Source organism: Rhinolophus sinicus, chromosome 13 (assembly GCF_057876585.1).
Source record: "Rhinolophus sinicus isolate RSI-liver-muscle chromosome 13, RSI-T2T, whole genome shotgun sequence".
Lineage (NCBI taxonomy): Eukaryota > Metazoa > Chordata > Mammalia > Chiroptera > Rhinolophidae > Rhinolophus > Rhinolophus sinicus.
The window spans coordinates 3570272-3692167 of record NC_142513.1 but is presented as its reverse complement, the minus strand read 5'-3'; the positions used below and the strand labels follow the sequence as shown (position 1 = coordinate 3692167).

At 49.5% G+C, this 121896-nt stretch overlaps 1 protein-coding gene and 1 long non-coding RNA gene across 3 annotated transcripts; one reads left to right on the top strand and one right to left on the bottom strand.

The window, feature by feature from the left end:
* Positions 1-245: 245 nt before the first annotated feature.
* On the bottom strand, positions 246-46464 carry APCDD1L (APC down-regulated 1 like). Of its 2 annotated transcripts, XM_019748558.3 has the most exons (4): positions 46126-46464; positions 10542-10680; positions 7042-7594; positions 246-2453 (listed from the first exon to the last, which is right to left on the bottom strand). In XM_019748558.3, the coding sequence occupies exons 1-4, from the start codon at positions 46172-46174 to the stop codon at positions 1683-1685; spliced, it is 1512 nt and encodes a 503-aa protein (XP_019604117.3). In that variant the 5' UTR covers positions 46175-46464; the 3' UTR covers positions 246-1682. The 2 variants fall into 2 exon arrangements, with proteins under 2 accessions (XP_019604117.3, XP_088645189.1); XM_088789063.1 differs by lacking the exon at positions 46126-46464 and having other exon boundaries at positions 7042-10373; positions 10542-10659.
* LOC141568216 (uncharacterized) lies at positions 36065-97527 on the top strand. Its single transcript, XR_012491264.2, has 3 exons — positions 36065-36192; positions 94609-94794; positions 97053-97527. It is a non-coding gene; the product is annotated as an uncharacterized LOC141568216 (long non-coding RNA).
* Positions 97528-121896: the final 24369 nt, after the last annotated feature.

Here is a 121896-nt window from a genome sequence, read left to right as displayed (position 1 = left end):
TACCTCCACAGGTTTTATTCTTTCACACATTCTCTGGAAGACACTTCCTTTCTTTAGACTTTAATAACCAGCAAGAACATTTTCAGGCTGTTTAATTTTATTCAAAGATTCAAATTTGATGGTAAATGATGGCATGGTTGCCTCAAGCCTCCGATATGAGACTTGCTCAGTCCTGGACACATTATGGCCACCCCCCCAGTGATCCCCACCAGGAGCCCCACCCCTACCCCCACCCCCACCCCGATGCAGTCTGAGACCGTAAATAATTATTTCTTGTACTTTGGTAAATATGCCAGGAACACTCGTAGCTTCTCTGAGACCTATAGACAATATTAACTTGGTGGATTGTGGGCTTTTTTTCTTTTCTTTTTTTGAGAAGAATGGGTAGATAAGTTAGAGCAATTTCAGCGGGCTGATTGAACCCCACACGAGCTGACGGAGAACAAGGGCTTCCTTCTAAAAGCGTCATTAGCCTCACAGACAATTGTTGTTCAAGATCTGTGATGAAAGCCAGAGATAGGACGCAGGCAGGGACGGAGGGGCAATGTCCACACACAGTCCCGGACACCCGGAGCCCACCAGGATGCTGGCTCGTTTTGCAATGTGCAGATGAGGCCCTGGGAACACGGGCAGGGACCCTGGAGAGGCACAGCCTGTCCCCACCTTGGTGACAGCGTCCTCTGAGCCCAAGCAGACATCAGCACATCAGCATCATGGCGAGAAGGCTGCCTCCCCCTCCAGATGTCGCCATGTAGCCCAGTGACCCCGACCTCTCCCTCGGGTGGTCCCAAAGACGCTTTCGGAGGTTTTTCTCCCTCCTTGTCAGTCAAACACAGGGAATCTTGAAAACAGAGGACACCTGTGCAGGGCTAATTACAGAGCACATTGGTGTTACAGCTATCATTAGTATTAATTACTTTCCAAAGGCTGGAAATACCGCTTTCCCCTGAAGACCTGCCCCCAGCAGCCAGCCCAGCGCGTAGTGTTTGCTGGGGGCCAGGGAAGCCACGCTTCTCGGCTCAGATGGAGCCGCTACGTGAGCGCGGGCCAGGAGGGCTGGATTCATGCACGCAGTGAGGACAGCTTGAGGCCTGACTCCCAGAAGCACAGGCGGATGCCAGCAGTCAGAGCTCAGGAAAGCCGACTCGCCCCTGAGGAGACAAGCCCTCTGCCAGAGAGCTGAGAACTGAAAGCCCCGAGCGATGTCTTTAATTCATGGCTCCGGTTTGAGTGCACAAGTTCCCCAATTCGAGTTAATGATCTTTGAACACAACCCGCAGACGGGCAGACCGCTGGCAGCGTTTCCATGCAGAACCTCATCCCCATCGCACAAAACCCCAAAGGTACAGAGAGGGAAGGGGTGCCGGTGAGCAGGGCGACCAGGTGTTGTCTACACCCCAGTGCCGGTCCCCAAACTGCCCATGAAAATTGGGAGCGAGCGTGTGAAAGTGGACATTGCCGCGGCGCCCAGGCTCATGCTCAGGACGCGGTTGCCAGCCGTGGTTTAGACCGTTGAAGCACCAGGACGCAGGCTGAGCTGACAGTGACAGGGCAGCCGTCTGTGACAGAGGAGAGGGAAAGGGCTGGCCTTCCTCACGGACAAGTGGGAAAGTATGTGCTGGGAGGGAGTCCCTGGGGTCAGACGGTGTCCCAAGGAACTGTCTGGAAGTGGAAGGCCAACTTCATAGCCACTCAAGGAAGGCCAGCCCGAGAACTAGGAGCAGAAAGGGGAGAGGGGCCCCTCGAGGACACCGTGCCCCACCACCGAGGGGCTGCTGCAGCAGAGGCCGGTGCTGTGGCGGCCTGGAGAAGTCCTGGGCCACCCTGTCACAAAGCACCAGGGGCGCTTGGTAGGACGTAGGACGCTTCTCCGGGGTGTCCGGACTTGACCCGTCGGTGGGCCTTTGTCCGATGAAGAGCAGGCTTTGCCCAAGGGGGTCTTGCTCCATCTTGAAAAGCTCGTACTCTACGTGGGGGAGCCTGATACCCAGGGGCAGGCACCCATTGGTGGCTGTGACATCCCGCTCGGTTCCCAGGGACCAGGGCCCCGGGCCCCCGCAGCTGTTCGGCTCGGAGAAGTTGAGCATGGCCGTGGTGACCTGGTCCATGGGAGTCACGCGGGCCCTCGTGACCTGGAACACCAGCTCGGTGCCGCCAAGGACCTTGGTGGACGGCGTGCCCCTGGTGTAGCGGCCGGCTGCATAGACAGTGAAGGTGGGCTGCCGGCAGGCAGGGTCGGAGAAGTGGTGGTAGTACCCTTCCCAGGAGCGGTTGTGCCCGTGGAAAGTGAAGAGCCTGGTGAGGAAAAGCACGGCCGGGCGCAGCTCGCACCCGGGGCTGACCCACCGGCCGCCCAGGCGCAGGGGCAGGGCTGCCTGACCGGGCAGCACAGGTGGGTGATGCTCGTCCGAGCGGGCAATGAGGCCGCAGGCTGGGCAGGGGTGCGCGTGGTGCTGGCAAGACACAAACAGAAGAGTGGTAACTGTCCCAGGTGGAGAAGTCGGGGTGCAGCCTGCAGTGGGGTGTCGTGTGGCTCTGCCCATCTGGCACTCCCTTCACTCCCCGCCTCCGGCCCCCACGGCTGCTCTGCTCTTCCTGGACCTCAGCAATCTCCTCCCTCCTCTGGGCCTTTGCACCTGCTGTCCCTTCTCCTTGGAACGTCGCCCGATTGGTGACGTCTCCTGACCACCCCACACACAGCAGTCCTCAGGCTCTAGTGCTCAGAGACATGTCATTTCCTTCTTCCCACCCGTCCCCTGCATTGGACTGTAAGCCCCAGAAAGCCAGCACTGTGGCTGCTCCTTCCCCAGGGCCTGGCACAGGGCCCTCTCCACGGGGGGAACAAATCGGCTGAATGATGAACGAATGAATGGACGAATCAGAAATGAGTGGAGGTGCCTTATGTTCTGGGCTTTGAGAGAGTCGTCCTTTCCCACACCCAGCCTGCTTGGTCCTGAAAGTCGGCCACTACGTTTTATGACATTTCCTTGCCTGTTGTTACGCCCTCTGCCCCCTCGCTCTCTTGGGTGGGTGCTTCCTCGCTCTTTAAGCTCTTCTCATGCAGCTGTTACACGTTAGAGCTGCAGGAGCTGAAATTCAGTGGGCCCGGCGGCCTGCCAGGGTTCTCCAGCCTGGGAGTGGTAGAGCCCAGCGGGACCCCTGCCTGTGTGACCCCTCCCCCATTCTGTGAAGAAAGCCTCGCTCCGCTCAGAGCGGTCTGCAGTCTCCACTGTGGGGCAGAGGGAGGCGTTTTATCTTCAGAAATTTCACCGTGGAAGGTGAGCATTGTTCGTTCCACTCCCTTTGGTGAGTGAATGTGACAACAAGGGAGAAGAGACACGAGAGTATCTCGCCCTCGGACCCTCACCGCTTAGTCTGTGCTTCGGAGATGGCTGACGTGTCGCTAAGAGACACGGCACAAAGATGTCCCTTCCGGTGGGATTTATAAGAGGGAGAACTGGCCACCCCCAGGTTGTCACGTGCAGCCACAGCCCTCAACGGCCCAGGCTGTGAATTTGTTTCCTCTCTCTTTGGTCTTATTTGTGGTTGTCCCTGCCTTATAAAAGTCACATGAGCTGGGTTTACAGTAAAACATGTCAAAAGGAAACAGATGCTAAACCAAATTGTGTGGGAGTAGTCAGTCTGCATTTTGGAGTGAACAAGCTCAGTAGAGGCCAAAAAGGAACCAGATACAGACATCTTCCTGGGTTTTTTTTGTGGTTTTTTTTTAAGTGAGCTGCTCCCAGAATTTAGTCCACAGCGTCATTCTGAAAGGTGAATGTCCTTGGAGCAGACACTTGTCAGAGCAAGGCTGATGTGGGAACTAGCAACTAACCCCTGCTTTTGCCATTCCAGAAGGAAGCTTAAGGGCCGGGGCACATGTAGAACAAGACAGGCCAGGGGAAGGGGCATCTTGAGGACCCACCTGGGAAATCAGCTCCTATACTTTTTCTTACAAACAGCAAAAGATTTCCAGATTGTTCCTGGATGACTCCCATGCCAAAAAGTGGCGTTTGGGCGTCCTACTTTAGCCACATTGGATGATTGAGAGAAAAAAATTTTTTTTTCTTTTTCAGATTGCCACATTATAAGCATTTATTATTTATTTCTATGATGAACCTGAACTTGCCTTGATTTCCATAATAGAGAAAAGTATATTATTTTTGGCTTGGGGGAGTTTGACCCAGAGGACTCGAAGGCACTTTGAAATACTAGTACATGGCAGCAGAAATGTTTGTGGTGGGAAGACGCGAGCAGGCTGGGTAGTTAGCTGGCTCACCCGTAATTGGGATACCGGCTGGTAAGAGACTACTCTAACTTAGCCATTTTAACCCACATTCCGACTGTTGTCACAGTAACGTGTATGGAAGGACATAATGCATGACATCAAAATAATCCCAGGGCTGCCCTTCCCCCAAAAACAGAGATATCTACTGCAGACAGGGCACGGGGAATGTTAGTTGGTGATTGGGGGCAAGTGGTTTTCTGCATCGCAGAAACAAATGGAGAACTAGCAAGCTTTTAAGCTGAGAGAAAGGGGAAGAAAACGCGTTTCCTTCTCTGATTTTTTTGAAAGGGGGTGAAAGAAGGGACCTGTCTCTTATCAAAAATCTTCCAGGCGTCGTTCTGCTCAGGTCCAGAGTTGCGTGTGTTAATAAACAAGGCCTCCAGCTAGCAGAACTCACGCTTGTGTGGCAGCCAAACTCTTACTGGTTTAAGCCTGTTGTATAAAGTTATTTCTCAAACATCACAACACAGTTTCTAATTAACCCCCAGAGGTGACACCAGGCTTAGATGAATTTGGTCCAGTGCTGGCTCTGATTGATTAGGATTCTCTATCCAGGCTGAATTTGGGGATCAAATTGGTTTTAAATTAACTTCCAAAAATGTTCATGTTTACCATCTGGTTTGGGTCGTGGGCAAGGCTTGGGCCCCGAGAGCATAAGGTAATGACTAATTCGTTACTTGGGGGTTTAGCTGCAGCGTTTCCTTCTTTGAAATTCTCTTCCTTTTTTTTCCGGGGAGGGAACTTCTAATATAATGTCGGTACATCTGGCACCGCTCATCTGTGCACACGCTCGTGTGTTCTGCTTCTCAATCACACTGCACGTGACATTGGCCCCACTGGCTGGTCAGGCGGCAGGAGTCCAAGGCTCAGAGCCTGGGGGGGACATGAACACGTCCTCGGTGCCATGGGGTCCGTCCTCTCTGCGTTCAGAATCATGTTCCCTTCTAATGAGGTGGTGGGCGCTGGTAATCACCCCACCGCCAGCACCGTCTCCTCTCGAAGGAGGAGCAGCGTCAGCCCAATCCAGAACATTGACTGCCCAAAAGAGAATACTTTTGAGGTCACAGAAAGAGCTCCTCGTTATGTGGCGTCTCTGCTCCCCAGATCCCGTGGTGCGAGGAGGGTGGGCGCCTCCCCAGCCCCCCACCTTGGGGTGATTTGACGAGCGGCTGCTCCCACGGGTGACAAGTTGCCCCCTCTGGTTTAGTTCCTTGAGTGTCTAGTACACAGTAGGCACTTCATACATGCTGATGCTCAAAGAGCACTTGACAGGGACTCGTGAACTCATCATGCTTCCGTCCGTCCAATCATCTCACTTTCGAAGAATAGTCCTTGGGTGCCAAGTACAGACATTCTTTACCTGAAGTGCCAACCTTGACTCCTTTTTACCAACCCCCTAACGTTTCTTCTCATTGTGAATGTAGACAATGAACCCCTGTAGCTCTCGGAACTCTGACTTGGTTGCCTCTCTCGTACGGACAGGGTGGCAGATACTGGAAACTTTCTTTATGCTCATTACTACTTCGAAATTAAGGGAGATTAACGAAGTCATATGCATAGTAGTCCTTTGTCACAAATTCATGCTTTCAGAGTTAAGTAACTACTTTAATCGCATTGGTTTCTGTTGAAATCCGATGTATTTTATTTTACGCTTTTACAAACATGTGTCTGAAGGGGGGTCCTTAGCCATCCCCAGCCACACAGGAGAGGTCGCAAGGCTCTGTCCGTGCTGCTCAGGCTCTGTGCTGGGTGCCCAGAGCACATCCTGGTTCAAAGGATGTTCAGTTTCTTTCTGCCTGTGTGCTCGTCGGGCAAGGAGGGGCTACTGGATCTGCCCCACAGAGAGACAGACAGTTGTGATGGCTTCATTTAAAACCTACGTTAATTGGGTTAAGTGCAATTCCCTTTGGAGTCCAGGGGGCGCATCGCAAAGAAAGGACGCTCCCTTTAGACTGCCGTTTCCTCCATGGACCACCTGGGAGCCTATCAGAAACGCACAATCCCAGGCCCCACCACAGACCCGTGGAACCCGACTCTACATTCTAACCAGGTGCCCAGGTGATGGCATCTTGAGAACAGTCAGAATCTGAGCGGCCCTGCTCTGCCTGCCATGACTACGAAGGGGCACGCCCAGTTCTTCTGGCTCCAGATAGACAATGAGGACTGTGTCCCACATGGAACTTTGGAGGGCGGCCTTCCAAGGGCTGTGTGGCCGCCCAGCAGGGCCCTGGAGGAAGGCTGCCTTCTCCCTGGTTCACTCACCAACATTTATCAGCCCCAACCAAGTGCCAGCCCCTGGGTTAGGTGTGGGCACACAGAGGGGCAGGGCACCGTTCTGGTGGAGGGCCTAGTTCTAGAGGCAGAAGAAGGCAATAAACAAGTAAACAAACAATATAGCTCAGGGTGTGCTGAGTGTGGATTGGGGAGGACATTGGAGCTGAGGACTGAGGGAGGGGCAAACTGCCCAGGTCCACATGCCCAGCAGGGACAGAAAGGGACCGCGAAGAGGATGTCAGGAAGATCAGACCTGGGAAGGCTGAACAGTGGCTCCTTCTGGAAAAAGCCAGCCCCGTAAAGGCCCGAGAAAAGATGGCTCACGCAGAAGGAACAGCACGTGCAAATGTCCTGTGGCCAGCAGACCAGAGTGGGGGAGCAGAGAGGGCCCTAGGCGGGGAGCAGATCATGTAGGGCCTGCTGGGCCAGGGCTCAGAGTTCATCCCCCTCCCACCCCTCCCCCACGGCCCCACACTCACCAGGGCGCTCTGCAGCGGGCGCTGGTAGCCAGTGGGCCGGTAGTGGCGCCTCTCCGCCCGGTCGGTGTGGATGTCTCCCAGGTACAGCTCCTCCACCAGCCGGGGCCCGGTGGGCGGCTGCGGCTGCAGGTGGCTCTGCACACGGACCAGGCTGAGCTCGTGCATGGTGAAGCCCAGGGCCGCCGTGCAGTCCCGCTCGGCCCGGGCGCTCAGCAGCTCATATAGCGCCCCGGGCAGCCAGGCCCGGGCTGGGGGCAGTCGCTGGGCGCAGTCCCGGCCGGCCTGGGTCCGACTGAGGCGCCCGGCCACATCTAGCAGGGCTCGGCGACTGTGGAAGACGATGCCAACCTTGTGCAGGTGGTAGTCGGCCTCGGTGGCGCCCCGGGTGACCCAGGAGGCCCGGCGCAGGCGAACTTTGCCCTTGATGAGCAGGGAGTGGGCGGGCTCCCGGCAGAGGGCGTCCCTGTAGTAGAACTGATAGGCTCGGAACAGGCGGTTGGGGAAGAAGGTGTAGGAGCGGACGAGGAACTCGGGGCCCGGGCGCACCTCGCAGCTGTCGGCGGGAGACACGGTGCACAGAGCGGTGACAACCTGCACGTGCGCCCCTCTCCTTTGGGCTGGGCTCCCGCTCCCACAGCCCCCATGGCAGGCCTCAGCTACGGGCGGGGCCCCTACGGCCTGTTTCCCCAACTGATTGCAGTTAGCTCCACTTTGGGGGCTGGGGGCCCTCCACGCAGTGCCGTGGGGCCTCCACAGAAGCCTTCTCGTTCCCTTCCTTTCAATCCTAGTTGCCTTCTTCAGCCGACACCCTCCCTTGTGGTCCCTGTGGAACTTTTGGGTCCCTGTGGGTCGATGGAATTGCACAGGCTTTGCAGCCAGAGGACCTGGGTTCCATCCCATTTGTGTCCCTCACTAGGAATCTGAGCCTGGATTGAGTACCCAGCTCTTTCCTCTGTGACATGGAGATGGCAGACCCGCAGTTGGGTTTCCAGGACGCGTCCAGCACAGAGGTGGTGCCTAGAAGGTGCTTAGGAAACAGGCTCCCCTCCACCACTCGGGGACCCCTGTGCCATGAGCTCCAGAGGCAGCGTCCTGCCCATTCTCTTCCTGTTGGATTGTTGGCACCTGGCCCAGAGCCCAGGACACTGGACCCTCCCTGGGTCCTGGCTGAGTGAACCGTGGGTGACCATAGATGATGAGCGCTCACATTCTGTGTCCCCTGTGCTCGCTGACTTCCCTGACCAAGGTCACCCACATCTGTGATAAGCTTGCAGCTCTAAACCAGGGGTCAGCAGACTCTGTCTGGAAAGCGTCAGATCATAAATATTTTTGCTTTTGTGGGCCGGTGGTCTCTTGCAACGACTCAAGGGTGGTTGTAGAGCTAAAGCACCCAAGAGGCCATATGCAAATGGGGGACATAGTTGTGTGCCAATAAAACTTTATTTACAAAAACAGGCATGCACTGGCCCTGGCCCCCAGGCCCTATTCTGCTGGTGATGAAAACGAGCACAGAGTGGGCTTGGATGACTCCCAGAGAAGCTGAATGACAGAGCCACCGTCACACCTGGGCTGAGGCAGGTGAGCTTCCAGAACTCTCCCACAGAGGGCTCAGATGGGGTGCACGGTGGGTGAATTCCGGGGGAAAGACCAGGCAGATACCGCCTATGCAGTGTCGCTGGCCAGATGCCACCTGTACTGTTACTTTCTCCAGATTTTTCATACCAGGGCTGCTGGAGCAGAGGAAGCCCAGTCTTACCCAGCACGAAAACAGCCTCCTTTCTTTTCTTGCAATCTTTCCGATTATGTTAAGGAGAAAGTGTCCATTGGAGCAGACGCATCTTTAACACCAACTTCCCTTTTTTCCCAGACAGAACAGACTCCGAGCCTTAGGCAGGCAACGAATCTAGTGAGAATTTAATTATGTTTTGTTTTCATTGACTTTCTTTTTATGGTTACCTCCCATTTATGGCAAGTGGCTCTGCTTTCCATATCCAGGGAGACATTACGCTTCTTTTAAAAATAATTATAGTATACTGTAAATGTGAGCAGTTTACTGTATAGCAAGTAGACCTCAACAAAGCTGTAATAAATGAGTATGTTCAAGTCAACAAAAGCAAGTTGGTTTAAAGAAAAATCATAAGGAAATACCAGTACAGGGAGTGGTTAAAAACGGAGAGGGGAGACACACGCCGAGCAGGGCCTCAGCCCTCTCTCTCATCACGCCAGTCTCTGACAAGGCTGGGGAGGGGGACCTTTACCTAAGGGGCCACAGGAGGTTGCACTGGACATTCCTAGACTCTGGATCCTTCTCTGCACTCCTCTCGGGAAGCAGAAAAGCCTGTCTGGAAAGTACAGAGGGGAACTTTCTAGGAAGAAGGTTCTAGAAGCATCTAGAAGCAACTATTCCAGATGCGGTTGTCTTGGAGCAGGAGCAACCTGCAGCCAGTTCCCACCCTTCCTGAGCCCCAGTTCTGTCTCAGAGTGACCCTGGCCAGTGGTGCCTGGATCCCACCTGGACCATGGGGTCGGGTCGGGGGAGAGCCTGGGGATGCATCCAAAGGGTTTGCAGAGCTCAAGTCCCCTCCCTCCACCCAGAGCGCTAGCAGATGTTTGGCATCTGGTTTCTCCCTGACCTCAGAAGGTGCATGGAGGACATGGAGAGTCCAGCCAGTCCCTGACCCCAGATGGGACTGGCCTGAAGGGGGTGGCGAGGGAGCAAGCTATGTGCCCGCTGTGGAGGAGCCACTGCCGCCCTCCTCCCACGCCTGCCCCCAGAGGGAGGACGCAGCTGGCTGCTGTAGAGTTTGTGCCCCACGAATGAGGGCAGAGCACAAAGCAACAGGGCCTGAAGTGTCCGATGAGACTGTGAGGTTAGAAAAAGATTTAGATGGGCAAGCAGGACATCTGGGCCCTCTCTGGCCCCCCACTTCCTATGTTAGGACCTTTGCCCCAGCTGCTCCTTCTGTCTGACCCTTCCCCTGGCTCTCTGGATAGCTAACTCCTCTTCTTTCAGCTCTCAACTAAATGTTACCACCTCCGAGAAGCCTTCCCTGACCACTCTCAAAAAAACCTCCCGGGCCACTCACTGTCACATCTTCGGTCTTATTTCCTTCATTGCAAAGCTTAGCAGCATCTCAAGTTTGTGTTACTTATTTCTGTGTTCACATGTTTAGAGCTTGTCCCCACTGCAACACCCTGTACTAGTTCGTAGTAGGTACTCAGTAAGTATTTGAAGAGAAGGTGATCAATGTGTTGAACAAATGAGTTTCATCCAGTTGCTGCTTGTGGCTGGGGCATGATGTCCAATATAGGGCTGGCCTCCCAGGCTGGCTCTGTGGTGGGAGGGGGAGAGGCAAGCAAAGCCACGTGTGTGGCAGGTTGCAGGCCTCTGGGACAATTGGATGAATTGTGCCCATTTCACAGATATGGACACTGAGGCTCAGAGAGGGTGAAGTCTCCCAGCTCAGAGACCTGAGGTCAAGGTCACCCTGGGGTCTTACCCAGTGGAGATCCAGGGTCCCTCGAGGCGTGGAGGCAGCAGTGCAGTGACAGGCACTCTGTTGGGCAGGGGCTGCTGGCAGTGAGGTTCCCAGCGCAGGCGGCCACCCCCTGCTGTCCCAACCACCTCTGCAGTGCGGGCTGCAAAGCAGACAGACCCAGATTAGCGATCCCAGCACAGCCCAGGGACTCCACCTGCCCCTTCAGCCTCCCACCGCAACCTCCACCTTGGCCCCTCCCCCTCAGGTCCCTGAGACAGTGATGGGGCACCAAATTGGGGTGCCTAGACTCAGCCTCTTGATTCATCTGTATGTGCCCATGTAACGGCCATGGAATCCAAGCCTCCCATAGGGAGACCGTCCCAATTCTGAAAGTTATGGGGCCAAGCCAGACTCCAGCACCCAGACGCTCCTCAGACTTGCCTGTGGTAGCTGAGGGGCCTGCACGCCTGGCAAGGGGCACTCTAGACTCAGAGTGAGGAGCTAGGGGTAGTGGGACTGCCACCCCCTCCACCGAGGAACCCAGGTTCCGCTTGACCTCTGCCAAATAGAGCAGACCTGCCCCTGCCCCTCAGGGCCACTTGCTTCATGGTCCCTCTTTGGTGCCAGGCCCGTGTGTTGTCCATCTCCACTTTCGTGGGACCCAGGCCAGTGCCATGCACATAGTGGGTGCTCAGTAAGTGTGTGGTGGGTCCCAGGGCTGAGGCACGAGGCCCACAGTAGGGCCGCAGAGGAATCCCAGCTCTCAGGAAGGACGGCCGCGAGCAGCAGGGGCGGGGCCCCAAGTGACCCCCACATGTGCTCATCTCGTGGAGACAAGCCAGGCCCGGCCATGGGACTGTTCACAGTCTCTTCTAGGAGCTGCTCAGAGGTGAGAGCACCAGGGCCTTGAGCCGCTAAAGAGCAGCAGGTCCGCCAGAAACCGTCATCTCCACTCGGAGGCCAGGACCTGACACAACACAGATGGCGGGGTGTTGTGGAAAGCTTGGTGGTGAGCAGCGTCCAAATATTACAGCACCGGGCTGTGCTCACGGGCGGCCGGCCCCAACGGCTGGCCCAGCTCCTGCCACGAGGCTTTCCAACAGCACTTCATCCCACTGAGCCTGTGGCCAAAGTGGGTCAGGGGCGCCGGCCTGGCTGGGGTGTCGGCCAGCCCGGGGGGGTGGGGTGGGGGGGGTGTAGGGAGGCGGGGCAGGCCCTGCTGGTCCAGGAGGCCCCGGAGGCTGCTGGGCTGAGTGGAGAAGGGAATGTATGACCTGTCCTGCACGGTCACGTCTCCCCGTGGGGTTCTGGAAAGGCAGCGTGGCCAAGGTCCGGGGAGACCTGGGCTCCCCACACTGCCCCTTTGCAGGGCACGTGGCCCTCCTGGCGGGCTCTCAGGAAAATGAGGCAGAGTGCATTCCTCACTTCCCTGGAGGTCTGGGGGTCCCTGCTGTTTTCCTGGTTTACCCTATCCTGATTTATTGGTTTTAATCAGCCAAATAGGAGAAATGAAAACAAAGAGCCAATGAGCCAGGGCTGTGGTGTCCCCACACGGCTCCCCGAGGGCTCAGGGCCACTGTGCATGGGGAAGACATACCAAGGGGAGTCTTGAAAGACAGAAGTCTGTGGTGGTTCCATATTAGCTTGGGCACCTCGAATTTCATGGGGACCAGAGCCAGGACGTGGTGGGTGGGCGGGCATCAAAGTTGGGCCAAACGCCCAGCATAGCCCCGTCAGGAGTCCTGAGCCAGACGCACACACATCAGCGTCCCCAGCTCACACCTTCCTGTGCTCCTGCAATCAATTCCCGCTGGAGCACTGGGGCCCCTGGATTCAACTCTGCACCTAATGTGACCAGTGTCAGCGAAGCCTGTCCGAGAGTCTTGATTTGGAGAATGATGGAAGCAAAGGGACAAAAGGATCCGGAAGGGTCAGCATTGTTTGCCTGGGAGGAAAATGAGGCTTGTGTCTCAGAGCGGAATAGTGAACGGGCCCTGAAAATTACATTGGCATTGTTTCCACAAAGCTGGGTTTCTTGAGGAAATGTTTTTTGTTCAGAAGAAAACAAGCCTTTTCCCCCTTGTAATCTCTCTGACAGCACCGGGAAGAGATGGCCGCGACGTTTTATTTTGTCATGAATCCTCAGACAGTATGTTTCCCCTGAGTGTGTTTTAGTTTGTCTTGTTTTTCTGTGAGAGATTAGGATTTAATTAAGTCAGGAGACTACGAGATATGGTGAAATCTCACTGTATTCAGAACATGCACACACAGAATAAAAAATGCAACTGGAGACCTTCTTTGTGAAAATGCTGGAGCGAGCCTCACGTCGCCTCTCAACCGTTCATGAATCGTCTGCCTCAAGGTTGCAGAAATTAAATCACCCAACTATAAAGGAATACATGAAATTTCCTCAGCTGCAGCTTTTTGCAGGGAGTCTAGATTTTCTTGTCTTCTCTTTTTCTCCTTTTTATTTTCGCTCCCCTAGAAAAGTCTTAACTAAAGAAACAGCAGCTGGAAGCAGATGGTGCTGGGGCCAGTTGCACAACTTTTCACGGGGATCTGATAGACTTAGTTAAACGCATGGGCCAAATTGATTTTTATCAACCATGGATTTTTAATTAACAGTGGTGTCCACTTACCGCCATCCATTATTTACTGTTTACCTACTAATTAAAAATTATGCTGCTTTTGCACTCATAAGAGCAGGGACATTTGAAATTAGATAGTATCGTTCAAATTACCTGCAGAATTAAATCCCGAGTGCCCAATTGCTCAGACTAGGCGACTGGGGTTTAAAATGTGATACTCTCCAGCCTGATATGTTACTGTGTCAGGATGCCAGGAACGGGCTACATGGTATGGAACCTGTGTGGGGCTGTAAGGGGAAGGGGCACTTGCTAAGCCTCTACTGAGTGAAGGCACTTGGCTGAGATTGTCTCTGATTACCTGCTCTGTCTGCATCATCGTGGCGGGGGAGGGGGTCCTCCCAGCAGCCCAGGGGAGGTGGCTGGTCAGCACAGCCATGTGTGCTTCCACTTACCTGCCATGCCCACAGACCGACAGGTGTAATCTGCACAACCACCCCTGACGGAGGTTCGGCCAATGCCCCCATTTTGCAGATGAGGAAACTGAGGTTCAGAGAGGGTAGAGGGCCTTGGCTGGTGCTGCTCATCCAATTAAAAAATAAATTTTGGTGAAATACACCTAACATAACATTCACCCATGTTACCATTTTAAAGTATACAAGTAACACTCAGTGGCATTTAGGACACTTACCAGGTGGTGTATCCACCACCAGCGTCTTGTTCCAGAATATTTCCATTACCCCAAAAAGAAACCCCATAGTCATTAGCAGTTGCTCACCTTCTCTCTCTCTCTCAGACCCTAGCAACAACTAATCTGCTTTCTGTCTGTATGGATTTGCCTCTTCTGGACACTTCCTAGAAATGGAAGCATAAGCTGCGTGCCCTTTTCTGATCTGCTCTTCACAGCACTTCTATCAGATGGATGTGGTTATTCTCATTTCACAGATGAAAGATGGAGGCTTAGAGAGGTTTCACACCCAGGTCCACAGTCCGTGTTTTCTTCAAAGATCATGAGAAGAAGGGCAGGTAGGTGTGACTCTGATGGAGGAAGACACAGAAGGCGTGGGTTGCAGAGCAGAGCAGAGAAATGGCAGGTCTTCGGATACTTTTCTTTTGGGGGCAAAAAGCAAAAGGAAAGCACTTTTTCTCCCTCTCCTAATTGGCTTATTCCGAGGTTCCGGGAGGCGTGCCAGGTGATTTTAGGTGCAGCGGTGAGTGTTTCTGATTCCAATGGTGACTCACTGATTTTAGCGGGTGTTAAAACGCAGCCACAGCTACAGAAGTAGCAAACTTGTACTCTCGCAGCCCATTTGTTGAGGACAGACTGAGTTTTCAGAGGGGGTCGGTCTGAACTTGATTTTGAAATATGAAGTTACACTTTAAGTAAATAATATTTAGCAAGTAACCGTGTGAGTGGCTCGTGGGTGTGGTCAGTGGCCGGAGGGCACACTCAAAGTGAAGAGAGACTGGCAGGATGGGCATTCATCACCCACCTCAAGGCTGCATGGCCGGGGCTGTGACGTCACCACACGCCGGGGGACTGAAAACAACAGAAGTTTCTTCTCTCACAGTCTGGAGAGACCAGAAGTCTGAAATCACGGGTTGGGCCAGACCGGGCTCTGTCCGGAGGCTCTGGGGGAGGCTCCTTCCTGCTTCTGGGGGCCACGGTCGTCCCTTGGCTTGTAGCTGCGTCACCCCAATCTCTGCCTGTTCCTGTTCTCTTGGAGAGGCTGGCATTAATCAAATAGTTCCGCCACAGATTATAATTTCAAAGCATCCTAAATGTCTCAGAGGAAACACACATGATGGTCAAAAACTTCCTGTGGTTTCCCAAGGTGCTGGGAGTAGCAGCCATGCTTTTCCTTGTGGTCTACGAGGCCCTTCCAGATCGGTGGTCTGCCTGTCTTTCCAGCATCATCCATCAGATCCCGCCATCCTTCTTTCTCTACACTGTGTTCCCAGAGATGGACAGGCCAGCTCTTTCCTGCCTCGAGGCTGGTGTACAGGCTGTTCTTCCCTCCGCTTTGTGCTCGGCTGTCCCTCTGTGTCCTGGTCTTAGCAGACGTGGCATTTCCTGAAAGGCTGGTATCGAATGCTGCCCTCTGCTCAACTCCATCCCTTCTCTCCTGTGTGGCACACATCACACCTGGCAGTCACTCACCTGCTTTCTGTTTTTTATTTACTTTCACTTTTTGACTTTTCAATGTGAAATACTTTCAGAGTTACAAACGTGTTGCAGAAGCAGTGGGATGGGTTCTCCTATAGCTTTCCTCCAGTTTCCCCAAAGGCTACCATCTTGCATAGACGTGGTTCAATGATCAAAACCAGGAAATGAACACGGACACGGTGCTATTAACCAATCCACACACTTCGGGCAAGTTTCACCAATTACCCCAGTGGTGTCTCCTTTCTGGTCTAGGGTCCAACCCAGGATTGGCCATCGCCCATTGGTCTCCTTTACTCCGAGCCACTCCTTTGGGCTTTGTCTTTCATGACCTTGACACTTTGAAGAGTACTGCCCCGTTGTTTTGGAGTGTGTGCCTGAATTTGGCATTGCGATTAAAGTCACTTTGTGAAGTTTGGGAAGAAGGCCGTAGACGCGATGTGCCCCTCTCAGCGTGTCATCTCAGGAGGCACGTGATTTCAATGTGTCCCAATACTGGTGACGTTCACTTTGATCACTTGCTCAAGGGAGGTTCTGTTCCGCGTCTCCACTGTTAAGTGAACACTTTTCTCTTTATAACTAATAGTTATCTTATGGGGATATGCTTAGAGATAATGCAGGCATCTTGTTTTTCGTTATACGCCCCGCCCCCAACACTAATTTTAGCATCTGTTGATGACCATTGATGATTCTTGCCTACAAAAATTGTTACTGTCATGTTTTCCAAATGTCCATTCTTTAGCTCCATCGTTCCTTCTGAATTTATCAGTTGCAATTGTGCTGTAAGGAAACTCTGTCCCTTCTTCCCATTCATCTGTTTATTCAACCATTATTTGCATTAGTATAAACTTGTGTTTATTTTACTTTATAGGTTACAGTCCATTGATGCCACTATTTATTTTGTTGCTCAAATTGTCCCCAAATTGGACCTTGGGGGCTCCTTCAGCTTGTGTCCTTCTCTGTACATGCGCTTGTCTGTTTCTTTTCTTTTGTTGTTTTTTTTTGAGCACTTTCTCATGTTCTGGTGCCAGAAGATCTTCCAGGCTCATTTTGTACTTTCTCTGCCCCAGCCCTGGAATCAGCCATTTCTCCTCGGAGTCCTGGTTCCTTTCATTGGGGAATGGTGGTTAGAAGCCAAGATCTGAATGCCAGGTGTGCTCATTGCTGCTGAGGTGTCACTCTGGGATCTTCAACTTTCTCCTCTCCTTTCTTTCTTTTTTTCCCTTCCTTCCTTCCTTCCTTCCTTCCTTCCTTCCTTCCTTCCTTCCTTCCTTCCTTCCTTTCTTTTTCCTTCTTTCTTTCTTTCTTTCTCTCTCCCTTCCCTCCTTCCTTCCTTCCTTCCTTCCTTCCTTCCTTCCTTCCTTCCTTCCTTCCTTCCCTCCCTTCTCCTTCTCCTTCTTCCCTTCCTTTCCTCCCTCCTCTCCCCTCCCGCCCTCTCTCCTTCCTCCCTTCCTGTCCCCCACTCTCCCCGTTAGTCTGAGAGCGCCACGAGGACAGGCTCTGCTCTGTCTTGTTCACCGCCAGTTCCACAGCAGCTAGCACAGTGCCTGATGGAAGCTCAATAAATGTGTTGTGCTAAGACACGGACAACTTAGAACAAGGCCTTCACGTAGTGAGTGCTCCTAAATGCTTGTTATAATTCCCTCTTGCAGTTGAATGAATGAGTGAATGAATGACTTGTGCTTTACAAGACCAAGCACGGGAATTCCTTGTGGACATTCCTCCCACGTCTTGGGATTTCCCCTCCTAAAAATCAGCTGGTGGTTTCCACTGTGTGTGTGGTTTGAAATGGAAGGGGAGAAAGAGAAGGTTTGCAGCTGTTGGGATCACCAAGAATCTGGCTGACGGTGAAAGGGTGGTCAGTAAGGGAGTTCCTAGCAGGCTGAGGCCCAAGCTGATCCAAGCAGGTAGAGAGGAAAGAGACGTTGCTGAAGGGAGATTGAAGTGTGAGCCTCAAATCCTGCTGAGAGTTTCGAGCATGAAAGAGTTTAGGTCCAGAATAAGAGACTGATGCCGGTGCTTTGATTTAAAGCCTCTGCTCCCTGGGAACCTGCCCTAGCCAAACCAGAATGCTGGTGTGGTCTTATGCCCCCGGGAAGGCTCCACACAGCTCCACGGCACTGTTCAGTAGAGGCAACATGTGTCACAAACATAAGCCATGTATGTGAGTTTGCACTTTCTAGTAGCCACATTCGAAAAGCTAAAAAGTAACAGGTGAAATGAATTTTAATGATATTTTATCCAGACCCCAATATTATATTTCAACATGTAATAAATAAGAAAACCATGAATGAGATACTTTATATATTTTTTTCCATACAAGTCTTTGAAACCGGTGTGTATTTATACCTACAGCCCAAGTCAATTTAGGCCGGCCACATGTCAGGGGCCCAGGGACCACATGGGGCTGGTGGCCGCCATCCTGGGCAGCACAGCTGTGGCTCAAGGATGGAGTGTGTGTGTCACATTTTACAGTATCAGAGCTTTTCAAGCTGGTTTCTGAAGACCACCGGCAGGTTTTTTTCTGGGAGAGAAGGGGCGACCCAGGGAGCAGCGTTCTAGTCTCCGACTCCCAGCTTCAGCCTAGGCAGCCCCCACCCTTTACTCTGGTTTCTTTACTGGGAATCTAATTAAGATCAGCTTTGGAAAAAGTGTTCTCTTGCTTAAAAAACAAAAAAGTCTGAAACCCTCTGGTTTATTTCAAAATCCTACGTTGAGGTAATTCACCTAGAATGTTTGGACTTGGATCCCTACACACATTTTAAATAAAATCCCCACCCCCAAAATAACCTCTGGTGATTAGAGGCGGCCGCCTTTTACAAACTGAGCTGTGTGGACACACTGGCTCCTTCGCCGACAAGCTTCAGAAACTGGCTGTAGCAATGGCAGCCATCACCACGCGGCTCCCACTGAAGGAGGGCTTCTCAGTAAGTCACTGCACACGAGGCACTGAGGGTTCCCATCTCCACTCCCCTGAGAAGGTTACAGAGTGGTGTGCTCTGACGTTACGCAAATCACGGAACGACGAGGACCGACTTTGAATGTCAGGGAGCCTGACCTTCCCCTCCGGTGTGGATGGCGACTCTTCACATTCCACGTGCCCTTCATTTGGCCCCCACGGCATCGCATCGTCCAGCTGATCCCAGGGTCTTCTTCGCATTCAAGGCCCGGGGTGGGGTTGGGGTGGGGGAATGGGTCTTGCATTCTTGGGAAATTCGGAAATGGTGTGCTCCAGATAAAGGACACTCCAATCCCGGTCCCCAAAGTATCTCAGGACTTTGAAACGTGCCCTCTGTTGCCTGGTGAACTCGTAGAGTTGAAAGCTGAGCTCTAGAGGGAATGGCTGCCTGGAAAGGCCGTGATTCTGAGCCGTGAGAAGAAGGAGCACATCAGATACAGACGTCGGCAGCGCGGAAGGCGAGGGGAGCGACATGGTTCAGTGTGTCACTGCTCCCCCAGTTCTCCAGGACAAGTCCCAGGCCGGGCTGGACTAAGGGGTTGCTTGTTGCCACTTGAAGAAGGCGATTGTTTTACATTTGCATTTCCAAAATGGGAAACATGCCAACGTCTCCCCATGGGGAGCCGTGCTGAGCATTTCCTGCTGAAGGAAGAGAAAGCATCCTGCTCACGGAATGGGGGGCTTGGGGACACAGTCTGGCCCACCAGGCCTGGCTCATCAGCCAGTTCTTTTTGTTTGTTTGTTTAGGAATGTTCCAGCACAAGAACTGTTCAATCACAACTCTCCCTTGGCCCCATGGTGATGCTAATAATGCCTCGCTCTGGCTGGGGCTTCCACCCAGATGAGAGCTGGGACATTGCAGCCAAAGCCCAGCTGTGTTCCCATAGCCAAGGCATCAGGGTGATCGATGGGAGATTTTCCCTTTTCACCCAGATGTTCTGAAGGCTTGGCGACAAGGCCTCATTCGCTCGACTTCAGTGCCTGTGTTCCCACCTCTGCACATTGGCTCTTCGATAGTCCAAATTCCTACCAAATTTGGTCAGTGCTCTCCCCTGATACCTGTCCTGTGCTTTGCGCAGCGGGGCGCGGGGAGTCAGGGCCTGGATGCACAGAGCGTGGGCGCCCCCGCGGCTTCTTAACACGCCTGGGTCTCCCGGAGGTGCAGTTACAAGGCAGTGTTTGCTGAGCAGGACATGTGTCTTGAAGTCTCCCATTGGATTGAATCCTATCCGCTCTCTTGGCAGCAGACTGAAGCTTTCATTGTTCTATAGAACAGGAATTTGGCAAGATAATCATACGGTTTTGACACACTCAATAAGAAAGAAGACGTTTGTGTAATCGCGGAGATGACTCCCGGAAAAGGTTTCAGGAGAAGGGATCCCCAGGAGCTTAACTCCTCACGGGCCCTTGGGAGCTGGCTCTTCACCAGGTCTTGCCCGGAAGGGCCAAGAACCTTCTCGTCTCAAAGAAATATTTAGGTTCCGAGGAGAGAAGGATGGATGCTGGTGGTCGCCGTTGAGTGTCTTTGGATCCGAGAATTGCCCAGAGATGTGGGGCCTCACGGAGAACAGCGTTGGGGGACGTGACCACTTACGGGGCTGTTCTTGGGAGTTTCCACAAGGGGGCCCTCTTGAGCTTTGGTTGGGGCGGTTGGGCACCCGGGTGAAACCCGGCACCGCCTCCTTCAGCCCCAGCCTCCAGCCCAGGGCCTCCAGGCTCCCTCGGTCCACCCTGACTTTGGTGAATAGAGAGCGCATGGAAGACCGGTTCTGGAGCCCACGATCTCCTCCACGTGGGAGAGTTTCCTTTCCACTCGCACAGAGAATGTGTTTGGGGACTGACGGGCGAGGGTAATGGGGTCACCTAGCCCTGGCTTCTTTTAAAGAAGTTTGCAACACACAACAAAAACTCCAATTGGAACCACAAGAAAGGGCATCTGGGAAGCTTCAGAAACAACGAGACAAAACGTCTTGGCTCCTCGGACCTGTCCCCAAAGACGCATATAGGGGGGCCTTTGGGTCAGCCACTACAGGAAACATGGAGATTTTAAATGCAAGAAAATTATTGTCATTTAACAAATCAATTTTTCTTACATTGTGTTGAGATTAAGTTCGTGGTCTCTCTCATACATTCAAAATAAGGAATTTCCCTAGAGTGCAATTTTGCGGGGGAAACCTACATCATGTTTCGAAAAAAACCCATTTTGTTAGGAGTTACCAGATTTTATTTTAAGAGAAATGGTAATATTTAATTATGGCATTATTCTGCCGTCTAGAAAATTAATGTGCTTTCAGAGTTTCAGGAGAGAGGCCGCCGTAAGTCCGAACCCTATTTTTGAATTACCATACAAATAGAATCCCAAAGACGCAAATATTGGCTTAAGTGTTGCAGGCAAGGTACAGGAAAATGCGTTGGCTTCCTAAATGTGAAACCAACAGGCCTGTGATTCTAGGCGTCTCTGACCACCCTGGGCCCTGCAGTCTGGTCCCAAGGACACGGTCTGGGGGGCAGCCGCAAGGCAGACTGGACAAGCACTGGTTAGCATCCCAATAATAAGCCGCCAAGTGCGAAAGCTGTAGAGACTGCAAAGCCCCCGTTGCCTTGCCTGCTGGATCCTCCTAACAAGCCTGTGGAGAAGGTGTTGGTATCGTCCCCGTGTTACAGACAAGGAAACAGCCTCAGCGAAGGGGAATCTGAGCGTGTCCAGCTCCAGTCACACACAGCAGTAGGTGGAAAGGCCCCAACCCCAAACCCGATCTGTGACCTGTAAACTTGACTCCTTCCACCTGCGCACACAACCCTGGGCTTTGCTGCACATTCACAGAGCACCTACTGTGTGCCTGGCCTCGGGGTGGTGGCGTCTCCTCTACCAGGGTTCGGGGGCTGACGTTCCAAGCCAGGGCAATAGAACCTTGCAGAAGTTCTGCCTGGTGCCGGTCCAGTTTGCTGGAGGGACAGGCAAGGTGGGGCCTCGCCGCCTGTGTGTTTCTTGAGTGTCTTGCAGGACGAGGAGCTGCTTGACAGGTGAGAGTGTGATGGGTGCTCAGCAGCGAAGGTAGAGGGAGGTGTGAAGCAGCAGACTCGGCTAAGGGAGGCATAATTAGGCCCTGGCTGAGGGGTTGTCATGGAAGAGCTGGAGAGGCAGGGAACAGCGGGGGCCACACAGGTCTGGAGTGTTCTTCAAGCACAGGGAGCCATGCGGGGACGGGGTGAGAGCAGGTGGGCATGTTGGGAGGCAGTGCTTTCCAAAGGGCACTGCAATGGGTGGCACTGCCGTGATCCCAGGGCCACATGAAGACAGTTGAGTTTACATTTGGTTAGTTACGTATCTATTCTGACTCCATTCAATAACGGATGCGTCAAGCCTGGGATTCTGTTAGCTAGCACGAGGCGAGTGCATACAGGGATCGCTTAGTTTTACATAAGTGAAAATGAGTTAGTGGATTTGGAGAGAAACATTGACCCAAGGACAGTGGCAATCAGATGTAGCCAAATGGTCGTGGTGGCATGTGGTGACAGGTAGTTGGGGACCCCAAGGCTCTAAGGCTCTGTTGGCTTGTGCTTAGGATGATCTAGTGGGGGGGGGAGGTGGCTGGGGGAAAAGGGGGCTCGGGGCCACCTGTGGGAGACCACCTCAAAGCCCATGCTGAGGTGAGCCCGGGGCAGTGGGTTGTTGAGGGGCCGTGGCAGGAGATGGGAAAGCCAGCCTGTCACTGCTGAGATGGGGGTGAAGGCAGAGAGGAGGGTGGTGTGGATGTGCGTGTTCTCAGCCCGGACACGGAGGGGATGGTGGGACGGCTCCTGAGATGAAGAACTGGGAAGAGTTCCATTTTTGGGGTGCGCTGTTTGAGGAGCTAAGGGGGCAACCAGGAGGAGCCAGCGTGAGGACCTGGCTGGGACCACACATCTGTTTAGGATGCACAGCTGGGGCGAGGACAGAGGGTGGAAGTCAGCTAGGGAGAACCCTCCGGAAACCAGCCTCGGGGAAAGGCCAGCGCAGAGGCCGGGGTGCGGGTGGGGGGGCACTCAGAGGGGAGCAGAGTGCTGAGAGCAGGTCGCTTAGAAGTAAGTTTGCAGATAAAATATAGATGCCCACTTAAGTTTGATGTCCCGATACACAGTGAAAAACGTTTTAGCATCAGTGTGTCACAATATTGCACGGGTAAATATAGGGGTTTGGAGAAGGGAGACAAAACCAAAGGAATAGAGAGATTGTGTTTTATGGCTTAATTATTATTTTTTTGTGTAAGTTCTTTTATGCCATAGACAGGGGGGAAAGAAAATGAATCAGTAGATACAGAAAAGCATGAAGGTAGATATAAAAGCGTACCCACAATTGCGTCCCCCAGAGTGAATTGCCACCAACATGCAGGTACACGTTACACTTTAGATCCTAGAGTCTGGGATGCCGAGGGGAATGAGCATCCATCCCCTTTGAATGTCCATCCACAACACCGCCTGGCCCAGGGCGGGCACACACTACATTTTTTTTGAATTAATGTATAAATTCTTCTGGACTTTTTTTTCTTTTTATATACACATACATGCATTTACCACCACCACCACCACCCCCTTTTTTTTTTTTTTACAAACCTGGGGTCATCCTACATATATTATTTGAAATCTATGTTTTTAACGTAACAATAGCTTTTGGAAATCTTTGAGGAAGGTTGGCTTTCGGGAACTGGAGGGACTAATGTATATTCCCAGTTTCCAGGGGAGGGACAGAGGAAATAATCAAGTGGCACATGCAGGAGATGCAGTAACCAGGGGGGCAGGTGCCCGAATCAAGAAGAGACCAATAAAAACAGGCTACACTCTTCAAACAAAAGCAATACGTGGCTTGCAGTAGAATTTTCAAGATGTATTAAAAAGGTATAAAATGAAAAGCGAAAGTTGCTTCCTACCCTGAAACCCTGGTTGCTCCCCCCAAAGTGAATCATTTTACCAGTTTCTTGTGCACCCTCCCAGAAAATAGTTTCATGCAGATCTCTGCATATAAATGCATATGGTTTTTATTTGGCTATTAAAATTTTTTTATGAATGCAATCTTTCTCTACACATCGTTCTGCATTTTGCTTTTTACACGTAAATTATCAGAGATAGCTTTCCATCTTAGACTTATCTCTCCGTGGAAAAGACAAAATAGTATTCCATATAGATGAATATAGATGAAGCTTCTGGTTTCATCTATAGATGAATCTTGATTTAGTTAAAATCCTCTGTAGATGGACATTTTTTCCCCCTGTTATTTCAAACAACAATATGTTGGGCATCCTTTTAATGTATCTTGGTGTAAATTTTGTGTGTGTCCTTTGAAGAAATTCCTAACAAAGACATTATATGTACATTTGACATGTTGACAGATTTGACCACATTGTCCTCCAAACTGCTGTTTCAATTTACCCTCCATCAGTGGTGTATGAGAGTACCAGTGTCCTTACACCTTTGGCCACACTGGATATTATCAAATTTTTCACTTTTTGCAAATCTCACATATGAACAATGGAAGAGAAATAACAAGTTAATGAAAGTTAGTGGCTAGTCACATATTTCTGTGCCTATAAATAAACAAGGGGCACAGTTAATAAGCAGATTCTCCACTGATTTGGATTCATACTCTTCTGATTATTTTCACTGCCACCACTGTGGGTCATTTCTCACCTGAAAGAATGACAGTGGCCCCTCACTGCCTCCCAAGCATCCACTCTGCTCCTATATTAATTCTCTATGGAACAGCAAGTGTGACCTTTGAAAAATGTAAATCAACATCCTGGTTCTGCAGTATGGTTCTCTGAATATTCTGAGGGACACCCTCACTGCACACAATTAGATTTGATGTAAAGTATACTTTTTCAGAAAGTAGGGAAGCTTCTGAGTTCCCTGGCCCAAAAAGTGAGAGGAAGTGGGACCTGTAGACACCCTCCTGAGGGCAAATGTCAATGTCAGCATTGCCTGTGGTAAGAAGCTGGTGGAGAACCAAGGGATAGGATGGTCCCAGGTTGCTGGCCAACCTTGAATCCTGGTAGAAGCAAATATGAATGCTCTCTTTACAAAAGCACGATCATTTTATGGTTCCAAGATTTTCCAAACCTGAGTTCCCAATTAAAGATCACCAAATACACAAGTAAACAACCCACTATAGAGTAAGAGTTAGCAGAAAGAAAAAATTTATATTCCAAGAGCATCAGATATTGGAATTACTATCACAGAATAAATAAAAGTATGTATGAAATGTTTAATGAAATAAAATATGGAATTTAAAAACATGACCAACAAACATGAGCCTATAAAAATGACTAAGCATATTTGAAAAAGAATCAGATAGAACTTAAAAATATATATAATTGTTGATATAAAAACTTACTGGCTGGATCACAGGGCAGATTAGATACAGTTGAAAAGGGGATTGGTGAACTGGAAAATAGGTGTAAAGAAATCACCCAGAATTCAGGACAGAAAGAGAGGGGGCTGAAAACTAAGAACAGGGGGTTAAGAGACATAGGAACCATAATGATAAAGTCTCCCAGAAGGAGAGAAAAGAAAGAGTTGAGGAGAAGCAATAGGTGAAGAAAAAATGTCTGATAATTTTCTAGAAGTGATAAAAGACCAAATCACTGGTACCAGGAAGGGCAGTGAGTACCAAGCAGGGTTGATAAAAATAAATCAACACTTGAACTTGCATAACACCAAAGATAAAAATAAGAGAAAAGAACTGTCACCTAGATTTTTGTGCCGAGTCAAATAACCTTCAAGAACAAAGATAAAACAAAGACATTTTCAGATAGACAACACTGAGAGTGTTTAACACTAGATTAAGTGACTTTCTACACAAAGGACTTTTTGAAGAAGGAAGGTCTGATTTTTAGGAAGCTATAATGAGCAAAGATTTTGAAAATGGTGTAAATCAAAGAATAAAATGATAATCTCTAACTTTGTGGGGTAAAAAAAAAGAAATAATTAAAGTACTGGAAAACAGTAGCATGTAATTTGGCAGAGGAATAATTAGATTAGTATTCTAAACTCTTCATTATCAGGAAAAGCGTTGAGATATGAAGATGTGATAATTTCAGAGCTAGCTACTAAAATAATAGAGGTATTGTATAACTTCTAAACCAGAAGAGAGGGGATAGAAGTAATAGGAATAAACACAACCCAACTAATCCCTTAAATATATATATATAGATAGATAGATAGATAGATAGATAGATAGATAGATAGATACATATAAAAAAAGAAAAGGAGGAAAAAGCATAAAAAGCACAATTGTAGAAAATGAAGGATGATTAAAACAAATGTGATTTACTTGCCAGTTATAACACACATTGTCAAATTGAATTTTTTAAACTGCTGCTATATGTTATTTACATATTTGAAGCATAAGGACACAGAAAGTTTGAAAGTAAAGGGATTGAAAAACATTTAACAAATAATAAAGAAAAGGAAACTAATATCAGATAAAACAGGATATACTGTTTAAAGCATTATTAAGGATAGAGGTCACTCTATAAAAGATCCAATCTGTCAGGAATAAGTGACCATAAAATAGCATCAAAATATACAAAGCAAAAATTGTTATAGATATAGGGAGATATTTGACAAATCCATTATCATAATGAGAGATTTTAGCACAACTCTTTCAATTACTTATATAGGTCAAGCAGACAAAATATCAGCAATGATGCAGAAGATTTTAAAACACGGTAAGCCAATGTAATTCATTTCATATATGTGTGTGCACATGTGCATACGCGGTCGGACAATTAAGTGCGCGAACTTGTTGCAACGGTGTTGCTAACCTTTTTTTGATATCAGAGGGATTATCCATTATGAATTTGTGCCAACTGGATAAACAGTTAACCAAATTTACTATTTGGAAGTGCTGAAAAGGCTGCGTGAAAAAGTTAGACAACCTGAACTTATCGCCAACAATTCATGGCTCTGGCATCACGACAATGCACCAGCTGACACAGCACTGTCTGTGACGGAGTGTTTAGCCAGTAAACAAATAACTGGATTGGAACACCCTCCCTACTCAGCTGATCTGGCCCCCAATGACTTCTTTCTTTACCCAAAGATAAAGGAAATATTGAAAGGAAGACATTCGGATGACATTCAGGACATCAGGGGTAGTAAGACCACAGCTCTGATGGCCATTCCAGAAAAGAGTTCCAAAATGGCTTTGAAGGGTGGACTAGGCGCTGGCGCCGGTGCATAGCTTCCCAAGGGGAGGACTTCGAAGGTGACCGTACTGATATTCAGCAATGAGGTGTGTAGCACTTTTTCTAGGATGAGTTCGGGAATTTAATTGTCTGGCCTCAGAAGTATGTGTGTTATGTAAATATATCTACAAAGACAAATATACACATTACATGTATTATATATTGCATATATTATATATTACATATATATTGCATATATTATGTGTGTGTGTATATATATGTGTATATATGTGTGTGTGTATATATATGTATGTATTATATATATGTATGTAATATATATATATATATATATATATATATATATAAAATACTGTGCCCAGTAATTAGAGAATTCACATTCTTTCCAAGCACACACACAGCATATACAAAAGCCAACCCTATACTAGGCCAACATATAAGTATCAACAAATTCAAAGAATTGGTATCATCCAGGCCACATTTTTTACCACAATGCAACTGAATTACAAGTCATAAATAAAAACAAACAAAAAAAAATTCTATGCATTTGGAAATTGAAAAAACTTCTAAAATACTCAGGCATCAATGAAGAAATCAAAATAAAAGTTTAAAAACTATAGAACTTAGCGCTAAGCAAAAAGTGAAAATGCATTTATTAATCGACGTGCTTGAATCTTCTACAACAGATTCCTCTTGCATGTTTTGTGTTGTGTAGTTTCTTTGCCTCTTCACAGGACACACTTTGTATTTTCCTTTTCTAAGGCAGAAGTAGAAAGCCCATTTATTCTTTCTCTTGCCTTTGTTGACTGAAGATCATTTTGGTTACTGACAATTAGAGGAGGTTTTTTTTCCAGCTCCACAACTTATTGTTATACTGTCATCCATTCTGGAGGTTGTTGTCACATTTTGGAAAACCTCTGTCAACTGTCTCTCACATATGAGTGGTGAGACGTCAGGTAGCGTCCCAGGGACTAGCTCTGCCTCTGTACATTTGATGCCCTGTCTCTCCTCTACCCACATGGTTTTGGTGACTGGTGCCAGAGGACAAATTCAAATGCACTTTCATGTCATGACAGTGGGGAGGTAGGTAGTTCCGTGAGAGGCAAGAGCGTTCCTGGGAGCCAGTCCCACAACAGCTCAGGGAGCAATAACATAAGTACACATGGAAGTGGCTGCAAAACACACAAACAGATCTTCCTACTTAAGCTGGATACCTCAAATGCCTGTGGTCACTTCAACACTTGACAGCAAGAAGCAATGTGATGGACGGAAGTCAGAGTGGAAAGAGCCAGAGAAAGTGTGGAGGAGACTGGCCCCTGACTGACTAATGGTAGAATATGTTACCATTACGAATATTTTTGATGTCTACAAAAATTGATGTCCATATGAGCACATTGTTAGGGACCCTGCCCCCCTCCAGCTTTTGAGAGAAACTTCATGAGAGATAGACCCAAAAGCTTTTCTTTTTTTTTTTCTTAAAGTTTATTGGGGTGACAATTGTTAGTAAAATTACACAGATTTCAGGTGTACAATTCTGTATTACATCATCTATAAATCCCATTGTGTGTTCACCACCCGGAGTCAGTTCTCCTTCCATCACCATATAGTTGATCCCCTTTATCCTCATCCCAAAAGCTTTTCGAGGACAGTGTAAGGGAGGAAAATTAAAGACGGCAGGAGAAAGGAAAAGTTACAGGACAGTCTCACATATGTACATGGTTGCAAAGGCCCTAAATAAAATATTAGCGAGTAGAGTACAGTAGTTTATAAAAAAGATCATGCAGTGTGTCCATTTTGGGTCTATCCCAATAATGCAAGAGTGTTTAATATTAGAAAAATCTATAAACGTCATCCATTCACAGATTAAAACAGAAAAACATACAATCAACTCATAGATGCAGGAAAAGCAGTTGATAAAATTCCATACCCATTCACCATTTTAAATAAATTGTGTCAAAAGACAAATAGTTTGAAATATCGTTATGCTAAATAAGGGCGTTACCAAAACCCCTACATTCAATAATGATGCTTCCTGGTGAAAAACTGAACCTTTGAGATGAAGAATAAGGTGGCATCCACCATCGCAAAATGAAGGCCGATTATTTCCAACATTTACTGAAGGTCCGAACAGTAAGATACGAAAAAGAAATAAAAGGAATAAGAATTAGAAAAGACATAAAGTTGTAACTATTTGTAGATGATATGATTATCGATGTGCCAAACTCCAAATCTACAGAAAATTTATTAGAAACAATGAGTGTTTAGCAAGATGGCTGGATAAAAGAAACCAATGTACAAAAATCAATTACATTCTGTAACAGCAACAGATGGAGGGGGAGATACCATTTACAATAGTAGTAAAAAGTATAAGGTACGTAGGAATAAACCTAATAAAAGTAAGCAAGACATAGTTGGAGAAAATTATCAAAATGTATTGAATGACATTAAAGAAGGTATAAATAAATGAAGTGATATATCCATGGACAGGAAGTATCAAGAGATGGCAGTTCTCTAAAAACATCCACAGGCAATGTATTCCAGTCAAAATCCCAGCAGGTTATTTCATTTGACTTTTCTTAGGATCTTGACAAGATGGTTATAAAATTTATATGTAAGAGCAAAGGTGTCAGAATTGAAGGAAAAATAAGGTGTGGAGGGTGGGCTGTATCAGAGATCAAGATTCATTGAGAACGAGAGTAGTTGTAAGACTGCGTATTCATTCTGTGAAGAGATAACTAATTGACCAAAGGAATGGATAGCAGCTCAGGTACTGACTCATCGAGTGCATAAGCTTGATTGCGTCAGGCCTGATGATTGGTTGGGAAGAGATGGCTGTTCAATAAACAGCCAGGACCGTTGGCTGTCCACCTAGAACAGGAAAAGAAACCGGACCCCTTCCTCACACCGCACCCCCAAATCAATTTTCAATTGATAAAAGACTTCAACGTAAACGGCAAAATGCTAAAGCGTTTAGAAGAAAATGTAGACTATCTTTATGATCTCAAGAGAGCGAGAGAAAAAAAGGGAAACAAAATGCAAAAAGTGTTAGCATGGGAGGACAGGCTGATAAATATGGATACAGGAAAACGAGGAACTTCCGTGACTCAAAAGACGCCATAAAGAGAATGAAAAGGACAGCCACAGACCAGAAGATACCCACCGCCCGTGTAACCAGTAAGGGATTAATACACAGAGTGTGTAAAGTCCTACAAATCTTAAGGAAAAGACCAACAAAGCAGTAGAGAAATGAGCACAGGACGCAAGCCAGAATTTCCCAGAAGAGTGACAGAACGGTAAATGATGCTATGTAGAGATACTCAAACCCATGAGTAGTCACGGCCATGCAAATTAAAGCCCAATGAGGTAACATTTTTATACTCATTTGATTATCAAAAACTATGAATTCCCAAAATAGCAAATATAGGGGAAGGTTAGTGGGAACCCTGTTGGTGGGAGCATAAACTGGGATAACCACTTCGTAGAACAGTTCTTGTAAATTAACTTTATGAAAGTTTACAACATGAGACCAGTGGCTGACGAACATTTTCTGTGACTCACAGAAATGCACCTTGACATCAACATCTGATATGCAAACCTGCACGTGAATGCACACACCCCTGCATACACATGCATATAATGGAAACAGAAGCTTCCGGAAGTAATCCTGGCTCTCACTAGGAGATACACACCCTGCGGCAGTCTCTTCTTGTTCACTGTTTGGGCTCTGCAAACATGATCTCCTGACCCATGAATAGATCACGGCTCAGATTTTCTACCTCTTGCACACGAGTACCCGGTGACAGTTACAAGGATGTTGGTAACAGCCTTGCTTGTAATAGCAGAGCTGGAAACAGATGGAATGATCACAGACTGAAGAACAGAAAAAGAACCTGCCGCAGCTTCATGTGTTAGAATATTACACAGCAGTGAAAATTGACGAACTGCAGCCACAGCCAACAACCTGCACACACCTTAGAGACACAGCACGGAGCGACCAGAGTCAGTGCAGGAGAAAAGCTAAGAGTATGCAACACCTTGTATCTAGTTCAAGAACAAGCACAGCTAAAACATACACCCCGGGCACACACACTCTGGAACAAAGCAAGGAAAGGATCAACACAGCAATATGGGGGGTGGATGAAGATGCTGGCAGTGTTCTCGTCCTTGTGTGTGAGGGATGGGTTCACAGGTGTCCATTTTACGTTATGTTTCAAAGTACACATAGTTTTGTAGTTATCAAATGCGATGTAACAAAAGTGTACGTTTGACCAAGTCACTCCTGTTTAGAACCCTTCCTGCTTCAAAGTCCGACAAAATCCAGTCTTGGCCTGTGAGTCCTCTCACCATTTTCTTCAGCACTCTGCATACCACACACGCTGACGTGCTGTCACTTCTTGTATCGTACCCAGTACTGTGGACTGAATGGATGGGTGTATCCCCCAAATCCACAGGTCCAAGCCCTACTCCCCAGTGTGATGGCATTTGGAGGGGGTGTCTTTAGGCCATATTAGGGTTAGATGAGGTCATGCGGGTGGGGCCCCCTGATGGGATTAGTGCCCTTATAAGAAGAGGAAGAGACTTGAGCCCTCTCTCTCGGCAATGTGAGGACCCAGCAGGAGGGAAAACCAAGAAGCAGGCCCTCACCAGACCTAGAATTTGGTGGCATCTTGATCTCGGGCCTCCCCAGCTCCACAACTGTTTCTTGTTGAAGCCGCCCAGTCTGTGATATTTTGTTATGGCTGAAATGACTGACACCCAGGTTGTACTCACCCCAGGGCCTTTGCCCTTGCAGTTCCCTGTTCTAGGACCTTCTGGCTCATTCTCATTCTTCTGCTCAAGTGTCACCTCTTCAGTGAGAACTTCCCCATGACCCTGTCTCAAGCTGGGCCCTCCAGTGCCCCCTAGAGCCTGCTGTCCCCCTCCACTGCCTCCATAGGGAGCAATGGGGCTTCTGGTCCTGCTCCTTCCCCCGCCCCCCACCCCCAGCACTGACGACAGTTAGTACAGGTCAGCTCATTCATCACAGGCTTCTTCCCCTGACTGAGCGAGGGGAGGGCTGGGACAGCTCTGTCTCACTCAGCTTGTCTCTGCCAAGCCTGATGTGTACCTGCCAGGATCACACAAGAATCCTTGGCCACCAGGACCAGCTACATGATTTGCAGTGCCCAGTACACATTGAAAAAGCAGAGCCCTTGTTTGGAGAGTATTTAGAATTTCAAGATGGTGGCAGCAGAGCACTAAACCCAGGGCAGGGTTCTCCTGAGGGTGGCCCCGTGTGACTGCCTAGGCCACGCACCCACAAAGCCTGCCCCCCTGTAGCTACATCTGTGAAAGAACTGAAATCTTATCAGGACATCACAGGGCCTGGGAGGGACATTGTGTCACCTAACCATGAACATGCGTTGACTTCCTTGCTGGGGGCTTGCTTCTCCCCTGCACACACTTGGTCTCACTCTCCCTTGCACCCGAGGCCCCTAGAAGGCAGGGGCCACGACCATGGTGCCCTGTGGCTGGAGCCCAGGCTGGACCAGACGAACCTGGGTTGGATTCCAGGTGTGCGACGTGGAGTGAGATGCTGGTGCTGTACTCCATGAGCCTCAGTTTCCTCATCTGTACAATGGGGGAAGGGGTAGCACAAGTGAAGTGCTTCTTCGCGTGGCGCCTGCCATGTAGGAGAAGCCCAGTCTGCGTGTGTGTGTGATTTCTGTCGCAACACGGAACAAGGACTGTGTGGGCTCCTAGCCAGAGGTCCCAACCCACTCCTACGTCCTCAGCTGCTGACAGGGCCATCAGCTGAGCAGGAGTGTCACCTCCCTGCCCCGGGCCAGGACCCCCAGCAATGAGGTTACTCACTGCCTGTGTGACCAGGGGTCCCTGGCGCCCCGCCCCAAACCTCTGTTTCCTCACCCTCAGCCTGGAGCTGACACGGCCACATCACGTTCCCAGTGCTGGCAGTGAGGACAAGTGACAGAGGGTGGCACGAGGCCTGGCACACTGTGGACGGCAGCCATGCCTGCTCTTGATGACTGCCTGTATGAGCAGAAATGCCAGGGGCGTTTCTGTTCAGTCCCGCTTCCCCCAAGGTTAACGAGTTCAGGTTGGTTTTCTGAATCCTGAAAAGAAATGGTAGTGTTTGCAGTCATCGCTTTATTGAGCGCTGCACTGTGCCAAGCCCTGGGTCAGACATGGGGAGACGTGGAGTGAAACAGGACACGTCATGGCGCCAGAGGGGGTCCCAGCCCTGCCCGGGAGCCGAACCCCAGAACCCCAGATAAATCGTCACTGTGTGGTGTCTAGAGAGGCGTGTGCCCCAGGGGTAGGGCATGCCCGAGTTTACCACCCACAGAGCAGCCCCCCTCAGAGCCAGGCAGGAACAGGACAAAGAAACATTTCCGCTGAGACAGGCTGGCCATAGGAGGAGGGGGGGCGTCAGCAGGGCTGTCCAGCTGGGCACAGAGGGAGCCCTTTGAAAGGGTTGCAGGCTCTTAGGGGGGTACAGGAGGCCTGCCATGCAGTGGAGGACTCAGCAGTGCCTTTTCGAGGGCTGGATGTGGGAAATGTGCCAGGCAGTCTGGAAGGGGCCAGTGGCAGTGAGATGGCATGCTAATAATCCCTCTGAAATCGCTTTGTCCCTCCCCTGCCACCCGTGCAACCGGCTGATCCCGGGCTGGGGGGGGGAGGGGGAAGCTGGGCTTGAGTGGAGGCTGCAGGGGGCAGGGGAGGAGCGAGCGGGCCGCACACATGGGTGGGCATGTCCACCACTCGGTGCCACACTCGGGTCCACCTTGACAGCCTACATCACAGAGGAGGAAACTGAGCCACTTGTGTCTTACTCTGGGAGATTCCTGGGGTGGCCATAACAAGGCCCCACAGGCTGGGGAGACTTAAGCAACAGAAACGGATTGTCTCACACGGCGGCTGGGAGCCCCAGATCCAGGGGCTGGCGGGGCTGCTTCCTTCGGAGGCTTCTCTCCTTGGCTTGTGCACATGGCCGTCTCCTTCCTGTCATCACATCAGCTCCCCTCTGAGGGGTCTGAGTCCATGTTTCCCCTTTGGATGAGGACACCAGTCCTATTGGATGAGGACCCACCTAAATGACCTCATTTTAACTCGATCCCTTAAGTAAGGACGCGAGCTGCAAATAAGGTAACCTTTCGAGGTGCTGGGGGTTACGACTTCAACCTACAGACTTTTGGGGGGACGGCACAATTCAACACCTAACACCCCAGCTGACCCTGCTGGAGGGACGCAGGGTCCTCTGCAGCCTCTAATAATGTATTCTATTATGAAAGGACGCAGTGCAGAGAAGCAAATCCCCTGTAGTGCCCTCCCCAACCTCCCTCTCCCCTTCCCAGCAGCAACCGTTATTATTAGTTTGTGTATCTTTCCAGACCTCTTTCTACGAAGGAATATACATAAATATGTGTTGTGGGTGGAGGGAGGCTGTTTTTAAAATAAAATTTAAAATCCTGTTACGGTGAAAAACCTGGCTAATGAAAATTATGTTTCAAAATAGACTGAGGCGTTCTTTGTGCTAAATATGGTGTTCTTTGTCTCATTTGCAGTGGAAAAGTCCCTTGTTTCAAAAAAAAAAAAAAACATTATTAAGAGGCCTTACAATACAAACCACATTTTCCAATTCAATAGCGTACAAGGTCAGCCAAGCAAAGACAACGTCGACTAGCTTCAGAAGTGTCTTGCTCAATAATGAAATGTGTTCAGAGGGGCGGCATTGTAATCAGAGCCTGGTACAAGCCCGTTGTGGTGATGCTGAAATTTCAGCTCCGAAATGAACCCCTTCAGTAATTGGGAACCTATTAAAGGAGGCTTAAGTGCAATTTCAGATGTCACATTTCCTGATTAACAAGGATATCATTTCTCGCAGGGGAAAAATAAAAAAAAAATAAAAAGAGGATTCTGTGTATATCCTTGGATTTCCTGCATTGGCCCTCGTGCTGAAGGAAAAGGCCACATACCACTGGTCTAGGTGAAAGCTGCTAAGGACTCACTGGACCAGGAAGAGGGTCTTCCGGGGCCAACAGGGCTGGAGACGGAGTTTTAGGGGAATCGACCTTTGCTGGCCACCCACATTCCAGCCGGACCCAGAGACCAGCCGGACCCATGCATCCTGTCCCTCACACTCTGGTCTCCACCTGAATGTCAGCCTTCCTGATGGCAGGTCCTAAGCTAGAGCTGTTTGTAGAACATGCCTCGTCCTCCTTTGGGCCAAAGCCCCTGTGTGGGGACAGAGTCCCAGAGAGCAGTTCCCAGGCTCTCGGCCTCACGTGGAAAGGTGCTGGCTCGGGTAGTAGATGGTCATCAGCTGTGACTAGTTGGCCATCAGCTGTTACCGGTTAACCATTAGCCACTAATATAACTGTTGTAGCTACGCGGGGGTTGGTTGGTTGGCAGAGAAGTGGACGGCGGGTTGTGGATCGTGTGGCTCCTGCTTCCTGTGTCTCCAACCCAGCCGCCAGTGAGAATATAGCGGTATGACTCCCCTACCTATGGCTCCGTGGGTGTTCCTTTTTGGCCTCAGCATATCCTGCGTTCGTGTGCGGGGAGTGGGACCAGAGTCCCTGCATGACACCCTGCCTTTGGAGGCTGCCCCCGGAGGCTGCTGTCACCTCCTGCTGGATGCCACCCACAGCCACCGGCTGCTGCTCTTGCCCATGGGCACCACTCTCATGTCCCTAACCCCTCCCTGGGAGTCTCATCTCCAACACGTGTCCATCTGGGTGGCTGGTCCCCCACCTGGGCTTTAGAGCCCTCAAGCTCCTCATTTCCTTTACCTGCTCGACTACTTAGGACACGGTGTGGGGGGTGGCCCACCTTTCTGGAGTGTCCACCATCTGCATTAGGATTTTGTGGCTGCTGGTCACACATCTGTGCAGCCACCTCTGAGGTCTGTGCCGGAGGGGCCGTGGCTGTAGTTGCAGACAGTAGCCTCTGTGAGTAACAACATAACTACAAACATCTCTGCTCTCAGGTATCTTAAGCCCAACCCAGCCAAGCACAACTCTTGATTTCCTCTACCTCCAACCCAGTCCCTTCATATGGGTTACAGCTGGCCCGTAAGGCCAGGTAGAAAGTTAGAAAGCAAGTTAGAAAAAGGCAACTCTGTGGGTGGGCACAGCCCCCACTGGGGCCCTTGGCTGGGTTGTGGAGCAGACAGCACCTCTCGTCACGGCGGTTCAACCACCACAGTCCCATCATCCCCCTAATACCAGATATCTGGGAGTCGTCTCTTTACCCCCTGTTGTGGGCTGAATTGTGTCCCCCAAAAGATACATTCAAGTCCTAAAATTCCTGGTACCTGTGAAGCTGATCTTGGAAATAGGACAAATTGGCTTGCTCACCATTCTGACCTGTGCCAGCCATTCTGATGCACCTTCAGTTTCTTCAACGGGCCCAAGTGACTTCTGTGTTAGGGCCACACTTCCATGTCACCTCCTTGGAGAGGAGCACCTTCCAAGGGCACCTCATCTGGCAGCCCCCCTCCCCCCCAGCGCACTACTCCCTTTCTTCATTTCATAGCTATTGTCATCGGTCATTTCCTCATTTATTTGTTTTCTTATTTATTGTCAGTGCTCCCCCCTCCCCTCACCCCACTAGAGTGCAAGCCCCACCAGGCCCACTACGTTCACTGTTGTGTCCTCAGGGTATAGAAGAGTGCCTGGCACATAGTAGGCGCCCGCTGAATGCCCACTGAAGAACTGAATACTTGAGTGAAGAAACATTCCTGCCATTGAGTTGAAATTACATGAAGTTACCTGAAAACATAGTAAGTACACGCTTATTCATTTAAGCTTTTCCTAAACTAGAATTGGGAGTAGAGAGAGAATGAAGTATGTCTTTGTACTTAAATTAAGCAGGATAAAAAAAGAAAAGAACTTCCTGAGCAAATTATGTAAACAGGGACTATGTTTCACCCTCTTAATAATGAACTCCAGAGGCTCTGGCCTCAGACACCCTGAGAAGCTCTCTGGCAATGAATATGCAAATTCCAAGTGATTCTCTGTCCTCATTGAAGCGCTTATAGGATTCTGGAGAACCGGGGTCCTAACCTCTCTTCCCCAGCACCCGTCAGCAGCAATAATGAATGCCCTGGCTGGAAATGGACTTAGCTCTTTACATGTAACCTGGAACTCTAACTTCCCGGAAGTCGGGCTGCCCCTAGCCACCGTCACTGACAGAAATGCATGTGTCTCTGAATTGCCCCATGCAGGCATGTACAGTCCCTGAAAGCTTGGGGTGGGGTTTACCAGGAAAAGGCCTAGTCACTCAATCACGAGGCTATTACCTTCTCTAAGATTTCAATGGTAGCTTTAAATGGAATCTCTGCAAAAGGCCAGTGAAAATGCAAAAGCATTGTAAGGCCATAGAAGAAAAAATAAGTCCAAACATCGATCGTTATGAAAGCCCAGGCACTCTCACTCACCGGCAAGTTGGTTTTCATTTCAGTAACTGGGTTGCTGTTAGGAAATTGTAGCCCATCAGAATTTGGTTAAAGCTTATGGGCCAAACGGTAGACTTAAGTTTCAAACTATCTAGAAACCACACCCAACCACCAAAAACACATGTTAAAACAACTCTAATTGTATATTTCAAAGAACAAGTAATTTTGTTTTGCTGCGGTCAGTGGTAATTCCAAGCTAAATACATTCATGTCTTGCTCTCTGTTTTTACGCATATTTTTGGGAAAGAGTGGGGTTGGGTGTGAGCTATTGCTTTTCTTCCTCTTTTCTGCATAATTTAATATTGAGGCATGTGGAGGGCAGCTCAGATTTTGTAATGCACATTGAACTCTGGGGTTAGCTAACAGTGGGGACCAAAGCATGTACGCTATTCAGCTAACTACTCAGAAAGCAGGGTCTCAAAAACGGATGTTGCAGGCATGTTGGTTAGGTGCTTTGGTTGCAAGCAACAGAAACCACGTCGGACTCATGGAAGCTAAAAAGGGATTCCATGAAAGGGCAAGGGTGCTCACTGAACTAAGGGACGCTCTGGGAATCCAGTTTGTGGGAACTACTCTGCAATTTTTCCAGCCCTCCCCACCCCCCATCCGTGGTCATGATGCATTTTAGCTTTTGGTGATTGCACGAGATTCCAGATCCAGATCCTATTTGCTCAGCTTGATAAGCCCCAAGGTGGAGGAGAGGACCCATGATTGACAAGTCCTCCAGGATTAGAGTCAGTGAGGAAAATTTTGCTGCTAGCAGGAGAAGGAGACATGGAACCTAGGCAGGCAAACCAGTACTTGTCTACTGCAGCTTTGCTTCAAGCAGAAGAGGGGGCCAGGGAATCCTCAGGGCACAGGCTCCACTGCTCATGGGACCGACAAGTAGCACAATAGATGTTGCTGGCGTTGGTAAAGGACCCCACCTTCCCTGGATCCTCTCTGTGGTGAGCAGTGTCCCCCGGCCCTTGGGCTGACCATGCAGAGAGACGGTTAGTGCCTCAGGGCCACCAGGGACGCATGAGTTCTGGGCTTACTGAGTTCAGTATCTCGCATGTTCTGGATGACTCCTGAGCAACCAGGAGCCCATCGGGCTGTGGTCTTGCCAGACCTCTGCCCCTTTCCCAGCATCCTAGCCCAGTGGCCTCCATTTCCTCAGGTGTCAAATGGCGATAGCAGCAGTACCCCAATCACAAGGCAGGTGTGAAGAAATAATGTAATGCCCCGATGTGCTTAACAAGAGCAGGTTCTCAGTGGACATGAGCTATTGACGATACGGATCCATCCGTAGCTGTGGTCTGGCCTCAGTCACCCTATTAGGACTCCAGTTCCCCATTCTGAAGCCCCGTCCACCTGACTGGAGACAGGGCACCTTTGGCATCTCCTTCTCCTTGCAGCAGGGAGGGCACAGGATGCTGTCTAAATGTCTGGATGGTATGGTGGGGACCCTGCTGTGCCCCAGATCAACACCCAGGAACACTACCCTGCCTAAGAGCATCTCTGCTGCCCAGGACCTCTGGTGCCATTTGGGGTGATCCCTCTTCTGACACCAGGACCCAAACCCATAGCCAGGTCAGGTTTCACAAGCCCCAGCCTCCATTCACTTCTATAACCAGCCTCTCCTGCTGAGGCTCTAGTAAACCTTGGGGGTTGCAAGTCTGGGAGATTGCAAACCCAATCCCTCCCCTTGGGACCCCCAGCCCCAGATGGAACTGATTCTATAGGAAATACAGAAGAAAACATATAAAGATAAAGAGAGAAATCACCGATAATCCCACCTCCCAGAGACAACCACTCATTTCTTATGTTTTCTTCTAGTTTTCTCATTTTAAATAAGAATGCCCCCCAATGAAAACATAATTAAGATCAAACATATATATATACTGTGTTTCTAACATTATGTCAAAAATATCATCTCATATCATTCAACATTTTTTTGATACATAATTTTTTGTGGGTGCATAATTCCTTCAAAATTTATTTAAATCATTGCCTAATGTTGGGTATTTAGATTTTGGCCTCCTTGCCTCCCTCCCTGGGTCCCTGGATACGGCTTGGCCCTGTCCCATCACCTCCCAACTGTAGGTTGATCACATAACTTCTTGAATCTCCACTTCCCAGAAACACCCACCAAAGCGGGCCCTTCGATACACCACCAGGCGGAGGCAACCCAAACCCCCTCATGCCTTTGGAAGCAGAAACTTGGGCTTCCAACTCCTTTCTCTTCCTCTGTGCCCCCGTTCTCCTCTGACCCTGTCTAGCTGCCATTTCTGACCCTTCCTCCCCAGCTGTGCTCCCAATGTCCCAGAATGCTTTGCAGCCTCCCTTAAGAAGCAGCATAGCTTGGTCCTGAGTTGAAACCTGCAGGGAGTGTCCTGTCACCTTAATAACGATGTGACATCTACAAAGCCCCTGCTCTGTTCCTGGCACTGCGCTAAGCTTTTCACACGGGCAGTCTCACCTAGTCCTCACAGCAAGCCCGTGGAATAGACATTATTTGGCAAAGGAGGAAACTGAGGCACAGAGGAATTCAGTCATTAGAAGTCAGTGGAGCAGCTGGAATTCGAATGTGGGAAATTGAATTCCAGAGCCCAGCCCACGCTGCAGTCTTTGCAGATGGACACTTCGCTCTTCAGCAGCTCTCAGATTCGCATTTAATTGGGGATTTAAAATGCTGTTCTCATTAGCATGCCTGTGGTCTCTGCTCTGTGATCTTCTGCTCTGGGTCTCCTTACGTAAACTGTCAGCCCACATGCCTCAGCGTGTGTGTATCTCCTGGTGCCCAGACTTTGCTCTAAACCCTGGTCCTTTCAAACAGGCCGCAGGCCAAGGAGGCCCTTGCCTGAACTTTGAGCTGAAGTTTCGCACGGCCAGTTGAGGCATGAAGCTCCGTGGCCCACAAATCGCAGCCCCTGGGCTACATGGGCTTGAGTGCACGCTGTTGCTTCTGTCCTCTGCGAAATGAGGCCGTGCTTAGGGAGGTGACAAGAACCTAGTGAGGTCATGTGTGTAACACACTTAGCAAGTGCTTGAGCTGTGTCTCTGTCTCCAAGGAAAGTCAGTCTCTCTCTCTCTCTCTCACCCCCTCCTACACGGGGTCACTTATGGTGAGACAACCTAGCCATCTAGTCTCCCCTCTGGGGAAAAAGGCCCCTCGCTTGTGTCTCACTGCACATGCTTCAATGGAGGAAACGTGAGAGGCAAGGAACAGTACATTATCTTTCAGGAAGGCTGGGTGAACAAGCAGCAAACTAGGAAAAACTGCCACATAGACGGGAGACAGCTACTTTTCTCTATATGAAGAGCACTAACAAATCAATAGGAGAAAAGATTTTTTGAAAACAAGTCCAATAGAACAATGTGCAAAGGGAAAGACCAGACAGCTCATAGGAAAACCAATACGAGGGGTCCCCCAAAATGCCAATAGCCATTCCTCTTTGCTCACAATTAAAGGAATGTTAGTCTCAACAACCAAGCATCACGACTGGCAAGATTTTCAAGGAATGATAAGGATTGGACAAGGATGAGGGAAGCCAGCGCTCGCACAGGCTAACTGTGGGGAGTCGGCTGGTGAACCCCCCTGGAAGGAAGGCTAGTGAAAGAACTTAACACTCACATTTTGCCACAGCAATTCCGCTATTAGGAATTTACACCCTAATTTACAGGTGAAGGGGAGCCTGGGGGCAGGGAACAGTGTTCTAAGCCAAAGGAACAGCATGTGTGTGTCAGGAGGCTGTGGTGGAAAGGAGGGTGGCTTGATGAGCAGGCCCATAGACTTCAGTGTGACTGGGACATGGTGGCTGGTGGCCACTGTCTTCTCTGAGGAGGAAGAGCGTGTGTCTGTGGGGATGAGGGTCTGGCTGGGACAAGTCCCATAGGTCGTGAGTGACTCTAGGTGGTGGATTTTCTTCCAGTCTACATCTTGACAGATGCATTTTAAATCTCAAAAATGCCCCCTGAAAGTGGTGGATAGCCTCACTTTGATTTGGGTGTTGATGGTGGGGAGACGAAATGAGGACAAAGGAGCCGGTGCTGTGGTGACCTAGCGGAGGGGGCTGGGGAGGGGCCGTGCGTCCGCCCTGCTCCTCCGCCCAGGGTGCGGGAAGATGGGGATCGTAGCAGGACCTGCTCAAGTGCTGAGCTGGTGCCATGCTGAGCCCGGCCTGTCGGACATCATGGATGCCACTAGGCACTGAATTTGGGGGGGACTAAAATGATAGTTGAAAGGATGTATCTTGGCACTCGGAGTTGGTGGAGCTCCTACTAAGAATCAGAGACTTTCAGGGCTAAAAGCAAATCCAGGCAACTCCCAGCTACCCACCACATCATCCAGTCGATTCTTGGATGCCTCCAGTGATGGGGGATTCACTACCTGTCCCCTGCTGAATACCCTTCGGGGGCCCTCCATTGCCCTTGACACAAAGTCACACTCCTTCCTGAGGCCACTGTGGCCTTCCCGATTGAGCTCCTGCCACCCTCTGACCTCTTCCCGCTTTGTCCTCCCCTTTTTCTCGCCGCCCCACTGGCTTTCTCTCTGGCCTCTGAACTCATCACTGTGTTCTGTCGCATCCAGGCATTGGCACATGCTACTCCCTCTCCGTGGATAGTCCTCTTCTTTTTCCTTTTCCAAGCATCAGCTTGCATGGCACCTTTTTAGGGAGGCCTTCCTTAACCTCCCAACCCATGCTAATGCCCCTGGACCTACTGCATATCGCACCCGTTACACTTGTCCTTCATCGCTCGTTTAATTGTCCCATTTGACCTTGACTTCCAGGAGGGCAGGGAGCTGCCTTATCCATTCCTCTGTCTTCAATATCTTGTTCCGGTAAGTGGCACACACATAGCAAGGCACCCAGTACACGTTCGGTGAGTTGAAACTCAGTTGAGGCCCCCTCTCTGCCAGACAATTCTTCCTTTTCCCAACCTCCTTCGGCCCCTGTCGTGAGTGCTGTCCTCATTCTCATTTCATAGACAAGGACACCGATGATGACAGCAGCCACAGCGGGGCCCAGGGAGGATGACAGGAGACTGTGTATGAGATGTAGCCTGGCTCACTGCACAGGAACAACGATTAATTTAGTCACTGCTGTTGTATCATGACAATAGTCATAGTACTCTTGAGGACACAGAACACGGGGGGGGGGGGGGAGGAAACGCAGCAGCCACCCGCAGGAGACACACACCCATGGCTTGCCCAAACTCAAGCGGAGTGGGTGGCTGGCTGAGAGCAGGGCACTGCCTTTTTCTTCTCCAAGCCTGGAGAGTTTAAGTCAAGGTCTGGGACTTTGCGGTAACAGCGCGGAGGGTTCACTGGGCTCTTGATGTCACATACTGACTATGCGGGATCTCACTTAACCCGTTAGCACCCCTTGAGGCCAGAGCTATTACCATTCCCAGTTCACTGATGGGGACATAGGCTGAACGGGTCCAGGTGACAGAACGGGAAGGTGACAAAGCTAGGGTGGGACCCAGGTCTGTCCAGTTCCTAAGATGTTGCTCTCCAGCTCTCTGCAGTCCAGAAAACATGTGTTAGATCCAGCCAAGCCCAGCCGACCTCGGGGCGCACAGAGGGCGCCCCCGGCTGTCTCAGCGCGCACTGGACCACTGGGTGCCCCTTCAGCTGGAAGGTCTGACATTCCCCGGGACATAGTGTTTCCTCCCACTTCTGTTGAGCATTCCGCTTCCGAGGTCTCAGACAGTTTCCGGCATCGAAGTCTTTTGAAAACTCTCTGAATATCCAAGGAAGACTGGAAGCTGGCTTTGCACAAAGCTTCCTGAAACCCGTGCTGGTTTAAGGAGCGACCACACCAACCTCCTGGCCACAACTCATGGCCTCCCCCTGCACCGACCTCAGAATTTAGTTTCTTCCCGAGAGTCCCCCTAGCTAAGCTTAGTTGCCCTCAAGTTCAAATTGATTTCAGTGGCCTCCCTTCCTCTGCAGTAGGCCATCGATCTTCATTTTCCAGACTGATTTTGGTGGTGAAGCACCATATCTTGGAAGTTTTATCAGAGGCTCATTCTGGCTTAAAAGCTTTCGTTAACATAGTTAACTTCCCATACGTCGCACAAATATTTCTTCATGAGTAGCTTCTAACTGGTTCGCCATCCAGATGGTTTTGAAATCAAGAAAGCTGCTGTATTTGCCTTGAGCTGGTAATTTCAAATTTGGAGATTACAGCCTCAGTCAGAAGATAAGTGAAACAGCTGGCCACGATGAGCCGTCTGCGAGGACAGATGCGGTTTCTGTTGGTAATTTCCTTTGTTTTAAATAACTAATGCAATTACCCATCTCTATTCACATTTGATTTTCGGACCAGTGTACTTAATTTTCTCCCCAGTTTTTATTCTCAGTTTCGAAGCGGAGCCCCACATCAACAACTCATTTATTATGGAGTAGCCTGTGATTTCGTTCTGGTTAATCTCAATGATAACTTGCCATCGCAAAGTATATGGTTAGAGATAAAAGCAGGACTGAAATAAGACCCCCAAAAATGAGGGGAAAAAAGGAGCTGTGGTTTCTCATTTTCCCCCTCAAGCATAACTTGTTGAGTAAGGAGATTTTTAAAAGCCAGAAATTGCTGTGGAGCGAACCAGAGCTGGGAGCTGGAGAACCGGCCCAGGACACATCTGGCATTCCAGGGATCTGAGGAAGGTTGGCTGCTGTGGTGACTAACCACGCTCAGCCACAGCCCAGTTCTGTCATCCAACAAGAGGACGTTCGCAGAGACAAGAGGGAGGGAGAGCAAATAGGGAAAATCAACGTCCAAATTAGAAACTACCTAAGCTGCTTTGTTTTTCTTGAGACCCCACTGTGCCTTTGCTTTCCTGATTGCTCAGAGCAAGAATAATAAAATCCGTTCGACCCTGTGACTTGGACAGATTCATCAGAAAAGCTACCACTTGAGTTTGATGTATCCACACCAGTGGTTCTGAACGAGGGGCCGTGTTGCCCCCAGGGCACATTTGGCACATTTGTCCAGAGACCTTTCTGGTTGTCATAACTGAGGAGGTGTTGACCTTGACATGGAGTAGATAGAAGGCCAGGGATGCTGTAAACATCCTACAGTGCACGGGACGCCCACACAACAGAGAAAGATCTGGAAACAAAGTCAATGGTGCTGAGGTTGAGAAAGCCTGGTGTGTGTGTGTGTGTGTGTGTGTGTGTGTGTGTGTGTGTACTCAGTGTGAATTCACGTGGTGGGGACATTGGTGTGCCCTTCACAAAGTTTCTGGAAACTAGAGACATGAAGTTCAGGCATGCCTCGGCTCAGGTACCCAAATTATGTAAGTTTCTGAGGATTAACTGGGATGCTTCCTTTCACTAAAAGCAAAAGGATCTTGTTGCCTAGTGGTGCAGCCAGTGGTGAAAAGGACTTTCGAAAAAAGTGTCCAGTGGAAAAGGGTCCCTGGCCTAGGACAGCGAATGGCAAAGGCAGCGGGAACAGGTCACCATCCTCTCTAGCATCTGTGTCTGCCTCGGGGGCCAGCTGGTGGGCTCCCCCACGTGCCTCAGGCCCATGCCATGCTCCTGGCTTCTCTCCTGTGAAATCGGTCTGACTTGCCGTGGCGAAAGGTCGCCAAGGAGCGAAGCAGCCAGAGTCCCCCAGAGCAATCTGCGATGTAAACGTCCAATGATTTTATTGGCATGACGAGAAGCCCAGGGTCTGCCAAGGACAATAGTCCTGCGCTGCGACCAAGACTGCAGGTCTCTGGGGTAATCTGTCCTACTGCTCTGGACTGCTCCATTGCCATGGGATGGAACAGCTTGGGGAGGAGGTGGAGGAGAGCGGAAAGATGCACCGTTCCTGCCTCGCCCCTTCCCACCTCAGGTCCTAAAGGGCGGCTGTACATTCTCCTCTCCGCCATCCCCTTAGCGCCCCCTTCCACTCCTACTTTCCCTGCCCTCCCCACCCAACCAACAGGGCTGTGTTGGCCCATGTTTGCATTGATGGAGGACTCCTCTGCCATGGGTAGCCATGTGACCTCTCACCGCCAGTCCTGTGGTGAATGTACCCTTTTGATGGATGTGTCTGCAACTCTTCAAACTGCTAACCCCCCCCCTTGACCTTCCTTCAGACCCCTTTCATCTCTTCTCCAAATACCGTGTTTACAAATTTGGGGTTCGGAAGAAGACTGTGATTGAGGAGCTCCTGGAGGCAGCCCTGACTCTGCTCTTTGCCTGTAAATGGGGTAGAGAATGCCCGGTGAGAGCTGCACAGCACGTCTTACTGTAGACTGATGGCCCTGGCACTTGGCTGCCATTGGCCGTATACTTCTTTGGTGCCAGGCAGCATGCTAAGCGCTCCCTCTGAACACCTTCTTGTGCTCCTCACACTAATTCTAGACAGATGTGAGGGGTTTGTGAGCCCATTTGACAGATGAGAAAGTAGAGGCTAAGAGCTGATGGCTGTGCCTGCCCCAGGCCACACAGGTTGATACGAAGCTAACCTGGGCTTCTGAGCCAGGTGGTCTGACGCTAGGGCAAGAACTCTTAACCTTCCACAACGTGAGGGTGCTTGGGGTGAGTCTGGGGCTGGGCACACCTCCACGATGGTGGTGGTTATTGTCATTTTTGCCAGTGGTGGCACACTGTGATCAGTTGGCATTTGTAGAGTTTTGCGCATTCCCACCCTCTAAGAAGAGCCAATGGGACAGCAGTTAGTCCTGGAAAAGGCACTGTCTCCTCTACCTGGGGTCCTGGGGTCCCTGGGCCAGCACCCAACCCCTCCAACCCTCATCCCCCACCCTCCTGTCAGGCTTGCTGGGCAGCTGCCTGGGCTCAGCATCACTGCAGCCTCCCCTAAATTCTGCTTCAGCTCTGCTGCAGGACACACGGCCGGAGCACCCACAGGTACAGGATTCGGTGGGTAAGGCCAGACCCTGCAGCCCTGGTCTGAGTGGCTATGGAGGTCTCAATAGGCCTGGGATCCTCCTCAGGTTGGAGGTCCCTGTCCCCCTGGAGCCCATCTCCAGGCGCTACTTTCAGCGCCTGGAGGTCAGGCCCCAGGCACACGCAGAACGGAGGGGTGCGCACTTGGCACCGTGACGCGGGTCCCTCGCGCAGGGCCCAGGAGGAGCCTGGCGGTGCGGCAGGTGCCGGCCAGGTGAGGCTGGAGAAGGGCGCTCAGGACGCAGCATCACCAACCCGGTGCACAGGGCCCGTGCAGCAGTGCCCAAGGACCCTCGGGGGACGTCAGATGGCGAGCTCCCTCCTTCCGACCTCAGGCATCGAGCCGGTGGGGGAACGGTGTCACCTACCTCCCAAAAGTACCAGGACGCAAGCGTAGGGGAGCATGGCTGCGGGCATCCCGTCGGGGCTGGCAGGATGGCCCCGGGACGCCTCCACGGTGCGTGGAGGGGAGGAGCAGGCGCCGGGCTCTCGGGCAGCAGCGGACGCTGGCGGCCCGGCTGGGGTCCTGCGTAGAAGTTGCAAGGGTCCTGCGCCCCCCTTGGCGGTCACACGCGCTCACCCTCCCGGCTGTTGATAGTTGTAAGTTGAGCTGCGCACTCATAGGTCCAACTTGCCAGAAGAGGTGGAGACAGCCCCCGGCGTTGCGCGCACGCTAGCGAAGTGCGCCCAGCCCTCTGGCGCAGCTCCTTCTGCCATTCAGACCCCCTAGGCGACCCCCCTCCGTACCCTGCCCCTCGCCTCCCCCAAAGTCTTCGCAGTGAGCAAGGAGGCCTCGCTCAGTTCTTGTCCTGGTCAAGCCAGAGCGGTGCGCTCCTCTCGCCAAAGTCCACCCCTAACCAGGCTGGTACCTGGAACGACAAGGGGGGCGGTTGGGAGTGAGGAAGCTCTTCTATGCCTCGCTGGGTCCCCGCACCCCGGAAGTTTCTATTCGGGCCTTCCAGATACTCTTGGGGGGAAAAAAGTGGAGAAACTTGGAGCCCTGGGAACGCTGTGAAAGTGGCCAACTTGGGGCGCCCAGCAGCCAGCAGCTGCTCTCTGTAATTAGCTCCTCTGGGCTCCAAAGAGCATCTAGGCAAATAGTGTGGAGCCGACCAGAGCGGGCTCCCCTCACCCTCCCTCCCCAACTCCTCCTCCTGCCCCCCCCCCCAATTTCCATCTGAATGAGTCAGTTTAGGGTGGCAGTTCAGAGGCGAGGCAGCTGGGAGGAGGAGGAGGGGCGGGGACAGACTGGATGCCCCCAAACTGGTCACCCCCTGCCCCCATCCCAGGCCCTGGGCCTCCCCAGGCAGCACCCCAGTGTCAGGAGAGGCTTGCAGAAAGGTGGTGCACATCTGAAAGGAGGGCCTTCACAAGTTACTGGATTTATGAGTGAAGGAGGGAAAGAAAGAATCACTGGGATTGTTCCTACCTGCCTGGATCTTCTGGATAACTGAAGTAAAGCTGTGGGGGCGGGGATGGGGGCTGAAGATGTGTAGATCTCCATGTCTGTTTTCATTGTGTTGCTATTAACAGAGAGAGAGAGAGAGAGAGAGAGAGAGAGAGAGAGAGAGAGAGAGAGAGAGAGAGAGAATAGAACACAGAGAGAAGAGATGGAAAGAAAAAGAAAAAAGGAAAGAGAAAGTAAAAAGCGGGAGGGGGAGAGAAAGAGGGGAAAGGAAAGAGAAAGGGGGAGAGGAGACAGAGGTGAAGGTTGTCCTTTTGGGAAGGGCTTGGAGACTTGGGGACAGATCTGTGCCCAGAACACACAAGAGGAAGGGAACGGGAAAGAAAAAAGGGAATGAGAAAGAGGGAGGAAGAGAGACAGTAAGAGGAGAGAGAGACGGAGATTGTCCCCTTGGGGAAGGCTTGGGGACTTGGGGACAGGTCTGTGCCTAGGGTGCAGATCCAAGCCACCGGCCTGTCCTCTGATGTGATTATAGACCCATCTGTCCATGTCTGTGAACTGCTCGCCTCTGGGGTTCAGGAGACAGAACCCCACCTTTTGATTCCTTACCAGGAGCTGGGTGAGGCTCCCAGGGGCTACAAGAGACCTTCCAATAACTCCCACCCCCAGCCGGGGCTCCCGGGGCTGTCCGTGCTGCTCCTCTGCTCCAGAGGAGACAGAGAAGAGCAGAAATTGCAGGATGAGGCCACAGCGTGATCTTACACAAATGGCGATGTGAGAGAAGCAATCAATTCCCTTCCTGAAAATGACATTTTTTCTGGTCTCTGTGGATTGCTGAGAACAGCATGAGATGTGAGGTGGCCTTGCTGAAACTGAGATGGGGACTAGCTCCTCCGGCAGACGGTGGCCCCACGCCACCTATTATGTTCTTTGGAAAGGGGTAACTTTTATGGGCAGGAGGAGAGTTGTGTGGGTGATTGTTTATAATTGCATCACTGTGATTATTCGTGGCAATTATACCAAATTCACAATTACAGATAGTTTTAAACACTGCATGCTGTTCTGTCCATGACTGAGGCTATATGGTCGGGACTTCTGTGCTGAATGTGGACGTCTTGAAGTCCCAGGCCACTGGCGAGGGTTTGGGTATTAATGCTTTGGTGTGTGTGTGGGTGCTGCATTGCTGCCCCAAGTACGGTCATAATTCGGTGCTTTTGGAACTTGTACTGCTCTTGGAAGTAGGAAAATCCCCACAAAGTCCGGTGCTCATGGATTGATTGCTATATTGAGTTACTAAGAAGAGAAATGATGATAATTATTGAGGATGTGTTGTGGACCAGATAATGGACATGCATATACTTTATAGGCGAACAACCTGATGAGACGTAGTTCCATCTTACAGAACTGGGAAACTGAGCTCAGAGAGGTTTGGCCACTGGCCCAAGGCCACACAGCGGGAAGGTGGCAGAACTCCCAAGTCCTTACTTCTAACTACAATGTTCTGCGTCTCCATGGGGTACCAGGTCTCACAGTGCTGTCTGCTCCGTTCTGAATCTGAAGATCTGAATGAGAAAGTCTATTCTATAATAACAGTCTTTCTTTGGAGAGGTTTAGGAGTGACAGGGGAACACGCTTGCAAAGTGCTACCTAAGCCTCAGCTAAAACCTGCAGTTGAGACTGAGAGGGTACAGGTGGGACCCACCCCACCGGTCCTCACACTAGCGGAAAGTGGGAGAAGCTGGTGAGGGTATTCAGGCCGCCTGGGGCAGCTCTTCCTCCTATAGGTGAGAGAATGGAAACGTAGGGCAGATACGCTACCTGTTCCAAGGCAATGCAGATTTTACTTCAAAAGAATACAAAAAAGCAAAGAAAATGAACAAGTCATATGTGAACAAGACTCTCCTCTAGTCACTTTTGTTTAAAATCAAACAAAAGAGAAAGAAGGAACCCAAGCTAAAACTTATTTATTGGCTTCAAATGTGTATTTGTTTTTAAAGAAAAACGTTACGTTATCCAGACCTTGCATTTTGCTAGAGACAGGGCGGTATGCGCTCTGTTCCTGACCCCCTTCTTACGTACCGAACATTTGAAATGGTAGTGATTATAGGTTGTTTGGAGGAGAAGCATTCTTTCTGGAGTCCTGACTCTGCTGGCCGTGACTCATGTTCATGGGCCCTGTTGCATCTTGGCCTCCAGAGCTGGGCTTTTCTGGGTTGTTAACCACAGGGCCCTCCCCAGGTGGTCAGAGCAGCAGGGGAGCGGGCACAGGGTCTGCTTTCCTAGGGCCATGCACAGCCAGGGTGAGGGAGGTGGCCAGGAGCCAGACGATGTCTGTGGTGGGAGAGGGGCGGCCAGCCTTCCACGCTCTGCGTTTATCTCCCACCCCACCTCTCCTCCACGATCAAAGTCCAGGGGTGGGTGATGCAGAGAAGAGCCTCTCCCTCCCCTCCCCATCAGACACCCCCCTCCTCGTTCTCCTCCCTGTTAAAAACACCATGGGAGGATAAGATCGCCCCACCAACTCGTGCTATAAAATGCTCTGTTTCCTTTGCTAGTTATCAGGGGTGTCTGATCAAAGAAATGGTTCCCCCGCCTGGTTACCTAATAACCAAATAAACATCCAGGCTGGCTTCCCTGTTGGGAATGGTGGGTGAGGTCGCTCTGGATGAAGTCAGGGACAGGCCAGAGTGTGTTGGGCCATTGGGACCATTCCTGCCTGCACAGCGTCCTGCTGGCCAGGCCCGGAGTTGACCACATCCTCCCTATCACCCCATGGTACAGATGGAGAAACTGAGGCAGGGGACCCGTGTTCCTGCCTTCCTGACACTCATCTGTCCCCTCTAATAATTGCCCCCCTTTGTACTAGTGCATCCCTGTACCTAGCACGTTCCTTGTGTGTCCTGGGGTCACTGCATATTTGCTGAATGAACGAGTGAATGAACAAACTATACAGCATGAGAGCACTGGCGCCGCATCAAAAGACTTGACCTCGAGTCTTAACGCTAACACTTAGCAACTCACCAGGGCCGGGGCTAAGGCAAGGCGCCCAGGGCTGCTCACGCTCAGGCTCAGGCAGGTGCAGGGTGGGTACCTGAAAGTGAGCACCCCTTCCCTTTTGATCTCTGGATGCCCCATTTGTCCACCCTAGTCCTGGCCCTGCAACGCACTCTGGGTCTCAGTTTCTCTCTCTGTAAAATGGGGATGATGCCTGTGGCACGATGTAGGGTTAAGAAGACAGAAGTGGGCATCGGGTGCAGAATCCGGCCTTCTCAGGCCCTGAGACTGGCTGGAGAGAAGTGAAAGGTCACACAGCTGATGTATGATGGCGTCTGGATGAGAACCTGGGGCTTGAAAGTCTGGATCCTCAGCCTGACTCTAAACTGCCTGCATCCTGAATGGCTTCTCATCTACCTGCCCCTGGGGGAGGCAGGGTGTGAAAATGCCCTGGGCTGCCAAGAACTGCCCCCACCAGTCCTCACAACTGTCGCAGTCTTCTTGCTCCAACAGGCTGTGATGGGGTGGGGTGCAGGGAATTGGAGGACTTAAGCCAGCACCTGGCACATAGGTGTTTGAAGAACATGTTTTGGGTGGATGATGGGTGAATGAGTGGGTCGATGGGTGGGTGGGTGAATGGATAGATGGATGATGGATGGATGGATGGATGGATAAATGGATAGATAAATGGATGGATGCTGGCTGGATGGATGGATGCTGGATGGATGGATGGATGGATGATGGATGGATGGATGGATGGGTGATGGATGGATGGATGATGGATGGATGGATGGATGGATGGATGGATGGATGGATGGATGGATATATGGATGGATGGATGGGTGATGGATGGATGGATGGATGATGGATGGATGGATGATGGATGGATGGTGGATGGATGATGGATGGATAGATGGGTAGATGAGTGAATAGGTGGAATGACTAGCATTGCAGTTGTCACAATTGTTCCGGGTAGTGCCCAAGCTAAGTGGCTTGTTGTTTTTATCCTCACATTAAATTATTAGTAATAATTGATTAATGTATTAACTCACCCTTGGATTGCCAGTCCCCAATTGTGTAGATACCTCATTGTCCCTGCACTCAAGGACACTCGACAAAGGTGGGGGTCATGGATCCCCTGTGAGAAGCCACAGAGCCCAGCGTGGTAGTTGGGTGCTTAAACTATCCGCTGAGTGAAGAACAAACACTTGTTATGTCTCCAGGCTCACTTGCCTGGGTTGGTTTTCTTTTTAAATCTCTGGGTCACCAGCCCAGCCCAGCCTCTCTAACCAATGCCAGGGTTGCTCATGGTTGGCTGTGGAAGGACCGGAAGCAATGCTGTCTTGGTACCAGTAGCTCCGTCTATACACCACCCAGACAGTCAGTTACCTCTGTTCACAAGTTGATGGGCAGTTTGGGGCTATTTAGACACACAAGGGTTCACAGGCAGACTGCAGAAAGCATGGATGGGTTCAGTCCGTGGCACTTGAAAAGCAAGACAATTCACTGTGTTGACGCAGGGGTCGTGGAGAGGCTGCCCGACCCAGGGGAGAAGAAAGGCTTTGGGCATCGGACGTGGTCATGTCTTGGTGCCGTCACTCCTGAGGTATGTCACTTCGGGCCACTTCTCTGAGCCTTTTTGCTCATCTGAAAAGCAAGACTCCTGAGAGGCTTGAGGGAGGATCCTGGGAGGTGACGCAAATAAAGCTGGCAGCGTGGGGCCTGGGGTGGTGTGTCCTTGCTGAGAGGGCGGCCATTGCCGTTTTCGTGGATGAGTCCTCAGAACACAGAGACGCGTGGCTCCTGTGTGCCCAAGACCCCGTATTGGGCTCCGTACTGCAGGGTGTTGGAACTGGGAGGATTTTAGGAAGTCATCTAGTTCACTCACTTTCAAATGGGTCTTTGGGGGCCTCCTCAGGGGAAGGAGACAGGGAAGAACATTTGTGGTCCAGAGTAAGATGAGCAACAGGGACAGGTGACCCCTGACTCCCCTTCCTGAATACGGGAAACCGAAGCCCAGGGAGGGGAGGTTGGGGGTCACTAGAGTTGGAATTCCTGACTCCTTTGTTCCCCTCCATGTCTCTCTGCCTGGGCCGAAGGGCTGGCTGCCCCAGCTCCTGTCCTCTCAGACCCGGGAGTGTTTGCAAAAGATCTGCTCAGAGCAGCATGTCACCTTTCCATAGCCATCGGCCCCTCTCCCAACCGCCAGCTGGGTGGCAGGAAAGGGCAAGGCTATCGTGATTATTCCTTTGCCTTGCGGGGCTTTCATTGGAGGAGGAAAAGAAAAAAAGAAAAGTTGGGGGACATGGCGTGGCTTCAGACTATTGTTTGTTTTTTTTTAAAACAATAAGGGTTATGGTTATCCCCCCATTATAAAAATCAGTATATGCTCGTAACATAACATTTAAAAAGCACATGGTTTATGATTTCCCTCCCATTATAAAATGAACAGTACTCCTGATATACTATTTGGAAAACACAAAGGAGGAAGAATAAAAATGAAAGTCACGCCAAGTGCTACCTCCCGAGGACAAGCCCCGCTGACATTGGGATGTACTTTTTCTCCACTTGTATGTATTGTTTCCAATCTGGGGCCAAATTTAATAATGTGAATGTAAATAATTTAATAATGTAAATCATTTACAAATTTAATAACGTAAATAAATCAGTAATCCCCCAAGTTTGTCTTTTTGGGCTAATTAACCAGCCTTTTGGAAATTGTCAGGTGCAAGGCCATCGGGGGAGGGGAGACAGGAAGACAGAAAGCAAAGTCATAGTCTTTCTTTGGCCCAAATATCCTGCAAGTTGGATTTGCCTTCTGTGTTATTTGGTTTGAGCCTTTTGCCATGTTAGGCAGCTGATTATAAACTTTCCTCTGCTTCCAATTTCAGTCTGGAAGCAGCAAATTGATTTTAAATAGAAATATTTTAACGGTGGTGTTGTTTGGGGGTTTAAAAATCCATTCAAAGGTGCCCCCTCCATCAGCTGCCAAGTGGGGTTATATGGCTGGTTCATTCCGTCCATAGAAGAGGTTTGGTCCATTGTCCAGGGAACAGACGAGCTACATTCAAGATGAACAAACAGAAATCTGGGGGCAGGGAGAGCTCAGAAGTGCTTACGGCACAACCCAAGCTGAAGACTTGACTTGTTTTTTCTTTCCCTTTTCTTCTTCTTTTTTCAGTTTACAATTAACATTCAGGGTTTAGTCTGCACCCTCCCTCTTGAAATGGAATTTTTATCTCTTGATTCATGCTACAAGATAAAATCCCTGTTTATCCACTTGCATGAATAATTGATAAGCTCCTTCCAACTTGCCAGAAGCAACTTAGCAGTCTCGCCTTGCGGCCTGGAACCCCTGGCAATTTCCGGAGCGTCCGCAGGAGACCTTGACACAGTTTCTGCTTGGAGTCCACCGACTTTCTGTCTCACGGGTGGGGGTTTATCTCTTGATCCATATTCGGGAGTTACAGATTAGGCACCCAGGCTTTCAGCATTGGGATGTGTGTGTGGGGGGCACACGTCAGGGTCCACTTAGGGTTTCTGAAATCTCATCCATGACAGGTGTGGATTCTGTTGGGAGCCTCCCAGCTGGTGGTTTCAGAGTTCATGCCGTTAATTAACTCTAATCTGTTCCCTGATAGTCTGTTCCCTTTAAATCAGACCCAAGATGGGCAGCCTTTTTCTTTCCTACATATTTAAAGGGCTTAATGAGATAACAATGGGAACCTGTGTTTAGGCTCTTACTGCATTTGGCTCTCTGGCCATGTTTATATGATAAAAGCAGTGGGGTGTTATTTATGTGCTTAGCTGGGGTTTATCCTTTTTAAACAGGTCTGGACAGCTAGCTGTTATACTTGGCTCATGCTAGCTTAAAAATGGAATTTATAGACTGTACTGCAGAATGTCCCAATTCTTCCAGGCCGAGGCAAATGTGACTGGGGGCCGTGGTGATGGTGCAAAGTGCCCCTCAGAAGAAGGGTTAACAGATATTGCAAACACTTGGGTTTGATGAGGCTGAGGTTTGCTTGTGCGTTTGTGGCTGGCAGGGTACATGTACTGAAACCTGTTGAGAGGAGCAGGCTTCCAAGTCTCCTGGGAACCGTGCAGCCATCTCTTGGAACTGGGGGGGGGGGGGGGGGGCAGAGGAGGCGGGGAAGGGAGCTTTGATTTCAGCCACTCACATTTATCAACCGCAGGCAGCCGTGCCGGTTCCTCTTTCATGTGTGAATTGGAGAGAAAATGAATTGGAGGCCCTTTTTTTTCCTTTTTTTTTTCCCCCTGGCCTGTTTCTCCAAAGCTCCAGGAAATTAAGAAACATGCCATTACTTTCAGCAAACAAGTTAAACTACAACCAGATAGCCCACCAAAGGCCTGGGATGTGAGCGAGACTGTGCCCAGTGACTCGGTCCTCCTTACAGACGCAGCTGGAGGTGGAGGACCACGAGCCAGTGAATGACAAGGCGCCTCTGGTGACAGAGATGGGGTGAGCCACCTGTTCTTCCTGTGCCTTTTCTCCCATTTGTGGCCTGCTGTCTACAGCGAGAGGGGGCCAGCAAGGGTTTCTGGGGCGACATGGCCCAGACCGCAGGCCTGGTCATGGAGGGGAAGCTGGTGGGCAACGAGGTGCTAAGATTGGCCCGCTGCAGGCGCCTAGGGCCAGCGGGCCCTTTCTTAGAAGCTGGTCCCCAAGGTGGCACTGGGTGACCCGCTCCAGCATCCCACCTAAATCCGCAGGTTCCTGCTTTGTGCAGGGCTTCGAGGTTTATTGAGAAGTAGAGTGTGTGGTGGGGGCTCAGCTCTCTGAACACTACAAACAATTTCGTGGTGCTGGGGAGGGGAACATAGGGAACAGCGACCCCTGGAGGGAGCTCTCCTTAGTGCGGGCAAGTTGGGGACGGCAGGGCCATGGGCCTCTGCTGGTGGAGGCAGCACCCCATCCCAAGGGTGAGATGCTGGCTTGTTGGACCTCACTCATTGGTCTCCGATGGCTTTTCTGAGTAAATGGGAAGATGGGTGTAGAGCCACAGGCCTGGAGCTTGGCCCAAAGTACCGCTGGAAAATGCTGGCTTTCGATGACAATGAGGGGGAGGCAGGATATTACCGTGTTTCCCCCAAAATAAGACCCAGCCGGACCATCAGCTCTAATGCATCTTTTGGAGGAACAATTAATATAAGACCTGGTCTTACATTATGTTATATAACACCCGGTCTTATTTTAAAATATTTTAAAATAAGACCAGGTCTTATGTTAATTTTTGCTCCAAAAGATGCATTAGAGCTGATGGTCTGGCTAGATCTTATTTTCGGGGAAACACGGTAGGAGTCTGGAGTCCCAGCCAAACCACCGACTACTGGTATGACCTCTGCAAGACCTTGTCTCCCCCTCTGGACTCAGGTTGTTCATCCAAAAACCATCCCCTGTGTATCAGAGGGAGGTGACAAGTGCAAAGCATGGTCTTTTATCTTAAAAGACTGATACCCTACCAACCTCCTGTTTCCTGGGGTGCAGGCTTCTTCCCTCTCTTTTTTCTAATTCCAACATAAAATACATTCCTATTATGGAAAACTGCAAGAAGCAGAACAGCAGACCCAGGAAGACCAGCGGCGTAGACTCATTCAGCAGCACTTGTCGGGAGGGGTGGGAAGGGCCCGTGGTGGGAATGGAGTGAAGGTTTGGGCTTTTCTCAGAGCCAGATGAGAGCTCCAGGTGGCAGTTGTGCCGGGAGAGGCTGGTCCTCTGAGTCTCTGAAGGTTTCTGACTCCAAAAGCCCGCAGAGAAAGTGCAGATTTCCTGACGAAGAGCGAAGGCCAGGACGCTGCCAGGCAGTGCTGTGTTCTCGCCTTGTGGGTAGCAGGATGTCCAGGCCTAGAGGAAGGGGCTACGAAGTGTCCACGCTCCAGGCGGGGGGCAGGGCAGCTCAGTGAGGAGACCATCTGACACTTTCTCCATTTAATTCTCTTGGTAACTTTGTTGGAAGTGATTGACCCTACAGTGTCGGTTTATTTCTGGACCTTCTATGCTGTTCCATGGATCCGTACGTGTACCCGTGGTCCCAGAGCACACTGGCTTGCCTATGTCAGCTCCATAGTAAGTCTGGAAATCAGGGAGCGTGATTCTATTCTTTAAAATGTATTATTTTATTCTAACTATTCTTTTTGTTTTGGTTATTTGTCTTTTGCATTTTTATATACATATTAGAATCGAGTTGTTGACTTCTACCCAAAATCCTGCTCAGGTTTTGATTGGAATGGGGTTGACTGTATAGACAGGTTTTAGAAGAGTTGACATCTTAATGTTGTCTTCCTGTCCAGCGTGGGGTCTCTCTCCATTGATTTAGGTCTTTGATTTCCTTCATCACTGTTTTTGGTTTTCAGCATGTAGAGTTTATGTCTTTTGTAAGATTCATACCTAAGTACATATGCGTTTGGGGCTATTGTAAATGGGACCTTAGAATATTTCCATTTCCAGCTGCTCATTGCTAGTATATAGAAATACAATTAATTTTTATGTACAGACTTTGTGTCCTGTGATTTTATTAGATGTACTTGTAGTTCTAGTAGCTTTTTTAAAAGATTTTTTGGAATGTTTTTATGTAGATAATCATGTAATGTATGAATAGACAGTTTTGTTTCTTCCTTTCCCATGTGATGCCCTCCCCATCCCCTGCCCTTGACTTACTGCACCAGTACAAAATTGAGTAAGAGTGACGAGGGCCAATATCCTTGCCTTGTTCTTGATCTCAGGGGTAAAATATTCAGTTTTTCACCATTATGTATGAGGTGTTTTGTAGATGCCCTTTATCAGGTTAGGTGCCCATTAGTCCCTGTTTTCTGAGAGTTTTTATCATGGATGTGTGTTACTCAAATGCTTTTCCTGCATCTTGTGATTTTTCTGTAGTCTGCTGATATGGTGGATTACATTGGTTGATTTTTGGATGTTGAACTAGCCTTGCATTCCTGGGATAAACCCCACTTGTCTGTGATGAATTTTATCCTTTTCATATATATTGTTGGGTTTGATTTGCTTGTACTGTGTTAAGGGTTTGATCTATATTCATGAAGGTTATTGGTCTGTAATTTTCTTTTGTTGCAATGTCTTTGTCTAATTTTGGTATCAGGGTAACGCTGGTCTCATAAAGTGGGTTGGGAAGTGTTCCTTCCTCTTTTGTATTCCAGAAGAATATGTATAAAGTTGGTATTATTTCTTAAGTATTTGTTAGAATTCACCATTAAAACCATCTGGGCCTGGAGTTTTTTTTGAAGGTTTTAACTATACATTTAATTTCTTTAATAGATAAAGGATTATTCGGGTTATTTTTTTATTGAGTGACTTTTGGCAGTTTGTGTCTTTTAAGGAATTTCTATTTCATCTAAGGTGTCAAATTTGGGGGCATAGAGTTGATTGTAATATTCCCTTATCTTTTTATCTTTGCAATGTAATGTCCAATCTTTCATTCCTGATATTGATAATTTGTGTTATTCTCTTTTTCTGTTGGTTAACTTAGTTACAGGGTATTGGCTTTATTTTTTTTTCAGAGAAGCAGCTTTGAGTTTCATTTATGTTCTCTTTTATTTTTCTGTTCTCAATTCCAGTACTTTCTACTCTTATCTTTATTATTTCCACCCTTCTATTTATGATTCTATTTTATCTTCATTATTGGCTTACTATTTATACATATCTTTTAAAAATTTTAGTGGTTACCCTAGGTTTTACAATATGAATTTTTAATTTAAAATTCTAACTTCAAATAATATGACATTGCTTTATGTCTAGTCTAGGAAACTTACAAGAGTATGCTAATGATTCTTCCCTCCAATGCTTTGTGCCATTGGTGTCTATATTTTATTTTTTGCATATATGCTATAAGCATGCAATTGCTTGCTACTACTTTTTTGAAAGTCAGTTATCCTTTAAGCAGAAATTGGGAAACATTTTTTGGTAAAGAGTCAGATAAAAAATACTTTAGGTTTTGCAGGCCATATGGTTTTTGTCACAATGTCTTGACTCTACCATTCTAGTGTGAGAGCAGCCATAAACAATAAATAAATGAGTTTTATACATTTAATACAACTTTATTTATAAAAATAGGCAGCAGGCTGTATGTGGCCCACAGGTGGGATAAATTTGGGTTGATAGTTTGTTTTCTTTTATCACTCTAAAGCTGTCATTCCCATTGCTTTTGGCTTGCGTAGGTAGGGTCTGATGAGAAGTCTGATGTAATTCTTATTTTTGTTCCTCTGTATGTGAAGCGTTTTTTTCCCCTTCTGCCTACCTTTGCTTTTCTGCTTGCCATTAGTTTTCAGCAGTTTGGATATGATACGTTTGTTTCTGTTTCATTTACCCTGGTTGGCGTTCTATGAGTTTCTCGGATCTGTGGTTTGATCTCTGGTGTTAGTTTTGGGAAATATTTTTTGTATAATTTCAGTTATTTTAATTCTTTATTTTAAGTATTGCCATTGGTTTCAGGGCCCTGCATATGGCTTGTCTTGGTGAATATTCCTTGGGTACTTGGGTGGAGATTATTATAAATTTCAGTTAGGTCATTATTTCTTTAAATATTTTTCTGCCTCATTCATTCTTCTCCTTCTGGGATTCCAGTTACATTTATGTTAGAACGTTTGTTATTGTCCCACAATTCTTGGATGCTCTGCTTTTTTTTAAACTCCTCCTCTGTGAGTTTCAGTTTGAGTAATTTCTATTGACCCGTCTTCAAGCTTGTAATTACCTGTGTTAAGTTGACTAGTGAGTCTGTCAAAATCATTCTTTATCTTTGTTTCTGTGGTTTTTATTTCCAGCATTTTAATTTGATTTTTTCTTACAGTTTCAACTCCTTATTTCCACTAGAGTCTTCAACGTACTTACCACAGTTATTTTAAATTCTTGTCTGACAATTCCAACATCTGTATCATATCTGAGTCTGATTTTGTTGATTCTTTTGTCTCTTGACAGTGTGTTGCTTTTTTCTCACTTCTTTGAATGCTTCACGTTTTTTATTGAAAGTCAGACATCTTGTGTAGGACAATAGAGACTGAGGTAAATTGTTTTTATGTCTGGAAATGGAGCATGCCTTGATTTCTGCCTGGCCTTTAGTATGGGGAGTTGAGTCAATCTACTTAGGCGTTCATCGGGGTTTAGTTTTTGTTGTTGCTATAGTCACCCTTAGTACACCACTAGTTTCAAAACCCTTTTGTGTTAGGTTGCGTTTTGGTGGGGAGCTGGTTTGCTAGAGGATTTTCTCAATGTCTACTCCACCTCAGCTTCACGTCTTCCTTTGCACTTTGCCAGAGAGAGGGTCTCTCTCCACACTCTTGCCCCTCACCCAACAGTAGATGCTGTTACCTATTGCTCCATGCTGGCTTGCCTGGTGGGGGTGGGGGTGGGGAATGTTCTCTGTTGTTCTGTATATGCCTCAATCTCAGCCGGGTTCTGTGTGACCCTCTCCAACCTCCAGATACAGGTCTGGGCTCACGATGTCTTCCTGCCCATGTCACCCTACCCCAGGAATAGAGGTGGGTTTTGTTGTTGTTGCTTCATTGTTTTTCACCAGTGTCCTAAGGGTACTAGGCTTTATTGCCCTTCCTCTAGAAGTTTTAGGGAGATAGAAGAGAAAGACCCTGGTGGCTGCTGTTCCCTCCTCCAGGCCTACCCTGGGAGGGGGCTTTCTCAGAATCTCACCCCACCTTTTCTTATCTTGCTGTGAGCACCAGTTCAGCCTTGGAAACAGACCTGTGTATAAAATGAATTCCTCTTGTGTCTGTGGCTCCCAGAAGTCCTATATTATCTCACTAGCCCACATTCAACCTTTAGCAATTTGTTAAGCATTTTAGCTTATTTTTTATTCTACCACTGTCCAGTGGCTCCTTCCCCAGGTAAGCAAGTGCTCCAGTCCTGTCTCTCCTTGGAGGCGCCTATCTTTCCTTAGATTTCAGATTAGTTGGTTGCCCAGCAACCTCAGTGCTCTGCTGGAGTAATGAAAAGTTGCAAAATTTCAAATGTCTGGCTTGGTTTTTGGTTTTAGTAGTAAGGATGGGAGTGATGCTCTTTCCAGCTTTCTACCTCTGAAGCTGTCTGATTTCTTTTAAAAGCATTTTTTTTTTCAGTAAAAATGTTTCCTTTAAATAATAAGTCAATAATGTGACACAAAGAATAGACAGGTGGTAGGTGAAATGGCAAAAATGGGGAAGTGATAGGTGAAGGTGTGATCTAGGGAAACACTGGGTTAGGGACAAAAGCTTTAGAAGCAGCGTTCCATCTCATGCCCTCCACCTGACCTTGGGAAGGGGACGGGACCACGTTGAGTCTCAGTTTTCATTTTCTCTGTTGTATAATGGGGATCAAAGGTGATCTACTGCAGAGGATTGAAAGAGCTAGTATATAGAAAGCAGTTGGCATGGGGCTTGGCTCATTTTATGTGCTCAATAAATGGTGGTTATTAATTTTCATCAATCTGAAGGCCATCTTCATAGTATGGTTGCATGCAGTTGCAGATGTACACAGATGAGAAATAAGTTGGTATTTTTCTGTGTGATTCTCAACCCTCCTGGACTCTAGCTGATGTGTGTGTGTGTGTGTGTGTGTGTGTGTGTGTGTGTGTGTGTGTGTATGTAGGAAGCTCTGATGCAATTCTCTGAAGTAGCTTCTGCCAAAACTCCCACCATGGAAGCATGTCTTAGGGCAAAAGAAAATGTGTAGGTCAGGAAATATTTAAAGAGAGCAAGAGAGAGTGGAAGTATGCAGCCCTGTACTGGGCATAGAGAAAGCACTCAGTAAACACTGGCAAAAAAAATGGGAAGGGAATCTGCAGACAGAGAGAGGCTGAGGCTGGGGATAAACCCCCGCTTAGTCTCATTTTGTCTGCCGTGTGTCTGGTTGACCTTGGACGAGACCCTTGACTTTTTTGAGCCTCCATTTCATATCAGCAGGATGGCTGAGATCTTTGCTGCCCTCAGTCACCTCCTAATGTTGTTATGAAGTTGAAACAAGAAAATGTTTGTGACCATCTGAAAACTCTACAAACATATAAGGTATTTGTGTTAAAAATGATCACTCAAACCCATTCTGAAAGGTTGAGAATATGTGAAAAGTGCACCTTCGGGCCTTCTCAATTATGGCTTCAGAAATAGTTAGGGTCAAGTCAGGCAGCCAGTGATCAATTCTTCTGGAAGTTTTTTTCCCAAGGAGGCACTCGGGTTTTTGCGGTGCCTGACATGTTTTCTTAACAAGTTACCTCCAACTGCAGAAACATCCATAGTTGTCGAGACCATGGTTTGTCTGGCTGATTTATACAAATCGGAGGAATAGTATCTCCATCCCGTTCTTTGATCTTGGTTTGAGGCAAGTCAACTTAAACACTCATGGGAGCTGGAAGGAGATCCTTCATCTAAATGTGTCCACAAATCTCTCCCGGATGCTGAGGGTGAGGCCTCTGCATGTCTCTTCAAAGGCCTCCTCCATCATGACAGGGGGAATAAAAACTCAAGTTATGCTTTATTAATCTTATGGATTGCCACCCTTGACCCAACTCAGCCCAAATCCAACTGCGGCAGGAAATATCTAACTCAACTTTTGCTCTGGTAGAACTTCCACCCTCCACAACAACCCCTCCTTGCCCCCAGCTGGCCAGGGCCGTACTTCTCTTTACTCAAGAAGAATGGGTGGGAAGGAAGGTTTTGCTGCTAGAGACTGAGCTCTGTGGTGATTATGATTCGAATGCCGGCCCTGGAAGCCCCTCTGCCTGAGTTTGAATCCCAGCTCCAGTGTATACTAGCTGTGTGACCTTGGGCAAGCTATAGAATCCTGTCCCTGCCTCAGTTTCCCTGTTTATATATTTAGATGGTTTATCAGCCAGGGTTATGCCAGAGAAACAGAACCAGTAGTATGTGTGTATATACGTGAGGAGATGCATTTTAAGGAATGGGCTTATAAGAGCGAGGTGTCTGGCTAGGTAAGTTGAAATCTGCAGAGCAGGCCAGTAGGCTAGAGACCTTCAGACAGGAGCTGAGATCGCTATCCACAGGCAGAATTTCTTCTTTGAGGAAAATTCAGTTTTGCATTTCAACTGGATTGGCTGAGGGAGCCCCCAAAAAGTTATTGGGGATCATTTCCTTTATTTAAAATCACCTGTCGAAGCTATCCCTTCCACAAAATACCTTCACAGCAACACCTGGGTTAGTGTTTGATGATATCACTAGGTATAATAGCCCAGCCAGGGGACACTAAACAGAGACCATCACCGCTGGTCTAGAACAGGCATAAAGCGTAGATGAGGTATTAGATATAAAGTGTTTAGGATGGGGCCTGGCACAGAGTACACATTCCATACGTGTTCGCTGTTGTTGCCGAGATGATTAAATGAGACCATACGCCGGCTTGACATAGTAAGTGCTCATGAACGGTTAGCTGTTACGATGTCTTAAAAAACACCACTCAGTATATATGCATTGAGCTTCTGCCATGTGCCAGGCATTGTTAGGCTGGAATAGGATGCTGTGTGACTGGGACTTATGGTGAGACGTAATCACACACACATATACACTTAGCTGATGACAAACGGTGAGTTGGGAAGGTGACACGAAATCTTATAATGGAGGACCTACCAAATCTGGGGGCTTGGGGAGGCTGCCTTGAAATTGTGAGTTTGGTGCTGAAGTTTGAGGGATGAGTGGGGGTCCTAGGCCATGGAAGGTGGGACGCAGGGGCGGGGTCCTGGAAGCGCATGTCGGGAGAAGGGCTGGTACAAGCACAGGCCCCATGTGCTGCCGGCGGCTTCCCAGCCGCCACGTGTGTGTCAGGCCCCCACTACAGGTGCTTGATAGCTTTGATTTTGTATTTATAGTTCTTTTCTCTCTTAGGCTGAAAATTATTAAAATAATTGCTTACTGGCTTGAGCTATTTCAAAATATTGACAACAATGTTTGTATTCCTAAAAACAGTTTAAGATTTCTTTGAAGTTCTTTTTATTCCACCGGAGATGTCCAGCCGTACCAGTGTATTTTAAAACCACTGGAAATGATTCATCTCTGATTGGTTAAACCAGGAGCAGACAGAGCTGTTCTTAAAGGTTAGAGAGCCCGGCTACAAAACGGGCCCCCTCCTGACAGAATGAGAAGGACGACGTTGTTTGGCACGTGGACACGGGGGCTGTGTGTGTGCTTGGTCCCTCCCCCGGCGCCCCCTCTGCAGGTCCCAACCTCCCACAGCAGCCGAAGGGGTATGTCCCTCTAAATTGAAATGTAATATCACCCAGAAAGGGGCTTCAAAGAATAATCAGTGTTCCTCTGTGGGACCTCAGCCGGGTCACGCCATCACCTCCTTCCTCCCTCTCAGACCGAACCCTCCTCACTCCCCAGAGAAAGTCACCATCTTGACATCCAACACGATTGTTTCATTTTCCCCGCTTTCGGATTTCCCTTAAATGGAGTAATTCAGTTTGTGCTTTTTTGCATCTGGTGCCTTTGGCATAAATTTTAAGAAATGAGAGCCAAGCAAGCTGTTGTATGTGGATGTAGCTCTTTCATTGCTTTGTCTATAGTATTGTTTACGAACATGCCACAGTTTTTCTGTTTTGCTTGATGGATGTTTGCGTTGTTTCCATTTGGGAGCTGCTACAAAGAACACACATACATATTCTTGTACAGATTCGTTTCTGTTGGGCAGAAGTGGATTTTCTGTGTTACAGGGTAGGTTTAGTTCTCACACATATCGCTAAACAGCTTTCCAAGGCAGCGGTCCTATTCTCTCTCCATCCAACAGCAGTGGGCGGGAGTTCCCACCCTTCTCTACCCTCCAAACACTTGCTGTTGTCTGATGGTTTTGTGTTCATTTTGCTTGTGTTTTAGTTTGCCATTCTCTGGGTGGGTAGTATATCTCACTGGTTTTTTCATTTGCATTTCCCTGAGGGCTAATTCGGTTGAGTCTCTTTTTCCTGTGCTTTTAGCATGTCCCTCAGTGCCCTGTGCTTCCGACAAACTGGTAGTTTGCTCTCAGTTCTAGAAGTTTGATGAGATTCAATTAGATTTCTTAACAAGGATGCTTCAGAGAGGGTACTATGTACTTTCCATTGCATCATAGCAGGAGGCAGTGATGTCTGCCTGTCTGTCTTTCAAGTGATGTTAAGATTGATCAGGGGATGGGCTGGCCCGGTGGCTCAGGTGGTTAGAGCTCCATGCTCCTAACTCCGAAGACTGCCGGTTTGATTCCCACATGGGCCAGTGGGCTCTCAACCACAAGGTTGCCAGTTCAATTCCTCGAGTCCTGCAAGGGATGGTGGGCAGTGCCCCCTGCAACTAAGATTGAACACGGCACCTTGAGCTGAGCTGCCGCTGAGCTCCCGGATGGCTCAGTTGGTTGGAGCGCATCCTCTCAACCACAAGGTTGCCGGTTTGACTCCCGCAAGGGATGGTGGGCTGCACCCCCTGCAACTAGCAACGGCAACAACTTGGAAAAAAGGCCTGGAAGTACACACTGTTCCCCCAATAAAGTCCTGTACCCCTTCCCCAATAAAAAAAAAAATCTTTAAAAAAAAAGATTGATCAGGGGCTTCAGGTGTTGTCACCTGGACACCATCTATTAACAAGTGCCCATTAGTCTCTCACATAATGGTTTTATCAGCCAATGATGATCATTACCTAGATCCATTACATCACTCAGGGATGCCATGGTGATATTCAAATTGTGTTATTCTTTGTGTGTTTATTAGCTGGAATTCTTCTATAAGGAGAGCATTTCCTCATTAATTATGTGGTTACCCTGAACTATCTACGAAAACAGGCAGCCTGCTGGGTGTGGTCTGCTTGCAGGCAGCCATAGTTTGCTCACCCCTCGCTTAAACCACCAAATTGATGAACAGACTCATATATTCCCGCTTCGTCGGGAACTATCTTCATTTAAGTTGTTTGCTTTTCCTTTAAATTTTTCTTCGTTTTATATTCATGTCAATAATTTTCGTAGTTTTAAAACCCAAACTATGAAACACGGTACATCTGGAAAAGTGGAGCTTCTCTCGGTATCTTTCGACAGCCTCCCTGGGCTCTGCTGAGAGACCCCTTTGGCCTGGTCAGTCTCCTCAGCGGTGGCTCCCCTCCAGAGAAGACCTCCTGTCCGCTCCCTTTTAGTTTTGAAGGTGGTCCTGATGCTTCTTCCCGATTCCTGTCTCCCCTCTTCTGGAGCATGTGATAAACAACCAGCTCCACTTGGCTTAAACAGTCAACCAACAATCAATTGCCTTATTTAACTGGGGAGCTTAGGGGGAGAAAGATCTCAAACCCTGCTGTATTCAGGTCGACACCAACCTATACGGTGTTTTTGTATGAATTTGAAGAAAGTGCCCCCTCTGAGCAGACATAGCCCTCCAGGTACCCCCCTCAACGACTAGCTCATACCTTTGAGCAAATGGGAAAGAGGTGACCTCCAGGTGTGTGGCTTGGTGAGCAGAGTGGGGACTAGCATTCAGTCCCCACGTGTCCCCTCAGCTGGAAGACCTTGTGCAGTGCACAACCTGCCCAGCTGTATGTGGTGGCCTTGGCTTGTTCTCAGGTCTTGGGTTCCTCCGGAGTGACTTGATTCTCAGAACGCTCTCCCTTTTGGTGTCAACAGTGATTTTCAGCGGCATCAGGCTGGTATCCTGCCAGTTTTCCAACCCCCTCAACAAGAGAGCACCTCGTTCCTAATAATGCAACAGGAAATTATTTGAGAGTGAATGACCAGGCTGGGTCATGGGCCCTTCCCTGGAGGCAGGGAGGGTGGGTGCCTTGCTGCAGAGCACCTGATATGAACCCGTTGGACTGAGAGTCTTCAAAGTGAAATTGAGGGGCAATTACCAGAAAAAGGGTGAATTAGTTCTGGGCAAGAAAACGCACCAGTGGTCCCGTACCTCGTCCTTGCCGCCCCCATCCCCCCATCCGTGGTGTCCACCCACTTCCACTTGTCCCGCTTGTGTTTGCTGCGTTCCTTTCTTGCCAGAAAACTTACTCCCCACAGTGTTGCTCCCATGCCTGGCAAACCCGTCAGTCATAAGTGAGCATCAGACACAGGTCTTCCTCCCTGTGAACTTACTGAGCATCCGAGTTATCAACAGCTCCCATCTTTAATCAAGAAGGAATTACCCGGTGGCAAGGCATTATGGTTTTCTTTTATAACTGGCTCGTTTAAAAAAAATTAATTTCAGTTCAACTTCTAAGTGAGGGGAGAGAAAGGATAATTGTGCAGCGTTTCCTGAAAAGTTATGAAAGCGAGCAAGGGGTCATTTTTCAGAGCTCAGCTCCTCACAGTGAATACTCATTAGTCTCTGAGTCTCGTGCGTCTCACAGCTGAGCCAGGAGGCCTCAATGAGCTGACCAGGCTTCGCTCCCAAGAAGCTTTTCAGATTCTCCTATTTACAAGGAAGGGGCTTGGAATCAAGGAGATGCTGGAGTGTAGGGTTGGGGAATTGTCACTGATATTTTGCACTGATGTCGTAGGGGAAGGGGGCCTCTTCCCGCACCGGCCCTGCCCCCCCCCACCCCCTGCTCCAGCCTTATTTTCATTCCAATCAGTGGCTGTGTTGGGTCTCATGCCTGAACACTGATGCAAGGAGTTTTCAAACTGTAATTTTTCACGGATGAAGGTTTGATCTCTGGCTTGGTGCTCACAACATTGGGGGCCTAATTTCCACCCCAGACCAGTTCTCTGTGGAGCAGGGCCAGCCTCACCTAACCTTTCTCTGGGAGTTTCATCTCCTGGAAAATAGATTTCATATCTACCCTGCTCACAGTGACGCAGGAATTAGTCACTGTTTTTCTGAGTGCTAATGTCACACCTTGGCCAGCAGAAGGCAGTTCCACCAACAGCCCCCAAATTATAGCTGATAGTTCCTGATGAGCAGTATTTATTATCACTGCTTCCATTGTGAGGCTCCCAACTAATACTTATGAGGTCGCCCTTAATTCGTAAATCTAAGAAGCTGTCATAGTCACTGCGGTGAGCGGGGTTCACAGCGGAGGGCCACTTTGAAAAAATCCCCACCCACCCCCGAGCCAGCCTTCCTCTGAGGCTGGGCAGGCAGTCGCAATGGAAATTAGAAGGTCACAATGGGATGTGGCTTTATCCCTTTCAATTTCAGGCTGTGATTAATCTCTTCTGATGTTGTTTTATTTGAAAGAAGAATCTAAAACCAGCCCCAGACAGAATCAACTCTCTTGAAAGGGGAAATCTATGCTCACGGGGAAGAAATGGCGTCAACACTTTGGGGGAGGTTTGAGGCTGCCGAGGACACAGAGAGGCCTGGTCCTTAATTTATGGCTTAGAAACAGAGGGCTCTTTCCTTCTGAGAGTTGGTGATTCACGATCTCATTTGGATTCTGACTCCATCAAAAATACGTCCAGGGGCAAGAGCTGCCAAAAAAGCGGGTTTTCTGCAGCCCACGAGACCCCACACAGTTTCCCCTCCGGCTGGAAACCTGGGTGCACTGTCTGCAGTGAATTTGTCAGTGTTCTCAACTTGAGTTTTTCTGCCCTTCTGAGTTGTAAATAGTCCACAGGAAATGCCCTTCAAAAGGCAGGCTGCTCTGGTCTAGATGGTTCTCTCAGGCAGGGCCGCTCAGCCACATCGCTGCTGATACTTGGGGCCCAGTCATCTAGTGCTGTGGGATTGTCCTCGACGTCACGTTGTGGGAGGCTTAGCAGCCCCACTAGGTGCTGTTAGCAGTGCCTTCTGCCCTAGTTACGATCACCCAAACTCTCTCCAGACAGTGCCAGATGGCTGCTGGCAGGGAGGGTGGGGAGTCGGGGGGCAGAATCTCCCTGGTAGCAACTCATGGTGCTGTGCAGCCCCCTGAGCTCTTTCAAGGCTGCCCCTTGGTGTCCCTTCATGTGACCAGGGAGGTTAAAAGCCTCAGGACCTCTGGCTGAACAAGCGAGACTGCGTGACGGGGGAGAGGGAGGGCAGTGGAGCTGTTCTCCCTCGGGGTGTATCCTGCCTGGGCAACCATGCTACCTGTCATTGCGACCTGCCTCCCAGGTGCCCCTCTGAATTGTGCCTGCAAACCAGGTGGTTAAGCAGCTAGTGCTGCTGGGAAGTGTCACTGCCTAAGTGAGCATGTAATTACCAGCTCGCACCCTCAGCCGTGGGCACACAGGAGAACACTGGCTGAAAAGGGTACTCCAGGAGGAGGGGCTGAGTGGGGGAAACTGGCCTTCGAAGCAGGACCCGAATATCAAAAAGGATGGAGCCTGGATGCCTTTGTTGAGAAAGAGCATCTGGGTCCTCGGAGGTGGCTGGTGTTACCTGAGCTTTTCAGGTCTGAGGGAGCAGGGCCCCCACACCCTGGGAACACTTGAAAGAAGTGAACTTAAACTCCCCTAAGCCTTTTGTAAGCTGCAGGCAGTCTTTCATGTGGAGGCCTCACTCCCCATCATCATCTCAAACAAATTAAAACACACCCACACTTTACTTTAACTATAATTTATTTGCAGTAAAAATATTTGAAAGGAGTTTAATGATTTGGCTTCTTAAATTATCTGGCGGGGGTTAATCCATCAACGTCTCAATTACCTGCGATTTGCCCCACAACCAGTCGCCTCCTTTGGAATCCTCGCAGCAGTTTCCTCAGATGTAATGAAGTTTTTATGACGACTGCATCATCAATACCACCCAACAAGCAGCGAGGAGGCCTCAGCGCTGCATTTAGCAGGTGCTTTAATGAAGCATTTATTAATTTTGATTTTGCTGCTTCCCTGTTGAATTTCAAAACCAATCATATTCCTGCATAGCACACTCTTGCATAGACCCCGGGAGGGGCTGTGCCCAAGGCTTCAGGGGGCATCCTGGCTCTTGCCAGAAGGTGAGGAGGGTGCCACAGGCTCCTGAGTATTCACTTTGCTGTGGGGCTTCTCCCGGCCGTTGGGGTCACTGCCAATCATCTCATTCTTCGTTTTCAGGGCGGTAAAAATTAACTTGAAACATCTGGAGATCCACATGTGCGATTCACAGACATCAAACACGGGTGTTCATTCCTTATTTCTCGATTAATTGATTGGACGTCAGCTTTCTGATCAGCCGATGCTTTAATCACGGGGAAATTGCCGACCAGCTGGGCATTTTACTTTTCTCTGTTACAGCAAATGAGGCGTAATTGCAGGGATGCGAACCAGTCGGAAAAACAATGAGAAATTAGGCGTAATTGGGCGGCATCTCCTGACGAGCGGTAACACCGAGCCCCAAATGGGATTAACCCGTGTTTTCTTTTCTTTTTTTTTTACATAAAAGGGACCTCACAATTATTAATAGTGTGCGAGTTATGCTCCCCGCTCCTCTCAGATACGTGGCACTGAGCAAGGGGGACCATTTCTTCCCTCCCATTGAGAGGGAGCGTGTCTCCTCGAAGCTTATGGTAATATTTGAAGATATCAAAATGTGCAGGAGTAGCTTCAGGGCTGATGTTATTGATGCCTTGTGATCAATAGTGCTGTTTGTACTTGGATTGCTGGGTAAGGAGAAGCCTCAGGAAGCTCTGGCCACACAATGGAGAGAGCCTTAGCGAGGGTGGATGAAGCTGGTGGCAAGTCCGGCAGGCCGCCTCAGGCCTGATTTAGAGCTTTGGGTGACGGAGCGAGGCCGGGGTTTTCATCAGTGCCTGCCCAGGGCAGGGGATTACACCTGCCCACCTCCAGACCCCAGGTGGAGGGAAGCCATTTATCACAGAATTTGGCTGCCGTTGCATTTTAATCTTGGGATCCACTGATTGCTTTAAGGGCAAGCTCCAGAAGCCTCCATTTGTTGTCCATGGCTTTGACCCAGGGACTAAGAAATCCCCCCAGTGGCTCTGCCTAGGGTTGATTTTGTGGAAGGGATTTGAAAGAGAAAAAATTCATAAATCAAAGCCACGGAGCGTAGCTCTTCTTCCTGGATGGGCTGCGTGGATGTTGATTTTTTGATCATTGTCACAGCTCACGTTTCCAGGTGCTAATAACATATAGGGACACCGCTAAGGGCCGCTCCTGCCTTGTTTGTGTTGAAACTCAAAACAAGGGGTTACAGTTCCTGTCTCCTGGGCCTGTGGTCGCCCCACCTATGGCTCTTGAGCGCTTCGGGCGTGTCCGGTCCACACTGAGAGGAGCTGTGAGTGCAACGCATGCACCAGATTTCAGACTTAGGGCCAAAAAAAACCCCAAAACAAAACACAAAACAGAAAGGAATGTGAATTATTTAATTAATACTTTTCTATGTTGATTACATGCTAGACGATACTATTTTCGACATCTTGGGCTCCAATAATACACATTATTAAGTTGTATCTTTTTACCTTGTGCTTTTGTTTTTACTGTTTAAAACTTTGCCTGCTAGAAAACGAAAAATGGCGGATGTGGCTCGTACTATGTTTCTATGGCGCGGTACGGGTCTTGAGAAAGACTAGAGTCACAGAGAGATTCAGTAACTTGCCCAAAGTCACACAGCATGCTAATGGCAAGGCCTTTTAGATGCTATTAGCATGACCCTACAATGGACACTCGAACGTGGGTCTGTCTGCTTTTTTCAGTCAACTTTTGGTCATCGGCCCTACCTCCCTACAGAGTCTGGTTGAATTCACAACCCTTCTGTTCTCAGTTTCCTCAGCTGAGTCACCAAAGGGCTCAGGCTGTATGATCTTTGTGGTTTTATCCAGAGAATGATGTTCTCAGTTTTGTACTGCGGCACGTGGTGGTGTAATGTGAGGAGGGGAGCATCAGTCTCTCTTAATGCTTATTTAATTATATTTAATTAGGAATCCTGTCATATTTTAGCTGGCAATTGGTCTCCTGGCGCTGTGTGCTGCAAAGATTTTTTTTTTTGAAAAATCCAAACTTTATTCTTTGCCATCGATCCACGTGGTTAATGGGCCTGAGGAGGAATGATTTCATCTGTCCTTCTAACTCAGAACAAGCGGCACACACGAGACCGAGCAAAGACGGGTCGGGCATCTGAGAGTCAGAGCGGCCAGACCCCTTCGTTCAGGCGCTCGTCCTAAAGTCCCTGCGGAGTCCCCCTTGCTGTGCCCCATGACGGGATCCAGGGGACACCTGGCTACTCGTGTCATCTGTGCCCTTGTTGACATGGTACCCTAAAATTGATGCTTGCCCCTGATGATAAAGTGGGGGTCTTCAAGTGCTCAGCAGCAATTTTCAATGTCCAGTACTCTCAGACCCGATACCTGTTCCCTGGGCCACCTTCAAGAAGGCCTGTGCTTTCTTGCTGCCTGGTCTCCTGTGCTGGGTGGAGTGGGGCGCTCGTGAGAAGGGGGCCCTCTTTCAATGGTACTGTCAGGGTCCTTTGGGGGAAATTGGGGCAGGATTCAAAAGCAAGATGGGCATCTCCCAGCCCTCCCAGAACTGAGCTGAGAACTCACCTCCCAAATGAGACCAGCTTCCCCCCAAGGCAGTGGAGGGGTGCCTCACTCCCCCAGCTTGCCTTCCAGGCACCCCCTCTTTGGGCATTTAATCAGTGCAGTTGATTAGCTGAAACACACTACAGAATGGTCGAGGACACTGGCTGGCCACCCGCCGCTGTCATTTCCGGTGGGGTGACTTGAGGCCAGCCTCCCCACCTTGCTGACCCTCTGATCCCTCATTTGCAAAATGAGACTCATCCTATCTGCTCTGCTTCCCCTCCCCGAGTTGTCGAGAGGTTCCAACAATGTATGAGATGATATGAAATGTGGGTAAACAGAACGGTGGTGTTTAAATGCATGCTATTATCGTAATTGCCTTGTACTGTGTGTGTATATCTCATCTCCCCAATTAGAGGCGAGGTCCTCAGTGACATCCGTCATGTCACACCCCTTTTGATAGTCCCCACACAGCCGGAATGGTGTTGGACATATGGCTGCTGCTCAATAAATATTTACTGAATGGAATTGAATTTCAGATCGGTTCCAAATCACCCCAAAAACTTGGCTGGGTGCAGCCCAAAGGTTTTTTTTGCAAGGAGAGGGCAAATTGAGGGAGGTCCCATGTCCCACTGCACATGGCAGGGAGCACCTTTGGAATGAATGAATCTGTGAATGAATGAATGAATGAATGAATGAATGAATGAATGAATGCCTGGGGCGTTGGCTGTACTCTTCCAGCCACCTGCTTTTTTTTTTTTTAAGTTATTTTATTTTTTGTATATTTTAAGTGTGTTTTTCCAGGACCCATCAGCTCCAAGTCAAGTAGTTGTTTCAATCTAGTTGTGGAGGGCGCAGCTCACAGTGGCCCACGTGGGGATCAAACCAGCAACCTTGTTGTTAAGAGCACCGCGCTCTATCCAACTGAGCCAACCGGCTGCCCTACCAGCCACCTGCTTTTGACAGGAGCTGTGAAGTTAGCCGCCTCTGTTCCAAAGTGACTTCCTCTCTCTCTGCCTCACCATAGCTCAGATTTCTATTAAGTAGTCAACCATAATATAAAATTGCCAACAAAAAAGATCGTTCCTGGATTAATTAATCTCCCCTTTACACAGGGAAAGACATAAAAGAGAGCATAAGATAAGAAAAGAAAATGAAATTAATCTTATACTTTCTATGGCTGCCTGTTAATTTCAAGGTTTTCTGCATCCGGGCGTCTGTGCTGCGGCTCAGTGTCTAGATTGCTCGGTACTTAAATGAAACGTCTTATTAATCATTTCCCGGGAATGCTGTACAGCCAAAAGCGGAAAAAAAGGCATTCAGAAGCCACAATGAATTTGTTTTTATAGTAATGCATACCTTATCATCAGGTGTGGCCAATACATCAAAACGAGAAGCCAAATTTGTATACTGTCTCCCCCCCCCCCCCCCGCTGTCGATAAATCATGGGAACACTAAGCTGCCAGATCGATTCTGCCGTGACACCAGCCTCTCCTCGGAGGAGAGATTGGAGAATAAATGTGGAGGTAACCGGGGAATAAAACTGTCTGAGAAGTTTCACAAAAGAAGCTGAACTCTGCTAACCAAAAAGTGGATGCTTTTTTATTGGATTCCAAAATGAGTGGGGAGCAACTCAGCGATCCTGACCACAGGCTCAGCCCGGGGGTTGAAATAGACGGCTAACGTATCTCTGCCCTGCCAAGGCGGCGTTCTTCTGTTTTCCAGAATGTCCATTAACCCCGCAGGACTTTCCAGCTGGCCCCTTACCCCACCGAGACGGCGTAAATATAATGATTAACCCATCCACACCCGCATCAAGATTTCTTGACACTGCTCTTCACTGCAAAATACATTAGCTCCTGGCAGTACTGTCCAGAAATTAATTCACAGACAACCGAGCGTCATTACCCGTGATGTACGCTGGCTAACTGCTCTCTGTTAGTGAGTTTGGGGATGGAAATAAGCTATTTCCATCCACTTTATCATCCAGAGACCTTAGTACATAGTGTGTCTCTGGTGAGTGCTGTTATTATAACCTGTTTCTAGAACTGCTGTTGCTATTAATTCTGCAGAAACAGGCTCCTACCCAAAGCCATCAGCTGGGTGCCTCAAGTCTTAAGATCAGCCTTTAATCTCCACTTTGAAGTTCTTGGCGGAGGCGAAGAGTTTTATTTCAGCCCGAAAACTGGGTGTTTTCATTTTTTTAAGTGGTGAGCTATTTCCTCCCAAACGCTGAGGTCCGGAGGCTGTTCTCCGAATGAAGGCGCCCTGGGAGAAGGCCATCCTGAGGGGCCCAGCTACTGCTGCAGGCTGGGTACAATGTAGGTACAGAGAACCATGGGGACTCCCTAAAGGAAACGGTCAGGGCCCACACAGGTCACCTTTCAAAGTGCAAAGTGAGTGAGTAATGAATCGGTGAATGGTAGAAAACCTACAGGGAGTGTCCCCTTGTCATCTGAAAGGAGTCCGCCTTACTTTCCTACCCTGAAGCTCCCCCCCACCTCCCTGGCACCCCTCTGAATTCTCTTAACACTTCTTCCTGCCTGGCTTTTCCCAGCACACCCCCTCCCATGATTTGGGGGACCACGGAGGCCCTCATACCTTTCACTCCAACACTCATCTCTCTTCTGAGCTCCAGACTCACTCACTGAACTGCCTATTGGACATTCTCTCCTGCCCTGATCCCCATGACAGGTCCTCTTTGTATTTTCAAAGCTTGTTGCGGGGGTCACTTCTGTGGACCCCTGGCTTCCTCCCTCTCCCAAGTGAAGAGACAGCCCACCTTCCTGTGGACCTGTTGCCTATCTGATTACTTATTCCCCAGGTTTGGTTCCGAGTCTTCAAGGAGCTACATGTGGCCCGCGGCCTGGCCTGCTCCTGCTCTCTTGAATTTCCCCTCAAGGGCTTGACACACAGTAGGTCTCTGCAAATATTTGTTAAATGAATGTACTCGTATTCAAATACAGGAGATGGGGAGGGAGAGCAGAAGGAAGGTTTGATCAACAGAAGGCTAAGAAATAACACCCAACGCAACTCAGCCCTGATCTATTGCATTGCAAATGCTTAAAGCAAAGGCTGCCCGAAAACAAGGATCAAGAAGACACTCAGCATATAGAGGTCGCCGTGGGCCATCATCGTCGTGGCTCCCATGGGCTGAGCATCTCAGTCTCTGCCGAGCTCCGCGGCCAGGGCTTTTCACATATTGGCTTGTTTTGACCTCCTGCGACCCTCTGAAGCAGGTTGTGCCCTGACTCTCGTTGGAAGTGAAGCAGTGGGTGGTGAGAAAGCCCTTATCTGCCATCACACAGCCAAGACGCCTGAGCTGGGCAGTTGAGTTCATGCTGGTGGGCTCGGAACCCCCCTTCCCCCACCATACGTCTTGTCTCCGGGCTTCTAAAGAGCTTGTGTGGTGCACAGGGCCTGCTGAGCCCCCAGTATGAGAAGGTCACAGCCTTTGTTTTCGCCCTGACAGAGGATATTTCCCACCCGCCAATGTCTTCCATTCAGGCTCCGGGATGGTCAGCCATACACGTTAGTCAGAGGTCAGTGTGGGGGCTGACGCGGAAACTTTACCTCTAAGAGAAGCTAATGGGCTCGCTTTGGGGGGGCACAGCCCCTGACCTTGGTTGGCTCAGCCCCAAGCACTAATCAACATTACCGAGCATGTCTGTGTGGGCTCGCAAAGCATAAATATTTGTTCTCTATTGAAGGCCTCGGGGCCACGGCAAATAGCAGCCAGAAACACGCACAGTCCACCTGCCTGGGAAGACAGAGAAAACACACAGAAAAACAGCCCTTTGAATCCATTCTTCCCCATAGAAACAGAAACGATGCCCTGATCATTATGTCTAAAAAAGCAGTAGATACGAAAATTGGATTTGGTTGGAACTGGATTTTAGCTGCAAATGGGTGGTTTTTAATAAAGTGCCTCATAGCAACCGATCTGTGAAAAGCTGCTACTTAAAAGGAAGTTCATATGATCTCGGAAAATGGCTCATCCAGACAAGGCGGTCTGTAACTGTTTATTTATAGTCGTCTGCGCCAGATCAGATAAGCTCGGGCTCGTGGAGGTGGGGGGCTTCCAGAAAGTACTATCCTCAGACTGTTTATGTGATCAGGAAATGGATCATCGGCTCTCACTTTTAAAATGGGGGCTGGGGTGTGGTTCGACGTATGGGGAGGTGGGCTCTGCCCTCGGATGGATGGATGTGCTCCAATGGCTGGGACCTGGGAGTTGTTTGTTTAGACGGGGGCTGCGGAAACAGCACTGGGGGCTTGAATGATGGTCTTCTTCGTGGCAGACCTGGCTTGAGTCGTGGCTCCACGACTTTCTGTCTGTGTGGCCTTCAGCTAATGCCTCTTCTTTCTTTCTTTTTAACCAGCTTTATTGAGATATAAGTCACATGCCCATACAATCCACCCATTTAAAGTGTAGGATTCCGTGGTTTCCGATGCCTTCAGAGATGTGTGCAACTGTCACCACAGTCCACTTGGGAACATTTTAATAACCTCAAAAAAGAAACCGTGTACCTTTTAGCTATCACCTGCTTCTCTCCTCATCCCCTCTAGAACCCGCAGCAATGTCTAATCTGCTTGTTTGTCTCCATAGACTTTCTGGACATTTCATATAAATGGAATCCTATTATATTGGTCCTGCAGTGCCTGGCTTCTTTCACTCGCATCAGGTCCTCAGGGCTCACCTCTGTTGTGTATCAGTTCTGCGTTCCCTTTTATGCCTTTTCTGACCTTCAGATTCCTCATTGGTCAAATGGGCTGAATGCTGCGCCCCAGGGGGAAGCCAGGGGTGCTGTTCGTGCGCCCTGCTTACACTTTCCTGGAGCAACATACATCAGAAGCTGTCGGTGGGAGGCTGAGCAACTGCTTCTTTCGCTCTTTTCTCACGACCCCACCTCACACTTAAAATCACGGCTATGGCCAAAGTCTCGTGCATTTCATCCATCAGAATAAAGTGATTCCTTTCTTTCCCCTCCAGACTCCTGTTGCTCCATGAGATACATCAGTTTGCATTCATCTTGATCAGAGCAGCAACACAATCCGCTCATGTTTATTGAGCCTTTAGCGGGGCCAGACCTCATGTTTGCGTTTTACTTACAACACTCAGCTCAGCCCCGAGAGGCAAGAGAATCATGACTCCCATATAATACATGAGGGAACGGAGGCTCAGGGAGGGTAAAAGAAGTGTTTCAGGTCTTCCGCAGAAACCTTAATTCTTATGGAAATACTTTGGGGTTCAAGAAATGGGGTTTGCCTGCACTTGAATTTTGCAATGCACACATTGTCCCTCATTTTATTGGCAAGTTCTAGAGTGAGACTAAGGGGACCTGAGGAAAACTTGAGGCTGGTCTCCAAGCCCCACACCCCACCGCCTGGGTACTCGGAACCCCAGGGATGCAGAGATGTCAACAGAGACGGCCAGCAAGCTGGTATGACAACGGGAGTGTGTGCAGGGGGTGCGTGGGGTCTCAGCAGGGGGTCGATGGGAAGGGGCTCCGAAAAGGTTCCCTGAGATAGTGCCTGAGTGGTATCTTAAAGCACAGGGTGAAGCCACCAGGGCAGGTGGAGGGAGGCCCTCTGTACCTCCTTTGATTAACTACTTAGAGGAGGTAGGTACAAAATGTCATGGGGGCGGGGTGATTAATCCTCCTATAATCTGTTGGCCAGAGTTTTGCTGTGGCAGGAGGTTTTGCTGGAGAGATCGATCCAGTCTGAACAGACTGGTGAAATGGCGCAGCACCTCTGCGGCCAACGCAGCAGGGCTTCACCCAGAGGGACAGGTCACCTCTCAGAGCCATGCAGCTTTGGGTATTTCAAGCTGGTGTTTTGCTCCGTGGGCTGCAGGAAACTTTCTCAAAGACACCATTTGTCTGATGCAGGAAGCAGGCAGGACCAGGGGAGAAGAGAGGAGAAAGGGGAAAAAGGAGACATGGCAGTAACAACAATCCCTTTATTTGATCAATTACTGCAAAGGTGAAGGGCTCCTTTGTCCTAGTTCCCTGGTCATCTTTTCTCTCAACCCTCACCACAATCCTGTGAGGCAGGTGATTGTCCCTCATTTTATTGGCAAGAAATGTGGGGGTCCAAGAAGTGGAGGGACTTTTCTGAAGTCATGTGGGTAATCAGTGCCAAATCCAGGACTTAAACCTAGAACTTGGATCTCCAAGTGCAAGACTCAGTCAGGAGTGAAGTGGGAGCTAGAGGTGCCCGTTATGTACCCGGTATCCCGGAAGACCTAAGGTGTGGGATGGTGCAGGAATTGTACGAAGACAGTCTCGCCGTACTGCTGGGCTAGAGGACAACTTGGGCTATGTATGCCAAGGTATGGAAGCACAGAGAAAGCCACCCATATCTGCTGGGGCATCAGGGAAGGCTTTTTGGAAGGGGGGTTATTGAGGCTGGGTTTTGATGGATGCGTAGGAGTTGTTGAGTTCAGTAAGGGGGGAAGGTCATTCTGGGAATGGAGGAGTGTATGCAGAGGCTCAGAGCTGAGAACGGGGATCATGCATCGAGGGACAATAGGACTTTACAGAGTAGCAGATGTGTAGGATGTGGGCTAGTGGAGGAAGAAGAGAGCCGAAAAGAGCATCTTGCTACCCAGCTGCTTGTTCAGCCCTGCCTTGTCAGGGCGGGCACAAGTAGCCTTTTCCTGGGGTAGGATTTTTACTAGGATTCAGGGAACTGGAAATTGCTTTGAAGACTTTTGTGCTTAGTGCCCGCACCCCCTTTTGGAAGCTAAAAATGGATTCTCCAAGGAGGGAGAGCAAAGCCACAGCAGCAAAGGATTCTGCTGGTGAAACTGTGTAACTGCCTCCCTCTATCATTATCTAATTAAGGAAGGGATGGGGGAACCCCAAGGCTTTGAAGTAGCAAGAGAGAATTCTGAAACAGCTCCAGCTGGGTCCTGCTAGAGGGGTCTAATTACAGAGCAGTGTTCTCCAAGTATGAGGTTACTCAGTGGGCAGGGGGTGGGATGGGCGCGTGGAGTGGCTGCAATGTCTAAACCACCAGGACTGAAATATCTGCAACCACACACCCAAGGCCATGGCTTGGTGTGCACTTTCTCTTTCTGGGGAAACGACAGCGGCTTCCGGACAATGTCACTGCCCATCCGTGCGCGTGCGCAGGCGCTTCAGAAGGAACCTCAGTGTGGAGTACTCGGCTCCAGCCTGTCAATCTGGGTCTTGACAAGGGACAGTTCCCGTTTCGGGATTAAAGTGAAATTCTTTCTGGAATAAATATTCAGATCCACTAGCTGTGGTTGGTCAAAAGGAAGGAAAGAGGAAAGGTAGATTATCACACCAGCAACTTCATCTGCTGCCGTGAGTAACCTTGATGGTGCAGGTGGTACAACGTGCAGGTAGATTTTTGAGAGGTGGTGGGTGGCGCCATCTCGAAGATATCACCCCCATACTATGCCTGGAAATGCCACTTTGGGGGAGTCACTACTGAAGGAAATCTTTATTGAGCACCTATTATGTGCCAAGCAGTGTGTGAAGGACAGGTGATATATGAAGTTATATATAGATCCAGGTCTGGTCATTGTGAGAGTGTAGTCTGCAAGGGCAAAGCTGTACACAAGTAAATGAAATAACTCCAGTTGGAACAAATTTTGTGAAAGAAAGAAGGAAGCAGATGAGGGTGGTCAGAGTGACCATGCTTTGAAGGGGACAGCTGAGCTGACCAAAGGGTGCTCAGTGGCCTCTCTACCGAGTGGAGGTAAGGTGATCCAGACAGAAAGAGTGGCATGTGCAAAGACTGCTGGGGCATTTAAGAAATTGGCATAGGTCTGTGTGGCTCAGTTAGGACCCTCCCTCCCAGCCCCTGCAGGCAGGGTTTATACAGACTGCCTCCTTCCCTTTATGGGATGTGGGGGAGGGGGAGACAGGCAGATTTCTCCTGCAGTGTCTAAGCCTTTGCATCTTAAGTTTTTGTATGCTTTAGTCACTGAACAGCCTGGAGAGTCTTTACTTTGAAATGTAAGATGATTTCTTCAGGAAAAATGATCAGATTCTTCACGACCTCTTGTTCCAAGGAGAATAGGCAGTATTTTATCATTGCGGCATTGTATCATAGCTACAGCTAAAACCATCTGAATGCTTGCCAATGTAACAAAGGGAAGATAAAGTGTGATGACTCAGTTTTGGGTCGTGAAAGCTCAGGAAAGTGAGACAACACCTCCCCGCTGCGCCCCCCCCCACCCCCAAAAAAAAGCCTGGGTGCAGGAGGAAGGAAGACTGGCAGGTCCCAGTGTCTCCCTAGTTCCCAGCCACGTTCTCCAGGTGGCCAACATCCAGCTGCCCAGCCCCAGCCCTTGAGCCTGGGGTCTTTACCGTCTCATTCACCTGCTTGGGACATTCACCAATTTAAAAGGTGAGGACCACTCCGTGAGTGAGTTCATGACGAAGGCTTTAAGCTAACATTTCACCAAGTGTGCTGTGCTAGCCGTGTTCCGCTGCAGGAATGCTCAGCACTGTTACTTGCCAATGGGCATCTCAGCCATGCCTTAGACGGTCACAGTATGTAGTGTTTCTCAAACTTATTAAGCAGGAGTACTCATTTTGAAGTGCATCTTAGGGGCTGGGGATTTCGTGGAAATCAGTTTGAGATCCACTGCTTTAATCTGACATGATTATCCTGTTATCACTGTTGTCATCAAGAATAACTTTTAAGACATACTACAGGGTCAATTCAGATTGGTCAGGGAAGGTGACCGAGGAGGTGACACTTGAGCCCAGACATGAATGGCCAGCCAAAGGAGGAGCCATGGAACAGCTAATGCAAAGCCCTGAGGTAGATAGGAACTGAGGCTTTTTGAAGAACAGAAATGTCAGTGTGGCTAGAGGCTCGTGAGCGAGGTAAGGAGTGATACAGAGTCGCCCTTCAGGTGGCTGTGGCCAAATCGCATACGGCCTGTGGACAGTGGGAAGGAGTTTCAATTTTATTTCAAGCGTAGTGAAAAGCTCTAGGCGGGTTGAGGTGAGAATTCTGTGTTTCATTTTGAAATCTTTGCTCTGGCTGCTGAGTTGAGAGTGGGTATTGGGAATAAGAGTGGAAACCCAGGGACCAGAGAGGGGCTGGTACAATCTTGTGGGGACCAGATGCCTCAGACCAGAGTGGGGTGTGGGTGAGGCGAGTCAGGGAAGCTGGGGGGCGAGGAGGATTTGGGATCTGCAGTGGAGGTGGGGCCAGCAGGGTCTGCAGGTGTGGGGACAGCAGAAGGAAAGACCAGTCCAAATGGGGCGGAGTAGCTGGGTAGAGGTGGCCCCATCTCCTGGTCTGGGGGAAGATGGGGAGGCACAGCTGGGAGAACAGGTGAGTCAGAGGCTTCTGTTGTGGCCATGTGATGAGAGATGCATTTTAGATGTCAGGGGGGCAGTGGCATATATAAGTCTGGATTTAGGGGGGATGTTTGGGGCAGGAGAAAATGGAGACCAGGGGCAAAGAGAAGCTGAACCTATTAGAATCAGGAGACAATAGGGTGGCAGGGGAGAGCACGCAACTTTGTTTGCTGTCCTGGATCTAGCCATGCCTGAAGCTTGACCACCTTGGACTCTAGTTATGTGAGCCAACTGGTCCCCAACCCCCTGTGTTTTTTCTGCATCAGTTTGAGCAGGCTTCTGTTGCCTGCAGTGGAAAGAGTCTTAACGCCACACAGGAGACACGTTCAGTATTTCAAGCTGGCTACAATGCCTTTCCTCTGCCTTGGGCTGGGTTTACATCACCCCAGGGGGGTGGGCTCAGAGGTAATAACAGGTGGTGGAAAGAATGGACCTGTTGACATCAGGCAGACCCAAGAAGCAGTCCCTGTGACTCTGACTGCCCATGTGACCTTGGACAAGGGGACTGGCTTCTCTGCCCCTCCATGTCCTCGCATGGAAGGGTTGTGTGTGGATGAGATGAAAGACAACAGGGAGAGTGTCTGTCAGCGACTGGTGCATGGCCGGTGCTTAATAAGTGTCAGCATTGTGGCCCTCCCCACCCCTCAGCCCACACACTGATTAAAAGCTCAGGTTGGCAGTTATTTATGTCTTTGATTAATTAAACAATTGGGAAACAAATTAATTATTACTTAACAAAGGCAGTTTGGGCAACACAATCTTTGAAAACGTGAGGCCTGGTGGGAAAAGAACAAAAGTGACGCAGGACAGCAAGGAGGGCAGAAACCACTGAAGTAGAAAATCTTCAAGGTCCTTCTCATCTGGAAAATTCACCTTTTCTACACATGCAGAATGTGGCTCCCTACAGATAAATGTTGACTTACGGGTCGAGTGGCTTATGATATGTCACAGTGCCTTCAAATGGCAGCCAGGCAGTCACTCTGGTGTCACCTACATGGAGTTTATCCAAGACAAGAGGCAGACAGGGAGAAATTGGACCTGAGTCACGGCCACGTGGCTGGTCACTGCCATCATTCCGGTTAAATCCACCTCTGTCACTGTTCTCCATGGTCCCACCCCTCCCCAGTGACCAGCCCCCAAGCTGTCAGATCTGGACCGCGGGCTGAATTCAGCATCAGTAACTGCGACCACTGCCCATGCCCTTGGCTCAATCAGGGGCAGCAGGGCAAGGGGAGTTGTTCTGCTTGAATTTTAAAACCACCCAAGTTTTTCGCCCCATTAAGTTATCATTTGCTTCAAGGAAAAGTTCCCGGAGTCCAAGTGGCTGTGATTTCAGCCCCCTGCCCCCACTCCTATAACTTCCTTGCTTTCTGCACCACCTTTGGCCACAGGATTTGCAGCATGTTGGTCCTTCCGGGGATATAGTATTTCAACCATCCCCCGTCCGCCTGTGCCAGCATCGCTTGAGTGCATCATCTCATTTTTTGAAGGCACCACAGTGGTTTATGGCTTTCTCACCTCCAAACCTACCTGCACTTAGCGTGCAGGAGAAATTCTGATTTGTCAGGAACTTGTCTGGTCATCTGGAACCTTCCCCGGGGCTGGGAAGTTCAACTCCCGCCATGGGTCATATTGATTTTATTGGATGGCTTTTTTCAAAGCAGTCGAACAGTAGGAGGGCCAGTGGGTTGGGGGCTTCCAGTTTTGCCTTTGATTACCCTGTCTTGTTGCTGTGTTTTAAAATGCCCTCCTCCTCCCCTTTCTAGTATTGAATTCCCCCTAGATCAGGCCTCCTGCATTGTCAGAGGGGGAGCTGAGTCAACCCAGTGTCCTTAAGTTGCTGTGAGAGCCCAGTCGTGTCATTACAAAGCAAGACAGCTCCATCTACCCCACAGAATGCATCAAGGGTGTGTGTGGTGATGGCTACCAACGGTCCCTTAGCAACCTGACAAGGAGGCCCCGGCTAGCCCCCCACAAAGAAAGAGATGGCATTGGATGCTCAAACTGCATGTGCACTAGAAAGAGTCAGCACTGAGGAGAGGATAGAGAGGTGGGCATGGATGAGAAGGCGGCTTGATGTGGGCTCCACTCTCACCACCTTCTAAGGGAGGTTTTTCCAGATGAAGTAAAGGTGAGACACACAAGAAGTGGGGTGACCTGAGAGCCGGGACCAGGAGCTGGGACCAGAAGCAGGTCCTTGCTCAGAACAGAGACAGTGGTCATTCTCTCACTTCGGTACACATCAGAACCACAGGATACTTGCTAAGGTGCTGTTTCCCAGGCCCCCACGTCAGATCCAGGGGGTCAGGATTTTCTAGGTAGCCAAGTCATGGATACGTGCCATTGCGGCCGTGTGAGTATCCATGGGGATACTGTTGGCGGAAGTCATGTCCAGTGATGGGCAAACAGCTCAGGGATTGTGAGAGCCAGGGCGTGGCTCAGGGGTAGCAGACATGTCCTGGCCTCCCAGGCTGTAACTTCTAACCCCCATCATTTATCTGATCCCTTCTGACTCAAACTGGCAATGGCTCTGGAAAGGCTGGCACCGCGACACATCAGTGTATTGTTGTGCAGCACGGACAACCTGGGCACTGGCGTGGAGGCCTGCAATTACACTGGTCTCTGGGGGCTGCTAATGGTTGCTGTTGCCAGAGGGCCTCATATGAGATGGGATGTGAAAGGGTGAATTTGAGCGTTTGTGAAGGGCGAATATTTTATCTCATTTTTTTCTTTCTAGAGGTGATATTTAAGGAAAACATGAATATAGCGAAGAAAAAATTTAAGAGGTAAAATGAATGAACTAGAAATGAAAACTACAATATCAGAAATGTAAAATTTACTGTACGGCATTGATAGCAGATTGGAAAAATGCAGTAAAAAAGAGTAGTGAACTTGGAGACAGAAACAATCCAAAATGAAACAAAACAAAGGAAAAAAAATTGGAAAAAGTGGAACAGACTTTCAGTGACCTATGGGACAATCCCAAGAGTGTGGACTTGGGGGAACAAGAGAAGTAGGGGGGAGCAGAAAAATAACTGGAAGAAATAATGACTGAATATTTTACAAAGTTGATGAATGCTATAAATCTTCAGATCCAAGAAACTCAGCTAGCCACAAACAGGGTAAACAGGGTAAACACACACACACAAAAACTCCACACTGACATATGCCAAATCAAATTGCTAAAAAACAGTAATGAAGAGAAAAAAATGTAAATATACAGGGAAATATCATACATTATGTACAGAGGAACAAGAAAACCCACAAAAATATGTTTTTAAGCCAGAGAATGATGATGGAATGACATCTTTAAAGTTCTGGGGAAAAAAATCAGTCAAATATTGGACAATGTTGTCCAACGGAATTCTGTACCCAACAAAAACATCTGGGTGAAATGGTGGCGAAAATGAAGACTTTTGGGAGCAGTAAGAAGCTGGTAGTATCCCTCAGTAGCAGATCTACACTAAAGAAGTATTAAAGAAAGTTCTTAGAGCCAGCTCTAAACTTAGATCTACAAACAGGAATGAATGGCCAATATGTGAGTAAATATAAAGACATTTATTTCTCATATAAAAATTATTTTAAAAGGTAGTTGACTGTTTAAAACATGAACAGTAACAATGTGTAGTGGGTTTTAGAATATGTAACAGTAAAATATATGACCACAGAGGCACAAATGGTGAGAAGGGGGGCAATGGAAGTCTATTATTATAAGGTTATTACATTATATGTGAGTGGCATAATACTATCTGAAGGAAGATTTGGGTAAGTTAAAGATTCAAATTTATAAAAGTGAAAAGAAGAGGCCTAGCTTATGATCCAATAATGGAAATAAAATGGAATCATTAAAATACATAAGCAAGATAGTAGGCATAAACCCAACCATATCGATAACATTAAATGCAAATGGTCAAAATATAACAATTAAAAGACAGAGATGATGAGATTGGGTAAAAAAGCATGACTCAACTACATGCTGTCTACAAGAAAGCCACTTTAATTATGAAGACAGACAAGTTAAGGAAGATATACGAGAAATAGAAGAAAGAAGTAAGTAAGCTGAAGTGGCTATAAGAAGTAGAAAACGGAATGAGGAATATTACCAGAGCTAAAAGGAGACATTCTATGATAAAGGAGTCAATTCACAAGAAGGCATGACAGTCCTAAATACAGACACATAAATTATAGAGATTCAAAATACCTGGGGGGAAAAAAAAAGCTTCAATTGGAAGGAGAAATAGACAAATCCAAAATTATAGGTGGAAATGTCAACATCCCTAAATTAATAGAGGTAGAAAGAAAATTGGTAAGGATATAGGAGACCCGAGCAACATTACCAACCAACTTGGTCTAATTGACATTTTTAGATGCGCACTGTTGGGAACGCCCCACCCAACAGCAGGATATACTTTCTTTTAAATCCCTGTGGAATATTCACCAAGATAGAGCATAGCTTAAAAACGAAAACTGAAAATGCTGACATTATCAAGCCCCGGTGAGTACGAGGAACACCCAGAACGCTCATCCAGCCACTTTGGAAAACAGGTCGGCAGTTTGTTCCAAAGTCAAATACACCTTTCCCCTAAGACCCTGCAGTCCCAGCTGTACAGTGAATTTAGTGCCAGGTTGTGCTGGGCCTGGGATGCCAGGTCAAGGCATTGCTTTTGACCCCACTGAAAGGCGTGACGCTCCACTGTGTGTCCCCTACTCACATCGGAGCTGTCGGGAAGCAAACACTGCAAATCAAGGACACGCTAAGTAAGGGCTGCTGGCTGGAGGCCGAACCCCCTCCCCTTGCAGGAGGCGTGGGCGGCCTCAGGCACTGGACAGATGAGGGCCCCTTCCAGCTTCCCTGCTGCTGTTTGCGGGGATTTTTTTTCCAAGGAGATGAGGGCTTCTCGAAGCCTGCTGCTCTCTTTCCCTCCTCTGCTCCCCTCTGGGAGGGCAGAGCCTTTCTCAGTGGGAGTAAATGGCCACAATTAGTATTAACTTGAGCTAAGTGACAAAAGCCAGGGTAAATATGCTCCACCACTTTCCAAGCACGTCCCATAGCCGTGTGGGGTCAAATACACCTGAGGAGCCCACGCTTCCCACAGCCACACCAGGAAGGTGCCAAGCAGATGGCAGGACCCAAGGTGTCTGAACACACTACTGGCGCCCGCACCTGCCGCTGTCCTTTGTCTGCTGCCTCCTGAGCAGGACCGGCTACAGAATTTGCAAGGCCTAGTGTGAACTGAAAGTGTGGGCTTGTTTGTTTCAAAAAATATGAAGAATTTCAAGGCGGGGATAGCAGAATGTTAAACCGAGGGTGGACCTGTCTGAGTGTGGGGCTCCCCGTGGCTGCCCAGGTCATACCCCCTGTCCCTGAGCTCCACCTCACTGTCCCCCATGATGGACGCTGCTGGTCTTCAGGCGGCACTCGGTGTTTCCAGTGACACCCCTCCATTTCTGGTGGCTGCTTGCATCCTGGTATCATTGACACGAAGGGGCCCCTGTCAGGCCCTGCTCATTTGGTCAAACCCAGCCAGGTCTGGCTCACCTGGCTCTCGAGGGGGGAGGATGTATGTTCTGGGTTTTCCTCTGACTTCTCTTTCTATTTGTCTGTTCCCCACCTCCCTCACCCCCCAAATTTACAGTCTTGACATATCGTCTTCCCTCTAAGCCCTCCTTCTGATCGAAACCCTCCCGTGTGGGAGGGTTACAGCATGTCCTTTAATGTCCTCAAGAGCTGGTCCACATGCCCTTAAAGTGCCCATCCCACCTCTGGGCACACGGTGGCCGCATGACTTCTCAGCTGGGCAGGCAATTAGTTGAGACAGACCTTTCTTCTCCGGCCTCGGAAGGCTTTGAGCTTCCCTGCCTTGACCGGTGCATCTCTCAGGCTGGGACAGCACGGCCCCTGAACTAAGGCCCAGCCATCCCCCAGGCCGTGAGCCCCAGCGTGGCCATGGTTGTGCATTCATTAGCCCTCATTCTGTCTAGCGCTTATTGTGAGCTCGTTTGGTGCGCCAGGTGCAGGGGGCAGAAGCAGGAGGGGCAAGCATGGACAGCCGCCGCTGTAGTCCCAAAGTCTCGGGTTCAAATCCCAGCTCTGCCACTTACTAGATTGTGACTGGGCAAGTTTCTGCACATCTCCTGTCCTCACATGTCCAGACCAAGACCCCTGACATCCTCATGGTCACCCTTTAGTCCCCAAAGTTCCCTTTCTCAGGGAAGTCTCCCCCACCCCCTCTAATGCAGGGCTTCTTCAATGCCCTCCAGTCCCCTGTACTTTGCTGGCACTTTAAGATATGTAGACGTATATAGTTTTACAGTTAAAGTATTTGTGGACTATTTGGTTAACTTCTGTCACCCCCACCTCACTGGAAGCTCTGGGAGGACAGGCAGACCGTGGTATCCCTGGTGCTTAGCCTGGGGCTAGGTATAAAATTGATGCTTGGAAATCTTTGTTGCACGAAGAAATTAATTTCTAGATGAGAGAGAAACAGAGCAGACAGGCAGAGACAGGGGGAGAGAGAGAGAGAAAGAACTCCAAGAAGGCCTGTGTGCCCGGGGTGTCAACAGCAGGGGTGGGGGCCGGGGCTGGCATGGGGTCCAGATGTCATTGGGCTGCAGACCATCTGGCCCCGTGGCTGGGCTGAGGCCTCGGGTCTTTGTCCCCAGGGTGCTGGGATACCCCTGAAGGGTATCACATTGCCGCTTGGCAGCACCCATTTGCATTTCAGGAAGAGCGACTGGCAGCTGTGTGGAGTGTGGATTTATAGCCTGGCTTCGTTGCTCAAATCCCCAGAGTCATTTTCTTCTTTTTTATAGAATTCTGCTTATTAGGGACAGAGCCAGGAGCTTACTGTTTGTTCCTGATTCACTTTGTGACCTTGGGCGAGTCCTGGCTGCTCTGCAGGGAGCAGGGGACAGACCCCTGGCTACTCCTCTGGCCACAGCGCTATGGCCTCCCAAGACTTCTGCTCCTCCCCCAGAAAGTCCCGCCTGCCACCCTCCCCTGCGACTGAGATGTCCCCTTGGCATGGTCCTCATTCCATTGAACGTGGGACATTCCATAGGTTTTCATGCTTGTTACTTCTTCTCCAGGAAGGTGGTACAGGTTAAGACACGTACATGTCTCAACTAAGTTTTTCACTTGGTTAATCGCTCCTTCCCAGCTGGTGAAAAATACAACTGGGTCTACCTTCTTTGGGTCCCAGAGTTGAGGACAAGCATGACCACCAATTCTTGGTTTCTATCTAACTCCCTTCCCCCATCGCACCCCAACTCTCCCCCACTCTTTGCCCTGCTTGGTGGGCGCCCTGGAGGAGGGGGTAGTCACCCAGGAACTAGGCAAGCCAGTCTGTCTACTTTTGTGGCAGAGGGGCACCCACTCACCCCTCTGCACACTGGGGGAGCTCCTTGTGGTGCTGGTGAAGTAACACCAACAGAAAAACCCCACTCAGCCCCTTAGCGTTGCCAAAACAGCACTCCCTCTAGATTTATAAAGTTTGCCCAACTTTCCTTCTGCCACCCAGGAGAGACCTTTACTGCACTTGAAGAAAACACCTAGAGGATTTTTGTTGTTGTTATTTCTCTGAAAAATAGATGAAGGTTTTGGCTAGAAGTCTTGGAAGGTTGGGGGGGGTGGTATGCAGGGAAGGGGGAGAGTAAATTTAGTCGTGGTTTATTGCCCTAAGGAAAACATACTTGGGTTATGAAGTATGCCCCCTTGAAATCTCACTTGATGTTCTGTAGAGAAAGAGGAACGTTTTTAAGGAGTTGGCCGAGCCATCTAATACCTTGCCTCCAGAGCGAAGCCGTTTTGAAAGATTAATACAGAGCTGGAGACAGTCAGTCACTGTAATTGAACTTATCCCGGCCCGTTCCTCTGCCCACGTTGTCTAGGTGCAGCAGCCTCCTGAAAGCTGCACCCGGTGTGTGCCCGGGGCTGGTGGGACCAGCATAGGTACAGGAGCGGCTGCCAGCCCCGGGGTTCGGGGAGCCCTCGTGCAGACCCGCAGGCCGGCAGGACTCAGTCTGTGCCCTTCCTTACTTCTCTTTCCTAAATGGGTAGGAAGGGTCAGACTCTGTGTTTGGTGTTTCTGGGCATTTTCTTTAATGGGACTGAGGACGGTTTCCCAAAACCATGTACCTCTCACACCACTTCCCTTTGCTGTCTGCTTAGGAACCACAACCCCAAGCTGGCTGCTCATGGTCACCTCGACCTGCCAGGTTTCATCCCTTTAACCAGAGAGAAGTTACATGGAAGAGAAGTTTGGGGGGCCTGGGGGCCCCTGACCTTCTCAGACACAAAATGCTCCTGCTGTTTGCTCTGTTGTCTGCCGTTAAAAGCGTCTAAATTGTGGGTCTTGGGGCCAGTCAGTGTAGACAAGAATCCCTGCTCCAAGGTCACAAAGAAGCCTCTCACATAGGACAGGGGTGGCAACAGGTTCAACCCTGGGTCACCCCGTGGGTTTCTTAGTGGCATTAGGACACTCCGCCTCTAAGTGGCACCGTAGGGACCACTTGGAGTTACCCATTGGATTTTCATTTACCTATGTCCACCCGGCTGGTCACACGAAACAGGTTCCGAACTCCAACTCAGGCACCTTGGGGACCTCAGCTTGTGTGTTGGGATGGCCACCGAGATGCTTGACATCTCTCCCATCCCCACCCTCTATGGGAATAAAACAAAGGCCCAAGCTACATGACTTTTATAAAAGGCATCACTCCATGGAGAATGAATCTCCAGGATTTCATCTGGGAGAGGGGGGTGGGATCAGAACTGTAAACGTTATGAAAACACCCATGTCCTCTTCTGGAGTGGGGGCAGAAAATCTGCTGGTGGAAAACTCGGGTCACTGCAAGGCCAATTTCCTCCCAGGTTCCAGCGGCGGCTCCCAGACCCACCCGGTGCTGGGTGTCCATTAACTTCACCGGCAGTTTCCCCTTGGTGGCCGAGGGCAACTTGTGAACCAGATAAAGTCTGCACTAACCGTGTGACCTTTACAGAGAGCCAGTGCTGTGTCCCCTCTGAGGTCCCCGAAATAATAAATCACTGAGGGCCCCTCAAGGCGGCAGACAAAGGACAAAGAAGGGAAAACAGCTCTAACTTCCTGGTAGCACTTTTTTTTTTTGCGGTGATTTCTTTGAACTGTAATTATGATCCAATAATACAAATACCAACACCTGGAATCCTGCCATCTAAGTTCTTATTTTGTTTAGCAATGGGATGCTATTCAGGCAGAATTTCTTTTCCGTTCAAGGGCATTTGAGGAAGGGCTGGTGCAGGGAGAGAGTGGATCTGTTACTTGAATTGTCACTTGAGAAGCCCCCAGGGTACAGGCCACCTGTCCCTCTGTCCTTCAGGCTCCTGCCCTAGCCCGCGTTCGAAACCCAAACCAACAGAGGCCTGGAGAAACTCTCAGAACCAACTTGGTTTTAAAAGTACCAAGAAAGAAGCCCAATTTGATCAAATATTTGTATTTGTCCTTTGCATTTCTGTCCTGGGCTAAAAATGTGAATTCTAAACCAGGAGTTTGCAGATTCTGTTTCTTTCCTTCTGAAATTAAGGTCCAGGGAAGAAGATGCTCCGCCCACCAAGAGGCTGACAGGGCTATGATGTGCCCACTGTTATATTAGTTCCCGCTCCCTCTGAAAATTCTCTTTTCTATGTATTTGGGACCTTTTTTGGTCTAAACTTTCGCCAGGCCATCAAAGAGGTGGTGGGGGGGGATGCATTTCCTCCTTTCCTGCTCCCAAATCTGAGCTCTGGAAAATCCAAAGTCTGTCCATTTTCCTGATGTGATGAGCAAAGAAAAACTAAACTCCAAAGGAGTGTCTAGAAATACCTTTCACTAGTCTCTCGAATATTTTATGGGTACCGTCTTGGCCACTTGCTCTCAGCACTGTCAGAAAGCGCACACCCTCTCCTGGGAGAAAGAAAAAGCTGCTTCCATGTCCCCCCAGATGTGATTATCGCTGGTGTTATTAATTTTTAACTTTTGATAGTTTTTATTACCCAAGCTTGTACATTCTACCTCAAAGGCCCTAAGACGGGGAAGTTGGCTCAAAAGGGTTTTGCAAATACTTACAAAAAAAAAAAAAATACAGTTTTAGGACTCATAGCTCTGACTGAGCTGGAGGGGGGTGGGGGTAGGCGGGGGTCAAGAAATGTCCCAGGTGTGTCTCAAACGTGCTGACGAATCCAGGAGAGCGACAGAGCTACTGAGTTCACACCAAGGGCCAGCGTGGTTTTAATGACCAGATGTTTATCTAGTCAGAATTCATTTTGCTGTGTATTTTACAAACTGCTGGGCAAGATGTAAAAATACTTTAAACCCTAAAACAATCACTAAGGTCAGAAATCAAGCCATTTGTAAATCCACAGAATTGTATGCCTTGGGGGTAGCACATCTTTATAATGTAAATGGGACAGAAGTCATCAATAGGAAAATAACACAACTGTTGTGATGGCCCAGCCCCTCCCCAAAGCAGGCAGTCACAGACTGTAGGTCTAGAATCAGTTTGCCCCCACACGGGAGTACCAGTGACAGTGCCGAGAAGCCAGGCGGCAGCGCCGGGGCTGCTCTCCTGGGTCAGCCATTGTGTTCTTATTGCCTTAATAACTTTTTCTCTCTCTTGACATCTTTATTGAAAGCTAGCAAGGAGGCCCCCGCCGCCTGGGCTCCCAGCAAACTCATTTTTGGGCGCTTGCATGCATGCAGGAGCCATTACATTTTCCGTTTTCTAGCCGGGAATGGAATGTTGATTCTGTGTGATTGTTTTATTTATTTTATACGTTTTCCTTGGAATGTCTACGTGTGGCCGCTGCCCTGGCTTGGCGGCCTCTTGATTTACGGTAGTTATAAACATTCCAAAGTAGACATGTCAGTTAAATGATACAATAACATTATACAGTTACAATTCTGTTATAAATGCACTGACAGTTCCAAAAAATCCATTTTCAGTGCTCCCTCCCCCACCCCATTGCTTCATGCTACCTACGCGGCAATGAGTGTGGAGGCCACTGGCTCAGTGGAAAGAGGGCAGAAGGTGTAAGATTTAGGCAGAGTAGCCTCGCCACCCCTGCCCTCTGGAAAAGGTTTCTAAGATGCTTAACTACTGGTGTCCAGAAGCAACAGGCTCATCTGAGGAACACATCTGAACTTTCTTTCTGCTGAAAATCACATTTATTCACATGACCAATGTAATTCCAGGACAAATGCAGGTCCAAAGTGGCAGCCGGTTGGAGTAATTGAGGAGATGACCTGTCTCTCTCTGCCCATGGCTGCCCTTCCTGCTCACCCAGCAGAAAGAATGGTTTGTTTTTCCTAAAAGATGCTGAAAGAGGGGAGGAAGTCATGCTCTCCATGGACGCAACAATTTGGAGCCTTCACATTCGATCAGAAACCCACCTCAGTATCTCATAAAGAGAAACACCACGGAGAGAATTCCTTGCACATCGGTTCACAGAAAACACCAGAGCCACCACACAGACTGCTAGAATGGCCTCATTTCTAACTCTTTGATGTGTACAAATCTGACAACTGATATTTGAGGTAAAATATACACCTAAGAAATTTCTGTTCTCTGTCCTAGAGCAGGGTCGGCAGACTACAGCCCAGAATAACTCTCTAAATCATCCACTTTTCTCTCTCCTCATCTCCATCCAGGTCACCACCCTCTCTCACTCGGATGATTGCAATGGGTTCCTAATTTGTTTCCCTAACACCCATCCATTCATCTATCCCTCCCACCATTCTTTCCACAATCTCACCATGTATCCCACCATCCCATCATCCATCCATCCATCCATCCATCCATCCATCCATCCATCCATCCATCTATCCATCCATCCATTCATCCATCCATCTATCCATCCATCCATTCATCCATCCATCATCCATCCATCCATCCATCCATCCATCCATCCATCCATCCATTCATCCATCCATCCATCATCCACCCATCCATCCATCTATCCATCATCCATCCATCCTACCATCTATCCCTCCTTTCTTCCATTCATCACTTAAGTCCTTAGTTACTATGCCCCAAGCACTGTGTGTCCTAGTGTAGGAGGGAAATCTTGAAAGCAAGATTCCTTGCTCTCAAACAAAATAGTAAATTTCAAAGTAAGATACCCCATGAGGGAAAAAAGCAGGCTATCTAAAAAGAGAACATCAGGGGGCTACTTAGAGAGGGTCTTGGGGGTGACAGGCCTCACCAAGGAGGTGATAGATTGACAGAAAGACCATGTGGTTTGTTGCTCAAACTGGAACACTTTTGGGGGGGGCTATTAAAAGTTATTCTAGGGTAACAGGCAAACTGGAACTTGGCCCAGTCAACTGAGAGGTACGGTTGTCTTCCTATATGCCAGGATTCAGAGGGGGAGCTGAGAAAGTCAGGGGCAGGGAGGAGAAAAGGGACTCCTTCCTTTCCTTGGGGAGAGAGGCTGCACACCTCTATGAAAAAGAACTAGAAGAGAAGGGAAAGCGGAAGAAGAAAAGCCTCTGTGGGGTTGGGGAAAGAGTGAATGTTGTAGTGATCAAGCAAATGAGTCTCTGAAGGAAATGCAGGCTGGGAGAGGAAACAGCACATAAGAAATGTTTCTCCGATTTTCCGGGGTCAGCAAGAGCTCCCTGGATGCCACAGCTTTTATTTCAGAGTAAACACTTAGGAGATTTAGATACAAGTTCGACCGAATTGCTCTGCAGAAGTCAGCCATGACACCAAAGGCCTTCTCACTTCCCGACGCTCACCGGTTGCAGCCGGAAGCTGGGGTCTGACATTTCACTCATCTGCCTCCTTCTTAGCGGCAATGCAGGCTACAATTTCTTGTGGACACGTTAACTCTTTAGTATCCATATTAGGAATTTCGACCCCAAACTAACGCTCCATGATAGTCTCCACTTGGTACAAACTGTCTAAATACAGGTCTCAGACCAAAAAAAAAAAAAAAGTCGCTCTGTGAATTGAGGCTTCCTTCAGTGCCATTTTTATTGTTCTATCAAAAGATGCAAGTTAAAGAGTGGGGTTCTTTTTTTGTTTCTTTAATAAGTTTGGCTGTTTGGAATGCACATCTTTGAGTAGGTGTCCCCACGGGGCCTGGATCATGAGGGAGGCACTGGGACACTGAGGTTGTTTGGTGGTCACACCCTCTTTGGGTTGCCATGGCATGAATGGTACTTTAGCCTCTTGTCGGTGTTCCCACACATGACCGTGAGCTTTCGGAGGGCAGGGACTCTGTCTGCGTATCTCTAGCCCCAGCACATAGCACAAGCTGGGACTTAGTATGTGCTCAATAAATGTGTAGTGTGAGGCTGTTCTGGGCTCCCAGAACAGTGCACGTCCTCTGTGAGACGCCTTGCAGGACCTGTGCTCCGAGCTCGTGCTTCCTTTCACGTGCTGCTCCCACAAAAATGGAGCAGCTGCTCCACTCAGGTTATTTCATGTCAGAATTTCATGTTCCCCACACCAGGCTGGCCTCATATTTATGTCCATCAATTCTCCAAGGTCATCCAAGGAGCCTCAGCAAAGTAGGTGATACAGATGGCTCATGTGACCCACAGGCGCCTCTCTGCCTTGCAGTCTGCTGTCTTCTGTCAGCATGGGCAGGCCAGGCGGGGTCTCTAAGCAGACCCCCAACATCCCTGAGGCCATGCCTGGCACTTCCTGGGCTGGCACCCTCCGATATCAGGGTTATCATGGCCAGCGGTGATGATGGTTACAGGCTGGGGGTGCGGTCTCACCCTTCACTCTTCTTCCAGCTAGCTCTGCAATTCCAGGAGAGAGCCTGTCGTCTCTGAGCCTCGGTTCACTCTTCCGTCAATTGGACATAACACAGTGCCCATGCAGGAGGCGCTCGACACACCACAGCAAGGTGAATTGCCAGCGTGTGTGGACTGAAGGCGGTGGGCTCTGACGAGGACCCAGTCCCTCTCTGCATGCCCAAGGTGGGTGCAGGTCAGGAGTGCTCATCTCTCTGTTTCTTTGAAGGTGTAGGCAGTCACCCAGCCAGGCCAGATGCCTGGACCTCTCTGCCAGTGTGATACCCTTCACTTGTCACCCAACAAAAGCCACTGCTTTGATGACAACTGCCCATGGCTTTTTGTGGCCATGGTAAAATACCTGATGGCAGATGTTACGTCCTCCCAGAGACCCAGTAATGAGCTCTGGCCCAGAATCCCAACATGGTTGAAAACACGCTATGTTTATGCTCTTACAGAGATGATGAGACTTGCATTTGAAGTGGCCTGATGATTTCTGGGAAACGAAGGTGGTGTAATTTCTGGGATGATAATGTTTATGGGGGGCCCAGCCCTCAGTGCATAAGGTGGGAGGGGGGTCCTTGGGGTGAGGGAGGATCTACAGGTGACCAGCTCCTTTGCTGAGGACTCCGAGCCTTCGGGAGCAGCCCGGAGAGCACTGCGGCAATCCATGCCTTCATTTTGCATCTCTGCGCTCAGTATGCAGCACGTGCCAAACCCCAGGGATCAGAGGCAGGCAGGAAGAGCAGTGTTTGAGAGGATCTGATAAAGCGACTCTTTCAAGGGTGTGTGGTATGGGCAGGCTTTAGGAAAAGCAATGAGGCAGGGTGTTTAGGAAAGAGACCCAGAGCCTGTGCTAGCTGGTGGCAACAGACCAAGCAGAGTAAACCCCCCAGGTCTCCTGCAGGTGCTCTTCTGGCCTAATGACCCAGAAGCCGAGGGCACAGGGCCTGTTGACTGTCCCTATAAAGCAGCCTCCTGGGGTCCAGAGCAAGGTGGGGAAGGACGGACATGCTCCATGGGGCCATCGGAACAGATCCAGCACACGCCTGCTCCCACAGAATTCCCAACCCCTGGTGTAGGTGCCTAAAGGGGCCAATCAGGTAACAAGTGAGAGCTCAATGGGGGTGCGACATAAGGGACAGGTGGAGAGTGTGGCAAGTCAGCTTGTTCATTCCACAAGGGAAAGTGGCCCAGGGTGGTTGGATCTTGCAGTTTTTTTGGTAGACACTGGGAATGGGGGTTTTTATGAGTTATCTCTTAATTTCAAATTTCTATCAGCAAAGTCAAATTTTGGGGGACAAAAAAGCATTTTGCAGGCAGGACAAACAAACTTTGTCTGTGGGCTGGATGTCACTCCTGAGTCACTGGTTAGGGACCTCCAGTCAGTGGGGGCAGTGAGACGGATGAGAGTGAAGCACCGAGCTAGGCTCACTGTCCTGACCACCAAGGGCTCGGGGCAGGGGGTGCCGTGGTCAGGGGTGCTGCCCGGGCTGGGGGCTGAGCTAAACCTGCCGCTGTGAACTCTGAACCCAGCACTGTTCTCAGGGTTCTCACCCCCAGGTCTGTTGTCCCCGACCTCACCTCACCCGTGACTCCCCACCCTATCTCTGTACTTTGTCTGTTTTATAGAGCGTTTATCCCAATTTATGGTTGTATATTTCTTTACTCATTTGTTTGCACTTTCCCTCCCTTCCCGAGGACGAGGCAAATGTCTGTTTTCTACTTTATTCCCAGAGCCAGGCAAACAGAAAACGACTGACAGGCGTTTGTTAAGGAACTGCTGTCCTGCCTCCTGAGGGGGAGGTGTTGTTATTGCCAGCAGTAGTGGTCGTCGTCATTGTCGTGTCATCACCCGTATTTTACAACTGAGGAAACAGAAGCACAGAGTGGTTAAGAGACTTAATTAAGACTGTACAGCCAGGAAGTATTGGAGTGGGGAATCAACCCAGGACTGACAGATTCTCGAGACCCCTGCTCTTAGCTTGAGCACTGCTTCATTCCTAGGCATCGCTTATTAGGTTGGTGCAAAAGGAATTGTGGTTTAAAAGGTTAAAAATAATTGCAAAAACTGCAATTCCTTTTGCACCAACCTAATAGATTGGAGCGTACACCTCACCTCCTCCAGGAAGCCCTCCCTGACTTACCCACCAGCTGGATTAGGTGCTGCCTCTGTGTTCCCCAGACCCTCAGATCCTCTACTTAGGATTTATCCATCCGTACTACATTTTCCTATTCCCCCTCTCTTGCAACCAGGTTGTAAAGTTCATCTTAAAGGCAGAGAGCTTGTTTTGTCCATGATTCAACTCCCAGACCTTTACAGCCCCATGCCTGGCTAGCAATCCTAATAATACTAGAAAAAGAGAGAACTACCATTAATGAGTGACTACCATATGGCAGGCACCCAAATGTTATTTATTCTTCACTGTGTCCTCATTTTACAGACCAGGAATCTACAGCTGAGAGAGCAACTTGCCAGAGGATACACCGCTGGCCAGAGGTGGACGTGGGATTCCAGCCCAGTTCTGCATGTCCCTGAAGCCACCATACTGGCGTCTAACCACTACACGGACACATACCCCTGCAGGTACTTCACAATGACCAGATGAAAGGGGTCGGCAGCCTTGTTCTGTCAAGGGCGGGCTGGTGAACACTTTTGGCTTTGGGGACCACACAGATTCTGTTGCGACTGTCATCTCTGCTGTTGGAAGTGCATAAGCAGCTGTGGGCTCATGTGTACAAGTGGGCATGGCTGTGTTCCAATAAGACTTTATTTATAAACACAAGTGATGGGCCGGATTTGGGCTGTGGGCCTTAGTTTATGGACCTCTGCTGTATGTTGTTGAATCAAAGATGTCAGTAGGATTCTGACCAAAGCATCCTGGTTTCAGACAAAGTGTGATGTGGAAAAACTGCATCTTAGCGTCAAGGAGATTTGATATTTGTTGACTGAATGAATGAATGAGTGAATGACTGATTCAGGTGTGTGCCCGTGAGTGTCTGGCAGGGAAGACGCGTGCCAAGGAGTGAGTTCCACGAACGTCCTGCGAATGTCCTCCCAGCGTCCTTTGCTCATCCTTAGGGGACCACCACTGTCCCACAGTACCTCCATGGAAACTGAGGCCCCAGGAAATGAAGGTTTTGTTCTGGCCCACCAGCCCTGTGGTGGCCGGCTAGTGTGCCATATTGGTTAGTGGGTCTGTAGAGGCTGGATGGGCTCAGGTCCTCCTCAGGTGAGGACGCCATCCAGAAAATCAGAGCAGGTACACAAACAATAACCCTTCACTTCAACTCCACCCAGATTAATTCAGTGAGAGTTGATTGTGCACCTCATCACAGCTAGGAGGGACAGGGGTCTATAAAACACAGCTCCTGCCCTCAGGGAGCTTAGGCACATCTAATCTAATAAACCAGCCAGATGTAAAACCGGCATGTGCCGGCCCGTTCCTGTCCCCACAGAGCCCGCGAGGTCTGTAACATGGCTATTGCCCAGGCAGGAATTAATTGCGGCTGCGTCGGCACTCCAAGCCAGACCCGACTTAATGCCTTCTATAAAGAGCCTTATTACACAGGAGCGTTCTGTATTATACTCTTCACTGCACACCGGCTATGTGTGGAGACTGCTCCCTCTGTCCCTGGGCCAATAAATTAGATTTAGATTACAAGGGGAGGAAAGGCAGCCCTGTGTGTGAATCCCTAACGGTCACTGCGGACTGAGATGTCTTGATTTAGACAGCTAAATGGCCCAGCAAAGAGGCCGGGAGGGCGCAGGTGGGCACATAAAAAGCTCGTAACGTCCGTAAGCAGACCATCACCTTGAGCAAACAGGCTGGCCGGCAGGGGCCGGGGCTGTGGCTAATTGACAGCTCCGATCCAATGTCACGCTCATTTCCCAAACCCAGAGCACTTCAGCTACAGGTTATCGATTCCGCTGACGAGCCCGGTCTGCCTTTGACGCAGACATCCTCTCATCAGCCTCCAAACTTTTCCACCTTGAGGCATTAAGATCTTTCAAGTGTCTCTGTGGGACCAGAGGTCAGGAAAGCGGAGGTGAGGCATGACGGCGCTGGCTGGATGCTCGGAGGGCTGTGGGCAGACATGGGGCCCAGGGTCTTGCCTGGAGCAGAGAAGAGCGAGGAGGGGAGACAGCTGCTGTGGTGGCTGATGGCTGTGCTCCCCAAACTTGCCTGCGTAGAGGAACCCCTGGGCTGGACATTCTGACTCAGTGGGTCTGGGAACTTTAACAAGCCTCCCAGATAAATGCGGGTACCCAAGCTTTAGGCCTCCCCAGGCCCTTCTAGAATCTTCCAGAATCTTCAGAATCTCTGAATTTGGTGCTCCAGGGAGCGGAACGATGGATGTTTCCACTGTGGTTCATTGTCCTCTGCTGGGAGTGGCCTGTGGGGGCTGGTCTCCCTACTGGACGGGGAGATTTGGGAGGTATTGGGGCTGGGCACTTGCCCCAGTTTCCCAGAGCAAGCTTCAGCAAGGTGGGTTAAGTGCATGAAGGGAGAACTCTTAAAGAAAGAGAAAATGGGAAAGGTTAAAGGGTCCCTAGAAAGGGTCCTGAATGAGCCCAGAAAAGGCCAGGAAATCCATAGGAGGGAGGAAAAGGGGAGGGGAGCCACAGCGGAGAGAGTGGAACAATTCATATATATAGGCGATGCAAGCGTGCACTCCTGCCACAGAACGTCCCCCGAAACTTCGAAGAGGAATTCCCTTTCACCCCACTCCCCTCCCCAAAGGTAGTCCTGCTTATCCCATGTGAACTCTTCTTTCAAATACCCCTGAATCATTTTCTCCCAGTAACAGGACTACATTGTACATGTTATTCAACTTCTTTTCCACTCAACGACATCTTGGAGGTCGCCTCGAGTCCGTCCCAAGAGACCTCCCACACTCTATTTTTTTACAAAGCACTCTGATTTTTTTCTAGTCTGTTTTTTAAAATCATTTTATAATTGTGGTAAAATGCACACAACAGAAACTTGGCCACTGGAATCATTTAAAGTATATAATTCAATGGCAGTAAGTACCTCCACAAGGCCTTGCAATGATCACCACAATCTATTTCCAGAGTTTCTCATCTCACCATGAAGGGAAACCCCGTACCTGTTCAGCAAGCACAGCAACCCCCCGCCCCCCGCCCTCACCAGCCCCTGGCTACCACCAGTCCACTTTCTGTCTCCGCGGATTTGCCTAATCTGGGCACGTCGCATGAATGCACTCACACAAGGTGTGGTCTTTTCTGTCTGGCCTCTTTCCCTGAGTATATATTTTCGAGGTTCCTCTGCGTTGTAGCACAAATCAGTACTTCCTTCCTCTTTATGGCTGAACAGTATTCCAGTGCGTAGATGGATCACAGTTTGTCCATTCCTCTGTTGATCGCCATTTGGGTTGTTTCCACCTTTTGGTGATTGTCAGTCGTGCTGCTGTAAACATTTGTGGACAGGTTTTTGTGTGGACATCTGTTTTCATTTCTTTTGGGTATAATCCTAGGCGGGACTGCTGGTCACATGATAACTCCACGTGTAACTGACTTCTTACCTGCCGCGTTGTATTCAATGCTGTGGGATCGTGAGGGCTTATTTCACGACTCCTCTGTTGATAGGAATTGAGGTTGTTTGCCCCTTTTGCCATTTCCAGTTGTGCCGCAGCGAGCAGGCTCAACCCTGCACTTTCCGTTCATTTTATTTTTCCAGTTTTATTGACATATAACATTGTCTAGGTTTCAGGTGTACTGAACTGATGTGTGCATATCGTCCCCGCTCTGTGTGTGCCTGTGTGAAAACTCCTCTGGGACCCATCAACTGCTGGGTTGACCCAACTGCCCATGTAAAGTCTCACTGGGTATCCGCACAGTGTCCCCACGGAGGCCGATGGAATACGTGGTCCCAGCAACGTGCAATGCTATGTCTTTCCCCCTCCTCCTGTCTTCACCAGATGTCATCGGTTTCTGCCAATGTCATGGGTGCAAAGTGCTACCGCCTTGTTTTCATTTGTGTTTCCATATGTCTAAAGGAATAGGGGTTACGCAGGGTAAGACGGGAACAAAGAACCTTCTAAGAAGAGGAGCTGCAGGCACATAGGGATGGGGAGGGAATAGCAGAGTCTCGATACCGCACAGGTTATAGGTCTAAAGAGGCTGGAGGAGTGGAGAACTCAGGTGTCAATCTCCCCGTCAGAACCAGGGCCAGGCTGTGCAATGCTCAGTTTCCAGACGTGCCCACTCCCCCACCCCAGGGGAGCGGGGAAGGCTCACAGGAGAGATGAAGAGGATGAGGGTACAAGGTACGAGTTATTAGCTTAGGAGATGGACCGAGTAGGTTCAAGCCCCGTCTCTGCCACGTGCTCTGCTCTGTGGCCTTGGGCAGTTTGTCTTAACTTCTCTGTGCCTCACTTTCCTCACCTTTCAAATGAGGAAAGGGAGAATTCTTACTCGTAGGCTTGTTGTGAGGACCACGTGAAATGATGTGTGTCAGATGCTTGGAATAAGGCGGGGCACGAGATGGGAGCTGTCAGTTGTCACTGGGTTTCCATGGGATCCAGTTGTCCTGGGAGAAGCTGGTGGACTGGGAGAAATTGGGGCTTCAGGAGTCAGGGGCCCCCTGAGGTGAAAGAGCATCTTACTGGAAGTGAGGGAAGGCGATGGAGCGAGTAGTGAAGGAGGCCAGAGTAGGAGGGAGAGACAGGAGCTGGGGGCACCAGTGTGGAGCAGGTCAGGGCTCACTGAGTAGAAATGGGAGTGAGCGGCGATGGGGGAAAAGGAGGGCCATTGGCCAAAGGCCAAGGAGCCAGCCGGCCTGGATGTGGGATGGGTGACCCACAGGAACAATTAGGTAAAACTGGGTGGAGAGTGGGACCTGGGATGGAGAGGCTTCAAACTGTGGCTGTGAAAGGTCTGAGCTAGCTAGCCAGGTGTTTTTGGTTACAGGGAAACAGAACGCAACTCAAATGGGTATAAGCTAGGAAAAGGGACAGTATAGCTCCTGAACTGGAAAAGACCTGGAGTGCATCGGCTTCAGGAAAGGCTGGATCCAGGTGCTTGAATAATGTCATCAGGACTTGGAGCCCCTGTCTGTCTCTCTGCTCCACTTTCTTTTATGTTGGCTGATTCTTGGGCAAGCTCTCCCTAAGTGGTGACAGAGTAGCAGTTCCTTGCTTATATTCCCCCCGACCCACCCAGCTTAGCAACCCCAGTGGAAGAGAGGATCGCTTTCCTAATAGTTCCAATGAAAGTCCCAGGGTCGGCTCTGATTGGACCATCCTGGGTCACATGTCCAGCCAGAGAGTCAGAGGTCAGGAGGTGAGTATGACCTCAACTCTGGAAGCAGGTGAGGATGTTCAAATTACAGGGTTTACTACAGAAGAAGGAAGACTTCTTCCTAAATGATGTAGGCTTCTTGGGTGAGTACGGCCAGGGACCAGGCATGATGTCCTCTACACGAGGTGACCCAGGGGCCGGTAGGTGGTACCACAGGAAGGAGGAGATGCCTGTGGGTCCTGGAGGGTGGAGTCAGTTTGCTGGAGACAACTGAGGAGCAGAGTAGAAAGTTTTGAGAAGAAAAAGTTGGAGAAGACAAAGAAGGAAGGGCAAGCAGTCAGACCCCAGAGCCAGGCGTCCAGCTTCCTGCGACACCAGCCAGGTAACTGTTTGTCTCTGCTGAAGCATCAGTGAGTTTCCCTGAGTCCCCCAGAGAGAGTTATGTGGCCCATTGCAATGATTTCCCTTTTTGCCTTGGCTGCCAGGATGCAGGGAGCCCAACTAGAATATCTAATCTGTCACCATTTCCCTAAGCCTGGGTATTTGGGAGATTTTCTGACCCCTCCTCCTGCGTGGTGTTCTTGAGTTTTCTCTTTCTAGTTGACAGCCTTCCCATTTTATGTGTCGTTTATTGTAAACCACCTCAAATCCTTTTTGGAAGCAGGCCGGGTATAAATTATAAATAGATTTAATTTTAAAAACTCAATAGGGCAGTTTCTCTGTGGGGCTCCTGACAATTGCTTCTGCTGATTCTAATGATTTCCCTCATTACCCCACTGGAGGAGAGGGGGCAGGTGAGAGCAGGTAAAGGGCTCAACCCTTGGGATGCTGCATCTAGGGGGGCTTGGCTCCAGGTGTGGGGACCAGAATGAGCCCAGCACAGGCGGACAATCACAGTTCGGAGGTTGAGATGCACAGAAAGTGGAGTGACTTGTGTTGGACACCCCTCTCCCCTCCCGGGAATCCACTCTTTGTGATATTGCCCCAATGTCGCAGTTCAACATGCACGTTCCAGCTGGCTGTGCCTTGTTTTTGCCGGGTTATAAAATCCTGGAGAAAGAATGCTGGAGCTGTGGTCGGTGTGTCGGGAGCTCTTGGAGGCTGCTTGCCTTCCACTGGTCTGCAGTGTGAAATATTTCACTCCTGGTCACTGAGCTATAAATGTAGGCTTGCACTGGCTAGCCCGGGGTTGCACCAGGAAATGGGGCAGGGCATCCTTCCAGAGGGGCTGCATTGGGTCATCTCGGTGGGAAGCAGCCTAAGGGGTCAGTGTGCCCTGGGCTTTGTGACTTTGGGTAAGATACACGACCTCGCTGAGCCTCAGCTTCCTCCTCTGTAAAGTGGGTCTAATAATAGTGGGTCTGTAATGTTGGGATGATGAATTGCGTTATTAAAATACATGGAAAGTGCTCAGAGTGGTGCCAGCACATTGTAAAAGCTTAATGTAGTCTTTGCTGTGGTTCTGTACTTGTGCTTTTGTGGAAAACATGCAAACACACACACACACACACACACACACACACACCCTGATGTAGACCATTTTTACAATTTTTCCTCTCCTGTCCCTGGCCTCACTCAAGAAGCCCATATTATTGAATGGAGGCAAAGTCATCTGAGCCGTCTACCCACCTGCCCTTCCCTTTGGCCTTCCTGTTCTCCTTCCTTCTTCCATCCCTCCCTCTTTCCCCTCCTTTCTTCCATCAAGTGTTTGTTGAATATTTCCTTTGTTCTTGGCATGGAGGGGCACAGTGGTGAGCAAAGGCAGGTGTGGTCCCTGCCCTCCTGGAGGCCACATTCCAGGCAACACTTAAGAAAACAAACAAACAAAAAGAATTTCAGAAAATGAAAGTGCTGTGAAGAAAATGAAAGAGTTTGGAGGCTTATTGTGAGGGGTAGTGGTTGCTGGCTGGAACCCCCGACGAGGGGACATTGGAGACGGGGCCTCAATGCTGAGAGGACGCCTGCAAGGCACGCACTGGGGTAGAACTTTGCAGGTAGCGGGACTGGCAAGTGCAAAGGCCCTGAGGCAGGAATGAGCTTGGTGGTTTCAAGGCACAGAGAGAAGGCTGGTGGGGCTGGAGGGGATTGAACCAGCGGTGGAGTGGAGGGTGGGGAGGTGAGAGATGCCAGCAGGGCCTAAATCCTGCAGGGCCTGGGCCCTTGGTGAGGAGTGTAGATTTTATTCCAAGTAGTTAGAGCAGAGAAAGAGGATCCCAGGGGCTTCTCCTCTGGTCACACCCGTCCCCTGGACTAAGGCTCCCTGGCTGGTTGACCATCATGATGGATGTATAGAGGTCAGACTGGGGAGGAACGGCAGTGGTCAGAGCCCCTTGGTGGCCTCACCTCCACGACCTGTCCCTGACGGTGGTCGTGTTGGAGCTGCAGGCCCAAGCCTCCCAGAGCTCTGGTGCTTTGGCCACCAGGCTCTGCACAGCTTTAAGGAGAGGCCGATGGATCTGTTGACGTCATTGGTTTATGTTTCATCTGTAGAGAAAATTTGTACTTTATTAAATATACATGTGCCTCACATTTTCCAAGGAGAGAGCCGTTTTCTCTCCCCCACCCCCAACCCCCTCCTGCCCCGAGCCAGCTAGAGAACTCTGCAGCTTAAAGAAACAGTGAATTGATTCATTCACTGCTCGGAGATTTGTTTTGCTTCTCCTCTGTGGGGATGCCAGGCCTGGAGGACACAGAAAGAAGGACGAGGTCATCGTCTCTGCCCTAAAGAAACTGGCAGGGGAACAGCTGTATTAGCATAAACTGAAAAGTTAAAAAATGGCAGAGCAAAGGTTGACTTGCTGGCAGAACCGGTGTGTCTGTAGACTGCATAATATTCCTTCGAGGAGCGGCTGGTGGAGGCTGAGTGGGAAAGAGGGCTCGTGGCCAGACACGACTGGATTAAGCGAAGTTAGAAAGATGGCTGCCTGTCCCACAGGTCTTGTCAGAGCCTTCAGACCATCAGTTATCTCTTCATAGCCCTGGTCCCTTTACCACTTTCTTGTTGGTTCCTGGGAGCTTTCACTCCCAGGCTCCAGGACCTGCATCTTTCTGTTGAAGGCTGCCCTCAGGCTTCCAGAACCTACTTTGTCTGCCACCATGTTGAGCAGGAATTCACAGACCTCACCCTGGGGGCAGCCCTTAACCAGTGAGTGTGTAAATGCCCCCGCTGCCTCCCTGTGATGGGGACAACTCTGAGGTGGGCCCACACTGTTTCCAGAGGCTGCTGCAGGGGGGAGTCAGTCACCCTCCATGGGACAGCTAGACCTCCCCACCTCCTACCCCTGAGGCTTGCTTCTCCTGTCCCCTTCTGGTCCCTCCTGTAAGTACTTCCTAACAAATCACTCTCCCATGGTCTGCATCTCTGGGCATGTTTCTGGGGCCACAATCCCAGACAGTGATGCCTCAGGTGGGGGATTAACCCGGCACGAAGCAAAGTTAGGTAGCTTTCCACACTGCAGAACTTGTCAGAGCCTTGACTCTACGGGTGCATGGGGGTGCTCCAGGAGGGGAAGCAGGAGGCAACTGGCGCTCACACTTATTTGTCCGGAGACAGACAGTTGCAAGGACAGAACACTCACCCCCTCACAAAGTGGGCCACGGGCTTTGACTCTGGAGCTGTCTCCCCCACTTGCCCCTGATGTGTATTTCAGAAAATTTCAAACATACACGAAAGAGAGGGAATAGTCTATTGAGCCTCTCCATGCCCATCATCCATCACCGCCCACCATGCCTCCCCATCCGTGTTATCGGGGGCCCACCCTGGACCGCATAGCATTTCTCTGTAAGGTAGTGCAGCGTGTGTCAGACCTTGGGCTCCTAACATTCCACTATCCTGCTCGGGATGAATAAAATCTCTTTATATAAAATTTCCCCACTAGCGTGTTAGCTCAAGTGGGTACTTATTTTGTCCATTACTGTGGTATCCCCGGTTCATAGCATATTGCCTGGTGCATAGTAGATGCTCAATAAACATTTGTTGGATCTCTCTCTCTCTCTCTCTCTCTCTCATGCCATCTCTCTCTCTCTCTCTCTCTCTCTCTCTCTCTCTCTCTCTCTCTGGCATCTCTGTAGCATCTATCTATCATATCTGTCTATACACATATCTTAAATGAAAACAAGGTCCTTTTAAGCATACTGTTTTATGACTTTCTGCTTTCCCCTAACAATTTATCACAATCACCCCTCCATGTCAATAAAGTCCCCTGTACCACCATTTTTACTGCCTCACAGGATGGCATTATGTTTATGTGTCGTCATTTGTTTAAGCGCTCTTCTTTGGGGCAGTTTTTCGTTATTGTAAACGATGCTGCAGTGAATACCCCTGTTTATGGGCCCTTGGGAACATCCACAACGATTTCTTTAGAACCAATTCTTGGAAGTGGAAGGGCTAGGTCAAAGAGCATGCACCTTCAAAAGCTGGTTTTAGTATTTTTAAAAACATTTTTTGATTGGTCTTAATGATGGATGATAACCTTCATCAGTAAAAAGTGACCCCACTGGATTATTTTTACCTGGAATTTTGTTTGAGAAAATGGATGTGGGGCAGCTGGATGGCTCAGTTGTTTAGAGAGTGAGCTCTGAACAACAGGGTTGCTGGTTTGATTCCCACATGGGCCAGTGAGCTGCGCCCTCCACAACTAGATTGAAGACAATGAGCTGCCGCTGAGCTTCTGGAGGGGCGGCCGGATGGCTCAGTTGGTTAGAGCACGAGCTCTCAACCACAAGGTTGCCGGTTCAATTCCCACATGGGATGGTGGGCTGTGCCCCTGCAACTAAAGACTGAAAACGGTGACTGGACTTGGAGCTGAGCTGTGCCCTCGGCAACTAGATTGAAGGACAATGACTTGGAGCTGATGGGCCCTGGAGAAACACACTTCCCCAACATTCCCCAATGAAAAACAAAAAAGTTTAAAAAAAAAAAGAAGAAAGAAAATGGATGTGAAAATAGGAGCTGCCGGGGCGGTGGGGGTGGGGGGTAGTGAGGGTCTGATTCGCTGGCGTCATTGCCTGGGCAGCCCGGCGCGCTCAGCAGATGCCGGCCAGTCTCCGAGCACCAGCCCTGTAGCACCGCTGTCCGCTACTTTGCCTGCTACTCATGCTGCAGCCCCAGATGGTTCCCATTGGACTCACCTGGAGGGTCTTCACCACATTTTCCTTTGAGCCTTTCGGAGTTTCTCTGCGACACATGGTCCCTCTGTTCTGGGTCCCTTGGCTTGTTTGGCCTCGGTCTGTGGGAGGACCTGAATCTGTCTTCTCGGGTCTGCTGTCGTTTGGAGGCCATGGTTAGTGGTTAAGACCACGAGCTTCTGGAATCAGGCAAGCTGGGTTGGGGTCCTGACTGGACTATGTACTAGCTGTGGGGCCTCGGGCAAGTTACTTAACCTCTCTGAGCTGCAGGTCTAATCCCCATGTGCCCCAAGACGACTGGGGCATGCGTAGGGCTGAGGTCTGAGAGTGCTGGCACGTAGGAGGTTCTCGCTGCCTCGCACAACTGAACCATGTGCCAGGCATTCCCCTGAGCCAAGGGCTCCATGTCTTAAGGCCACGGGAAGGAACCGGGGTACTGGGGTGTGTCTTTCCCCACTGGCACTGTAAACTCTAGGGAGCAGGGAGTCTATCTGCCTGGTTAGCACTGAACCCCCAGTGCCTGGCAGGTGCTGACACAAAGCCGCTATGCATGAAGTGTCCACTGGACAAATGGGCAGATGGCAAGTGGCCAGAGACCCTGGGGACAAACACCTCGCATGACAGTATCTCCTTGGAGAGAGAGGTGAGGAGGCTTGGATTCATCTCACGGTAATACTAGGACAGAAAGAAAGGGTAAAGGGCCTGAGCCCAGGGCAGGAAAGGTGATTCCTTCTTTGCAAACGGATGCCAGTTGAGACTACTGGGAAGCAGAGGGCAGGTTTGTGGGGCAGCCAGTGAGTCATCGCAGCGGCAAGAGAGAACCATCCTGCCTGGGTTGCTAGGCAAAGGGCTGTGGACAGAATCGATTGGTCTTTGGAGGCTGCAGTGTTGATGCAGCTTGAGGCTGGAGAGCAGCAGAAATGACCTGCAGAGCTGCCTGCGGCAGCCGTGGGACGTCCACACCGAGTGGAGGATGGAGACAAAGGAGTCCAGCAGAGCTGGGTTGACATTCCAGCTCTCCCCACTCACAACGTGTGCCACTGGGCAAGGCACATCCCCTGTCTGAGCCCCAGTGCCCTCAGCTGCTGTGGTTACTGTTATTGAAAAGAATCCAGACTCATCGTCATCTGGGAGCTAGAACATAACCCCAACAATCCAAGTGCAAAGCTAACAGCACATGGGGTCTCGATGCCTGGCACTGGGTGACCCTTCTTAGATTTTGATGGTCCCACCCTCTTTCCCCAGCCTCTCCAATAGCTGTTGCCTAATGTGGAAACCCAGCTCCTAGCCCAGTGCTGGCACACAGTAGGCATTCAATGAATATGTGTGGAATGCATGAGTGAATGAATGGGTTGTAACCTCCTTATTCTTCAGCTTCCAGTAAAACTAACATGTGTAATTCACCATTTGGGTCATGCATGCCTGTACCTGTGCTAGACAGCTGCTGGTCGCCATGCTTGGCGGGAGTGCTAGGTATGCACGAAAAAGATTCATAAGTCAAAGCATCTTGGACTTGAGTCCCAGCTGGGGCACTTGGCCACTGTCACTCCCCTTCCCGGACCCTCCTGTGTGAAATGGGAATGTGTCCCCGGGAGGGGTGGAGAACCGAAGGGGGCCCTTTGTCACGCCCTTAGCAGGGTGCCCAGCAGAGCAAGTGTTCAGGTGCTCGCTGACCACTCGCTGTGCTGGGCCCACGAGCATATGCCCCCGGGCTGGCCCAGAGACAGCAAAGGCTGTGCCTCTCAAGCTGCACTAACAAGCAGTGTCTCAGCAGCTTGCTCAGCAAGGTGCTGTTCTAAACCTGTCCTCACCTCTGTGATGTCGGTGGGTTTTCAGCAGCCCTCTGAAGAAGAAGCTGGGATGAATGCCCCCATTTCACAGATGAGGACAGTGAGGCTCACAGGGGAAGAGCTTTGCCCAGAGTCCAACAATCACTTAGCACATAACAATTTGTTCATTCGACTAATGTCCGTTGTGCCCCATCTTCTGGAGTCGGTGCTGATGCGATCCCCATTTGTCAATGAGAAACCAGGTCCAAGGTGAGAGGACCCAGGTCGCCTGACTCAGCACTGTGTGGCCAGGACATGCTCCCCCTGCACTGTGGAGGGACCAGGAGGGCAAGGAACAAATTTCTCTCTCACTCTCTGAAGCATCCAGCCACCTGTCTACAGCCCACCAGACCCCCAGGCCCTGGCTGGTGTCCACAGCAGCAGGACAGAGCCACCACACAAGGCCAGAGGTCTGAGGTGGAGTCTCTGTGGTCAGCTGAGTAATGGCCCCACAAAGATGTATACATCCTAAAACCCAGAACCTGTGAACATATTACCTACATGGCAAAGAGACTTTCAGATATGATTTAGGACCTTGAGATGGGTACACGATTCTGGGTTATCTGACTGGCCCCAGGGTACTCACAGGATCCTTAGAAGAGGGAGACAGGAGGGTCAGAGACAGAGAGAGATTGGAAGATGCTGCGCTGCTGGCGTTGAAGATGGAGGAAGGGACCATGAGCCAATGAATGTGGGTGGCCCCTTGAAGTGGGAAAAGACAGGAAGTGGATTGTGTCCCAGAGCCTCCAGAAGGAACCAGCCCTGCTGAAACCTTGATGTTAGGATTTCTGACTACTAGAACTGTAGCATAAAGAATCTGTATTGTTTTAAGTCACTAAGTTTCTGGGAATTTGTTACAGCAGTAAGAGGAAACTAATACAGACTGTATCTGGAAAAATGATGTCCAAAGCATGGCACCAGCGGGTGGGTTTCCAGCAGGGTTCTGGGGGTGCTGGAAGAGCCAGGAGGCATGGAGACACACACTGCAGCCAACAGGGCTGGGCTGAGCTTTCACCTCTGTGACCACTCTTGAGTGGCCATCTGCACTGTTCTTGGCGGCACTGTCTACTGGTTTCATGGCACCATCAGCTGCTCACAGCAGCAGGAACTCTGCTCCCAGCACCCCAGAAGACTTCCAACTCCCTGTGCTCCTCCAGTGACAAGGCACAGCGGCTGTCTGAAAAAGGTGGTGAGAAACCAATGGGGGACAGGATTTTGCCTAAAGCTGCTCAAAGCCTCCCTTTGCCAAGGGGCGAGGGCAGAGGGTGCCCAGAAGGGGCTGTGCTCATGGGTGGCCAGCTTGCTGGGAGGGGGGTGGACTGTGATGGAATTAGCTGGTCCTGGGGAGAGGGGTGGGGAGCAGATACTGCTGTCACAGGAAGAGCCCACGTCACTGGAGTCTGCTCTGTTCCCCTAGCTGCACCTTTCTGCACCTTTGCATCCATCATGAGCGTTTAGCTTACCCTCTGCCAACCTTGTTCTCTCTCGGGCATGTCACTGGTTTTCTAACGGGATTGGTTGTGTTTTAAATTTGTTGTCCCTTTGCCCACTGGTTCAGTGGCGAGACCTTGGGTTTGGGCGTCAGGCAGTCATGCACTGGACTGTTGACTTTGGCTTTTCCCAGCTTCGTGGCTTTGAGCAAGCCCCAGAGCCTTGCCTTGCTCAGCCATACACCCTCCTTGTGGGCTATTGGGGAGATTCTGTGTCCCTAGCTCATCTGGATGTAAGCGAGGTCATGTTCACTGTGGTATTCCCAGCACATGGCTCATGAGAAGCACCTTTTAGACGTTCGATGAGTGAATGAGGCTTATAGGTATATACAGCTCTTAGCACAGTGCCAAGCACACTGCAGACTCTTGACCAAAGCTTGGCTGTGACAACAGAGCTGATAGCAACCCCCGTCCCTCTTTCTGCTCCGTCTTCCATCTCCCCTCCTCCCAGCCATCGTCTTTGAGCAGCTTCTTGACTGTCTCAATTTGAACACTTTTTGGTAGACTTTTAAAATTGTCTTTCAAATTGTCTTTGGAAGTTGGGCTTTGATGGCTGGGAACACTACATAGGTGCTTTTCTTTTATGTTCTGTGACCCAGGGGCATTCCTCATCTTCCCTGCCATCCGGGAAGCTTGGCAAAGCAGGGAGGCACTCAGGTTTGCCTCTGCTCCTCAGAGGAACCTGGTCTCAGAAACCTGTGTTGATGAATGAATGAACACGTGTGTATGTGTGATAAATGAATTGGAGATTGAAGAGTGAATTCTGGTCTTTTCTGTAGCTCAGATGCTCTTGGAGAAGGTATGTTCTATGGTCAGTCTTTGTTTTCTAAAGCGTGGGCCATGGGTAAGATGTTCTGCCACACGTACATAGGCGTTATCCAAAAAACATGAAAAGGTCTGTGTGTGTGGGAGCAGGGGCTTCCCATGGCTGGAATGGATTGGAAAATACTGGTGCTGGACAAAATTAAACAGGTTTCTTTCTGGCAGGACTTCTCAGAGCCTTTACTATGCTAATATGCTTTGCAAATTCCCCAAAGGAGTGTAGATTATGTAGTTTTCTCCATCATGTCGACCATGGAGTCCATGTTTCCAGGATGGGGTTCAACAGAAAGGCCAGAGGAAAAACTCTTCCAGGGGGAGGCTGTTTCGAGGAGAGAGGACCGCCCCCTGGTCTGGTAGAAGGAGATCCACTTGAATGGGCGAGCGTGAGAGCGTAGGGTCTCACGTGGCCCCAGGTCAAGAGGAGATCCAGGGACTGTAGCCTTGCTCTTGTCCAGAAGCAGGTAAACTCCTGTAGACAGACTTGGTATCTCATAGGAGCGAGGGCTGTTACTGTTGTCATTCGACAATTATCTGCCTCTGTCCAGGGCTTTATGTTTTCTTCCTCTTTTGTACCCACTGGGTCCCAGCCACGGGCCATGGTTCTCCCCAGGAAGTGTTCCTTGAGGGTTAATCCATAAGGTCACTTGAAAACGAAGCCATTATTCCCTTCTTAAAGGTTAATGTGTTTTTTCCAGGAGTGTGTGAGTGGAAATTTCAAGTATTCCACATTCTTCATTTAACTTGGTAATGTCCTGAGCTACTCCAGAAAAATGAGCGCTTGAGCAGCAAGGGAGGAGATCCTACAGGAGAAAGGAGGGCAGCAGGGCCCGCCGGCTCTCCCAGGAGGTGTCACCGTCGGTGAAGGGAGGTGAGGGGAGCCTTCTCACCTAGGCCTGTACTGGGAAACGCTGAGAGCCCATGGGACACACCTTGGGGGAAAAGGGCCAATCAAGAAAGGATACAGGGGGTGTCATGGGACCCAGGGACAGGAGCACCCAGGAATACGATTGCCAGCAGGTCCCGGGGAGTCTTGGAGTCTCTCTACTCTGTTTCTTTCCACTCACTGGCCCTTTGGCTCTCTCTGCAGCCGACCTCCTCTGCTTCCCCAGTGCCCAAGTCTGTGTGTCCTCAGTTTGAGATGGACCCAAGGGGCTGTGTCCCAACTCCCAATGCCCCCTCAGGTTGGTCATCCACCCCTGGTCCAATCAACCAAGGTCAGAGGGTGGCATTGCAAGGTACAACCACAGCTCTGCTGGGCCCCTCTCCCGAGCATAGGAGACGAAGTCATTCTCAGGACTGGAGGACTGAGCCAGACCAGTACCCCAAAATGGGTCTGCTGCAGACCTGACATCAGGTCTTCCAGCACTTTCTGCCCTCCCACTCTACCACATGCCCCTATTCTAGCTCTGCAGGATGCCCGCAGATCTCTACCCACAACCCAGGACATTCCTTTTAGTTTTCAATAGGGGACTAGCAAATGATAGCCCACTGGCCAAGTCTGGCCTGCGTTTACTTTTATAAATAAAGTTTTATTGACACACAGTCACACTCATTCAGTTACATATTGTCCATGGCTGCTGTCGAGATACAATGACAGGGTTGAGTAGTTGCAACAGAGACCTTCTGGCCCTCAAAGCCAGAAATATTTACCACCTGGCTCTTTGCAGAACACGTGTGCCAACTCGTCTTTTAGATGGCTACTGCATAATGCCTGCTGAGCTCACAGCAGTCCTCAGGAAACATCATGTGCAGTGATGATGATTATTACTGTGATTATCCAAGAAGATCTTCGTTCATTTAGCAAATACTCACTGTGTGCCTCTGCCCATCGGGCACACTGAGCTCTGGGGGTAAAACAGTGAACAAGAAAAGGTCCCTGCTATCACAGAGCTCTCTACATTGAGATGGTAGATGTGTTTTCCTCTAAAAAATGACCAGAGCATTCAGCCCCAAGTGTTTACTGCCTAGAGCTACAGATCTGGGGCTGGGGGGTTGGGAACACACTAAAGAAGGAATGGGATCTCTGGCTCAGGAAACAGAATATGCTAAGGATGCTAGGACAGACCCAACAGGACCACCCAGGTTCCAAAATACCCCGGGATGCCCGGCAGAGGGAAGGGTGAGTCAGAGATGAAGTTGACCAGTTGGCTAGCAGCTGGAGTAATTAATCCCAGAAGTCTGCCTGGAGGAGGTGGATTTGCATACTGCCTTGAATGCAGGGAGAAGGGAAGGGAGTCATCCCTATAGCCCAAGGGAGGCTGGGGCTGGAGGCTTTGATTCTCACCCTACCTCCATCACACTCCTCTATGGAATAACTTCTACATTAACAGAATGTAGCTGGGCCTGTGATCACCCAGAATAAAGACCACATTTCCCAACCTCCTATATAGCTAGATGTCACCCTGTGATAGATTTAGCCAGTGTAATGTGAGTGGAAGTGGTATAGGCCATTCCCAAATTGCACTCTTAAAGGGAAATGGCAGGCACACTCCTTGCCCCTTTATTCCTTCCCCCTTCCTGGAATGCAGAAGTAATGGCAGGAACTGGAGCAGCCATTTTGTATTTTGAAATGGAAGGTATGTGTAGGCAATACAGAGAAACGAGGTATAATGGACCTGGGTCTCTGATGATCGTAGAGCTGCTCCACCAGCTTTGGACTGTGACCCTAGACCTTTACAAGAGAGAAATGAATTTCTGTGTTGTGAAAGCCACTCTTATTCTGGGTCTCTGTTATAGCAGCCAAACCTATAATATAAGACACCCCCAAGGCACTCCAAATAAACATACAATCTAAATAAAAACCATAGGTTTGCTATGCAAAGGAAGCTCTGAACCTTCTTCCATTTGGAAATTCTGGGGCCCCATTGTTACTGCTCTGCTCTCCCCTCCATGTCTCCAGACAGCTTCTCCCCTCTGACTGCGAGCCCTTCTCCATCACACCAGCTGCCAGCTCCCTTCCCCTTGCCAGGTCTCAGCCTGCCTTTCAGGATGGAGGAAGGATTGAAGGGTGAAGGGGGAAGGTGCTCAGCCAGCTAAGGCCACTGGAGACGCCTAGTCCTCAGCAGCACCCCGACCTTCACCTGGACCTCCCCGCAACCCCCACCGTGCGGATGGGGGCGGCTGCAAAGAATCCAGGGTCAGCTGTGCCGAGGGGCCGCTGGGAACAGAAGACTGTCAGGGATTACAGATGGGCCTACCACGATGTCAGAATGAAAATTCACGTCCCCAGTTCATCTGGCCTCCGCCGGGTGGGGCTGCTTTTCGCGGTGATCTCAGCCTTCCCCATCCCAGCCCCGTTCCCATAAAATCACAGGAGTGCTGCCAGTTAGAAGCCTGCCAGCCGAGGCCCCTTGGAATGTAATCAGCCATAATTACTTAATAGTCTTAAGTTGGGGAGGCTTCTTTTGAAGCCCAGCATCTTCACCCCCAGTAGCCCAGTTAATCTGGTAAAGCCTCCGTGTTGCCCTGACCACACCAATTATCTTCAGCATTCCTGCTCTTTGGGACTCATCTCTGGAGGCCTGCCTCGCTGTTCCTCTGACAGGCATCGTCCCTGCTCCAGGCTCCCTGGCTCCCATTCCAGCCAGCGTCCCAGTGCAGAGTTCTGAAAGAAAACAAAGTGCAAAACACAAAAGTCTTGGCTTCCACCACGCACATCCACACACACCAAGAGAAATCAAAGAGAGTGCCCGCTGGGTGCCAAAGATCATTCGAGAACGAGAAGGGCTATAATCAGGGAGAAAATTTAATATGCAATACTTCATGTTGGATTAAGTGTACCACGCAGCTGGAAAGCGAGGCTGGAGATAGAAAACAAATGTTCCAGCATCTTCATGGGTGACCTCCAAGTTTCCACCAGCTCCTAATCCCTCTGTCATAATTCAAACTTGTTGGCCGGGAGATGATGGCTTGGCTGGTGGAATTCCATGATCTATCAGCAGTTCTTCCAAGGCAGCCAGTGGTTCCCTCTATGGACCCCAGCACGCTGGCTGACATGTTTCTCCAGCAGGATGGAAGCCCATGTTTCCATTTGGCCCAGCAGAAAACCACCTCTGAGTTCATCTTCCCAAGAGCTTGTCCCGTGCAGGCAGGGGGAGAGAGAGGACGGTATTCTGAAGGCCGCTGCTTCTGAAAGAGCTTGCCCTTGGAGAGAGGGGTCCTTTAAGTGATTTTGACATCCATCCTTCTGTCCGTCAGTCTACCTCCTCTTCTTCCCTCCCTCCTTCCCTCCCTCCCTCGTGCCCTCCGTCCCTCCTTTCCTTCCTTCCTTCCTTCCTTCCTTCCTTCCTTCCTTCCTTCCTTCCTTCCTTCCTTCCTTCCTTCCTTCCATCTTTCAACTACCAATCTACCACCAGCCATTCTACAATCTTAATTGATCACTTAGAAGCATCTACAAATTATCCTACCCAAGTAAAACTTCTGGTCCCCACCCCCATGTAGTAGGCAACTCCCACCAATCCTGGGGTTCACACCCTCATGTAGCCCCTCCCGTGGGGTGTGAGCAGGACCCAGTGACTCCCTGCCAACAAATAGACTGTGGCGGAAGCGATGGGAGGTCATGTCCGAGATGAAGTTATAAAAATTGTGACTTCCGTCTTGCCCCTTCTCACTCTGATGCAGCAGCGGCTGTGTTGTGAGCCGCTCTGGGGAGAGGCCCATGGGGCAGGGAGCTGGTGTCTCTGGCCAATAGCTGGAGAGGTCCTGAGCGCCTTTGTCCATCAGTCGTGTGACGGTCTTGGAAGCAGATCCTTTCCCAGGGGAGCCTTGAGTTGATAGCAGCTCCTGCTGACTGCAGCTCAGAGAGACCCTGAGCCAGCAGGGCCCAACTAAGTCCCGGTCACTGGGAGGTAACACACAGGTGTTTTCATCACCAAGTTTTGGGGTACTTTGTTACACAGCAATACATAACAAATACACCCAGTTTTCCTGTGTCAGTAAATGGTAGCACTGTCTACCCCAAACCTTTCCATGATCCAGCAGCAGGATGACTGATTCTCACTCTCAGACCGATTGAGCCCTGGTCCACGGCCGCAGCTGCCATTCTGGTCCAAGTCAGCCCCACCTCTAACCGTGGCCTCTTGCCTGGCACCCTTCTGCTCTGCCCTGTCCAATCCATTCCCTACCAACTTTTCTGCTTCTGATGCTGCAAGGGATCCCCATTGCCCGGGGAAAACCCAAACTCTCCCCATGGCCTTGTCTCTCCCCAACCTCATCCCCTTCCCCGCTCCCCAGACTCCCCGACTCTAGACAACCAGGCCTTCCTGTGCCCGAATGTGCCCAGCTTGTCCCTGCCTTAGACACCTTATGTTTGCAAGCCCTTTGGCCTGGAACAGCTTCCCTCAAATGTGCAAGTGACAAGCTCCTTCTCACTCCCTAGGTCTCAACTCAGTGTCCCTTTGTCACTTTCTCTTCAGCACATCGTTCTGTTTTATTGTCATGACAGTACTTTCACTGTGTGAGATTTTTGGTCGCATATTTATATTGCTCTATCTATCATCCATCTATCTATCTATCTATCTATCTATCTATCTATCTATCTATCTATCTCCCTCACTCCCTCACTGGAATATAAGCTCTCTAAGGTCATGACCCTTATTTGTCTTGTATATTCATTCTGGGGGCTGCTATAACAAATAACCACAAACTGGGTGGCTTAAAATAACAGTTTTTTCTCTGGAGGACAGACGTTCGGAATCAAGGGTCAGCAGGTCCGAGTTCCCTCCAACGGCTCTAGGGAAGGATCTTTACTTCTCTCTTCCAGCTTCTGCTGGTTCCAGGCATCCCTGGGCGTGGGGAGCATCGCCCACTCTCTGCCCCCATCTTCTCGTGGCCTTCTCTGTGTCTTCTCTTCTGTCTCTTTGCAAGGACACTTGTCCTTGGGTTTAGGGCTCACCTGGGTAATCTGGACTGATCTCATGTCAACATCCTTAATTGTGTTTGTAAAGGCCCTTTTTTCAAATGAGGTCACAGTCACAGGTCTGGGGGGGACATGTCTTTGGGGAGCCACCATTCAACCCACTACATCTCGTTCTTCGATGTATTTAACCCTTGGGCTTCCAGCAATTCCAGGGATATGTGGGAGCACTCAGGAAGTATGTCTTGAAAGAATGAACAAATGAAAAAATAAATGAACGCATGAATGGACGAATGAGCTAATTCATTAGTTTAGTGGGTCTCAGACCTGAGCTCACACCGGAGGGCTTCTTAAAACACAGACTGCTGGGCCCCATGTTCAGAGCTTGGTCTGGGGTAAGGCCTGAGAATTTGCATTGCTTGTCTGTTTCCTGGGGTACTGCTGCTGCAGCCTGGGGACCACACTTTGAGCACCCCTGCTTTAGGGAATCTGTCCTTCTCTTCAACTTTTAGCAGGACCTGAATTAGAATTAAGATTTCATTTTCTCCTCAAAGAGCTTATAGGCCTCCAGCATCTCCCAGCTGTCCCTGTGTCTTCCTTGTCAAGGAGAAAAAGCGATCTGATTACCTAATTCTTCCCCAAAGAGCTTGGTACCGTATGGTCTCCCAGGGGATGGATAATTGTAGTTAAAACAGCTCTCTGGCAGAACCAAAGGAAGAGCCTCGCCCAGCAGATGGGGCGCTGCTGGGTGTGGAAGGCTGGGGTTCCCTGGATTCTCTCAAATCACAGTCCTGGGGACCACACAGACCTGGGGGAGGTTACAGAGCCCAAGGGCTGGTCTAAGACTCACCCAAAATAGAATTTATGGGTTCTGAGGCACGTGTTCCACAGAGAAAAAAATACAGGAAGGGACTATCTTGAAAATGTCACCGTTAAGATGGATTTTTAGCCAGGAAGACAGGAGGTGCATTGGAGCTCTCCCCTGAGCTCAGGAGCCTCTCCTGGGGTGTTGGCCCAAGGACTCCCACCATCTGACCAGCTGGGCTGAAGGGTGTCTTTTTTCTTTCCCGTTTTCTTTTTCTTTGCTTTTTTAAGCATTACTGAGATCTAATTCATATGCCATGCAGTTCACCCACCGTAACTGTATGACCCAGTGGGGTTAGTACATTCACAGATTTGTGCAACCGTGATTGCAGTCCATTTTAAGAACATTTTTATCACCTCAGAAAGAAATCCCGTGACCTTTAACTGTCAAACCCTTATCCTCTGACCTCCACCCCCAGCCCTAAACCACCACTAATCCACTCTTTGTCTATAGATTTCCCTGTCCTGGACTTTCACATGTATGAAATCATATACTATTTGTGTTTTGTGATTGGCTTTTCACTTACAGAATATTTTCAAGGTTCATTTGTGCTGTAGCAGGTATCAATACTTTATTCCTTTTTATGGCTGAATAATTCATATTGCATTTCCTGGATACACTACATTTTGTTTCTCCATTCATCAGTTGGTGGAAATTTAGGTTGTTTTGACTATTATGAAGAGTGCTGCTACAGACATTTGTGTATAACTTTTTCTGTGGACATATGCTTTCAATTCTCTTGGGGAGAAACTTAGGCCTGGAATTGCTAGGTCATATGGAACTCTACGTGCAGTCATTTGAGAAGCTGCTATATTGTTTTCCAAAGCAGCTGAACCATTTTAAATTCCCACCAGCAATGTATTAAGGTTCCAATTTCTCCACATCGTTGCCAACACTAATTATTGGACTTTTTAATTCTAGCCGTCCTGGTGGGTGCCGTGGTATCTCTTTGTGGTTTTGATTTGCATTTCCCTCATGCCTATTGACGCTGAGCATGTTTTCATGGGCTTCTTGGCTATTTGTACATTTTCATTCATGAAATGTCTATTCAGATCCTTTACTCAATTTTTAAATTATTGATTTGTAAGTATTCTTTATATATTCTGGATACTAGACTCTTATCAAATGTATGATTGTAAATATTTTCTCCCATTGTATGTTTTGTCTTTTCACTTTCTTGACGGTGTCCTTTGAGGCACAGTTTTTAATTGTGAAGAAGTCCAATTTACCTATATTTTTTGCTGTGGCTCATATTTTGGTGTCATATCTAAGAATCATTTGCCAAGCCAAGGTCACGAAAATTTGTCTGTATGTTTTCTTCTACGAGCTCTATAGTTTTAGCACTTACATTTAGATCTGATCCATTTTGAGTTAATTTCTGTATATGATGTGAAGTGGGGATCCACCTTCATTCTTTTGCATGTGGTATCCAGGTGTCCTGGCACCATTGGTTGAAAAGACTATTCCTTTCCTATTGGATGATTTTGGCACTCTTGCCAAATGGGGGGATCTTTCTTAAGGTCAAGTTTACGAAGGCATAATTTACTTAGACTAAAATTAACCTTTTTCAGATGCTCAGTTCCATGAATTTTGACAAACACCTACAATCTTGTAACCACTGCCACAGTCCAGGAATAGGACCATTTTGTGACCCCACAAAGTTTCCTCCTGCCTCTTTGTGTAGTCACAGTCTCTCTCATCATACTTCATCTGAGGGCCACATGTGCCCCCTCTGACCCCCTCCAGTTTGTTCTCTATGATGACCTGGTCCCCTTTCTTCCCTTATCACTTTCCCTCCTCCCTCAGGGCCTTTGTACATGCTGTTCCCTCTGCTTAGAATACCCTTCCCTCCACTCAGCTCACTGACTACCTCTGTCTTCTCTATCTCATTCGCCAGCAGGAGCCTACACCTCGCTTTCACTGAACTTGTCAGAATGTGGCTCACGCTGGAACAGTTGCTAAACTCTCTCCCCCTTAGCCTGTAAGCTGCGAGAGGGCAGGGGCCATGTTTGCTTTTGCTCATGGTCTCAGCACACCCGACGTGGCCCACAGTAGGACCATGGCTGGAAGGAGGGTGGGATGGAAGGAGGCAGAAGGATGGAGGCGCCAGAACCCCGTGCTGAGCCCTACATTTCTCCTCTGCTCCCTTTGTGCAGCCCACAGATGGCCAAGAGATTCCAGGTCAGAGGGAGGACGCAAAGGAGGCCGCTGGCTGCCATGGGGCTTGCATGTTTGTGGTAAAATGTTCTCTGTGGCTTTTCTGAGGCTGGCTCGTGCCAATATAGACATGGATGTCTCCTGCCTTTCCCTTCCCTGGCTGCAGTGGAGCCCTCGGTCCTGCAGACACGCTTGGCCCCTGGCGTGGGATGTTCAGGCCACACAGCAATCAGCTTGTTCCCGCCAGCTCCGCCAGCTTGCTAGGACAGGCTGCCCATATACGCCAATGGGGACCTGGGGCAGGCATTTGCAGCAGGAAAAAGGGGACTCGCCTTTCTGCCACCTGCCTCCCTGCCACATCCTGCTCCAGACTCCCGGCTCACGTCACTGGAGGCAGGAGAGAAAGCCACAGGGAGAAAGCCCTCCCAAGCATATAGTAAGTGCCCAGATGCCCCCTCCATCTCCTATGTTTCCTCCTTCCAACGAGGTTCTCTGGGCAACAAAAGCAAGTTTAAAGGAAAACCCAAACTTGATGCTCGTGGGTTTGCTGTGCAGATTCCTAGGTTCATCCGAAAACAGCTAACATTTCCGGAGCTCTGACCTCCCAGTGACCTCCCCACTGTAATTATCATCATCCTTGTGAGTTTAAGAGAGCTTAAGTGTCTCCCTTGACGTCACACAGAAGCAGCTCCGAGACCTGGCACTTGAGCCCGGGGGCTCTGAGGATGCCTGGGTAGCTCTGGGTACCCCTGTCATCTGTCCACTTCTGTCTGTGGCCTGCTGCTGCCCTGGCCAGGCCACCTTCACCTCTTGCCTGTTGTATCTTAGTAGCTTCTCAGCCGGTCTTGGTCCCTCCGGTTGCATTTCCAGTCTGCAGGCTTACGAGGTCCCACCTCCTCGCCTGACGCTTCCTACACGCGAGCTGCACTGGTTTTCCCTGTGAGGACATGAGCTTTCTCATCTTTAAAATGGGGTGGAGGTGACCACCATACAGACTGTCCCAATATGCTAATCCATTCACCCAACAGGTGCCACGGAGCACCGCCTTTGTGCAGACACTAGGACTGTGTGCGAGTAAGCAAGGCCCCGTCCTCCGGGAGCGGGTGTCTGAGTGCTGGAGGCAAAAATCAGATGCCGCAAGATACGTCAGTGCATGATACGTCAGTGTTGGCGTGATGTAGAGAGAGAAAAGTGAGGCGAGAGAGCAGAGAGAGCGAAGCTGACCAGGGAAGCCTCTGTAGGGAGGTAACATTGGAGCAGAGCATCGATGTAGCTGGGAAAAGAGCCTTCCGAGGGATGGAACAGCAAGTGCAAAGGCTGTGGAGTACAGGTGTGCACTGTGCTCGAGGAATGGCGAGGGCAGGGGGGGCTGGAGCAAGGAGGGGGAGTGAAAGGGACGGGGATGTGGCCTGAGAAGTGACACGTGCATGGCCCACACGAGAGAATCTTTGGCACAGAGGAAACACTGGTGACCTGTTGGACTTTAGGACGGGGCATTGCCCCTGTCATAAGGCGGTTTCGGGGCGGGTGAGGGAGGAATGTCCCAGCCAGGGTGCACCGAGGGTTTGGCATGATTCCCTGTCTGTGTGACTGTTTGTTCATTCCTTCACTCACTCAGTCACCCTCCAAGCATCTGCCCCGGGCCCTGTACTGCAGGGGTTAGATGGCCATCTGGTGCTACGTGCCGTCCCTCTTGTCACCCTGCTCAGCTGAAGGAAGCCAGACCACACCTGGCATTTGGGTCATACGTGTCTGCCCAGGGCAGCAGGGTCACGTCGGATGGCTCTGTAGGACCTGGCTTCCTGTCTGGGAGGCCCCGGGCCACACAATGCCCCATTGTTCCCCAGCCACTTGAGGAGCTTCCTCAGGACGTGCAGGCC

Bases quoted from the DNA above. Each gene is read 5' to 3' on its own strand.
- APCDD1L (XM_088789063.1), bottom strand. From the start codon at position 7,941: ATGGGATGGAACCCAGGTCCTCTGGCTGCAAAGCCTGTGCAATTCCAT. The intron at 2,454-7,041 runs GTGAGTGTGGGG...GTGTCTTGCCAG, and splicing joins GCCCGCTGCAGAGCGCCCTG to CACCACGCGCACCCCTGCCC.